We start from the raw sequence: 144,179 nt of genomic DNA, 5'->3' as shown, positions 1-144,179 counted from the left end.
AACGCTCTAACGACCTGATTACATTGCACTCCACGAGGAGCCTGCCTGTTACGCGAATGCAGTAAGCCAAGGTAAGTTGCTAGCTAGCATTAAACTTACCTTATAAAAAACAATCAATCAACGACTGTCGTTGCTCCAATGTGTACTTAACCGTAAACATCAATGGCGTTCTTAAAATCAATACACAAGTATACATTTTTAAACCTGCATATTTAGCTAAAAGAAATCCAGGTTAGCAGGCAATATTAACCAGGTGAAATTGTGTCACTTCTCTAGCGTTCATTGCACACAGAGTCAGGGTCTCTGCAACAGTTTGGGCCGCCTGGCTCTTTGCGAACTAATTTGCCACAATTTTACGTAATTATGACATAACATTGAAGTACAATGTAACAGGAATATTTAGACTCATGGATGCCACCCGTTAGATAAAATACGGAACGGAATAAACGTTTAGTTTTCGAGATGATAGTTTCCGGATTTGAACTAAGACTTGTATTTCTGTGTGTTTATTATAGTTAAGTCTATGATTTGATAGAGCAGTCTGACTGAGGGGTGGTAGGCAGCAGCAGGCTCGTAATAGTCAAAGGTATATGGTTTAGAGAGAAATAGTCTACACATTAAAATTCCTGTAATAACCTGCGGCTGAACTTGAAAAGGGGTTCTTTCGTTATTTTACCATTCATGTCTTCTATAGAGAATGCCTTGATCTACTACAAATAAGGTCAGTGTTTCCTGCAGGCTTAAACCACCTCAGCGTTTTGATACCTGTGTAAATCTCACTAGGATAAGGTAACGTTTGTCAAAATATTTTCATAAATCCACTCTACAAAAAAAAATGATCTTTGCTTATATTTGGCCAATCAGTAACCTTGTCCTATGGATATCTACACAGTTATAAAATTGGCAAGGTGGTGTAAGCCTACACGAAACACAACCTTATTTTAAGTGAATCTAAAAATATCCTATGGAATAAATGGAATGAAATGAAGAAACCACTTTTCAGATTTTGCTAGGTGTCATGGGAATTATGACTTGCACTTTGGGAGTCAATTCTTACCATGTCCATTATTAAAATAGGATTTCCTGCATATAGAAATGACAGTTTTTGTTTTCAACATTCATCACAGGTAACTTAAACTCTGAATAAAAATAAATAGTTGAGAGTATTTGTCTCCTAAGCAGTCTCTTCAGAGCTGTGTGTGTGTTTTACAGATGGCAGAGAAAAGCAGAGCACCAGTGTGGGACTGTTACATGGAATTGGCACCAGGGAAAGCAAGGTGTCTTATTTGTCATAAAGATGTCAGCATGGGGTCAGCAACGGCTAAATCAAAACATACCACCAACATGTGGAACACCCATCTAAAAGCCCTTAATATGTATTATATTAAGTTCAAATAAGTGTTCATTGTTCATTCAGTATTGTTGCAATTGTCATTATTACAAAGTGTATGTGTGTAGAGAGATAGATATATATATATATATATCTCAATTGGCTGATTAATCAGTATCGGCGTTGAAAAATCATAATCGGTCGACCTCTAGTTTGTGTAGGGTATGGTTTGTGTGTGGTGGGTATGGGATAAGGAGCTTACAAAGCAAAAGAGGTTAGTAGTAATGCACAGCTGTACCTTTGACTTTCATCTCTATTCCAGAAGGGGATAAGGGACAATAATATAGACAATGTTCTATTGGAGACCACAGAGGCCTGTCCACACCCCAGTTTTCTGTAGTTGTTGACTGCAAAAACAGTCAGGTACTGGTAGCCTACCCAACCCAGGCTCGAGGCCATGTGGTAGTAAAGGAGTTGATGGAGCACCTGCAGTCAACTTCTCTGATTGCCGTCTGTCCTCAGAGAAAGACAGGCCAGATTAAATAAAATACATTTAATGAAACAAAACCCGAAGATGTTAACATCATTTAGTTACTGTAGCTGCCTACCTAACATCAACACGCAGCACCAGTAGCACAACAATTAAAAATAGACACCAAAAGTAAAGTTCCTGGCGATCATAGCGATCTGACTCCCCCCTTCTGTCTGAACTTGGAATATTCCTGTTCGCAGGCTTTGGCCACTGACCATCAACCTGGTTGTTCTGTCCGGAGTTGTGTACTATTCTAATAATTTGAGGTTTGATCGAATAACCATTTTAACTCTACAACATTAATATAAATTACATTCTCGCAGTGTCAATGTGTTCTAAAATGAGGGGTTTTAACTTTGAGTACTGGGACAAATGTGAATCACTGAAGCATTTTAATTTTAGGTTGGATAATTAATTGGGTTTTGATTATGATTTGGTAATTGAATGATTATTTTAAAAAAAACTGACAAATTGATTTGTATGTTAACTGTATGAGTGAAGCAATTCATGTATTATGGATTGATTGTTTCAATTGATGTTATGCTAATTGTGACATGGGTAAAGAAGTTGTGTACTAAAGATGTTGACACTATTCTAAGCATGCCCTGGTGAATGGAGAGGTTGAACTCTGATCCTGAAAGTGAAACTGATCCTAATCTATTTGACCTTGTTAGGTTCTTATTTTCAGAGTCAATAACTCGACGGACACTAGAGAAGCTTAACCAAGTTTAATTCTCCCCAAAGGGTCGCTACAGCTGCATTCAGTCATCACATGTTTCCACCACCGTATTTACGTATGTTATGTATGTACTCCAATTTAGACATTTCACCTTCTCTCCAATCCTAACATATTTTATGGTTTGACAAATCAAATCAAATCAAATTTATTTATATAGCCCTTCGTACATCAGCTGATATCTCAAAGTGCTGTACAGAAACCCAGCCTAAAACCCCAAACAGCAAGCAATGCAGGTGTAGAAGCACGGTGGCTAGGAAAAACTCCCTAGAAAAGCCAAAACCTAGGAAGAAACCTAGAGAGGAACCAGGCTATGTGGGGTGGCCAGTCCTCTTCTGGCAGGAAGTGATAGCGTAATCAACCGTTCTGCGTCCCTTAAGGTGACCTGACCTCAACCCCCTTGATGTCTAATCCAAAGCTCTTCACCTATAGCACTCCCGTGACTTCCTCCCATCCACCCAGCACATTCCAAAGCCATCTGTCTCCTACAGATAACCATGAACTCTGATGTAACAAACATTCTCTATCACCCCGCAGATACTATAATATTACTTCTGATCTATCATGTCTCTAGTATAGCCATGTTCAAAGTTTACCCAGAATCCAACAACCCATATTAAAAAATACATTTTTGATGATATTGATCCAAACCTTGAGCACAAGGCAGAAATTGACCTGATTTGTAAACATTGTCTTAAGAGGGGCAACTGCAGATGGTGTTTTAAAGGGAAGACGTGGTCCCAGAGTCAATGGTAATTTGCTAAATACTATTTGATGTGGAGAAGACTGTGCTGATGGCAGAAAAAGGGATTAAACTCAGTAACCCAAATGATGTTATTTACCATGTATGGCAGTGCCAAACACCAGAAGGGTTTTTATCTCTTTTATTCTTTTCATTTTATTGTTTAAAAAAATATTTGAACTCTTAGGGTTTAACTGAAGGTTTTATGAAGGGGGAATGTGAAAGACAGAAATGAACTGGTTCCTCTTAGCTTAACTGGAGACAGGGCAAAGTGTTATATTCTTCACACCAGTGATCGAGCTGTTGTTCTGTTTGGAGCCTGTTGCTGGTGGAAAGATTCATGTTTTGTGTGTGTGTGAGACGAGTATGACCATACATCATCTGTGCGGAATGTAAAAGGAGCTTGCTTGCCCAACTTGGGGGATCCGTTGAGCAACTGTTAGAGGAAGTATATCTGGAGTGACTTCCTGTCATTCTGGCCCATGTTGTCCTCACTCAGTTGCAACAGACTGAGGCAACCTTTTCACCCAGTTATCTCCCCTCACACACATACATAGGGTGACATGTTTTGCAGATGCTTGCATGGGGTAGCTTGACTATGTAAAAGCTCCTGTAATCTTTGTACAAGAGGCTCTCACTCCTTCTCACCTGCGTGGCTGGGGTGACCAGCAACCTTATTATAATACGTTTTTAACAAAAGTGATACATTGATTGATTATTGATTTTGCCTCTCATTATTAGTTAAAGGAATGTTCTTCATGTGAAACGCATTAATAAATGCCCACGTTAATTTCTACTCGCGTCTCATATCCTGTCCTTATATTAGTTGTATAAGTAATACAGTGTATACAACAACTGGCGACGAGGAAGAAACGTTCTCACGTTTATGCTCATTCTCTTCGGCAGAAAGTCTGAGTTAAAAAATAAATAAATTCCGCTGTAGAAAGACGCAGACAAAACGTGGAGCTAGCCAGTCGAGTGATGCTAGCTAGCATTTGATGTCACAGCAACGAGACCCTCGAGGGATAGGAAGTGTTTCGCTGCAGGAGAAAGTGAAGTCAGCGTTAGTTAAAATAAATGTGTCTGGGAGTAAGGGACCGTCTGAAAAGTGTGAGAAAGAAAAATAAACCGAAAATGCCTGCATTGGTTGGAAATATAGGAACATTTGATGAATCTGTGGAACAATGGAGTTCTTACACAGAACGTTTTGAGTACTTTGTGTTGGCAAATGGAATTAAAGCAGAAGTCGTTGTGCCAACATTTGTGACTGTTTATGGGAGGAAAAACATTCAATCTACTGCGCAGCCTAGTAATGCCTGAAAATCCTGGTGATAAATCATATGTTGAAATTGTGGCTACCTTTTTTAAAAGGACATTCTCCCAAACCACTGATAATGGGCAGAGAGATTCAGGTGGTATTAGAGAAATCAAGAGGGGCAATCAATCTCACAGCTTGTGGCTGTATTGAAACAGTTATCTGAACACTGAATTTGGGCGCTCAATGAGTGACATTATACGTGATAGGTTAGTGTGTGACATGCACAGCGAGGTAATTCAGAAACGCCTTTTGACTGAGAGTAACTTAACATTGCAGAGAGCAATAGAAGTGAGTGTGTCAATGGAAATGGCAAATAAAGACGCACAACAGCTAAGTGCATCGACCCAAGTGCATAAGGTGTCTACGGAGTTACAAAAAAAGGCAGGAGGTGAGAAGCCATGCTATCGCTGTGGGAAACCAGGTCGCCAAGCAGAGGAGCGTTGGTGCAAAGACAGACTGCAGAAGTTGTGGGAAAAATGGTCACATCAATCATGTAAAAACAAAAAGAGACAATCAAACAAAAGTACTGACCAAAGGAAAAGCGACTTCAGGAGAGTACAAAAAGAAAGGTCATAAAATGGAGTACACAGAGGATGAACAAAGTGATACCCTGTCTGAAGGGGAAGAATCTTTGCATGTTTTGTCCATTTCAGACAATGGATATGGATACTGGGTGACATCGCTACTGGATGGAACCGCATGGACACTGGACCAGCCATATCTTTGCTGTCTGAGGCTGTATACAAGGAGAAACTACATCACCTCACACTACAGCCCAGAAAGATGATGCTGAAAACATACACCGGAGAGATTGTTCCAGTGAGAGGAAGCGTGATTGTTACAGTGGAGCTCAACAAACAGAAGGTAAAGATATCACTCTACATTGTGAAAGGCAACCATCCAGCATTGCTAGGATGCACATGGCTGGAAAAGATGAAACTAAACTGGCAGGAAATTCACATGGCTGCAAAAGGGGACACAAACCTACAAGGGATATTGAGGAAAGACGGATGTGTTCAAAGGAGAACTTGGCAGTATGAAGGACATAACAGTTAAACTAACCATGAAACCAGACAACAAGCCAAAATGCTTCAAAGCTAGACCTGTCCCATACGCCATAAAACCAAAAGTTGAAATTGAGCTAAACAGACTAGTCGAGAGTGGAGTATTGAATCCAGTGAATGTTTTTGAATGGGCTACACCTGTTCCAGTCATAAACAAAAATGGCTCACTCTGTGGTGATTTCAGTCACAACTAATAGTCTTGACTGCTGAAAAATATCCACTACCCCTCATTGACAACCTTTTCTCTGGTTTAGCTGGAGGACAAAAAAATCAGTAAGATAGGCCTGACATAAGTCTATCTACAGATGCATGTGGACCAAGAGTCACAAGAACTGTTGACCATAGTGACTCACAAAGGACTGTACAGGTACCGGAGGCTTCCTTTTGGAATCACCTCAGCTCCGGCCTTGTTTCAGAGAGCTATGGACCAGATACTGAGCGGGCTCACTGGGGTCCAATGTTACCTCGATGATCTACTCATCACCGGCAAAGACGAGCAGGATCACCTGAGAAACCTGAACGCTACACTACAGAGATTGGAGGATTACGGTTTGAGGGTCCAGAAGGACAAATGCAAGTTTTTCTGATCCTCTGGTGAGTACCTGGGCCACGTCATCGACAGTTCGGGGCTCCACATGGCGCCATCAAAGGTGAAGGCCGTTGCTGAAGCTCCATCCCCACAGAATGTGAGTCAGCTGAGATCATTCTTAGGACTACTGACATACTACGCAAAGTTTGTGCCAAACCTAGCTAACATGTTAAAGCCATTGCATGAACTTTTGAACAAAACCAAGCAGTGGAAGTGGACAGACAGATGTGAGGAGGCCTTCAAGAAAGTGAAAACAGCCTTAGCTCAGTCAGAGGCCCTAACCCACTTCAACCCCAACTTGCCATTACAGTTGTCATGTGATGCATCGCCTTATGGCGTTGGTGCGGTTGTCTCACACATCATTCCATCAGGTGAAGAAAGGCCAATTGGTTTCGCATCACGGACCATAAGTAAAGCCGAGAGCAATTATGTGAAGCACTCGCCATTGTGCTTGGAGTTAAGAAATTTCATCAGTTTCTGTTTGGCCGACGATTCACACTGCTGATGAACCATAGACCCCTCACCTCCATCTTTGGTCCCCACACCAGCATTCCGTCAATTGCAGCCAGCCTTATGCAGCAATGGTCATTATTGTTATCTGCTCACCAGTACGATATCAAGTACAGAAGGTCTGAGCAGCACTGCAATGCAGACGGCCTCTCAAGGCTTCCCTTACTTGTCGCACACACTGAGCAATCCCAGGCTGAAATCTTCTACTTCGAGGAAGTGACGAACGCCCCAGTTACATCTGTTTTTCGAGTCATCATACCACCGCCACTGAGAAGGCAGGTGCTTGAAGAACTTCATTCAGGGCACTGTGGCATGGTACGAATGAAGGAGATTGCACGCAGCTACTTTTGGTGGCCAGGTCTGGACGCAGCTATCGAAGACCAGGTAAAGTCATGTTCTGCATGTCAAAAGATGAGGAACATGCCTCAGCTAGCGCCACTACACCCATAGGACTTCCCAGAGGAGCCTTGGCAGCGAGTCCACAGACTATGCAGGCCCACTGGAGGATCGTATGTTCTTAGTCGTAGTTGACGCACACAGCAAATGGCCAGAGGTCATAGTGATGAAGAGCACCTCAGTGGAGAGAACCATCGAAGAGCTACGGTAAATCTTCAGTCGCTTCGGATTGCCAAAGCAACTCGTTAGCGATAATGGCCCCCAACTGGTGTCTGAAGTGTTCCGGTCATTCATGGAAGCAAAGGGAATTCAGCACATCAAGTCAGTGCCGTATCACCCTGCAACGAACGGCCTCGCTGAACGGTTTGTCCAAACGATGAAGCAAGCTTTAAAATCATCACAAGGGAAGGGCTCCCTCAATAGGTGCCTATACACCTTCCTGTTAACCTATAGAAACACAGACAGCTTCACACACGACTCAACCTCCTGAGAGCTCCAAAGACTAAACAGGTTGTACAGACAACCGAGAGCACAGGAAGAGAGACGGAGCAAAGACAGAAGCTTCATAGATGGAGAGTTCTTGCTCGGAACTACTGCAAAGGTCCAAAGTGGATACTAATTGAAGGAAAAAGGAAACCGCACATGGCTCTTGATAGTATCACTGATATTTAATAAGCTTACAAAGTGGATACCAGCCACAGTGCTTCCACAAACAGGGCCTGTGTCCTACACAGTTGACACACCGGGAAACATCATCTGGAGGAGATACGTGGATCAACTGGGGCGGCAGGATAGCCTAGTGGTTAGAGCATTGGTCTTGTAACCATATACAAATCTGTCGTTCTGCCCCTGAACAGGCAGTTAACCCACTCTTCCTAGGCCGTCTTTGTTCTTAACTGACTTGCCTGGTTAAATAAAGGTAAAAAATAAATAAAAATAAAAAACTGTTGCCAGTGACCAAACTCAGAGATGACTCCTGTCAAGTGACAAACCAAGATCAGCTACTGGAGACCTACCATGACTACGAGCCATCACCCGAACATCCACTGCAGCAACATACAAATGTGGAAAGTGCTCCAGACTCACCTGAACCAGCCAGAGTGCCTACTCAGGGTACTGTTCCACCCCAGTCTGGGCATACACCATCACCACTCAGAGACAAAGTGACTGTAGACTCACCTGTACGTCGGCATTACCCTGCAAGAGAAAGATGACCCCCTGACAGGTTGACTATTTAGTTCAGACTAACCTCCGACATTGGGGCAGAATACACCCCAGAGTTAAATCTGGGAACTGAGGCAGTCTACCCTCTTTCCCTAGTTCATAAAATGTTATTCTGAAAAGTTCATTTATTTACATTAAGATAATTTATGTTTTAAAGAAAACAATATGCAAAACAGTGAATATTTACTTTTTCCTTACGAGTCATCAAAAGTAAAGGGGGAGGAATATGTTGGGTATTGATAGTCTAGTTTTGTCCCTTTAGGGCACCTGTAAACCCCCCTACATTGAAATGCTTGGAATGTTCTTCCTGTGAAACGCCTTAAACAATACCCATGTTAATTTCTACTCCCGTCTCATGTCCTGTCCTTATATTAGTTGCATAAGTAATACAGTGTGCTATACAATACATAGCAAAGTGTCTGAATACTTATGTAAATAAGGCATTTCTGTTTTTTATTTTTATTACATTTGCAAACAGTTCTAAAAACCTGTTTGCTCCTTTGTCATTATGGGGTATTGTGTGTAGATTGATGAGGGGGGAAAAATAACTTAATCCATTTTAGAATAAGACTGTAAAGTAACAAAATGTGGAAAAAGGGAAGGGGTCTGAATACTTTTTGATTGCACTTTATCTACTATATTTATCTATGTTTATAAATGAAATATTGTCTACTCGAGAAATGTGACATTATAGTATTTAAACGTAGCCTTCAAAAGTCATTGGAGAAGGTGAACCATCTGTTCTACCATTAACTGCGCTTCGGACCGGGTCAAATAGAGCAAAATACTTGAAATAACTTAATTTACTACTGTGAAGTGGGTCCAATTAAATGAGAGATGGGACGAATGGCCTTCCTAACTTGTTGTTGGCTATTTAGCTAATATGAAACATCAGAGTCAGTAAAGGTGAGGAATTTATTCTGCAATGATGATGGAAATTAATTCCATCATTGGAAATAGATGTCTATTTCAAATTATTTTTAAAATACAACCATAAAATAAATAGATTTTTGCTCTTCTCGCTAACTGCAAATGATTGGGTCTTGTTATTATATTTAGCTACCTGTTCTTTTGTTATGATTAAGTGTCATCATATATTCCCCACTTGCACAAGGCTGGCAATAGGCTGCTTTTGCCTTCTTGCAATGCAATAGTTCAACCACTAGAAACTGTTGTGCATATGCAGGGTCTAAAGTTTGCGAGAGGATACGCACATTCTCACTTCATGTTCAGCTTTTACAGACTCCAACTCTTGTGTGAAAACCAGCGCACGAATGTTTTGGGGGCAGATTATGTGCATGAACAACGTTTACAAATGAGGCCCCTGGTGTTGGAGAGGGGCCTGAGAGATTGTGGGCCTGAGAGATGATGTCTATAAACTATTCCCACCAGTAGGTGGCAGTATAGCGGGGGGGGGGGCTTAGAGATGATGTCTGTAGTTCGATCCTCCCCGTTTCTGGCGAGGAATTTATGAAAAACAGTAGTGGGATTAGTTCATCACACGGAGCACCGGGCCATGCTAAACGAACGCGCTCAGTACTTGATTTATCTGAGAGGGGTGTAACCTATCCCATAAACATACTCACCAGCTCGACGTATATTTGGGTTATCAGCGCGCGCATGACTTCAGGTAAGTCACAACTTTTACCTTTAACTTACTGTTTAGGCCTACTTTATTATTGTGTTGGCCAATAGTTGATAAATATCAGAAGAAGGAAAAAAAAATGGTAGCCTGTTTGCCCTCTCAGTTCAGCTATTACCAGTATTTTTAGTTAACGTTCCACTTCTTATTGTGCCAACACAAGTGTCAATTGTGGAATGTTAGCTAAAAAGACTGGTACCCAGACTATTGTTTTGGGGGTCGTATGTCGACTATAACAAATTAGACCGTAAATTATTGACGTGAATGGTTACATTGCAAAGACAACTTGACGCATTGACGCACCACCTTTGAACAATTGCTGTCATCTTGGAGTCTAATAATACAGTTCTTTTGATGGCAACTTTATAAAATGTCCCAGAATTGCAGCCTCTAGAGAAGTACATTTAAAGGGGGAATCTGGGATTGGTAGGCCTACATCCATTTTCTGATTCTTGAAACATAATGAATACATGCCTCACGAGCTTATGTCTAACTAACCCCATCATAACCCAACATGTACGCTTGTCTAACTCAATTGTTTGCAAACAATGTAATTTGTAAACTAAAACTGTAGAGCTTCAAAACTCTCGAATGACCAGTCCTTGTTCCATCAGTGGTTACAGTTTTTGAGCCCCATCACTCACCTGCAGTGGTGGAAGAAGTACTCAATTGTCATACTTGAGTAAAAGTAAAGATACGTTAATATAAAATGACTAAAGTAAAACTGAGTCGCCCAGTAAAATATTACTAAAGTAGAAGTCTAAAAGTATTTGGTTTTAGTTATACTTATTAAGTATCAAAAGTTAAAGTATATATATAAAACCAGACACTACAATTGTTTTGTTTATTTAAATTGACAGATAGCCAGGGGCGCACTCCAACCCTCAGACATCATTTACAAATGAGGCATGTGCTTAGTGAGTCCGCCAGATCAGAGGCAGTAGGGAGGACCAGTGATGTTCTCTTGATAAGTGTGTGAATTGGACCATTTTCCTGGCAAAATGTAACAAGTACTTTTGGGTGTCAGGAAATATGTATGGAGTAAAAAGTACATTTATTTTATATACTTTCCTATAAAAATAGTAAAGTAAATCACAGATACCCCCAGAAACGTAAGTACTTTACACCACTGCTCATCTGTTTACCGAAAAAGTGGCAGGATACACCTTTCTGCTTACATGATAAGAGTTCTGCCACATCAGAAAAATTGAGGCCCTAATTAAATTGCCCAATGCTCTCATCTCACTGGGTACAGACATCAGTTCAACGTCTATTTTTCCTTTACATTTGGTTGAGTTGTCACCTAATGTGAATTCACTGTGAAATCAACAAAAAATATCACCATGTCATTGGAATTAGGTTAAGTTGAGTGAAAAAATATAAAATGCTCTTATATTGATGGCTTTTCGCAAATCCAATCAGTTTTCCAAGTAGATTCAATGTCATCACATTGATTATTTGGGTTGAAATTCGATGGCAACAACGTTTATTGATTCAACCAGCACAGTGGGATTGGTGTACACACTTGAGGATAGAAGTGATTCATTCATATAATACAAACAGCCCTATGTGAGCATTGTGACTACAGAGTAAGGCTGTGTACTCAGCACACAAATATGGGATTTTCATTATCAGGTTGGGACAGAACCAATGGACTATGGACCTTTCAGTGCAAACAGATAGATAAATGTGAATTCTCTACAGCCAAGGGATGTCTCACCTGAAGGGGATACTCCAAGTCTGAGAGATATAGTACCAGACAAAAGTTTGGACATACATACACATTCCAGGGATTTTTTTTCTTTATTTTTTAACTATTTTCTTCATTGTGAAATAATAGTGAAGACATCAAAACTATGAAATAACACATATGGAGTCATGTAGTAACCAAAAAAGTGTTAAACAAATAAAAATATATTTCAGATTTTCCAAATGATTTTCCAAAGTACCCACCCGTTGCCTTTGACAGCTTTGCACACTCTTGGCATTCTCTCAACCAGCTTCATGAGGTAGTCATCTGGAATGACTTTCAATTAACAGGTGTGCCTTGTTAATTTAATTTGTGGAATTTCTTTCTTTAATGCGTTTTGAGCCAATCAGTTGTGTTGTGACAAGGTGGGGGTGGTATACAGAAGATAGCCCTATTTGGTAAAATGCCAAGTCCCTATTATGGAAAGAACAGCTCAAATAAGCAAAGAGAAACGACAGTCCATCATTACTTTAAGACATGATGTTCAGTCAATCCGGAAAATGTCAAGAACTTTGAAAGTTTATTTGTGAGTGCAGCCTCAGAAATTGCAGTCCAAATAAATGCTTCACAGACTTCAAGTAACAGACACATATCAACATCAACTGTTCAGAGACTGTGTGAAGTAGGCCTTTATGTTTGAATTGCTGCAAAGAAACCACTACTAAAGGACACCAATAATAATAAGAAAGCTGCTTGGGTCAAGAATCACAAGCAATGGACATTAGACCGGTGAAATCTGTCCTTTGGTCTGATGAGTCCAAATTTGAGATTTTTGAATCCAACCGCCGTATCTTTGTGAGAGGCAGAGTAGGTGAATGGATGAGCTCTACGTGTGGTTCCCACCGTGAAGCATGGAAGAGGAGGTGGGGGTGCTTTGCTTGGTGACAGTCTGTGATTTATTTAGAATTCAAGGCACAATTAACCAATACGCCATCCCATCTGGTTTGCGCTTAGTGGAACTATCATTTGTATTTCAATAGGACAATGACACAAAACACACCTCCAGGCTGTGTAAGGGCTATTTGACCAAGAAGGAGAGTGATGGTGCTGCCTCAGATGACCTGACCACCACAATCACCCAACAACAACCCATTTGAGATGGTTTGGGATGAGTTGGATTGCAGAGTGAAGGAAAAGTAGCCAACAAGTGCTCAGCATATGTGGGAACTCCTTCCAGACTGTTGGAAAAGCACTCCAGCTGAAGCTGGTTGAGAGAATGCCTAGGGTGTACAAAGCTGTCATCAAGGCAAAGGGTGGCTACTTTGAAGAATATAAAATATATTTTGATTTGTTTAACACTTTATTGATTACTGTAATACTGTAAACTCAGCAAAAAAAGAAACGTCCTCACTGTCAACTGCGTTTATTTTCAGCAAACTTAACATGTGTAAATATTTGTACGAACATAACAAGATTCAACAACTGAGACGTAAACTGAACAAGTTCCACAGACATGTGACTAGCAGAAATTGAATAATGTGTCCCTGAACAAAGGGGGGGTCAAAATCAAATCAAAAGTAACAGTCAGTATCTGGTGTGGCCACCAGCTGTGTTAAGTACTGCAGTGCATCTCCTCCTCATTGACTGCACAAGATTTGCCAGTTCTTGCTGTGAGATGTTACCCCACTGTTCCACCAAGGCACCTGCAAGTTTCCGGACATTTCTGGGGGGAATGGCCCTAGCCCTCACCCTTCGATCCAACAGGTCCCAGATGTGCTCAAAGGGATTGAGATCCGAGCTCTTCGCTGGCCATGGCAGAACATTGACATTCCTGTCTTGCAGGAAATCACTCACAGAACAAGCAGTATGGCTAATGGCATTGTCATGCTGGAGGGTCATATCAGGATGAGCCTGCAGGAAGGGTACAACATGAGGGAGGAGGATGTCTTCCCTGTAACGCACAGCGTTGAGATTGTCGGCAATGACAACAAGCTCAGTCCGATGATGCTGTGACACACCGCCCCAGACCTTGACGGACTCTCCACCTCCAAATTGATCCCGCTCCAGAGTACAGGCTTCAGTGTAACGCTCATTCCTTCGACGATAAACGCGAATCCGACCATCACCCCTGGTGAGACAAAACCGCGACTCGTCAGTGAAGAGCACTTTTTTCCAGTCCTGTCTGGTCCAGCGATGGTGGATTTGTGCCCATAGGTGACATTGTTGCTGGTGATGTCTGGTGAGGACCTGCATTACAACAGGCCTACAAGCCCTCAGTCCAGCCTCTCTCAGCCTATTGTGGACAGTCTGAGCACTGATGGAGGGATTGTGCGTACCTGGTGTAACTAGGACAGTTGTTGCCATCCTGTACCTGTCCCACAGGTGTGATCTTCGGATGTACCAATCCTGTGCAGGTGTTATATGTTGTCTGCCACTGCGAGGACGATCAGCTGTCAGTCCTGTCTCCCTGTCTTTGGCGTCTCACAGTACGGACATTGCAATGTATTGCCCTGGCCACATCTGCAGTCCTCATGCCTCCTTACAGCATGCCTAGGGCGTGTTCACTTTGATGAGCAGGGACCCTGGGCATCTTTCTTTTGGTGTTTTTCAGAGTTAGTAGAAAGTCATCTTTAGTGTCCTAAATTTTCATAACTGTGACCTTAATTTCCTACCGTCTGTAAGCTGTTAGTGTCTTAACAACCCTTCCACAGGTGTATGTTCATTAATTGTTTATGGTTCATTAGACAAGCATGGGAACAGTGTTTAAACCTTTTGCAATGAAGATCTGTGAAGTTATTTGGATTTTTACGAATTGTCTTTGAAAGACGGTCCTGAAAAAGGGACGTTTCTTTTTTTTGCTGAGTTTACATGATTCCATGTGTGTTATTTCATAGTTTTGATGTCTTCACTATTATTCTACAATGTAAAAATAAAGAAAAAACCCTTGAATGATTAGGTGTCCAAACTTTTGACTCTTACTGTACATCCAATTAATTGATGTACTGTAGCCCTGTGATGGAATAGCAATCCTTTTAAATAATTTGCATTATTTTCTACTTTTTGCCAGGGGGATGATGAGGAACCTTATACTGCTGGCTATCTTTGGAGAATACCTGCAGGTGGTGAAATGCAACCCAAAATGCCCAATATATGGCTCTATAGCAGCTTGCACCAGCCAGTCTCTATATCAGGTCCCTGCGCTGCCTCCATACATTACCATTTTGTATATGAGGGATAACTACATCAGTGAGATCAATGAGACATCCTTCTCTGGGCTTGAAGTGTTAAAGGAACTGGACCTCAGTTGGCAACAAGTGAATGGGCTTATTATAAGAACTAACACCTTTCAAAGGCTGGAAAACTTGGCAGTGCTTTATTTAGGGTATAACACAGGTTTACAAATTGAGCCAGATGCGTTTGTGGGACTGTCCAACCTGAGAGCTCTCTCTCTGTATAGGTGTGACCTGACTGAATCTATTTTACAGGGTGACTATCTCAAGCCCCTGGTTTCCTTGGAAACACTAGATCTGTATGGTAACCAGGTGAAAAGAATCCAACCTGCTCTATTCTTTGTGAACATGACAGATTTCCAAGAGCTAAACGTTTCCCTAAACCGGATGGAAAGCATATGTGAGGAAGATTTGCTTGGCTTTCAAGGCAAACACTTTCGGCTCCTCAAGTTGAACAGCCTCGCTCTATATAGCATGACTCAGTATGGCTTTGACTGGAAACGATGTGGAAATCCTTTTCGGAACATGTCCATGGAGACACTTGACTTATCTTCCAATGGATTCGATGTGGACAAGGCAAAACTGTTTTTCAAAGCAATCCAAGGGACCAAAATCCACCATCTTATTCTGGAATACAGCACCATGGGGAAATCATTTCATTTCAGCAATGTGAAAGACCCAGACAGGCAAACATTTGAGGGCCTCAAGAATAGTAGTGTCAAGATTCTAGATTTGTCCAAATGCTTTATATTTACATTGCAATATGCAGTATTCAGTCCACTGACAGAGGTAGAGGACATAACAATAGCCCAAAACAAAATTAACCAGATTGACAGGGAGGCGTTTTTTGGTCTTCAAAATGTACAAAAGCTCAACCTGTCACACAATCTTATAGGGGAAATCTATTCTTACACGTTTGACAATCTACCCAATATTTTATTACTAGATTTATCTTACAACCATATTGGTGCATTGGGATATCAGGCATTTAAAGGACTTCCAAACCTACAAGTTCTGGATCTTACAGGAAACTCTATTCGGGGACTAGGTACATATGGTTCTCTTGCACCACTACCAAACATCCAACTTCTTCGTTTGGCTGATAATAAGATTACATCCTTAGAGGGCCTCTCTGTCTTTGCTCCTAATACGATCATACTTAATGTTCAAAACAACAGGTTAACTAATTTAGAGGATGTATACACAGTTTTAGCTAAATTAATGCACATTGAGTTTCTCTGGTATGGTAACAACTTCATAAAGTGGTGCACCCTTAACAATAATATTTCAGTGCCAGCTGTAAACTCTCTGAAGCTGCTTGAGCTAAGGAACATCGCCTTGCAGATGATATGGGCACGGGGAGAGTGTATGCATATATTTCAACATCTTGGCAAGCTTTTAAGTCTGGATTTAAGCTTTAACTCCCTGCAGGCTCTCCCAGATGGTATATTTAAAGGCCTCATCTCTCTGGAAGAGATGGATCTTCACTTCAACTCACTCACATACCTCAAACCAGACATTTTTCCAGAGAGTCTCAAAACAGTTGACCTCTCTTACAATTTCCTGGCCTCTCCTGACCCAGACGCTTTCCATTCTCTCACCTGGATCAACCTGTATAGGAATCAATTCCACTGTGACTGCGGTCTGGAGGACTTTCTGACGTGGCTGAAAGGGACTAACGTGACTTTTCCTGACCCTGGCGTGGATGAATTCAGCTGTGAGTTTCCTTCAGATCTCCATGACATCAGCCTGTTGAATTTCAGCTCAGTCATATCGTGTGAGGAGGATGACGAGAGGCTGTTTCAGGAACTGAGGCTCTCGCTCTTCATCGGCTGCACAGCGCTCATCATCCTGAACATAGTCGGATCAATTGTTTTCGCTCGTCTCCGTGGATTCCTCTTCAAAGTTTACAAAAAGTTGACCGCCAGGATCGTTGAGGGCCCGAGGAGGGATCCTTCTGCTGGTGGGCCTCGGTACGACGCTTACTTATGCTTCAGCAACAACGACTACAAGTGGGTAGAAACCGCCCTGTTGAACAGACTAGACTCTCAGTTCGCGGAGCGAAACGTCCTCCGCTGCTGCTTCGAGGTCAGAGACTTCATCCCAGGTGAAGATCACCTGTTCAATATCAGGGACGCCATATGGGGGAGCAGGAAGACAGTTTGTATCGTCTCTAAAGAGTTCCTCAAGGACGGCTGGTGCCTGGAGGCCTTTACCCTGGCTCAGAGCAGGATGCTGGAGGAGCTCAGAGATGTTCTCATCATGGTGGTCGTGGGGAATGTCCCCCATTACAGACTGATGAAACATGAATGCATTAGGACCTTTGCCCGGAAGAGGGAGTACCTGCAGTGGCCAGAGGACACACAGGATATTCAATGGTTCTATGAGAAGCTCATGTCCAAGATTCTTCAGGACAAAAAGAACACCTCCAAAGATAACAATGGGGATATCACACTTGTAAATATGACAGTTGGAACTTAATGTTGTTGACTCATTTTTCCACAGCCTGTATGCTTAAGCGAAAATCTTATTTAACTGTACTGTGAATTCTCACATCAGTCATTTTTATTTTGTCTGTATAGCATTAAGAACTTTTACCATATTGATTACAGGCAAAATGGAGAGGGTCCTCTGTCTTTTGGCATAGCTTGTTATTGACCACTAGGTGGCAGTCAACCTTTATTCACTAATATTGGAACTGTGAAACGTTACCTTCTGTATAAATCAAATTTTATTGGTCACATACACATATTTAGCAGATCTTATTGCAGGTGTAGCGAAATGCTTCTATTTAAAAAAAAAATAATAATGGAAGAAAATAACACACAAAAATCAAAATACTGCGAAATTGCTTTGGCGCAAGAAGCAGAGCTGCCATGTCTGTCGGCGCCATCTATGATTATTGTGTTTTGCAGTGTGTACAATGCAAATTTGTCGTGGTTTACATTTACACGTTGTAATATAACTAATGTAAGGATTTTGGTACTTTTTAATAAAACATTCCAATTTCTCTACTAAATTTGTATAATAATTGTGACCTTTTTCTGAGGATTTAAAAAATGACTGAATCGTATCTCCTCCCTACTTCCTCAATATAGAGTCTATGTCTGAAAACTGTATGCCACCAGGTAGAGTAACACTTCCTGCTGTAAGGAGGAGCGGAGAATAACCTCATCCTCTCCCAGAAGTCACAGCCCACTGGACACAGATGTCAGTTCAATGTCTATTCCACGTTGGTTCAGCGTAATTTCATTGAAATGACGTGGAAATAACGTTGATTCAATCACTGTGTGCCAAGTGGGAGTGTTTAAGACTCCTTTATGGAAACCTTGCCTGACCTGTGTTAATTAACACAGCACACATTTAGACATCTACTTTTATTGGAAAGGTTTTTGAATGTACATGTAAACTAGGTCTACCATATAACAACCATTTCAGTTTTCTAACTATCTCGTATTTTCATTTAAAACTCTTAAAGTACTTTACCATGGATCTCTGATGGAGATAATGTAAAAGTGTACCCTTAATGATCATGTGATTTTTCTCTTATAACTATGAGAAGATAAAGCACAGTGCAGTTCTACAAAAACTGTAACTTTAACCACTAATCATGAGAGGAAAGTGCTTCTGTTCAGGTGTAGGATCTTAATTTGACCTATATTGTCACAGCAAAATAAAGCTGCATCTACAATATTTGAATGTTTAGTCCATAATGTTGCTTAATCGGTGGTTAGGCCATTCACTAGCTGGGCAAAACTAGGTTACATTAAAAGTGCAATACTGTTAATATTTTTTGTGAATCTCATCTGCAGGAAAATTCTCAGCAACAAGAGTGATCAAATTTAAGATCCTACAATTGTATTATGCTTCGTCAAATACTCAATTTGCAAGAACCCTAGAGCTCAAATTGAGAAGATTAACAAATATTTCCCAAGTAAATAAACTACAGGTCTCCGCTTTAGTTATTTCAGGGATCCGTAGTATTATTGGAAGAGGCGCACGCTGGTCAGATTCCCCTCACAGGAAAAAGTAATAAACGCTGCCCCATAACCATAGCAAATATTTGACCTCAGTTAAAAACAAATATAATGATATGCTTTCCGTTCAAGCTGAGGTGAAATCCATTGATCGGAGTGGTCAATCTACTGTGAGCTGGTTAGTGTATAAAGACCAGGGAACACAGTCCATCCAATCTGGGTCATATGAAGCCCAGTTCAGTATAACAGGATCTCTCATGCAAATAAATCTAACCAACCACTTTTCCCCCTGGTGGGTAAAACTAAGCAATGCGTTTTTAAAGGTTTGTGTCTTTTGTTTGTGTGTATGTGTGGTGGGTATGGGATAAGGGGGTTACAAAGCAAAACAGAGGTTAGTAGTAATGCACAGCTGTACCTTTGACTTTCATCTCTATTCCAGAAGGGGATAAGGGAAAATAATATAGACAATGTTCTATTGGAGACCACAGAGGTCTGTCCACACCCCAGTTTTCTGTACTTGTTGACTGCAAAAACAGTCAGGTACTGGTAGCCTACCCAACCCAGGCTAGAGGCCATGTGGTAGTAAAGGAGTTGATGGAGCACCTGCAGTCAACTTCTCTGATTGCCGTCTGTCCTCAGAGAGAAAGACAGGCCTGAGTGGGCATCAAGAGCATGGAGTTTTAATGGAGCATAACTGCTTTTCCCATCTTCCCCTGGGGCTCCGGCTGTGAATGTTTGGTGCGGTATCAGCCCTCAGATTCCACACAGGGAAGAGGACCTATTTTACAACTGACCCTTTGGAAACAGGTGTTTTCTGTACTTGGAAAGCTGGAGTGGCCTTGTCAGCGTGGGGAGAGAGCAGAGGGATAAGGGAGGATATTATGTCTGTCTCCATCACCTGTTTTTCCAGCCATATCTCCCCTACAGTTTGAAGTTCCACATTATTCAAGTTTTTGCACGCCCAATTTTTCAGTTTTTGATTTGTTAAAAAAGTTTGAAATATCCAATAAATGTCGTTCCACTTCATGATTGTGTCCCACTTGTTGTTGATTCTTCACAAAAAATACAGTTTTATGTTTGAAGCCTGAAATGTGGCAAAAGGTCGCAAAGTTCAAGGGGGCCGAATACTTTCGCAAGGCACTGTACCTGCTGGAGCGCGTGCTACGAGTGGGTGCTGCTATGGTGACCAGTGAGCTGAGATAAGCCGGGGCTTTACCTAGCAGAGACTTGTAGATAACCTGTAGCCAGTGGGTTTGGCGACGAGTATGAAGCGAGGGCCAACCAACGAGAGCATACAGGTCGCAATGGTGGGTAGTGTATGGGGGGCTTTGGTGACAAAACGGGTGGCACTGTGATAGACTGCATCCAGTTTGTTGGAGGCTATTTTATAGATGACATCACCGAAGTCGAGGATCTGTAGGATGGTCAGTTTTACGAGGGTATGTTTGGCAGCATGAGTGAAGGATGCTTTGTTGCGATATAGGAAGCCGATTCTATATTTAATTTTGGATTGGAGATGCTTAATGTGAGTCTGGAAGGAGAGTTTACAGTCTAACCACACACCCAGGTATTTGTAGTTGTCCACGTATTCTAAGTCAGAGCCGTCCAGAGTAGTGATGCTGGACTGGCGAGCAGGTGCAGGCAGCGATCGATTGAAAAGCATGCATTTAGTTTTACTTGCGTTTAAGAGCAGTTGGAGGCCATGGAAGGAGAGTTGTATAGCATCGAAGCTCGTCTGGAGGTTAGTTAACACAGTGTCCAAGGAGGGGCCAAAAGTATACAGAATGTTGTCGTCTGCGTAGAGGTGGATCAGAGAATCACCAGCAGCAAGAGCAACATCGTTGATGTATACAGAAAAGAGAGTCGGCCCAAGAATTGAACCCTGTGGCACACCCATAGAGACTGTCAGAGGTCCAGACAACAGGCCCTCCGATTTGACACACTGAACTCTATCAGAGAAGTAGTTGGTAAACCAGGCGAGGCAGTCATTTGAGAAACCAATGCTGTCGAGTCTGCCAATAAGAATGTTATGATTGACAGAGTCGAAAGCCTTGGCCAGGTCGATAAATACGGCTGCACAGTAATGTCTCTTATCGATGGCGGTTATGATGTCGTTTAGAACCTTGAGCGTGGCTGAGGTGCACCCATGACCAGCTCTGAAACCTGATTGCATAGCGGAGAAGGTATGGTGGGATTCGAAATGGTCAGTAATCTGTTTAACTTGGCTTTCGAAGACCTTAGAAAGACAGGGTAGGATAGATATGGGTCTGTAACAGTTTGGGTCTAGAGTGTCACCCCCTTTGAAGAGGGGGATGACCGCGGCAGCTTTCCAATCTTTGAGAATCTCAGACGATACGAAAGAGAGGTTGAACATGCTAGTAATAGAGGTTGCAACAATTTCGGCAGAATTTTAGAGAGGGGCCAGATTGTCTAGCCCGGCTGATTTGTAGGGGTCCATATTTTGCAGCTCTTTCAGAACATCGGCTATCTGGATTTGGGTAAAGGAGAAATGGTGGGGGCTTTGGTGGGTTGCTGTGGAGGGTGCCTGGCAGTTGACCGGGGTAGGGGTAGCTATCTGGAAAGCATGGCCAGCCGTAGAGAAATGCTTATTGAAATTCTCAATTATAGTGGACTTATCGGTGGTGACAATGTTTCCTAGCCTCAGAGCAGTGGGCAGCTGGGAGGAGGTGCTCTTATTCTCCATGGACTTTAGTGTCCCAGAACTTTTTTGAGTTAATACTACAGGATGCAAATTTCTGTTTGAAAAATCTTGCCTTAGCTTTTCTAACTGCCTGTGTATATTTGTTCCTAACTTCCCTGAAAAGTTGCATATCACGGAGGCTATTCGATGCTAATGCAGAACGCCACAGGATGTTTTTGTGCTGGTCAAGGGCGGACAGGTCTGGCGTGAACCAAGGACTATATCTTTTCCTAGTTCTACATTTTTTTGAGTGGGGCATGCTTATTTAAGATGGTGAGGAAGGCACTTTTAAAGAATAGCCAGGCATCATCTACTGACGGGATGAGGTCAATGTCATTCCAGGATACCCAGGCCAGGTCAATTAGAAAGGCCTGCTCGCAGAAGTGTTTCAGGGAGTGTTTGACAGTGATGAGGGGTGATCGTTCGGTCGCAGACCCATTACGGATGCAGGCAATGAGGCAGTGATCGCTGAGATCTTGATTGAAAACAGCAGAGGTTTATTTGGAGGGCGAATTAGTTAGGATGACATCTATGAGGGTGTCCGTGTTTACTGATTTGGGGTTGTACCTGGTAGGTTCATTGATCATTTGTGTGAGATTTGAGGGCATCAAGCTTAGTTTGTAGGATGGCCGGGGCGTTAAGCATGTCCCAGTTTAGGTCACCTAGTAGCACGAGCTCAGAAGATAGATGGGGGGCAATCAGTTCACATATAGTGTCGAGGGCACAGCTGGGGGCAGAGGGAGGTCTATAGCAAGCGGCAACAGTGAGACTTGTTTCTGGAAAGGTGAATCTTTAGAAGTAGAAGCTCAAATTGTTTGGGTACAGACTTAGCCTGCAGAGTTCTTTATTACTTTCTATCTTTGCAGTAGATTGCAACACCGCCCCCTTTTGGCAGTTTTATCTTGGCGGAAAACGTTATAGTTAGCAATGGAGATTTCAGGGTTTTACTAAGCCAGGGTTCAGACACAGCTAAGACACCTGGGTTGGCAGAGTGTGCTAAAGCAGTGAGTAAAACAAACTTAGGGAGTAGGTTTCTAATGTTAACATGCATGAAACCAAGGCTTTTACATTTGCAGAAGTCAACAAATGAGGGGGGGTGGGAGTGGAGCTAGGCACTGCAGGACCTGGATTAACCTCCACATCACCAGAGGAGAAGTAGGATAAGGGTACGGCTAAAGACTATACAAACTGGCCGTCTAGCACGTTCAGAACAGAGAGTAAAAGGAGCAGGTTTCTGGGCACGATAGCATAGATTCAAGGCATAGTGTACAGACAAAGGTAAGGTAGGATGTGAGTAAATTGGAGGTAAACCTAGGCATTGAGTAATGAAGAGAGAGATATAGTCTCTAGAGATGTTAAACCAGGTGATGTCATCACATATGTAGGAGGTGGAACAACATGGTTGGTTAAGGCATATTGAGCAGGGCTAGAGGCTCTATAGTGAAATAAGACAGTAATCACTAACCAGGACAGTAATGGACAAGGCATATTGATATTAGAGAGAGGCATGCGTAGCCAAGTGAACATATGGGTCCAGTGAGTGGTTGGGCTGGCTGGGGACACGGCGATTCGGACAGTTAGCAAGCTAACAGTTTGTAGGCCGGAGCCATACAAGCTGGCAGCTAGTAGACCAGGGCAAGCTAGCAGTTAGCAGGCCGGGTTAGCAAGCAAGCAGTTAGCATGGGCTAGCAGTTAGTAGACCAGGGCAAACTAGCAGTTAGCAGACCTGGTTAGCAAGCAAGCAGTTAGCAAGGTCTAGCAGTTAGCAGACCGGGCAGGCAAGCTAGCAGTTAGCAGACCAGGGCCCGGCAGTTTAGCAGTTAGCAGACCGGGTTAGCAAGTAAGCAAGCAGATAGCAGGGGCTAGAAAGTTAGCCTTTGGGGGGGAGGATGTCACGATGGGGGTAAGTCTGTTTTTTGCCTCTTCGTGCGGTGACGTCGATAGACCAGTTGTGGAATTAGTAGGGTTCCAAGTAGCCCTAGGTAGCTAGCAGGCCGCTGTTGTAGCCCAGGAGTATACTTCGGTGGTAGCACAGGAGCCCTGGCCGGGCTAGCTTCAAGCTAAATTGGTGCTCGCTCTGGGATGGAAATGCTAGCCAGGAGTAGTCATCCGGGATTGCAGTTAGGAAGTTGTGAATAACAGATGAAAATGTTCAGTTTGCGGTAGGAATCCGGGGATAAAAATAACAGGTCCGTTATGCTCTGGTTCGAGTCACGTTGTTCAAACTGGCGAGAGCTTTCCGAGCTGAAGGTTAGCTGATGACCTTCAATATTTTAAAGTATATGCGACGAAAAATATGTTAAACGATATATACAAGGGACATGACAGGACAAGGACGTCTGACTGCTACGCCATCTTGGATCATTTTAATGTGCTGTGCACGATGAAATTCCAAGTTAAAGGAACTCAACTCATGGCAATATGGGTTACCACTCATCATTCTCTGCCTAATTTACAGTACCCTCACTAGAGGCTAGCCCTTTATGATAAGAGTATATTGAAGACCTTCCTTAGATATGAGGAGCAGTCTCCCCGAGTACAATTTTCTCAGGTAAAGATCAGATTGGCAGAATGCTTCCGTTAACCATCTGAGATAAGTCTGTAAATTTGTGCCATGTGTCTTTCTTGTAGTTCTCCCTGTAGTGAAAGTTCACACAAAAGAAAGATGTGGATAGCCATCTTCCCCAGTCAAAGGTGCATATTGTTTTTTTTTCTGTGAAATTCCTCAGGTCAGGACTGCAGAAACATTGGGGCTCGGTAAACAAGGGCAAGTTTACACAGGAGACATGTCATTTTGGAAAGTTTCCAGCCAGTGAGAGGTTCAAACAGTTGCCCCTATGAGTGACAGAGGACCCATCTGCACCCCTCAGAGATTGTCAGGGCTGAACAGGGATGGGGATTTGTACTGACTGGAACTAGATGTGTGATTGACAGCTAAGAAATGTCTGGGCAAGGGTCAGACAGGAACTATGCACAATAAAGTGTGAGATAGAAAAGGAGTGGAACAATTAGAAAGAGGACTTTGCAGCTGCTTGAGGAATTTCTACTCACTCACTCACCATATAGTTTCATTGTACCCCTGATCAATGTTAAAACTGATCTGTGGATTTGAGTGGGTGATGGTGTACAGTACCACCTTGGCCTCTCTCTCACAGATAATTACAGGCGTCTGGTAGCCTAGTTCAGAGCTGCATATCTGACATTAATTCACGACTGAAAGTATAATTATAACTCTGTCTGTTGTGCTGAGTCATACTGCCTGCAGAGCCTGGTGGTCTAATGTATATGTTTGCTTTGCAGCAGGTTTGGCCAAGATCTTGGACCACCAGGGAAACTTCTTAGGTGGGATGGATGGCAGGAGCCAGAACAGCAAATAAAACACAGGACTTTGAATGAATGGAATTGGTTAATTTATAGGATACTTCTAACAAAAGGGAGTAAACAGAATGTAATCGATATGTTACCAAATGAAATGATAGGACCCAGGAGTTATACTATTCCTGGGTTTTAGATTTTCTCTTTATAATTCATGCCTTTTACATCATTGTTGTCTGTTAGATAATTGCTCAGTTACATGTGTAGATGGTCTAGTGGTTAAGAGCGTTGGGTCACTAACCAAAAGGTCACTGGTTCAAATCCCCGAGCCAACTAGGTAAAATAAATGTGCCCATGAGCAAGGCACTTCACCCTAATTGCCCCCTGTAAGTTGCTCTAGATAAGAGCATCTGCAAAAAATGTCTGAGACCTGCTGATGTCCTACTGTGTATGATTCTGACCTGCTGTGTATGATTCTGTCCTACTGTGTAAGATTCTGACCTGCTTGGAATGTGATGCAGGCTCTTGGGGAGTGAAGATTAGAAATCAAACGTCTGTGTGGTGTAGGAGAGCAAAGAGCCCAGCACAGCACCGTGGCCTCAGGCCAGACTGAGCCAATCTTCTGAAGACTCTAGCAGCAGTGAGACAATGAAACAGGTGTTATTTCAAACCGTGCCCTTTGAACAAACCCTCAATATACTTTTCATTTCATACTGTAGGAGCAGAGTGGAAAGAGACAGACAATCTTGTTAAAATGACTTTATAATCATACAGTACAGCTTTCATATTGGACCAAAAGGCATGTGGCAACGTGAAACCGACTACTAAGGCCTGTGGTTCTTATGGAATAAAGTCAATGGTTCACCATCCCTTAAACAGGTTAGAACTTCATAAAAGTTCAGTGTACTCAAAAATAATACAGTACATCTGACCGATCAAACCAATATCTGCACAGTAGAAACAGTAATCACAGAATATATAGGGACATACTTTTACATGAACGACATAAGGCACTTGGTCAGTGAAATATCCCAAACACTTTAATTGCACAGGGACACTGCTCATGACAGCTTGATATGACAAAAGTGTACTCTTTAGATATAGTCTCTTTGCTGTCAACATAAACTTTCAGATGCGGGTTTTGAATTCATTGCAAGAGCAGGCACATTGGCATCAGCTTTTGGCGCGTTAAACTCGACAGAATTGCACTTTAGTTTTAAAGTCCTGTTAAAACAGTAGAGTTTCTTGGGAGAGGCTGAGGATGCCCTCTCTTTTTTGGGGTTCTGTTTGCACGTTTTGACACTTTCTTCCCATGTGACGGGAGTAGTACTGGTTTCAAGCTTCTTGTTGCCAAGCATCTTATGACCAGCGTCCTTTTGCATCGTAGTGGACACAAAATGATCCACGCTCTGATCCCTTGGAGCGTTTACCCTTTTCTCTTCCGCCCTCTGTGTTTCATGACTGGCTATGCAGCACCCTGTGTGTATGTGAGCTAACGTGCAGCCCAGAGCAGAGGCAGGAGGCCTGTGAGTCTGGGCTGGGGTGGTGGGGCTGCCACTAGGGCCAGAGGATGCTCCAGTCCGATGTACTTCCTCCAGCCCAGCTGAGTCTGGGGCAGAGTGTTGGTCCCTGGGGAGGCCACCTGTGAGGGGGACAGTGTGAACACAGTAGTTTCTGAGGTGGCAGTTGTGAGGGCCCTGTCTGGGCACCCTGCCCGGGGTGCAGTGGTGGAAATGGGCTGGGGGACAGTGGACATAGTGCATACGGCAACCTATTGGTTTGTAGACTGCGTCCAGAGTGGAAAGGAGGGTCTGGCCTTTGTTGGCATGGCTGCCTGTGAGGGGGAATGGGGACTCCTGGGTGGCTTGAGTACATGTGTGGGGGGTCCACTGCATACCCATAGACTGGTGAGGGGGATCTCCACATGTGCAGGTTGTGTTATGGGAGTACTGGCATCTGGGTGTGGCGTCAGTCGCCAGTATGCCCAGTCCATTTTCAGAGCAGGGACCTCTGCCAGACTCTGCCTTGCTCCTAAAGGGGATGTGTGTGCAGGGGGCAGAGTGGGGGGCTATTCCATTATAGAGCTGGGTGCACGTCTCCTGTTCCTCTGCAGGTTTCTCCTCGTTCTTTTGGTTCGAGGCTAACGGTTCCAGCTCGTAATGCTCATGCTCCACCTCTCCTCCTCGACTGTCCAGTTGGTACTTGGTGCCATGCTTGCCCTGGGGCGAGGGGACGTTGGTGGTGCCCTCTTTGAAAGCCTGACACTGAAACCTCTTGGGCAGGGGGATCTGTCCGCAGGTGCCCTGGGGGCCCAGACAACGGCACATGCACTGGAAGAAGAATGTGGCAAAGGCCCAACTGATGCACATGATGAGCATCATGAAGGTGCCCAGCTGGGTATAGGCCAGCACCGTGGACGGCATCATCATCGCCCCGGCAACAAAGGTGGTGAGCGCCGCCATGGCGATAGCAGAACCCATCCGGCCAAGGGAGAAGACTACCTTCCCCTCGCGGTCAGGCTCGGGGGCAAGGCGATAGGCGACTCCGTAGTGCACGGCGAAGTCCACCGACAGACCCACTGCCACCGAGATGGTGACCGACTCCAGCACGTTGAGCTCCCAACCCAGGAGCACCAGCGAGCCCACTGTGACGAAGATGGTCCCCGCGATGGAGAGGATGGCGTAGAGGCTGATGATGATGTTCCATGTGGTGAGGAGCATGACCACGAAGGCCACCACCACGGACAACGCCATGGCGATGAGCGTGCCGTCTGATAGGCTGTCCTGCAGGTCATAGAACTCCAGGTTGCTGACGAACCAGCCGTATTTCAGCCCTTCTGGGGCATTCTTCAGCTCCTCCTGAATCCAGGTGTCCACCTCGTGGTAGAACTGGTGCATCTTCTCATAGGCCAGTGTGAACAAGTAGGTGCTCTTGAACTCCAGGACGATGGCCCGGATGGTGTCGTTTATGTCGAAGCGAGGCCCGGGGGTCTTACTGTCCAGGTGGAAGCTGGTGCTGCGGTCCAGCTCCATGATGGCTCTCTTGATGCACAGCTCAAAGACATCCTGCTTGTAGGGGAAGGTAGACTGGCTGCAGCAGGGGTAGACAGAGGCCTCTTCACAGTCCCGGTTCTCCATCCACTGCTTGAAGGTCTCGATGAAGCAGCTGGTGAAGTCCTGCTCCTCCGACTGGAACACGAAGCTCTGGTTCCTCAGCTTCTGGCAGAAGTTAAGAATCCACAGCTGGGAGGCCGGGCTGGCGATGTTGAAAGTATTGTCCAGCATCAGCTTGCCTTTGTTCTTGGGGTTGAGGGGGTCCCCGTTGTCCACGGGGGTGACCCCCCAGATGATGGTGATGGGCATGTGCAGGTCCTCCCCATGGTGAACCCTCTCGAACATGAACAGTTTCTTGTACTCAGCGTCGTAACGCTCAAACGGGTGGGAGGAGCGGAACACTTTGAACTCAGACAGCTCCAGAGAGGGTAGCTTCATCTTGGGGTTGACACACACCACGTACGCCCCTCCCACTGTGAAGGCCAGGAAACAGAAAAGCCAGAGGTAACGCAGTTTGATCACGATGCACGGCAGCACCTTCTCAAAGAAGATCCTGGAAGCCTCAGAGATGGTGAACAGGCACTTGTTTGCTTTCTGGCACAGATTGGCCCAGAGGGTGCGGGTGCAAAGCCCTGTCTGCTGGTGGGGAGGTTTAGAGCAGGTGAAGATGTTGGGCAGGTAACGCTCATGGAGCACCACCACGGCTGGCAGCCAGGTCACCATCAGTATGTAGTTAACCAAGATGGCCGTGCCGGCGTAGACGCCAAAACAGCGGATGGCGGTGATGTTGCTAACGTAGTTGGCATAGAAGGCGGCGGCCGTGGTAAAGCTGGTGACAAACATGGAAAGGGCGGCGTGCTGCAGAGTGATGCTCACTGTCTCCGACAGCTCAGCGTTGGGCTTGTCGAACTTGGTGTAGTTCCACACATCACAGAGGACAAAGGCGTCGTCTGCCCCGATGCCCACCAGGATGATCAGGGCTGTGAGGTTCATGAAGGGGAAGAACTCAAAGTCGAACACCATGCGGTACAGGAAGTAGGACACGATTAGGGAGCTGATGATGGCAATCATGGTCATCAGGGTGATGAACACAGAGCGGGTGTACACACACATCACAACCAGCACAATCACTATGGCTATGGCTGGATACACGGTATCCGTCAGTAGGTAGTCCTGGAACAGATTGTGTTTGATACCGAACTCTATCCCCGTGATGGTGGTGACGCCGTCCGAGGAGTTCCAGTTCTCAAAGTTGTCCAGGTAAATGTTCATCATGGTCTCCCCTTTCTCTGTCGGGGAAAATAACATGCTGTGTTTAAGGGTGGGGATAAGGTAGTCTGTGTTCTTTGGGCTCAGGAAGTCTTTGTCCACCAGGAAATGGAGGATCTGGTAGATGGCGTTGTACTTGGTGCACTTGCGGGGGACGTTGGTGCACTTAGACTGGTCCTTCCGGCGAGTGGTCATGTCCCAGCAGTCGGGACCCAGGGTTCCGTTGTGGTAGTACTTGGCACAGGAGCGCAGGATCTTGAGGGTGTGTGACACGTCACGCTCTGTGATCTTCTGGCAGGAGGACTTGTTGGTGAGGATGGCAACATAGTTTCCCAGGGTCCAGCTGGGGCAGCAGGAGGCGTCAGTGGTGCGCTGGCACAGGCTCCAGTACTGAGGGTGGGAGCGCACCTGGGGACAACACAATAGGAGGTAAGAACAGAGTATGACTAGAATAGAACAGAACTATTGACCCAAAGAGATCAGACTCCAGCCATAACATGACTAATATGATGGTGCTTATTGCACCATTTGAAATGAGAAACTGCTGAGGCACATCTTCAACAGTGCTGTTCCACTTACCCGTGTATTGTCCAAATTGCACATAGATTTAATTGCTTGTATGTTCCACAGATTCTTCCCCTCTGCAGATGTGAATACTAATCTAGAGTATCTGTCACCTACACGTACAGTAAAGAGCATCTGGTTAGCATTTCATCACAGTCGAGCATTGTCCGACAAACCCTTAATAGACAAACAGAAGAAGCGTGAAGAGTTTGTACCTGGGACATCACAGAAGAAACTGTCTTTACTGAAGTCCCAGTCAGCTTGTCTTTTATCTCTGTCAAAGTGATCTTCAGCCCACCTGTCCTCTTGGTGACTGGAATAAAGAAGTTGAAGTGTGACTACACTGTTGACATTTCATACATTTGTATAAAAAGGTTCCTTTAATTCTGAAGATCTACATGAAAGAATGAGATGTAATCCACTTAAGGCATACATACTATTTTCACTTGGTAACAAAATAAAAAAGACAGTTAAAAATAGGGTCATTCTTAAACAAATGAAGGAAATGGTTTTCGGCCAACCCATTAGTGATGACAAAGCCAGTGATAGTGATCACTCTACTGATGTATGACACAATCATATTGTTATCATTATTTTAAATATCATAATAATAGCCAGGTCATAGAGGGATTTTCAGGGAGTGACATCCTCTGACTGAGACAGACAGGATGGCCCTTTAATCAGGAGTTTGTCAGAGCAGACTGAGGGGCTGAGGCAGAATGATGCAGAGAGTCCTGCTGACAGGTCTGGCCCTGGAGGCCCCCCCAAGTCCACACACACATACTTGCATGCGCAAACACACACCTGCCCTTGATTATTCACCGGGCCCCCAGTGATCGGAATAAGTAATGGAAGATGGGCCTGGGATAGAACAACCTCCCCACCGATCCTTTTGCAGGATGGGATTGAGATTTAGTGTGTCTGCTTGTCTGTCTCTCGGCAGCATTCATCACTCCATCTCCTGGCCTGAGGCCTAAACCTGATCTAGCCTGCTTCACTAGAGGGTTAGGAGGAAGACATCAAATGGACAGGATCTGCGTGGTTATACTTGTTACCTTTTCGCCTGCTCATCCGCATACTTGAATGGGTAGTTAGCCAGGGTTGCTTTGTACCCTGTGTTTTTCACCATGTTGTTCCACGTGACTAGTCGCTGGCCTATGGCTGTGCCTCGTGGCTCAAATCCCTGAAGAAATAGAGGACATATTTTTAGTTTACCAGGAAATTCACCTTTGACATCTTGGACTTTTCACATCCACTCAATATAATGATTTTAGTGTGTGTGAAACAATATGTTGTCCATCTTGGTCAAATAAGGACCAAGATTTTCTATGGAGAAAGTGTTGTGCCTTCCGTCGACTCGGCCTACTCACCAGTAAAGGGTCTGAGAAGTCTGGCAGGTCTGGCACCAGGATACCCACCAGGGCACACACCACGATGAGGACTGTACACACCCCCAGGACCACCACTGGCCAATCAGCAATCAGCTCTGCATAGCTGAAGATGGACAGGTATTGATTAAACACAAGGCTGATGGCTTTATAACTATACAAATATTATATGTACTGATAAGCACGCAGAAAAGAGAAGGGCACACGGTTACACCAGTAGAACATCAAAAAGAGGAGAAGGTGCTCATTAAAATGCCATTATTTAATATTTTGTAGTTATTCAAGTATATTCAGTGTTCTGACATGAGAGAAACTACTTAAAGGCATCTTTTGTAAAGGAGCATGGATGACTGTTAGCAGGTTGCAGGTACAGAGAGCCCTTTTCACTACACAGCTCAGCTGGGTTTTGATGGACTCAAGGAGAGAGAAAAGCTTTCTTAATAAAAAAATATATTTATTTATTTTTGGGAGGTCTTACCTTTTGGGGAACCGAAAAGGCCTTGCAGGGCTGCAAAACAAAGGGAGGTAAATCAGGTTTACATTTAGGAGTCAAAGCAACAGCCAATCAAAACCAGATTTGCCTCGGCATCTGTGCAGGGGGAACATGTTTTTGAGCAGCAATGCAGCACACAGCTTGTGGGGAACAACTCGCAGTATTCAAACTAACATAACCAAAGAGAGACCCCATTCGAGTGTAACTTTTTTCATTCTCATTTTAAAAATACCAATCAATTGTTCTTTAGGTTATATATACAAATTTAAAAAAAACATGCACAGATGTGCAAGTGAATGAAGAATCTATTACGCTAACTGTTTTAGGCAACACAAATCACTTTCTTTAGGTCAGCTTTGTGTTTCTAATCTACAAAAACCCCACACACTGCTGCAGTGCATGAAGAATCTGTAAAGTTTAGCTAAAAGATTTAGAGGACTAGAGTCCCATTAGTGGTGATGTCTCCTGTGCCATAAACACAGACAGAGAGGATCTGCACTGGGCTTCCCCGTTGCCATATGAAGCTTTCAGCTGCTCTGGATTTGTCTGGACTAACCATCAGCACCTTCCCAGAGCAGTGGGAAGCCTCCGGGCTGCCGAGTGCAAGCATGAGTCAGAGGGAATCAGATACTGCCACCGGATCACACAGGCCCGGTACAGATAAGAGCAAGGCCAGAAGGGTGAAGGCAGGGGGGAGAGTAAAGGTGGAAGGGGTGGGTTGGAGATGTCTTCACATGCAATATACACAATGCTCATGACAGCAAATGGACAGAGAGAGGAGATGGGGAGAGACTCACGTGATCACAGCTGTGACAGAGAAATCTGTGGAAATGGACAGACTGTCCTAACTTTATGTCTAAGGAAGGACATCATGACTTCTACTGCAGCCTTGATGTTTATCCACATTCTATTCACTGCAACCTGCATGAGTATTGCACTACCAGTCACAATTTGGCACAGACCTCACAGCCCACATCAGGGACTAGGTAAGATTACACACAAGAAACGAAAACAAGGAAATCAGTATCCCAAACAGGAAGTGGACTCAGACGATCCTCTGCCTCAGCCAATCACAGCGCACGCACACAGGATATTTCAGCGTGATTGGAGCAATATGGCCAAGAGATGGATGTATTTTTCCTCCTTCCCTTTAAAAGGGAATCCATGGAATGCTATAATTAGTGGTTGCCATGGCACGGCGAGGCAGAGATGGACAAAAGCTATTGGCGGGAATTTTTCACCACTAACAACTTCTGGGGAGGCAGTAAATCCCCTTTAAAGTTAGCTGGACATGTTAATACGACAACCAGATGTTGTATGGAACTGGCTTAGAACAATTAGCATATTCTAGACAAGGTAAGTCCCATTAACACTACCACATAGAAATGGAGTGAGACTCCTTGCTATATTTTTGCATTCAAGAAAAATAGCCAGTGATTCACCTTTTAAAATGTGACAGCCTGATACTAACCAACAATGCCTAATGAAAAACATATCCCCCTTAAGTTAGCATTGTTTGCCATGGAAAAGTCTAACTTAATTTATTGCTTTTCTGTGCTGTCCATTAGTTTCCATGTAGGGGCCTTGAACGGCGGAATTCGGGACAGAGATATTATGGTCCAGAATGAAGTAGAGTTATTGGAAATAGTTGGACTGGATTCATAAAACATCTTTAGTTGAGGAGCCATCAAAAAGAGCACTGCTGCCTATTTATCTGCGAGATCTGTTTTGGATCATGATTGCATTTCAGACAAATAAGATGTATTAAACAGAGGACTATACTGTGGATTCACGACAGATATCCTCAGATACTATGGCTTCCACATGAAACAAACTTTCAAATGTTTTTTTTTCCTCTTTCAAAAAAGTACAGGCCAAGATTAGGAATTGAAGTTGGCATTCAAAAGACAAGCTTTGTGTTTCAATGCTCTTGTTATCCAATCTGTCAATGAGAGCAGCAATGTGAAGAAACGCAGACTAAAAATGTTTTTAAGGAGGCGGCAGTGGGGTGTGGAGGAGAAATCCGTTGACTGATGATCACAGTCTCTAAATCCAGCAGGATGACAAACCACGAGTCTGGTTTTTCCCACTCTCTGATCCCAGTCCCCCTTCACACAAACTCCACACATTTCTTCCACAAACTTACAACAGTTACCCTTCCTAAATGTTATTCTATTTATCAGAAAGGGGAATGTTTATGGATCACTGGGTTAATAAATAAAGCAACTTTGGAGCAGTGGTTGGGTTAGGCTGAGGCAGCCATGTTGACGTGTGGTGGAGTGAAGGAAGGCGAGAGGGGTCAGGGGTCACAGAGCTGAGGGGGGAAAACTGCTAACAGACACGGCAGATATTTCTGGAAATCGGGGGCTGCATGAAGCTTTCAAGTTAGGGCAAGAGCAATTACTGTCAACTCTCAATTATTCGCTCCTGTGATTAAAACTCGCTGGAACACTGCACACAATTAGAGGCTCATTCAAGCGATGGAATTGTAAGATTGGGTGGAATCCAAATATCAGCATGATGCATTAGGCATTACATATTGTAGCGAAATGTTGAGTAAAATAAATAAATAAATAAATAAATATATATCTCATCAGGGAGTAGCCACAAGCATGCACTTAAAGGGAGTCAGATGAACTCGTGGATACCATTTTTATGTCTCTGCATGCAGTTTGAAGGTAGTTGTTTACTAGCACAATTGCAACCTAGCATAAGCGCAGTGACTGGAAGTCTATAGTATCTCATTGCACTAACGCTAGTTAGCATTGGCTCGCGAAACTCCCACCAACTTCCTTCATACAGGGCGCAGACATAAAAAATGGTATTGACGAGTTCACCTGACTCTGGGGAAGTAGATAAAGGGCCTCATTGCCAAAATCCAGAAGCATCCCTTTCAGTCAGGGCTCATCAGCTTCCCCTGTATACCTTAAATAGATACAAGCTTGTAAGAAATAATACTGTAACATTGTACTTTCAAGTTAGTTACACCACTCAGGTCACTGATAAGGTTTATTTGGAGATAAGGCCTCTGGATGCATGCGTGTATGAGAAAATATGAGTCTGAATCAGAGATTATTGCTGTATAATAAGTCTAAGCGCAGTGTGTATGTGTGAGTGCAGAAGGGACACGGACAGCTACATCCGCCAGTGAACTGGGTCTGGAGGCCACACCTGCCATCTCCACATTCTTGGGATTGAAATATGGGCGTGTGCAAATTCCAGGCAAACAGGCCGGATTTCAACACTGTAGCCAATAGTTACAAGCTGTCCAAGAGATGTCTTTATTATCCTGTGACCTCGCTCCCTTTATAGCAACCAGCTTAACCCCCTGAGTCCAGGGGCTTCAGAACCACAATCCAAGGAATGTGAGGGTATTGCACATGCCATCACCAACCCTGCACTGCACTAACCAGCAGACATCTTTGTAAACTAGTCCAAGAAGGGCGAATTACGCAATACACGAGTCACTATGCAAATAATGAAAAATGACGTGTCGTGAATTATTTAACGTAAGCCTAGTCACTTATGGTGTTCAGATGTTTGCTAAATAGGCTAGGTCAATGATGAACATTTTAACCATACTAGGGTTGGGCGATGTCAACCTTTTTCCTATCCTGATTATGTATGTACCCATATGATGACATTTCACCCCCTATTGGCCAACCAAAATTGTATAAAAAAAAATAACGACAGTTGGGTTATAATGCAAAATCGAACGCAACTGGTTGAATCATGACGAAAGTTAATGTTGTTGAAAGCCTGGGCAAAGCCTAAGTGCAGGCAACTCTTTTCTAATATCCCTTTCTGGAGGAGGAGCTGCAGCATGGAGCAGGTGTGTGTGTGTGTGGTGTGTGGTGTGTGGTGTGTGGTGTGTGTGTGTGTGTGTGGTTGAAGTCGGAAGTTTACATACACCTTAGCCAAATACATTTAAACTCAGTTTCTGACATTTAATCCTAGTAAAAATTCCCTGTCTTAGGTCAGTTAGGATCACCACTTTATTTTAAGAATGTGAAATGTTAGAATAATAGTAGAGAGAATGATTTATTTCAGCTTTTATTTCTTTCATCACATTCCCAGTTGGTCAGAGGTTTACATACACTCAATTAGTATTTGGTAGCATTGCCTTTAAATTGTTTAACTTGGGTCAAACGTTGCGGGTAGCCTTCCACAAGCTTCCCACAATAAGTTGGGTGAATTTTGGCACATTCGTCCTGGCGGAGCTGGTGTAACCGAGTCATGTTTGTAGGCCTCCTTGCTCGCACATGCTTTTTCAGTTCTGCCCACAAATTTTCTATGGGATTAAGGTCAGGGCTTTGTGGTGGTCACTCCAATACCTTGACTTTGTTGTCCTTAAGCCATTTTGCCACAACTTTGGAAGTATGCTTGGGGTCATTGTCCATTTGGAATACCCATTTGCAACCAAGCTTTAAATTCCTGACTGATGTCTTGAGATGTTGCTTCAATATATCCACATACTTTTCCTCCCTCATGATGCCATCTATTTTGTGAAGTGCACCAGTCCCTCCTGCAGCAAAGCACCCCCACAACATGATGCTGCCAACCCCATGCTTCATGGTTGGGATGGTGTTCTTCGGCTTGCAAGCATCCCCCTTTTCCCTCCAAACATAACGATGGTCATTATGGCCAAACAGTTACATTTTTGTTTCATCAGATCAGAGGGCATTTCTCCAAAAAGTACGATCTTTGTCCCCATGTGAAGTTGCAAACCGTAGTCTGGCTTTTTTATGGCGGAGCAGTGGCTTCTTCCTTGCCGAGCGGTCTTTCAGGTTATGTCGATATAGGACTCATTGTACTGTGGATATAGAAACTTTTGTACACGTTTCAGCCAGCATCTTCACTAGGTCCTTTGCTGTTGTTCTGGGATTGATTTGCACTTTTTGCACCAAAGTACGTTCATCTCTAGGAGACAGAACGCGTCTCCTTCCTGAGCGTATGATGGCTGCCTGGTCCCATGGTGTTTATACTTGCGTACTATTGTTCGTACAGATGAACATGTTACCTTCAGGAGTTTGGAAAATGCTCCCAAGGATGAACCAGACTTGTGGAGGTCTACAATTTTCTTTCTGAGGTCATGGCTGATTTCTTTTGATTTTCCCATGATGTCAAGCAAAGAGGCACTGAGTTTGAAGGTAGGCCTTGAAATACATCAACAGGTACACCTCCAATTGACTCAAATGATGTCAATTAGACTATCAGAAGCTTCTAAAGCCATGACATCATTTTCTGGAATTTTACAAGCTGTTTAAAAGGTACAGTCAACTTAGTGAAGGTAAACTTCTGACCCACTGGAATTGTGATACAGTGAATTATAAGTGACATAATCTGTATGTAAACAATTGTTGGAAAAATGGTGTCATGCAACTAGTAGGTGTCCTAACCGACTTGCAAAAACTATAGTTTATTAACAAGTAATTTGTGGAGTGGTTGAAAAACGAGTTGTTTTCATGACTTCAACCTAAGTGTATGTAAACTTCCCACTTCAACTGTATATGTGTGGTTAGCTGTGATGGCGCAATAACTGTCTGATGAGGAACGGGCGGTCTTCAGAACTGGATAATAATAGGGAGGAAAAGCATTTGTTTCATCCATCATAAACCGGTGATTGAGAATAGCCTTGGCTTAGGCTACAGACTTTCATTCTGGTTATTTTTGAAAGCCACAACTTTAGGACCTTTTGTAGCCTAGAATATTTGGGAAATAAGCCATTTTTTCATGACTTTAACTCGTCTTAAGGCTTTTATGATAGGCCAGTAAGAGGAATGAGGATGGGTTAGTGGCCATTTGGTTTGCAATCTCGATTGGAGGTTTGCATAAATTATTTTGCTTAAACTTGTCATTTTTATTATTTGTTTCCTCATTATTAGTCCCTTTTTTAAAACATCTAAAACACAAGATAGTTCAGGTGTACATTACATTAACAAAAAATATGAATGGGTGTAAGCTATAGACTAAAGCCCATGCATCCGACAGACAATATTCTCGGACATTTCGCGCTGCTTTGGTGGAATTCTCCGCTCTGTCTGGACTACATTCCTCTCTTGCGTTCTGTATCACATATTTATTGAAATAAGTTATAGCAAATAGGAACAGGCAAATTACTAGGAATGTCACTTGTGTGCTGCCCTGCTCCAAGACTCCGTTCTTTACTGCGGGGCACCTGTCAAGTTCAAATAGGCTAAACCACCGCCTGTCACATCACAATATCGTCACCATTGACAATAGTTGTCAATTATCATCGATAGACGATGCCACCTTAATATCGCCCAACCCCAATTCCTACAAAATACCACCAATACTAATGAATAATCACACATCTCATAAACATCACTATGGATGTCGTGTCAGTCTTGACACAGATTCGACGGGAGGCAGCACTAGAGGAGTGTGTTGTATGTTGGCCTATCCCTATGACAGAACAACAGGTCTAAGTCACTGTTGCTGAACACGTTCAGAGCAAGAGGCTCCACAAGACCTCCCAGCAGCGGAACCAATCGCTTTCAGCTGCCAGCCCCAACCCATTACGTCCAACATCCGCCGTCAGACTTGGAGGACTGGGCTTCTGAAAGATGGGAGACTGTGTTCCCATTTGCTGCTTGCATGACCGGGACTCCTCTACTGCACAAAGTCAAGGAGCGGAACCAATGGCAAGCAGCTGTGCTGACCAGTCATCTGCTCTTCCAGTGTCTTTATGAAGACATCCAACAACTTAAGTCCTGGAAGCTGCCTGGTAAGGAGATCTGGACGTTTTAGCATGCTTGACATGAGCTGCCCGCCCTTAGTTGACACACTGTTACTGCTTTAGCCAACTCTATTGCAGTTGTCATGCTGGCTAAAGAGTTCAACAGAATGGTAACCAGGCTAGAGTTGCCCTGCCTGTTGTGGTGGCCATTTTGAGACTAAACCTCCCACACATCATTTGGCCCAATGTCAAGGTACGCCCTCCATTAAGACTTATGTGATAAGGTGCATACATGTCTAGACAGAAAGGTAAACTCATTTAAAAAAAGCCCAAGCACCACATATTCCTCTGTTTACCTACAATATCCAGTTTCAAGCACAGCTGTGCCTCTAGCTCCTGCCTGGGTCTCTTTGATCCAGCATGCTACTGTTTGTTGCCCTGGGACTGATCTCAGAGATAATCAGAGTATTTTTTGCGTAAAGAGATCAATTTTTCACCCTTTTCATCTCCTTCTCCCTAGACATCCTCTGTACACTACTCTATACATGTTCTCTGCTCTCTCCGGGCCATCTAAGGCCACAGTGTCTGAAGGCTCTCCAGCTCTAACCGCAGCTCGTGACAAAGAGGGTTTGGCAAGACGGCGCTGTGACATCTTAGAGGTGTCTGGTGACACAGCCGTCTGGTGAGCTGCAGACCACGGCCAAGGGCTGTTGGGACTGTGAGGCTGAGCGTCAGTGATGGAGTCCGACCTGTCCTCTCTGGGCTGAGAGAGTGAGTGTGAGGAGGGGGCCGGCCGAACTGGAACATTCCAACCGTTAGCTAAGTTCACCAAGTGCACAGAGGCAGGAGAAGAAAAAAAAGAGACAAAGCAAAGTGATTCATAGGAACCCTCACATCTACAGTACATCAGAGTGACGTCAGGACACCGAGCTGCATGCATTTTCATGTAAATGTGTGAATATTCATTAAATCCAGGATGAAAAATACATGTATTCTCAAGACAGGTTTTGAACTACTATAAGAACAAATGAGAGGGGAGTAGCACTGATTGTAGCACTGGAGCGAAGTGTACCTACTGGACCCATTTTGACGAAGGTCCATTATAAACAAAATAAACCATGCAATTCTGTACATACGAGTGAGCCATTATTCCTTGACCCTATATACACCACTTGGACAGGTTGTTATAAGGGCATCCACAAGGGCTCATGTTACATGCTAGTAACTATTTATATAGCATTACACAAATGTTATCAAATCTTCCATTATGCTCATTTCCCCAGGGAGCCGAGTCAGCCGTGGGAGAACCTGTAGTGCAGGCCTAGAGCCTCAGAGTGTGGAGATAATACCAGCCAGCCAGCCACAGCCAGCCTTTTATCCACATGAAGCCTCAACAACTGTTCCCTCCACCAGAAGAAGAAAAAAGAGAGCAACCTAATTTGAAGTTATGACAGAGTGCTGTTCAGATTCAGCTTTGATCCTGGTTTATAGGATAGTATGGCTCTTTGATCTTGGGTGGGTACCTTTATGGGCTTTGCTTTGCCTCATGCTCAGGGGCCATACAGTATAAAGCGGGGTCTGGAGCAGAGCCACTGGGAGCTCACCCCTCTTATTATCCACCCGCGCAGGTACGGGGGTCAGCTGCCTCACCCCCTGATTCCCTCACCCCCCATCTCCCTCACCCGTGGACGAGAGCAGCCGGATTGGGGAAGGTTCACACATGGGACACACTACTAGCGTTTGTCCTTGGTGAACTTCTTCTCATCACTCATCCTTCAGGGAGGAATAAGGAAAAACACCACACTAAGGCCACAGCTACCCCGCTCTATCCCCCCTCTTACATTATAATACTGACATTAGAAAAAGGGCATGAACTTACCCTCTGGTCTTTAGAACTTCCTGAAATGTTCATGACTTAACAACCTGTAACTTGGATCATTAAGTTGGGTTTCTTCAGGTGAAAACGTCTAACATCAACAAACGCGGCTTACAAGCTTTTAAGAGACCCAGATTGCCACCTTCAACAGCAAATGAACTGCTGAAGTAACTGGCCCGGAGGGTCCAATTGCTCAAGTTTTACAACAGGCAGAAGTGTCTCGGAGTGTCAAAGTAGGTGATAAATTGTCCCTGAGGGGGAAGAAAAAAGCTTTTTGGCCCAAATCTGTTGGTCCTGTGTAAAGGTATGCATGGGGTAAAAACATTATCTACAACATCGCAACCCTGAGCCCTGGGGGCAGAAACAGAGTAGTGTTGACCTGTCTCTCAGTGGAACTTCTCCCTGTACTCATGTAGCAGGCTAAATCACACACACACACACACACACACACACCTCTCCCTTGATCAGGAATGGGCTGGAGTGCGTGCTGTGGTGTACTAGGCTACTGCCTGTGCTTAACTCACTCCACATAGATGCAGACCTGTTCTAAGAAGCCAACAGAACGCTCTGGAAGCTAACTGGGTAGTTCTGTGGAATTACAGGGTGGAGATAAAGTAGAACCAGGCCGCTCCCTCCCTCCATCCCTGCTTTCCCTCGTGTTTTGTGTCTTTCTGGGGCAGGCGGTGCTCGTCTCTCCTTTCCCCTGATCTCCCCACAGACACCAGGGTGCATCCTTAGCAGTCAGTGTTGAGGCTCAGTGTGATAGATGTCTCTGTATAGTGGTTAATGGGCCAAATGGATAAAATGCTAGCGTGAAAAGCCCTGCTGCTACTTCACAAGGGTTCACATTGAGGACTCCAGGCTCCTCAGACCGCAGCAGGCATCGCAAAACAGTTGTTATTCTTGATAATGCGCAAAGCCTTGTCAAACTGGCACCCTGAAATCCATAGCACAAAGATCATTTTCAGGCCGCCTGGCCGGTCGGGGCTTGCAGCTGTCAGACAGTTCGGGTATATTAGTTAATGTTTCCAAAAGAGATCTCTCACTGGGGAAAGATACGAGTCGTGATCTTAAAAAATAAAATAAAAAGTTTAAAGGGAAACCTTTGGGAGTTCTCAGAAACAACAGGCTATGAATTCATGTCATATTCAACTGACAGGAATTCTTAAATTCATCCAATACAACAGGAATTCTTAAATTCATCCAATATAATGAAACGTTCAGGCCGGATGAGGTGTCATGTTTAATACGTGTTCCTGTGCACCAGGGAAACCCCCCTACCTCCAGTCAAAAAACTGTACTTGAGTACGAAATCAAACAGGCGTGAGTTAACAAAATAGACCTTTCTATAGAAAAGGGAAGAAATGCCTGCTATCCGAGGAGGCATGAAACCAATCCAAACTTGTGGCCGCTAAAATAACAGGAATGTAGCAGGAAGCGATGCATGGGCAAAAGCCCTCCCCGGGTGAGTGGAGAGAGAGGTTATAATCATGACGTGACCCTGGATAGTTCAGTGTCAGCGGGCTCTTTGGGGGTTGTTCAGCCATGAAAGGTCAGGCCAGTCTCGGCAGCACAGGTAGATGCCACTCTCTATCTGGGAGTGCAGCTGGAGCCGAAAAGGTGCCTTGAGAGCATTCTATCAAAACAAATGTCAGACTTGGAAGAACCCAGAGCCTGAACCTATTGAGATGAGGCTAACTGGAGTCAAACGGCAGCCAAACAGCTGACTTCCCAAGGTCACAGACTTATCTACTGCTCTGACTGATCCGTTTCCCCCTGATCCTCAAATCATAGAAAAACAGACACTGACAATCTTAATGCATTTCCCAGACCACCATATAGATCCTACCGCTGCTCAACCGTTCTGCTGAGCTGACCTTTTCCTTCATAGTGGATTTCCATCCTTACGTCCAAGGATAAATCCATTCACTTCTCAGAGTAAAACAGAGAGATCGAGAGAGACTCATTTTACAATGGGAGGATTAATACGCTGCATGTGTCTCAACAGGAGTTCTATAGTTTCTTGATTGTATAGTTCTTGGACAAACACACAAAAGCCTGAAAAGCCCTGGGGAAGAAACTCCAGTGCAACCTTATCGGAAGGAGGAGGGGGTCTCCATAGCTGGGCGTAACGACCAAGTGCTGTGATCATACACATAATCCTCTGCCTAATCTCGCGGATTACAGCCTTTGAGATCAAACTGATATTTGACACGATCTTGTCTGACTGCGTACCCTCAAATTACCAAGGCATTAAAAGGCCTCTCCCTCCATGCGAAGAGGGATTCTGTGGCGCACCGTGCTCCAACACGGGGGAAAAGGAGAGGCCCAAAGCCCTGAACGTCTGGGGCCAGCCAGGGACTGGGAGACTGTACCAGACAGCCAGACTTATCCTTCTCTCTTATCTTCCAATCTCCAATCTCTCTGGAGACATTGGAGGCACAATACCACTGTAAAGGGGATCGGATTTGAGAGCAACTCAACATTGGCCTTTAATTCAAACCTGCCATCACAGAACAAGAGGGACCTGTTTACTAAATACAGAGCCGTTCAACATTAGAGAGGCACATGGCAGAGGAACATCTGCTCTTCATTCAGACATGGATTATATATATATCCATTTATTTTTTTTACGAAAGCCACAGATGCCAGTGAATGCATCCAAATGGCTGAAATGCTATTCTTTGCCACATTTTCCCACCCAACTGCATAATGTGCGTGGATGGAGTTTGTACCCACCCAATACGAGTACATAAACCAAAGCTCTCACAGCCACCCACAGAGAGCATCTCTCTAATGGACTTACAGGGATCTAAATCCATTTGGCAGGACATTTCCATGCGAAAAGTAAGCAAAAATAGTCTTACACAAATCAACCTCCCCGAAAGTACTTACTACCATGAAGAGGAGCTGAGCTGAGCTGAGTAAATAATTAATAATATTCAATATTTATATTTATACTTCATTTTGTTTGCTGTGGAGTTAAATATAGAACTGTGTAAACGATTAGGGGTGAAAAACAAGATGCAAAATATGTCCCACTTAAAGAAATGTTTGCCAAAAAAATGTGTTCAGATCCACCATCCCAGTCTGAACGCAGGGAATGTGCAAGTCACGTTTTTTTTTTTTTTTTATTCAAAACTTTCAACTCACGTGTCCCAGGACAAAACTCTACCGAAGCCTCTAACAACTAGTCATACACCACCAAGAACAAACATATACAACTCCCACAAGAGTCAAAACTATTGTTGATTCTTAATGTACGTTCAAAACATGTACTTGAGGGTCTTTCTCCCTCTGGTCCACCATTACAATACGGAGATGGAGCAGGGAGGAGAGACATACTTGCAGAGATGGTCTGGCTGAGCTGTGTGTTGGTACTGTCTGTTTGTCTGGGAAATAGGACAGACAGACCATCAAACCATCAGCACCTCTCCTAGAAAAGCCTCAGAGCCGATGAGAGAGGGGAGGCTTGGGAGAGGCCAGGGGACATTCCCTGTGGATTGACTGGACGGGCTGGGGCCTGGGGAAAGACAGTGGCCCTGTATCCCCTGGGGTTCTCAAAGCTCTCTTTCATTGGGGCTTGGGGGTGCAGGGAGGGCGGTGGCTCTGGGGCTGGTATTGTGCTCCCTGGGTGCCTGGCTGGCTGACCCCTCCTCCTCCCTGCATCTGCTGGCTAAGCTGACCCCTGGGCCTACAGGTTATCTCCCGAGGACAACAACCTGGACCTCCACATAGCAGAACATTCAGGACTGGGACAACAGGCAGGCAGAGGGATTATATAGCTGAATTTAGAAGAGTGTGTGAGAAGAGAAAGGAAGGCATTTAAAACTATGTATTGACTTCTCAATACAGGGTCCAATGCTGTGGCATGCAAGCAGTTGAATGACTGGCATGGTGTAATGAAAAAAATTACAATGTCATGTAATCATAGTAAAATATCTGAAACATTGTCAACATTTGCTATCAGAATTTAAAACCTCCCCTATATACAGTTGACTCAAAACACATTCCTCTGAAGCATAACTGGGGAAAAAGTCAAGGCTCCAGTTACAAGTATGTACATATGGTACTGCATATCACCCATAACATTATCGCTAAACACTGTGACTAGGGTGGTATGCTACCGTAATGTTCTGTAATTTAGAACTGAATCATTTCTCTCATATATATATATATATATATATATAAAACAGTAGTTTTACAATGGGTGGATTAATGCGCTGCATGTGTCTCACCAGGAGATACATGCAGCGCATTTATATCACACACACACACAGAGTAACAGTCAAAAGTTTGGACACCTACTCATTCAAGGGTTTTTCTTCATTTATACATTGTAGAATAATTAGTGAAGACATCAAAACTATGAAATAACACATGGAATCATGTAGTAACCAAAAAAAAGTGTAAAACAAATCAAAATATATTTTAGATTTAAGATTCTTCAAAGTAGCCACCCTTTGCCTTGACAGATTTAAACACTCAACCAGCTTCATGAAGAATGCTTTTCCAACCGTCTTGAAGGAGTTCCCACATATCCTGAGCACTTGTTGGCTGCTTTTCCTTCACTCTGCGGTCCAACTCATCCCAAACCATTTCAAATGGGTTGAGGTCGGGTGATTGTGGAGGCCAGGTCATCTGATGCAGCACTCCACCACCCTCCTTGGTCAAATAGCCCTTACACAGCCTGAAGGTGTGTTTTGGGTCATTGTCCTCTTGAAAAGCAAATGATAGTCCCACTAAGCGCAAACCAGATGAGATGGCATATCGCTGCAGAATACTGTGGTAGCCATGCTGGTAAAGTGTGCTTTAAATTCTAAATAAAACACAGACAATGTCACCAGCAAAGCACCCCCACACCTCCTCCATGCTTCACGGTGGAAACCACACATGCAGAGATCATCTGTTCACTTACTCTGCGTTTCACAAAGACACAGCGATTGTATCCAAAAATCTCAAATTTGAACTCAGACCAAAAGGACAGATTTCCACCGGTTAAATGTCCATTGCTCGTGTTTCTTGGCCCAGGCAAGTCCCTTCTTCTTATTGGTGTCCTCTAGTAGTGGTTTCTTTGCAGCAATTTGACCATGAAGGCCTGAATCACAGTCTCCTCTGAACTGTTGATGTTGAGATGTGTCTGTTACTTGAATTTTGATGCATTTACTTGGGCTGCCATTTCTGAGGCTGGTAACTCTAATGGACTTATCCTCTGCAGCAGCTGTGGTGGTCCTCATGAGAGCCAGTTTCATCATCGCACTTGCTGGTTTCTGCAACAGAACTTTCAAAGTTCTTGAAATGTTGCAGATTGACTGACCTTCGTGTCTTAAAGTAATGATGGACTGTCATTTCTCTTTGCTTATTTGAGCTGTTCTTTTCATAATATCGACTTGGTCTTTTACCAAATAGGGCTATCTTCTGTATACCACCTGTATCTTGCCATAACACAACTGATTGGCTCAAACGCATCAGGAAGGAAAGAAACTCCTTAAATGAACTTTTAACAAGGCACACCTTTACATTGAAATGCATTCCATCTCACTACCTCATGAAGCTGGTTGAGAGAATGCCAAGAGTGTGCAAAGCTGTTATCAAGGCAAAGGGTGGCTAAATATATTTTGATTTGTTTAACACTTATGGTTACTACATGACTCCATATGTGTTATTTCATAGTTTTGATGTCTTCATTAATATTCTACAATGTAGAAAATAGTAAAAAAGAAAGAAAAACCCTTGAATGACTAGGTGTGTTCAAACTTGACTGGTACTGTATAATGTATTCATTTTTTATATCCGTGTCCATATTATTCAGTGTCCATCTGGTTCAAGAAGGAAAAAAAGCCTAATTAATGAAAAAAAGCATCTAATCAACAATGGCATTTTCAATTCACTCTGCAACTGTTGTCTTTATTCACAGCTGCCATCAAATTCTGGTAGTTTACTGGTAAACTTCAAAGTTTTCACTAACATACCCTCTCTGTGCAACCCTAACTGTGACATGTTAGTAAGCATTCAGTCACCACCCAATTGGAAGGGAAATGCAATGAAAGGGCTTCTGTTGGAGAGGCAGGTAATAGAGATATGCCTGAGGCCACCCCATGGCAGAGAGAAGCACAAACTGGCGCACAAACACACAGTCATCACACACGTACCTGAGGCCGGCCACATTGGGCTGGTTCTGGAGGTGCTCCTGCCAGCGGTGGTGTAAACAGAGGGATGGAGGGGAGGCCTGCAGGCAGCAGGAGCAGGAGCCCGGGTGCAGTTGCAGGGCGGGAGCATGGGTCTGGAAGATGTGGCACTCCTGCTGGTTGCCGTGGCAGCACAAGGGGGGATGGAATGGGCAGCGGTGGCAGCACGGGGGAGGTGGAGACAGCGGAGGAGGCGAGGGGGAGGTGGTGGTGGAAAGTGTGGAGGGCAGGAGCTTGGCCAACCTTTGAGAGTCTGTGAGGTGTGAAGAGGAGGTGGACGAGGAAGGGGCCCTAAGGGAGCCGTTCTGCTTGACAGCGCCCCCGTCCAGACTCACTCTGGATCTCTGCTGGGGCTCCTTGTGTGGAGGCGTTGGCCTTGGTTGGTGCCTATGCCTCTGCTGTGTTCTAGGTGTGGAAACAACGCTGACGTCCCCTCCTTCCGTGTTGCTGAGGCTGGCACTGGAAGCTGGGCTGCCGGTGCCACTGGCCATTGTGGTAACGCTGGGTGGCAGGCTGGCATTGCTGAGGAGCAGGAGGTCACCGTTGGCGTCGCTCAGGGCCATGGTCCTCTTTCCTGCCGGCCTGGCGCGGGGTTTGCCACTCCTCTGTAGAAAAAAAAATGGGAGGAAAAGCAGACAGGCGCATAGTTAACTCTTTACTGTAGCCAGCCATGTTGACGTTCAGTTGAACATTGACTCTATTCACACGGAGCTGATGAGCTGAGCGGAGCAGCAAGGGGAGAGCGTGTGGACGCCTGAGCCCAGGGAACCGTGTGGGCAAAGGGGAGAGAATGAGAGAGTAAAACGCATAAGGGTTCAAAACTCAAGATCTGAACAGAATGCAACGAACGGTTAGCAAAACAGATTATTACCTTGCTCTTTCTAGACGAGGAAGAGGTTGGGAACAGGTATAAGCGAGACGAAAGTCAAGGGATCAATCTTCGTTGATTTACTCAAAGCTAAACAGCAGATATTAGTCACTTTAACCATATTTGTCTTCTTCATTGCCATTTTTGTCTGAAGGGTGATGTATAAAGTATGAATATGCCAGGGTATGAATTGGCAGCCTGTGTGCAGGGAAGCCTGCGCTCTCTACATTATGAAATGTGTAAAACGGTTTCTACAGAAAGAGATTAAACAGAGGTCTCTCAGTCTTTATGATGCTAGAGTTTCAGCCCCTATGACAGAATATGTTCAGGCTATGTCTATGTGTAATGTAAAATACCTTCAGTTGGGACATTTTAGAGTAAGAAGAAAAAAAAAAGAATGTCTGCGGTTTAACCATGATTCGCTTGACACACTTCAAAAGCAGTGAATTGCCTTTCACAGGTAATGCACGGTTGTGGTGAGTTGTGAAGTTGGAACGTTGCCCAACTCCAACCCCCGCTGAAACAGACTTGACGTAAACCCAGATGAATAAATCGCACTCGGTCTATTGTGAAGGGGAGTCCTGTGCGAACCTCATCTCCCTTTAAGACTAATGGCTGAGGTTGTGAGGAAAAACGACTTCTCACTAGTTCCCACACAATACTGTCTACTTCATCCCCATCATGCCTAGGACAGAGACAAACATGGAAGTGCACTAGTAGATGGAAATGTACTACGGTGCAGAAATCCCCCTGAATATAGCAATAAACTATTACTACCAGATCAGAACTGATAACATATAGCCTTAAAAATGAATCTACTGAACGTAGTTTATATTCCCCTTGATTTTCCTATATGATAAACTATGCAACATTTTAAAGGCCCACGGCAGTCAAATATTTGATTTTCCTGTGTTTTAAATACATTTCCACACTGTGAGGTTGGAATAATACTGTGAAATTGTGAAAATGAGGATATTGCCTGAAATTTCAGCCTGTTTTGGTGGGATGGAGCTTTGGCCTGTCTGGTGACATCACTAGGTGGTCAATTAGCTAATAGACCAATAAGAGAGTTCCCAAACCTCTCTGCTAATAACAGCTAGTTTTCCCCTCCCCACTCAGACCACTCCCAGACAGTCCTACCAAAATTCTTACTTAAGAAATGTCTCATTAGTAAGAAGCTATTTTTTATCATTTTAATTGAAAACAATGACAGTAAGGTACTTAATTGTTACCCAGAAATGGTTTGATATGGAGATAGAAACAGCTGCAATGGGCCTTTAAGGCTTCCTTATTTTACCGGCCTTGTAGACATTTTTGCTTTTAAAAACCATCACATATCTGTCAAAACAAACTTGACTCATGACCCAGCTTACTTGCAAATAACTTTCCCTCCAAAAAAACTCACTACAGACCCATTTCTCAAAGTTTGGGTTGCCTCTATGTGAGACAGCATGCAATCACAGTACACAGTCGTAGGCTATATCAAATATTTTGATGGCAAACTAAATGTGTTTGTGTTCAACTGACACCCATTAGGATATATCATATAGCCTACTTGGCTAAACTTCATGTCCATGCAGGGAAACAGCCATGCGACACAGTGAATGTGAATGATTGTGTTCTGCAACGCCTCAACATGAGTGAGGGGGCAACATGAGACTGACAGCCAGGTCGGGTCGGACCTGTGGGATTTGGGGGGGGGGGAAGAACTTCAACCTCTGTCTGAAGAGCTCCGGATAGCAGGCAGTGCAGCAGGAACTAGGTTTACATTTTCAGTCTACCATACATGACAAGTTACGAACAATGATTTTTTTTAAAGTTGAAAAGCTGGCAATGAAACAATTAAAAAGTATGAAAAAGAGACTTTATGTAAGTAGCCTGGACCTTTGTCAATGAAATTGTGATTATTCTTTGCTAAATAATCAGTTGCACAACCTAATAATGCATCCCTCTACCAGTACACATCTGCTTTCAACATTGCTCCACTGCCACAGGAATTCAGCAGGAAGCTGTGTGTGCTCCAATAGTGAGGGTTGCCATCCAGGTGAGACATCTAGGCCAATCTGCAGTCTGACACAAACAGGGGACTGTGCCCTTAGGAAATAACAGATCGATCAGTGTGGGACGGATGCCCTAAAAACAAACGCTGACAAAATGTCCTTCATTTTTTAGTAATAAACAATGCACTATTTATAGCTCCTATTTTCAATGTGTATCTGCAAACACTGATCTGAAAACTCATTTTGGTTTTGAGTGCAGTGGTTTTAAGAAGTGACAGTCACTGTTTGACTGACATGGGGTCTGTGGAAACTGGAAAGGCTGAGAATAACGGGATGCGTTTTTCTGCTTTCAAGTTGAGTTCATGATTATGGGGTGAGACCTGTGCAACTACCAGGTATGCAGCAGGAGGCAAAGTACCTCATCCCTTCAATTAAAGCTAATTGACGGTAATTATGAGGACTCAGTCAAGACAGTTAATAACTTCAGCCTAATAACATCTTGGAAACTACAAGCACATGCCTGAGAGGGCTACGTACGAGGACTTTGGCATTCGTATTCTAGTGACGGAGAAGCTTTTGACAAGGCTGCCCCTTTGGCCCATTTCCACAGCTGGGTTTTACATACCTATATGAAGTTGGCTTGCTCAAGGCTAGTAGTGTCTCATGTTAAAATAGGTAAATAAACTAGTCTGCTGTAGTGGATCATAAAATCATGCCGTAAACAATGTGAAGCTCAAATGAAGATAGACAAGAAATGTGTTGTTTCTATTGTATACATTAATAACCATCGTTTATTATACATAATGCATTGCTCCACAGATAAGGAATTTAAAAAAAAAAATGTAAATATGTTGCACCATTATGACATTGGAAACCATATAAATATTTTGTCGTCAAACGCAGTTTTTGTTAAATCTTCAAAAGTAAGCTATGACCACCATTTTTCCCCCATTTCATATATTTGTACTTTTTATACGAAGCTGCTGTCACACAAGACGCGTATCCGTTATGTCGGTATGATCATATAGGCATATTAGCCTACCAAATATAATGTTGATCAACTAAAGTTATGTAGGCTACACAATGAGAGGAAAAAGCGTGTAAAACAAATATTCGGAGAGGAAGCTACGCCGGTGTTCAGAAAAAGACCGGGACATCCCATTAGGCATAACATCACTTGCCCTTTTCATTATGTCGTTCCGATACTTTGCAGCAGCGGAGACGGAATCCGCTATCTGTATATTATTATAAAACCCCTCTTTAGTACCATACACAGTAGGAACAACAGACATATATTTAAATCATTTAGATTAAGGGGTATAAACACATCCGTATTTTCAGAGGGTCAATCCATAGTCGACATTTAACGGATACATAAAAAGTACACCGTTTCACAGGTTTGATACCTTATCGAAGTGTTGGAGCTCTGGATGTTTGCGTTCCGTTCGTGCTCGTCGAAGTTTAAAATATTCACCGAAAATGGCTTCGGTTTACAGTATCCACCACTTGTTCAACAAAACACTCCAAAAAAAGAGAGCAACAAGTCGCAGCGAAAGAAGTTAGTTTCTAACGGGGAAGCGGACAGGCAGAATGACAAACACATGCACCCTGTCTCGGGTAGGCGGTGTGTTGGGACTGCGCACCTAGCCCACTGATAGGACGTTTATGACGCTCTGAGACTTTTAACCCAATCAGTGCCTCTGCAGCACACGACAGCTGGAGGAACGAAGGTGCATCACCACTAGGAAACAGCACAAACAACTAACATTTGAGTGTTATGAGTCTGACTTTCATTATCACAACAGGAAAATGAAAAAAAATATTAGGAGCTTGTTTTAGGATGAAAATGTTATTCAGTCAATCCCTGACTATTATTGAGAGGTTTCTAAGTCCCAGATTCAATCCAATCGTGCCTTGTCCGCTATGCACCTTTTAATTGCAACGTTATCTTCACGGCAAATGCTGCATATGGGCTCAATAGGACATTGCGATAAGCACCCATTAACGCGGATCTACCGCGGAACATATTGAATCTAGGCCTTCCAGATGCATTTTACACAAATTCCCAGTCAGAGGACATGTGAGAGAAAAATGACCCAACATCAAGTTTACAAATTAAATTGACCAATAAAACCAGCTGTCAACAGACTACTTAAGTCGTGAAATAATCACTTCTTTGTTTAGTTTGACCTAAAAACCCTTTATGACCCCATCCATGGCATCACACATCAAATTAAAGATTATACACTAGATATGTTCAGTCCTTTGGCTGTGTTGTGTATAACTTAATAATCCCCTAAAAAATATTACTCCCCTTTACCTCATAGACCTCTCCACCCTGCCCATTTGATTGAGAACTCACAGTGGACTTTCTGATAATATCCAAACTCAAGCAAGAGCTCCTCTTCCAGACTCTTGGAAAATAACTTTTTGTGCTTGGAGCATTCTGCTCAGCAGGAGTGATTCTTCATCACGTGGAATCATGGGAAGAGAGAGGTCATACCTGGCTTTAATTTCAGCTGTCTGCTAGCATCAGGACACAGTTCATATAGCACACCATAATATGCAGTGCACTGCAGTAGGGTGCTGGCTACATGGAAAGTATCCTAGGTTTTCTATGTTTAGAACAGTTGTGTTGAACACCGTTTACCACAAGTCAACTTTCATTGAATCGTAAACTGCTGTATACATTGTGGTGTGTTATACAGTATATATTTACAATTCTGTAGCTTCAATAAGCTATCGTAATGTTACCCTAGCAGCACTTCTCCACATCCAACACAAATCTTTAGACAAACACTTTCCCTGTTTAAATGAATACGAGCCAACAATAACAATATAGCCTAATGTAGGCCTACTTGCAAAGCAGACATCCAGTAGACCTACACTACGTAGGCTACAAACAGAAAATAACAAGTGATTTATAAAAATAACAACTCAGAACCAAAAAGGTCCCATTCAACAAGAAAGCTTGTGTGTGTGACCAAACATGATTATCACCTATTAATATACAGTTGAGTACAGGCTATATTACAGGCTAGTTAGCTCTGTGTGAATAAACAGCTTTACAGTTAAAGGGCAGTGCCTATAGCCCCATTAAACCTCATGAGTAGGTAGGATTATCACACTAAAGCCTGGCGTATCAGTATCCAGCCATGCCTGTGGTGGTCATGTGCCTGGTCAGCCCAGGCCATCCGAGCCGAGCGAGGATTCCCCCTTTGAAATAACAGGAGCCCGGCTAGCTGGCAGGCCGCTGCAGCCCTGGATGGCAGGGAAACCACATCAAAGGGCACAGTAACTGGAAGGAGCTGTAATCAAAGCATACTGGTCCCAGCAATGATCACCCACAGCTCATCAAACTGACAGGGTCAGCCAACAACAAAATAAATGGAGGGAAGTAGGAAGGGAGAGAGTTGTTTCTAAACTCTTACAGGAATTGACTTGGAGTAAGACAGTTGTTCCCTGTTAAGATTGAGGCGCTAATGGAAATGTGATAAAGTTTTAAAATAGCATGATCAATTGGAGCTTGTTCTTCCTAAATGCAAGGGTCAAAGTAACGTTGAACGTACTAGGGTGACAAAAAAACTGAATGATCCCATACAAAAGATGCACATTTGGGTTTACACAGATGCAGAATACATTTAAGCCTATGCTTAAACAAAATGCAGCACAAATGCCCAAGGTAGAGCCAAAGCCACTCCCTCTTGTACATTCCAAGGACATAAAACATCAAAGAGCTAAAAGAGAAAAAACACGCACTGCACGAAGCCTTCCTGCTATAAATTAAACATGATCCAACTCGCTTTTGATTTGGAAGCACATTTACGGTGACCTAATAGGCAATCATGAAAGCTGAAATCAGACAGGAACCGTCAGGTAATGTTACAACCCCATTGTGCAGCCCCTGCATGTGGTAATGGGGGGGGGGGGCAGTATCTTGCAGCATTGCTCACATTGCTCTGTGGCTTCTGTGTGTCTGGATTTGGGAATACCCAGGGAAACCCAATCCCCTCTGACACCTCAAGAGTAAGGACGGACATCTCCCGCCGATTAACTCTCCCCAAGTCCGCAGGGACAGCCAGGACTTACTGCCAGAGACAGGCAAGAACCAAAGAGAAATCTAAGATTATTACAGTACACTAAACTGTATCTGCACTAATTTAGGCCTCACGTCTCCAGTCTCCCCATGACCAAAGACAGAAGAATAGTCAATGTGCTGAATAATCCTTGTTGCCTAGTTGGAGATTCACGGAAAGCGCAAGGATTTGCTGGAGTAGCTGGAGAAAGTTAAACTACATCCAGCCACATGCTGTAGCCATATGACCTGCCTCCTTCCCGGAAGAGAAGAAAAACATGAAAATAAGATGGAAAAATCTTGGCTTGAAATAAAAGAGATAGTGGAGTGATGTAGCTGGATGGCCGTAGTTCTAATCTGCATTCCTCTTATAGGTGTTGATGGACAGCTTGGAGGTGTAAATGAGATCACAAGCACCTGTTCTATACTCAAATAAAAAAAATATTTGTCACATGCACCGAATATAACAAGTGTAGACCTTACCGTGAAATGCTTACAAACCCTTAACTAACATTGCAGATCAAGAAAAAGATTTAAGACAATATTTACAAAATAAACTAAAGTAAAAAATGTAATAAAAAAGTAACAAGTAAATGACATAATATTAACAAGGCTATATACAGGGGGTACCGGTAGCAAGTCAATGTGCGGGGGTACAGGTTAGAGGTCATTTGTAAAGTGACTATGCATAGATAAACAGCGAGTAGCAGCAGTGTAAAAACAAAGGGGGGGGGGGGGGTAAATGTAAATAGTCCAGGTGGCCATTTGACTCATTGTTCGACAGTCTTATGGCTTGAGGGTAGAAGCTGTTAAGGAGCCTTTTGTTCCTAGACTTAGCGCTACGGTACCGCTTGCCGTGCGGAATCAGAGACAACAGTCTATGACTTGGGTGACTGGAGTCTTTGACAACTATTTGGGCCTTCCTCTGACCGCCTGGTATAGAGGTCCTGTGATGTACTGGGCCGTCCACGATCAGCTCCTTTGTCTTGCTCACATTGAGGAAGAGATTGTTGTCCTGGCACCACACTGCCAAGTCTCTGACCTCCACCCTATAAGCGGTCTCATCGTTGTCAGCAATCAGTCCTACCACTGTTGTGTTGTCAGTAAACTTAATGATAGTGTTGGAGTCGTGCTTGGCCACACAGGCGTGGGTGAACAGGGAGTGCAAGATGGCACTAAGCACGCACCCCTGAGGGGGCCCAGTGTTGAGGATCAGCGTGGCACATGTGTTGTTGATGCTTTGCCTGTTTGATGGTTTGTCCGAGGGCATAGCTGGATTTTTTTTAGAAGTGTCCAGATTAGTGTCCTGCTCCTTGATAGACTGATGGCAGAGCCAATGAAATGACATTTTTGTTATTTGCTGATAAATGGTTGGTCCTTTCCTTTCAGGTCCTCTCAGGATGGAATATGCCTATTATTGTGATGATCAAGAACAAACTTATTTTAGGTCACAAGGAATTACGAGGCCAAACACTTGACAATCGCAGAACACAAACCGACAAAACAACTTAGATTTGTATGTTTGGGAAGACAAGGGGAAAGGATTCTTAGAACAGTGGGTTGTTCTTCAGCCTTGCTCCAGCTTTGGACTGGGACGTAACCTCCCACCCCACAACCACCCTCATAAAGCCCTTTGGCACAAAAGCAGGCCCTCTAATACAGTTGTTTTTACAAAGGATTTCACATGGTGTCAGGGCTTTGGAGCAGTGCGACTGGGCCTTTGTCCTCCTTTCGCATACAGCGGCAGTGCACCTTCTGCTTTCTCTCTCTCCACCTCGGTCCCTTTTCCACCTCTTCTCCTCAAGTGCTAGAGGAGCCACGGAATACTTCCTCTTCTGGCCATGACACAATTTTTTTTTTAAATGACTATATTAATCTCAATATTGAATTATTTCTGGGTACAAATCAAGTACTTTACTGTGATTGTTTTCAGTTAAAATGGTAAAAAAAATCTATATGTATATGTATATATATTACTTCTTAGCAAAGAGCCCTTTCTTAAACAAGGATTTTGCTAGGACTGTCTGGGAGTGGTCTGGAGAGGGGGAAACTGAAAACTAGCTGTTATTGGCAGAGGTTTGGAACTCTCTTTCTTATTGGTCTATTAACTCATTTACTGCCAGGTGATGTCACCACCAGGCAGGCCAAAACTCCATCCCACCAAAACACGCTGAAATTTCAAGCAGTCTTTTCAAACAGCTCTTACATTAAAAGGGCTTTATCATCATTTTCAAAATGTCACAGTATGATTTCAACCTCATAGTGTGGAAATATATATTACTGAGTTACAGTTATGAGCAAATCAGTCAATTGAAACAAATTCATTAGGCCCTAATCTATAGATTTCACATGACTGGGAATACAGATATGCATATGTTGGTCACATACAGTGCCTTCAGAAAGTTTTCAGAACCCTTGACTTTTCCCACATTTGGTTAAAATACAGCCTTATTCTAAAATGTATTAAATTTTTAAAAAACACAGCAATCCACACATAATACCGCATAATGTCAAAGTGAAGAGTGAACATTTTAGCAAATGTATTAAAAAATAAAAACAGAAATAGCTCATCTACATAAGTATTCAGACCCTTTGCTATGAGACTCAAAATTGAGCTCAGGTGCATCTTGTTTCCATTGATCATCCTTGAGATGTTTCTCCAACTTGATTTGAGTGCACCTGTGGTAAATTCAACTGATTGGACATGATTTGGAAAGGCACACAGCTGTCTATATAAAGGTCCCACAGTTGACAGTGCATGTCAGAGCAACCAAGCTGTGAGGTTGAAGGAATTGTCCGTAGAGCTCCGAGACAGGATTGTGTCGAGGCACAGATCTGGGGAAGGGTACCAAAACATTTCTGCAGCATTGAAGGTCCCTAAGAACACAGTGGCCTCATTCTTAAATGGAAGAAGTTTGGAACCACCCAGGCTCTTTCTAAAGCTACCTGCCCGGCCAAACTGAGCAATCGGTGGAGAAGGGGCTTGGTCAGGGAGGTGACCAAGAACCCGATAGTCATTCTGAAATAGCTCTAGAGCTCCTCTGTGGAGATGGGAGAACCTTCCAGAAGGACAACCATCTCTGCAGCACTCTACCAATCAGGCTTTTTTATGGTAGAATGGCCAGACGGAAGCCACTCCGCAGTAAAAGGCACATGCCAGCATGCTTGTTGTTGTCCAAAAGGCACCTAAAAACTCTCAGACCATGAGAAACAAGATTATCTCGTCTGATGAAATCAAGATTGAATTCTTTGGCCTGAATGCCAAGTGTCACGCCTGGAGGAAATCTGGCACCATCCCTATGGTGTAGCATGGTGGTGTCAGCATCATGTGGTAGGGATGTTTTTCCAGTTGCAGGGACTGAGAGACTAGTCGAGATCGAGTGAAAGATGAACTGAATGATGAAAACCTGCTTTAGTGCACTCACGGCCTCAGACTGGGGCGAAGGTTCCCCTTTCAACAGGACAATGACCCTAAGCACACAGCCAAGACAAAGTAAAAGTGGCTTCAGGACAAGTTCCTGAACGTCCTTGAGTGGCTCAGCCAGAGACAGAACAATCACTTTTTATAGCTACTGTTTACAGGCCTCCTGGGCCACATACAGCATTCCTCACTGAGTTCCTTGAATTTCTAATCGGACCTTGTAGTCATGGCAGATAATATTCACATTTTTGGTGACTTCAATATTCACATGGGAAAATCCACAGACACACTCCAAAAGGCTTTCGGAGCCATCATCGACTCAGTGGGTTTTGTCCAACATGTCTCCGGACCTACTCACTGCCACAGTCATACTCTGGACCTAGCTTAGTCCTGTGGAATAAATATTGTGGATCTTAATGTTTTTCCTCATAATCCTGGACTATCGGACCACCATTTTATTATGTTTGCAATCGCAACAAATAATCTACTCAGACCCCAACCAAGACCCATCAAAAGCCGTGCTATAAATTCTTGGACAACCCAAAGATTCCTAGATGCCCTTCCAGACTCCTTCCACCTACCAAAGAACGTCAGGGTACAAAAACTGGTTTAACCACCTAACTGAAGAACTTAATTTAACCTTGCGTAATACCCTAGATGCAGTCGCACCCCTAAAAACAAAACATTTGTCATAGGAAACTATCATCTCCCTGGTCTAACGAAAATACCTGAGCCCTGAAACAAGCTTCCAGAAAATTGGAACCAAAATGGCGCTACACCAAACTGGAAGTCTTCCGACTAGCTTGGAAAGAAAGTACCTTGCAGTATCAAAGAGCCCTCACTTCACTGCTGGCCGATCATCCTATTTTTCCAACTTAATTGAGGAGAATAAGAACAATCCAAAATGTATTTATGATACTGTCACAAAGCTAACTAAAAAGCAGCATTCCCTAAGAGGATGGCTTTCAGTTCAGCAGTGATAAAATCATGAACTTCCTTGATGAAAAGATCATGATCATTAGAAAGAAAATGACAGACTCCTCTTTAAATCTGGCTATTTCTCCAAAGCTCAGTTGTCCTGAGTCTGCACAACACTGCCAAGACCTAGAATCAAGGGAGACACTCAAGCTTTTTAATACTATATCTCTTGACACATTGATGAAAACAGTTATGGCCTCTAAACCTTCAAGCTGCATACTGGACCATGTTGAACATAATAAATGTCTCCCTATCCACCAGATGTGTACCAAACTCCCAAAAAGTTGCAGTAATAAAGCCTCTCTTGAAAAAGCCCAACCTTGACCCAGAAAATACAAAAAACTAAATCAGCCTATATATCGAATCTCCCATTCGTCTCAAAATGTTTTGAAAAATCTGTTGCACAGCAAACAGAAGACCTGAGCCCTAGGACCATGCCTCAACACTACCTGGCCTGATGACTCCTTGCTGTCCCCAGTCCACTTGGTCGTGCTGCTGCTCCAGTTTCAACTAGAGGTCGACCGATTAATCGGAATGGCCGAGTTTTCATAACAATCAGAAATCTGTATTTTTGGACACCAATTCGGCAGATTGAATATTTTTTTAAACACCTTTATTTAATCTTTAACTAACTAGGCAAGTCATTTAACTAACTAGGCAAGAACACATTCTTATTTTCAACGACGGCCTAGGAATGGTGGGTTAGACAGATTTTCACCTTGTCAGCTCAGGGGATCCAATCTTCCAACCTTACAGTTAACAAGTCCAATGCTATAACCACCTGCCTCTCGTTGCACTTCACAAGGAGACTGCCTATTACGTGAATGCAGTAAGCCAAGGTAAGTTGCCAGCTAGCATTAAACCTATCTTATAAAAAACAATCAATCATAATCACTACACATGGTTGATGATATTACTAGTTTATCTAGCGTGTCTAAGTGTCCTGCGTTGCATATAATCTGACTGAGCATACAAGCATACAAGTTTCTGACTGAGCGGTGGCAGACAGCAGTAGGCTCGTAAGCATTCATTCAAACAGCACTAGTCCAACGCTCTAACCACAAGGCTACTCTGCGTCACAAAATGTGGAAAAAGTCAAAGGGTCTGAATACTTTCCAAAGGCACGGTATCTTAAAAAAATAAAATAAATGGGCCTCACAATGTGCCTCAGGTTCTCGTCACAGTATTTTTGTGCATTCAAATTGCTATCGATTAAAATGCAATTGTGTTGGTTGTCCATAGCTTATGCCTGCCTATACCATAACCCCACCCCTCTGTTCACAACGTTCACATCAGAAAACCGTTCGTCCACATGAATACATACACGTGGTCTGCGGTTGTGAGGCTGGTTGGACGTACTGCCAAATTCTCTAAAATGATGTTGCAGGAGGCTTATGGTAGAGAAATTAATATAAAATTATATGGAAACAGCTCTGGTGGACATTCCTGCACACTCCCTCAAAACTTCAGGTGACAAAACTGCACATTTTAGTGTGGCCTTTTATTGTCCCCAGCACAAGGTGCACCTGTGTAAGAATCATGTTGTTTAATCAGATGTTTTATATGCCACACCTGTCAGGTGGATGGATTATCTTGACAAATGCTCACTAACAGGGATGTAAACGAATTTGTGCACAAAACTCGAGGGAAATGAACTTTGTGTGTATGGTAAATTTCTGTCATATTTTATTTCAGCTCATGAAACATGGGACCAACACTTTACATTTACATTTAAGTCATTTGGCAGACGCTCTTATCCAGAGCGACTTACAAATTGGTGAATTCACCTTATGACATCCAGTGGAACAGCCACTTTACAATAGTGCATCTAAATCATGTTACGTTTAGGTCGCTCAGAGCACTAGAAAACTGAGACTGGCACTACAAATGATAGAGCAGAGTGACAGTGGAAGGAAGGAGTCCGTCCATGTTGTTTGATCTTGGGCTTGCTGAGATGCTAACGAAGGGCTAAGACAGACAGGGCAGTCCAGCTGACCGGGGAGGAGGAGGTTTGCCGGTGGGGGTAATGGAAAGAGACTCTTTGAGGAGCCCAAATGTAGCATTTGTTCATCAGGTCGGCTAAGCCTTTGAGGAATTGCCCAAACACAGGCAAAGCTTTCCAGTCAAACTTCCCCCTAGCCCCTGCTCTACAAACACAGGACAGGGCAGCTCCTCTCCGGCCTCTGAGGGGAAGGATAGGGGGTGGGAGGATGACTGTCAAACTCTGGCCTCCGCTAGATACCTTTTTGGGACGAGGATGTAAAATGTCTCTGGGACCCTCTGATTCCACCGCAGGTAAATCACACAGCACCGGATACAGAGAGGAAAAATCTCGCTGTGAGATCACACACCACTGTCAAAATACTGTCAGAGCGCAAAATTACTGGAATTATGGATAATAAGGTACACACATCCAAAAACAATAACATACAATAAGTGGCTTTGACTCACGTCAGCATGTCAACACTAGGAGTGAAGACATGAACAGGAACCTCTCCCAACTTTCAGTGTCATGCATTCTATAACATCACCACCTCAATTTACAATATTGTCTTATTTCAGTGGGGTTTTCAACACAGGTTGTGCAAAAGTAATGCTGGACGTGGGCCCACCGTACTGCGACACAAACTCTACCTTATGGTTCCTCTCCCTCTCACCAGAGCGAGACGTGTCCAAGAACTCTTGGCAGCCCGGCATCGGTCCGGTCTCTGTGCCAACACAAATGGAGTGACTTCATCCTGTGTCATCTCACTCAGCGGCCCAAGGACAAGTGGGCTTTCTGGGGCCGGGACGGAGTAGGGAAGGAGGGGGTGTATTAGCCCCACTAATGGGACTGGTTCTAGGAGGGTTGGGGCAGAGTGGAGTGGCTGGCATTTGGACTCTGTCATGCTCCCTACAGAGGGGAGTACACCAGTGAGACTGGGATTAGGCCTCTGCAGCTGCTCCTCCAGAAAAGAAAAATACAAAAATGTGTTGACATTTGAACACAAAGAGCATTTCACATCTCTTTCCCCCCTCGTTCCCTTGTGTTATTATTTTATTTTTTTTTACACGTAAAGTGCAGGCCCAGTTATTGGATCTGTTCACGGCTAAGTAATAATACTAATATACACCTTGAGGCCAGTACAGAACAGTGCATTAACCTTTCCCGGAGTGAGTGAGTAATGGCCTTCAGCCTTTTGATTTTCTTTTTTTTGCTCTTGGCAGCTAACCAGCTATACGTTGTTAAGAGGGTTTTGTAAAGAATGGCAACCAAAGTCAAAAGTTGGTTCTGAGACTGGTCTAATTACGCTTTTACGGGCACTCTGCGCACTTTATGATTGGCTATAGGCCCAAGTGGATTTATTTACCATTCTTTCCAAGATAAACAATTTTACACAGGTGAATATCTTAAGTGGCTCCAAATAAAAACCAGTCCAGCCCTGAAGGCACACCGCTTCCCTCTTTACGGCTTCTGATGATCGCTGCCATCTGCTAATGGGCTAGTGTCGCAAGTTTGATGGAACAAACCTTTAAAATTCTTCCCCTAACAAGCTGAAGAATCCAACAACAGAATGACTGTATACAAGTTGGGCCCATCAAGAAATGATTATAGAATATAGACCATTTTCTCAAACGTTCTCCCGGAGTTCTCTCTCTCAATCAGGATGATTTCTGTGGTGAGGGGTGAATTCATGAATGTAAACCAAAGTGTGTGTGTGTGTGTGGGGGGGGGGGGCAAGAATAGCAGCAGCCGTCACTGACACCAGCAGGCCACATGATAAATGTGAGCTTTAACAAATGTAGACTATAAATACTCACGTGTGTACTCATGACTGTCACACTTGCATAGGTGACAGTGGAGGGTGGTGGGTGTGTTTGGAAGGGGGGGGGGGAGCTCATCTCTAAGTCCCTATCTGTAAAAAAAAAATGTAAAAAAAAAAAAGTCACTCACTCATGACTGTGGGAACTTTTTCTGACAGCCCATCCACTTAACAAAGCATCTGAAACGTTGGTGCCCCGGGCCTAAAAACAAATAGTACATCAAACGGAAACTGATACAGTACCAGGAGCCTAGAAGAAAGAGGCCTGAGAGCTACAGGTATCTCCTCACAACTCCCTGTGTTTGTGTAGAACGCCCCGACCAATCCATCCACTTCACAGCATCAGGGTACGAAGCAGACATGGACATACTTTTATATACTTCTAGTATATAGCGGACACCCCTTCAAATTAGTGGATTTGGCTATTTCAGCCACACCCATTGCTGACAGGTGTATATAATCAAGCACACAGCCATGCTCTACAGAAAAACATTGGCAGTAGAATGGCCTTACTTGAAGAGCTCAGTGACTTTCAACGTGGTACCGTCATAGTTTGGTGGAGGAGGAATAATGCTCTCGGGCTGTTTTCATGATTTGGGCTAGGCCAATTAGTTCCAGTGAAGGTAAATCTTAACGTGACAGCATTCAATGACATTTTAGATGATTCTGTGTTTCCAACTTTGTGGCAACAGTTTGGGGAAGGCCCTTTAGTGTTTCAGCATGACAATGCTCCAGTGCACAAAGCAAGGTCCAAACATAAATGGTTTGTCGAGTTTAGTGTGGAACAACTTGACTGGCCTGCACAGAGCCCTGACCTCAACTACATCGACCAACTTTGGGATGAACTGGAACGCCGACTGCTTGCCAGGCCTAATCGCCCAACATCAGTACCCGACTTCACAAATGCTCTTGTGGCTGAATGAAAGCAAGTCCTCGCAGCAATGTTCCAACATCTAGTGGAAAGCCTTCCCAGAAGAGTGGAGGCTGTTATAGCAGCAAAGGGGGGACCAACTCCATATTAATGCCCGTGATTTTGGAATGAGATGATCGACGAGCAGGTGTCCACACACCTATGGTCATGTCGTGTATGAGGGTATGTTTGTGTATGTAAGAGAGCATGTATATGCATACTTATAGGGGTGAAGGTCTGTTTGTCATTTTTCTTTTACATGAGAAAACAAGCTGTTATTATTATTAAAAGGGTGGGTACAGCTTTTTGGCATTTCCACCAGCAAAATATAAGATCTTAAAAATGAAAACTGGAAAGCCGTCCAGTTCCTAGTCTTTATTAGACAGCTGTATATGTGCATAAATATTTATAAACAGTGAAATATGGCAGTAAAATGGATGGAGCCGGAAAAACACCCCGCCCAGAGAAAATGGGGCCTTGCTACAGAACCTGGATCAATCTCCAGCCCATTAAAAGAAGTGGGAAATTATTAGTGACAGGCTTATTGAATTACATCATGCTTTGGGTCAACAGGCCTCCCTTAAAGGCCTTACAACGAGGGGGCACTTTTTTTCCTTTCACAGGCCTGTGTCATATGTATACACACACACACACACACACACACACACTCGCAACTACACATCCATAATCGAACACACACGCAAACACAGGGAGAATGTTAAGGAACAAGTGAAGGAGAGTGGTTCATAAACCACCGGCTGGCTGCCTGGCACAGCCGTGGGCCTGCAACCCTTTAGTACTCACTCAGCTACATGCTCAGCCCATTAGTCTGCTAGAGTAGCACGACCAACACTGCTTTCACTTGACCAATTAAAACACACCCAATAGAAACCCAACAGAGACAGATTGCCAGCCTGTTGTTTTCCATATTGATCCTGTTTGTTTGTTTCATTAATTTCCCATTGAAGTGTTGATTCCTACTCACTCTTATTCATTCTAACCACGACTTATTGTTTGTTTGGAGTGTTGGAAGATTATCGCCAGTGATGACTGGTTTTTGCACTCTATTCCATGATGCAAATACATAAATGACAACTTAACATTAAAGTTATATCATTGGAAAAGACGGTTGCTGGAGTTTTTTTTTTTTAATACCATCTACGCCGTGTCAAAATGTCCCTCCTGCTTTCCCCCTCCCCCCACTCTGTGTCAGTGGGAGAAGTGAGCCTTCCCAGTGTTGAGAGGCTCAGTGACCCTGGACTGGGCTCTCTCTGCCGTGGCAGCCGTAATCGTGCCAGCCAGAATGATTCGGGAGTGGGGGGCCCGGCCCATTCATCCCAGCACACTATGTTTTGTTGAAGCACTTCACACCTTTGGAGGAGTAATTATGGCAGTAAATGACGAGGATTTACGAGTTACAGTAAATCACAGTGTTGATCCCATGCTTCTCTCCCTCTCACCCTGGCCAGGGAACAGCCTTCGCACCGTGCGCCCTACACCGGCCTGCAGTCCTCTAGGCTGTTAATGTCAGTCACAATGGTGGCGCACGGGAGACAAAACCTGCTTTAAGGCCTTTCCAATGGAACCTAGCAGAGGCCTTTAAACTGAAAAACCCCTTTTTCATTGTGTGGGCATTAAGTGAGATGTAGTACTGTACAAAGGTTTACAAGCAACTAATCTAATGTAGGATAGAAGAGTGCGGGGGAGGGGGTAGTGAGAAAGGAAATTCAGAGCGTGTCTAAAGGAAGGCTGGTAACTTGGCTTGTAAAAAAGACAAACACACACACACACACACACACACGTCAGTGTTAGAATGTCAAAGAGGGGGGTAGAAGAACGGAAGAAAATGTGTGCCATAATGGAGTTGAAGTAGTTTTCCAAACAGAGGAGAGAGCGCTGACAGAAAGGATGTCTGATCACTTCAACAGTGTGAAGGATCTTAAATATACACTACCGTTCAAAAGTTCAGGGTCACTTAGAAATGTCCTTGTTTTTGAAAGAAAAGCACATTATTTGTCCATTAAAATAACATCACATTGATCAGAAATACAGTGTAATGTTGTAAATGACTATTGTAGTGGGAAACAGCTGATTTTTAATGGAATATCTACATTGGCGTACAGAGGCCCATTTTCAGCAACCATCACTCCTGTGTCCCAATGGCACGTTGTGTTAGCTAATCCAAGTTTATCATTTTAAAAAGGCTAATTAATCATTAGAAAACCATTTTGCAATTATGTTAGCACAGCTGAAAACTATTGTTCTGATTAAAGAAGAAATAAAACTGGCCTTCTTTAAACTAGTTGAGTATCTGGGGCATCAGCATTTGTGGGTTCGATTACAGGCTCCAAATGGCCAGAAACAAAGAACTTTCTTCTGAAACTCATCAGTCTATTCTTGTTCTGCAAAATGAAGGCTATTCCATGCGAGAAATTGCCAAGAAACTGAAGATCTCGTACATTGCTGTGTACTACTCCCTTCACAGAACAGCGCAAACTGGCCCTAACCAGAATAGAAAGAGTGGGAGGCCCCGGTGCACAACTGAGCAAGAGGACAAGTACATTAGAGTGTCTAGTTTGAGAAACAGATGCCTCACAAGTCCTCAAATGGCAGACTCATTAAATAGTACCCGCAAAACATCAGTCTCAACGTCAACAGTGAAGAGGCGACTCCGGGATGCTGGCCTTCTAGGCAGAGTACCTCTGTCCAGTGTCTGTGTTCTTTTGCCCATCTTAATCTTTTCTTCTTATTGGCCAGTCAGATATGGCTTTTTTTTGCAACTCTTTTTTTTTGCAACTCCAGACACTCTAATTTCTAAGTGACCCCAAACCTTTGAACAGTAGTGTATATTTAGTGTATTTAGTGAAAAACCCGCTCTAGAAACCCACTCTAGAAATGAGACTTCAGCATGAGAGATTCCTTTCTCCCTAAAAACCCCTACTCCAGATTTAGCCAACTAGTTCCCCCTCTGCCAAATGTCCCTTTAGCCATGAGTTCTGATGAAAGTCTCATTCTCTCCCTGGGCGAGCCATTGTTGTGCGGCCTGCTAAATATTTACTCTTCCCAGCTTTCTGAGAGAAGGGATGAGGAGAGGGTCCCTTTGTACAGGAGGGGTCAGAGACACAGAGCTGGTCCTTCCTAGCACCAGACACCAGGATCAGGCATCCTCTACTATCAATTACCCCATTTAAACCAGAGGCACAGGCTCTCTGGGAGAGAGACTAGGAGAGGGGAACCCCTTTCAGAGCTGTTTACATGGGACCACAGGCGGAACTGCCACCACAATAGACCAAAGATGAGCCAAAACAACAGCCAAAATGAACTACAGGGCAGTGTATTGCCTCTAGTTATGAAAAGCCTACATCGGGCCTTTGGTGAAACCTTTCTGGCAGAAAGGAACCCAACTCCTCCAATTTGCTATTGATAATCAATAAGGGAAATTAAATTTCCAATCAGTGACCAACCAGGAGTTTCAGAGTTAGGGCCTCCGTTACTGAAGAAATATACACACACTATACCTGCCGATGGTCGAGTCAATTGTGAGGTGTCAAACCCAGATAGTTTGCTGTTCAGAATTGGGTCATTAATGAGTAGTGACTGAGCATTAGGTCAAATAATCTCCTGCTAGGGTTGAATCATTCACGAGGCGGGTATAAATGTAGAATATTCATTTGATCACCCTGTTATTGTAGGAAATGTCCTGCTCGGCAGGAAATGCAAACTGGTAGTTTATTATTCTTTTTGTTGTTGTACTTCTACCCCTTTTTTCTCCCCAATTTCATGATAGCCACAAGGAGTCGCTAGAGCGCGATGGGACAAGGAAATCCCTACCGGCTGGCTTCCGGGTTGGATGCTCGCTGTGTTAAGAAGAAGTGCGGCTTGGTTGGGTTGTAATATCGGAGGACGCGTGACCTTCAACCTTCGTCTCTCCCTAGTCAGTACGGGAGTTGTAGCGATGAGACAAGATAGTAGCTACTAAAACAATTGGATACCACGACATTGGGGAGAAAAAGTGGTAAAATTCAACAACAAAAAATGTATATATAAAAAAAACGTTAAAAAAAAAGAATCCTACACCTGTATTCTCTGTGGATTTCAATGTGTCAGAGCAGAGAGGAGCTTTCTCAATACATTAATCTACAAGTGCATTGAGGAAAGTGTATCAAAATCAACAGATAATAAACTTTAAGTAGCCTAATACAACATTTTCCTCTAAAGCTGCCACAAATGAGCACTAACAAACTGCTCATCCTTCAGGTCGTTGCCAAAAGGATTCTTCATCGCTGGCCACAAAAGTGCTTGAGGGCTTAGTACTGTAGATAAACATTTCAACCCCTTCATTAAGGTAATAAACCAGTGTATTACCTGAGGCCTTAGATGATGGAGCAGTTTACAATGCTAAATGATCAAAGCCGTTCCTCACCGAGACTGCTGGCTTTCCAGAATGTTGCACTTTATAATCAGTGCCTCTCTTCACAGTCAGACGAGACGGTCAACACAGCTGCTAGATTCCCTTGCAGGCGGCAGTCATATTTTGACTCGGCGAGCTGCACCGCAACCCCCACTTACGTACACCCCCAACTCCTTACCCCCCACCCAGTCCCCTCCAGTTTTGTCTTATGTGGACCATATTAAGAGCAGAACCATTGCAGCTGTGCAGGAAAGGTGTAAAGCATGCAGCTTTGCTCTGAATCAACACCAGACTCTGACATTACAAAACAAGCCAACAAAGCAGACCCAGCTGCTCCATTCTGTTCCTCTCCACATTTCATACATGCACAGTCAGATATTGGACGTCAACACACACACTGGCACCCACGCACAAGCACAAAAACATACACCTGTTTATTTATTTATCTGATCGATTTTTATGCAACAAAGCGACAGTCAAAGAGAAGGACAGTGGTCAGTCTGGTCTTCAACTTGACTTTAGGAACACCTTGCAAAATGTAACAGTTGTCCTATTTTTGACATGGCTCTGTGTGTGTGTGTGTGTGTGTGTGTGTGTGTGTGTGTCAAGTCACGTTCAGTAGGGCAACCTGTGTGAGCTGTTGGTAAACAGATTCACCTTGTGCTTCTCACTGACCCAGTTGTAGCTAGAGCAGAAAAAAAACTGTGTTTGAATTATACAGAGAGCCTGTCTGGGCCCACCAAGCAGAGAGGAATGGGAAAGGGGGAGAGGGTATGATAGAAAACAGAGTGTATTCACTGTGAAAAATATACTCAGAGTTTGATTACATGAAAGTTGCAATCATTACAGTCCAGTACTGGTAACTATTATTAAAAATAAATTATATATATATAAATTAAATGTCAAGAAAAAAGTATTGGATATGTACTTGGTTGTGAGGAATTAGGCCTATATCTTGTTAATCAGTCAAATCAGTGTGTGTTGCAAAGTAAATTGTTATGCTTGTTATATAAGAAGAAAGAGAAAACTGGGTAAAATACTTACCAGGGGAGTGATATTGTCCAACGTAGTGATGCTGTTCATGCGTTCAGATTGGAAAGGGATTCACAATGGGGTAAGCTGGAAGAGAGTGAAAAAATAAAAAGTGAAAAAGTGAGGGACTTGAAGCTAAACTTGATGGAAGTTTCACTCTGGCAATCTCATCATGCTGAAGAGTTGCTGGCTCTCTATGGTGATATAATGTACCTTTTGAACTTGATGACACGTCATGTTTTATGACTCCCCAAGCAAAGCCAGCCCTGAGCCAGTGTATGCAGGAGACTTTATAAAGAAGAACAACCAGTAAACATGCTTGAACTTCAGCCTCAAATAAGCTACCTTTCCAACAAAAACCTACAACGACAATTAGGCTACTCCGAAAAATGGTGCTAGTAAAACAACTTCATCAATTTTTAATAGGCCTCAAAAAGCTCTCCTCCTCAAAAGAAAAGGAGAACTGCACACAGAAAATACCTACAAATACTGATTCAAAACATCTCCCAACTCGCAGGCCTGGAAAACAAAAAGTTAGGAAAATCACTTTAATTGGGGGAGAAGGGGGAAGGAGAAAGTGACATGTTTCCTGGGAGTTTCAAAAGAGCCTCTCAAGCTAATGGCTTCTCCCTGCTCAACCACCTTGACCCCCGAGAGGAAGGGTCACAGCAGCCCTGCCGCTCTTGCCCCATTAATAAAGGTCACAGGAGGTCACTGTGAAAATTAGACACCGTCAGCAGCAGGGCTGTGGAGCCTTTTTCAAAACAGCCAGGTCCAATGACCAGCTTCCCAACAGCACAACGCTCCACCAAGAGGGGTTTGGTGGGAGAAGAGGACAGGAAGATATTCCTCTCCTTCCCTTGACCAAGAGAACAACTACTATGTGACCGGGAAGGAGAAGTCCTGGTGCCACTGACTTAACAGACTGCTATTGAAAGCCAACATATGGTCCACATCACCAATTACCAAGGTGTGCGAAGACAGCCACATGAAGAGAACAGCAGCCAGTGATGGAAAAAAATGTGGACGGATGAGAGTTTTTTGGTAAATTGGTTTAACAGCTTTAGGTCACAGGGATTTTACCATAAGGGACAGAAATGGGTTTGCAGTCTTCAAGATCCTCAGATTATTAATTTACCCAGCAAGCTTCAGTCCAAACTGTAGAACTGGTTAATCAATCAAAGCTACTGAACTCCTTTCTGACATAGGCCTAGGTCTCCATTCACCACACCATGACGCACGCAATATCATTTTGACAAAATATCTCAATTACATTTTTGTGCTCGTTGGCTGTACCTGCACCAATATTCCTGTATTTTTCCTTTATAGCTTGTTCTCCATCATCTTTATAAGTGATGAGCCAACATGTTTTCATTTTCAGCACTTTTATTTCCAAGACTGATCAAAACCTTTTTGTAATGGCTCTCTTGTCCCTCTGAGCAATATGTTTGGAATATCAAATTGCAATATAATCACAGTATTGAATCGCGAGTATCGAATCGCGAGTATCGCAATACATATCGTATCGCCACCTAAGTATTGTGATAATATCATATCGTGAGGCTCCAGGCAATTCCCAGCCCTGCTATGTAGCCTGCATGTTCTATGCATGTTACCATTTACAACACACATACCATATGGTCTGTATTAGGAGGAGGGGTAAGGAACATCATTAGCATTTGACAAGGAAATAAATCTAGCTTTACATCACAAAAAGACAAGCCAAGGTACTAACAAACACACAAGTCTGCCAAACAACTAAGATTGTCACTTTTTTAAGGATAGTGAGAAAACGTGCATTTTCTTTACAATTCCAGTAGAATAGCAACAGTTGGTTCTTGCGGCGACACTAATAAACAAATACATTTCCCTCTGGATTAGAGTTGGTCTCTGTTGTTGTACAAAAAAATGTGTCTAAGATCTTTGAGGAGAAAACCCTTCCATACTAATTTAGATGAAGTCCTAAACACAGGCCCAATTAATTCACATACATCCTGCTCAGAAATTATTTTAATCTCCCCCTGCCTGGCCACTGGACGGCAGATTCCCAGCATGGCATTAGCCAATTACTCCAATGAGGCTTGGCTTGAGTCACAGTCAACACTAATTTCCAAAGGAGTCACTCTAATTTATCAGGCAAGTTCAAAACCATGAAATCTCCTGTATACGAATCTTCTTCTGAGAGGATGCATTTGAGTTTGATGGGTATTATTCTCTGAAGATAATTTAAATAATGAAAAATGGACATTAAGACAAGTAGTGTTCTTCACACTTGAGCTCAGTTCGAGGAAATCACTCATTTCTATGATTAAACAGTGTTAAATAACACTAATATGCGAAAACAATATTTTTTGTGTACAAAGGTTTCATTTAGTTGTTAATAACGTGAAAATTGTTGTGGGAATCTGTTGCAGCTCAAGTCGACTACAAAACCCACAATGCAATGCTCCCAGTCTGGGCTGGCTAAGTAGCGAGCTAGCTATATAGCAAAAGTAGCTTCACACAATAATACCAAAGTCAATATCAGCATATGTAGTAGCAAGCTGTAAAATCGCCTAAACAAACTACACTATCAATTTAGGAGTCTAACTCTCCGAGTTCAATTTGCAGTTCGCCTATGACCAGAGCGAGTACAGAGGACATTGCTATGGCAACAACAGCCCTTTCCCATGTTTCCCACAGACACACAGGGAGCATTGCGAGATGGTACTTGAATGAGGAACTGAGTTGAATAATTTTTTACACTGTTTAGAAGAGCACATCTAAGAAAAATATAAAACTTTCATGACGATATATAACGAACCAAACATTCAAAAAGCCACAAAAAGCTAATTTCTCTCCAATTTTGGGCACAAATTTGTTTACATCCCTATTAGTGAGCATTTCTCCTTTGCCAAGACAATCCATCCACCTGACAGGTGTGGCATATCAAGAAGCTGATTAAACAGGTGCACCTTGTGCTGGAGACAAAAGGCCACTCTAAAATGTGCAGTTGTTTCATACAACACAATGTCACAGAAGTCTCAAGTTTGGGGGAGTTTGCAATTGGCATGCTGACTGCAGGAATGTTCACCATAGCGGTTGCCAGAATTTAATGTTCATTTTTCTAACAACGTCATTTTAGAGAATATGGCTGTACGTCCAACCGGCCTCACAACCACAGACCACGTGTAACCAAACAATCCCAGGGCCGCCCCATCCAGATTCTGCACCTGCAGAATTGTCTGAGACCAGCCACCCGGAAAGCTGATGAAACTGAGGAGTATTGCTCTGTAATAAAGCAATTTGTGGGGAAAAACTAATTCTGATTGGCTGGGTCTGGCTCCCCAGTGGGTGGCCCTGGCTCCCAAGTAGGTGGGCCTATGCCCTCCCAGGCACACCCATGGCTGTGTACCTGCGCAGTCATGTGAAATCCATAGATTAGGGTCTAAAGAATGTATTTCATTTTACTTTATTTCAACTGACTGACTTTCTTATACGAAGTGTAACTCAGTAAAATCATTGAAATTGTTGCATGTTGCGTTTAGATTTTTGTTCAGTATTGCGAAATTATTTCGGACCCATTGACTTTTTCAACATTTTGTTACATTACAGCCTTATTCTAAAATTGATTTTTTTTTAAATGTCATATTTTTATATTTAAGCCCCTTTTCTCCCCAATTTCGTGGTATCCAATTGTTAGCAGTTACTATCTTGTCTCATCGCTACAACTCCCGTATGGGCGGAGAGGCGAAGGTCGAAAGCCACGCGTCCCCTGAAAAACACAACCCAACCAAGCCGCACTGCTTCTTAACACAGCACGCATCCAACCCGGAAGCCAGCCTCACCAATGTGTCGGAGGAAACACTGTGCACCTGGTGACCTGGTTAGTGTGCACTGCGCCCGGCCCGCCACAGAGTCAAGATAAAGCAAATAAATATGATAAATAATAACAATAAGATAAATAAGATAAAGATAAGGAAGGTAAAGGCACTAAATAGGCCATAAATATTAAATAAATAAATATATAACATAGGCCATGGTAGGCAAGTTGAGAAGTTCTCATTTACAATTGTAACCTGGCCAAGACAAACCAAATAAACCAAATAAATAAGATAAATAATAATAATAATAAAATAAATAAGATAATAAGATAAGATGAGGTAAAGGCAATAAATAGGCCATGGTGGCGAAGTAAATACAATATAGCAATTAAAACACTGGAATGGTAGATTTGACAGTAACTGAGTGTGCAAAGTAGAACTACTGGGGTGCAAAGGAGCAAAAATAAATAAGTAAATACAGTAGGGGAAGAGGTAGTTGTTTGGGATATTTATAGATGATAATAGATAATGACAAAGCAAAAATAGGTTTTTCGTTTTTTTTCCTCTCAAATGTATTAAAAATGTAAAACAGAAAGATCACATTTACATAGAGTTGAAGTCAGAAGTTTCCATACACCTTAGCGAAATACATTAAAACTCAGTTTTTCACAATTCCTGACATTTAATCCTAGTAAAAATTCCATCTTAGGTCAGTCAGGTTCACCACTTTATTTTAAGAATGTGAAATGTCAGAATAAGAGTAGAGAGTATGGTTTATTTCAGCTTTTATTTCCTTCATCACATTCCCAGTGGGTCAGAAGTTTACATACACTCAATTAGCATTTGGGAGCATTGCCTTTAAATTGCTTAACTTGGTTCAAACGTTTCTGGTAGCCTTCCACAAGCTTCCCACAATAAGTTGGGTGAATTTTGGCCCATTCCTCCTGACAGAGCTGGTGTAACTGAGTCAGGTTTGTAGGCCTCCTTGCTCGCACACGCTTTTTCAATTCTGCCCACACATTTTCTACTGGATTGAGGTCAGGGCTTTGTGGTGGCCAATCCAATACCTTGACTTTGTTGTCCTTAAGCCATTTTGCCACAACTTTGGAAGTATGCTTGGGGTCATTGTCCATTTGGAAGACCCATTTGCAACCAAGCTTTAACATCCTGACTGACGTCTTGAGATGTTGCTTCAATATATCCACATAATGTCCTTTCTTCATGATGTCATCTATTTTGTGAAGTGCACCAGTCCCTCCGGCAGTAAATCAACCCCACAACATGATGCTGCTACCCCCATACGTCACGGTTGGGATGGTGTTCTTCAGCTTGCAAGCATCCCCGTATTTCCTCCAAACATCACAATGGTCATTATAGCCAAACAGTTCTATTTTTGTTTCATCAGACCAGGGGACATTTCTCCAATAAGTACCATATTTGTCCCCATGTGCAGTTGCAAAACCTAGTCTGTCTTTTTTATGGCGGTTTTGGAGTAGTGGCTTCTTCCTTGCTGAGCGGCCTTTCAGTTTATGTCGATATTGGACTTGTTTTACTGTGGATATTGATACTTTTGTACCCGTTTCCTCCAGCATCTTCACAAGGTCCTTTGCTGTTGTTCTGGGATTTCAGATTTTCACACCAAAGTATGTTCATCTCTAGGAGACAGAACGCGTCTCTTTCCTGAGCGGTATGACGGCTGCGTGGTCCCATAGTGCACAAGTATAAACACCATCGTTTGTACAGATGAACGTGATACCTTCAGGAGTTTGGAAATTGCTCCCAAGGATGAACCAGACTTGTGGAGGTCTACAATTTTTTTCTGAGGTCTTGGCTGATTTCTTTTGGTTTGCCCATTATGTCAAGCAAAGAGGCACTGAGTTTGAAGGTAGGCCTTGAAATACATCCACAGTAACACCTCCAATTGACTCAAATGATGTCAATTAGCCTATCAGAAGCTTCTAAAGCCATGACATCATTTTAGGGAATTTTCCAAGCTGTTTGAAATGCAGGTTCAACATAGTGTATCTAAACTTCTGACTCACTGTAAATGTGATACTACAGTCGATTATTAGTGAAATAATCTGTTCGTAAACAATTGTTGGAAAAATTACTTGTGTCATGCACAAAGTAGACGTTCTAACCGACTTGTAAACACTATAATTTGTTAACAAGACATTTGTGGAGTGGTTGAAAAACAAGTTTTAATGACTACAACCTAAGTGTATGTAAACATCCGACTTCAACTGTAGGTATTCAGACACTTTACTCCGTACTTTGTTGAAGCACCGTTGACAGCAATTACAACCTCGAGTCTTCTTGGGTATGACGCTACAAGCTTGGCACACCTGTATCTGGGGAGTTTCTCCCATTCTTCTCTGCAAATCCTTTCAAGCTCTGTCAGGTTGGATGGGGAGCGCTACTGCACAGCTATTTTCAGGTCTCAGAGCTCTACGGATAATTCCTTTGAACACATGGCTTGGTTTTTGCTCTGACATGCACTGTCAACTGTGGGACTTTATATAAACAGATGTGTGCCTTTACAAATCATGTCCAATCAATTGAAAAAAACACAAGTGGACTCCAATCAAGTTGTGGAAACATCAAGAATGATCAATGGAAACAGGATGCACCTGATCTCAATTTCGAGTCTAATAGCGAAGGGTCTGAAAACTTATGTAAATAAGGTATTTTGTAAAAACCTGATTTCGCTTTGTTATTATGGTGTATTGTGTATAGATTTATGAGGATTATTTTTATTTAATCAATTTTAGAATAAGGCTGTAAGGTAACAAAATGTGGAAAAAGTCAAGGGGTCTGAATAAATCAAATCAAAGTTTATTTGTCACGTGCGCCAAACACAACAGGTGTAGTAGAGTGTCGTACAGTGAAATGCTTACTTACAGGCCCTAACCAATAGTGTGTGTGTGTGTGTGTGTGTGTGTATGTGTGTGTGTAGGTAAGTAAAGAAATAAACAGTAAACAGACATTTTAAAATAAGAGTAGCAAGGCTATATACAGACACCGGTTAGTCAGGCTTATTGAAGTAGTATGTGGGTATGGTTAATGTGACTATGCATATACAAGTGGGACACAATCATGAAGTGGAACGACATTTATTGGATATTTCAAACTTTTTTAACAAATCAAAAACTGAAAAATTGGGCGTGCAAAATTATTCAGCCCCTTTACTTTCAGTGCAGCAAACTCTCTCCAGAAATTCAGTGAGGATCTCTGAATGATCCAATGTTGACCTAAATGACTAATGATGATAAATACAATCCACCTGTGTGTAATCAAGTCTCCGTATAAATGCACCTGCACTGTGATAGTCTCAGAGGTCCGTTAAAAGCGCAGAGAGCATCATGAAGAACAAGGAACACACCAGGCAGGTCCGAGATACTGTTGTGAAGAAGTTTAAAGCCGGATTTGCATACAAAAAGATTTCCCAAGCTTTAAACATCCCAAGGAGCACTGTGCAAGCGATAATATTGAAATGGAAGGAGTATCAGACCACTGCAAATCTACCAAGACCTGGCCATCCCTCTAAAATTTCAGCTCATACAAGGAGAAGACTGATCAGAGATGCAGCCAAGAGGCCCATGATCACTCTGGATGAACTGCAGAGATCTACAGCTGAGGTGGGAGACTCTGTCCATAGGACAACAATCAGTCGTATATTGCTCAAATCTGGCCTTTATGGAAGAGTGGCAAGAAGAAAGCCATTTCTTAAAGATATCCATAAAAAGTGTTGTTTAAAGTTTGCCACAAGCCACCTGGGAGACACACCAAACATGTGGAAGAAGGTGCTCTGGTCAGATGAAACCAAAATTGAACTTTTTGGCAACAATGCAAAACGTTATGTTTGGCGTAAAAGCAACACAGCTCATCACTCTGAACACACCATCCCCACTGTCAAACATGGTGGTGGCAGCATCATGGTTTGGGCCTGCTTTTCTTCAGCAGGGACAGGGAAGATGGGATGGGAAGATGGATGGAGCCAAATACAGGACCATTCTGGAAGAGAACCTGATGGAGTCTGCAAAAGACCTGAAACTGGGATGGAGATTTGTCTTCCAACAAGACAATGATCCAAAACATAAAGCAAAATCTACAATGGAATGGTTCAAAAATAAACATATCCAGGTGTTAGAATGGCCAAGTCAAAGTCCAGACCTGAATCCAATCGAGAATCTGTGGAAAGAACTGAAAACTGCTGTTCACAAATGCTCTCCATCCAACCTCACTGAGCTCGAGCTGTTTTGCTAGGAGGAATGGGGAAAAAATTCAGTCTCTCGATGTGCAAAACTGATAGAGACATACCCCAAGCGACTTACTGCTGTAATCGCAGCAAAAGGTGCCGCTACAAAGTATTAACTTAAGGGGGCTGAATAATTTTGCACGCCCAATTTTTCAGTTTTTGATTTGTTAGTTTGAAATATCCAATAAATGTCATTCCACTTAATGATTGTGTCCCACATGTTGTTGATTCTTCACAAAAAAAATACCGTTTTATATCTTTGTTTGAAGCCTGAAATGTGGCAAAAGGTTGCAAAGTTCAAGGGGGCCGAATACTTTCGCAAGGCGCTGTATGATGAACAGAACAGAGAGTAGCAGTAGCATAAAAAGAGGGGTTGGAGGGTGGTGGGACAATGCAGGTAGCCCGGTTAGCCAATGTGCGGGAGCACTGGTTGATCGGGCCAATTGAGGTAGTATGTACATGAATGTATAGCTAAAGTGACTATGCATATAAGATAAACAGAGAGTAGCAGCAGCGCAAATTTAGGCAGGTTGCCTTCGTGTTCTTGGGAACAGGGACTATGGTGGTCTGCTTGAAACATGTTGGTATTACAGACTCAATCAGGGACATGTTGAAAATGTCAATGAAGACACCTGCCAGTTGGTCAGCACATGCCCGGAGCACACGTCCTGGTAATCCGTCTGGCCCTGCAACCTTGTATATGTTGATCTGTTTAAAAGGTCTTACTCATGTCGGCTATGGAGAGGTGATCACACAGTTGTCCGGAACAGCTGATGCATGCCTCAGTGTTTCTTGCCTCGAAGCGAGCATAGAAGTGATTTAGCTTGTCTGGTAGGCTCGTGTCACTGGGCAGCTCGCGGCTGTGCTTCCCTTTGAAGTCTGTAATAGTTTGCAAGCCCTGCCACATCCGACGAGCGTCGGAGTGTGTAGTATGATAGCCCTGTATTGACGCTTTGCCTGTTTGATGGTTTGTCGCAGGGCATAGCGGGATTTCTTGTAAGCATCCGGGTTAGAGTCCCACACCTTGAAAGAGGCAGCTCTACCCTTTAGCTCAGTGTGAATGTTGCCTGTAATCCATGGCTTCTGGTTGGGGTATGTACGTACAGTCACTGTGGGGACGACGTCCTCAATGCACTTATTGATAAAGACCGTGACTGATGTGGTGTATTCCTCAATGTCATCGGAGGAATCCCGGGAAAATGTTCCAGTCTGTGCTAGCAAAACAGTCTTGTAGTTTAGCATCTGCTTCATCTGACCATTTGTTTATAGACTAAGTCACTGGTGCTTCCTGATTAATTTTTTTGCTTGAAAGCAGGAATCAGGAGCATAGAGTTGTGGTCGGATTTACCAAATGGAGGGCGAGGGAGAGCTCTGTATGCGTCTCTGTGTGTGGAGTACAGGTGATGTCGAATTTTTTTCCCTCTGGTTGCACATTTAACATGTTGATAGAAATTTGGTAGAACTGATTTAAGTTTCCCTGCATTAAAGTCTCCGGCCACTAGGAGCGCCGCCTCTGGGTGAGTGGTTTCCTGTTTGCTTATTTCCTTATACAGCTGGCTGAGTGTGGTCTGTCTTTCTGGTGGTAAATAAACAGCCACGAAAAGTATAGCTGAGAACTCTCTAGGCAAGTAGTGGCCTGCAATTTATCATAATGTACTCTACTTCAGGTGAGCAAAATCTAGAGACTTCCTTAGATTTCGTGCACCAGCTGTTGTTTACAAATATGCACAGACCGCCGCCCCCCCCTCCTCATCTTACCGGAGTGTGCTGTTCTATCCCGCCAGTGCAGCGTGTATCCCGCTAGCTGAATATCCATGTTGTCATTCAGCCACGATTCGGTGAAACATAGGATATTACAGTTTTTGATGTCCCGCTGGTATTCGTGATCGTACCTCGTCTAGTTTATTGTCCAATGATGCACGTTGGCGAGTAATACTGACGGTAACGGCAGCTTTCCTAGCTGCCTTCTGCGGGTCCGGACGAGGGATCCGGCTCTTCTTCCTCTGTGTCGCTTCCTTTTGCGAATAATTGGGATGTCTGCCCTGTGGGGTGTTTGGAGAATATCCTGTGAGTCCTGCTTGCTGCTGCTGTTGTTGTTGTTGAAAGAATCTTTGTCTAATCCGAGATGAGTGATCGCTGTCCTGATATCTAGAAGCTATTTTCTGCCATAAGATACGGTTGCAGAAACATTATGTACAAAATAATTTACAAATATCGCGAAAAAAAACACATTGGTTAGGAGACCGTAAAACGGTGGCCATCTCCTCCGGCACCATTTAAGCTCCTTTCGGAATGCACAGTAAATGGATGGATGTGTTATATACAAGTATGTCGATGCTATCTATTGGCTGATTTGGCGATCTGGAGTGCAGGCAATTGTATTAAAAGCATTTTGAAATAAGAGTGTGTAATCCCCGATCTCCAGCGACGAGAACCATGTAGCTATGACGTATCCTACACAATTTCCTGATTTCACAGATGGACCACTTTGCAGTTAAATCCTGGGGAAAATGTGTACTTTACCCACTGATAGAACAAGCTTCCATCAAATTGGCAGTTTCATGATATTTTTTCTGGGGGTGGATTATCCCTTTAAGCTGCGCAAGAAAGCCTGTTCATTTAGCGACAAAACCATGGCCCAAAGTATTTACTTTTGCGATGACAACACAAGGGCAGGAATTCGGGCTGAGCCTGTGTATCGCAGGGTCATTTCCTTTGAGTGAAGAGCATCCTCAGACACCAGTGTGTCTCTTTTATTCCCGTGCCTTGGGGTCTGACAGGATCCTATGGCCATGTTTAACACAGGCATTCCTCCGACGCATTCACACACACACACACACACACACACACACACACACACACACACACACACACACACACATCCCAGGGCCGCATTTCTCAACCATTGCCTTGGCAACAAAATCCTAAGAGGAAAGGAAGATAAAAAAATAACAAATGACCAGTTTGCTGAAGGAGAGAGAACGGGGGGAGGCACTCTTCAGCAGGACTTCAAAACCAGCAATGACATGAGAAAACGGTTCCCTTCTGAATCATAAGCGCTGCTTTACATTGGAGTTTCCAATGGTCTGAATAGAATTCAAAGATAAAGAACCCTTTGTTTTTAGTTTGAAGAAGATTCAGTATTTGGTCTCTTCCACCACTGAGTAAAGGTAGGCCTATATAAACTCACGAAAGCCTTTGTGGAAGAGGTGGACTACTTTTGAAGAAATGGTTATTCCATTTTTGCTTTTAAAAAGCATTCTACCATTTTGTTTTACATCTGAGAAATGAGTCATAGCCATTTGGATTCCTGCTGGCTTACTGTCTTATTCTATTCAACATGGATGTCTCTCCTAATTGTACTGGATCAAAAGTTAAAACGATGTTCCTTTCAAGTTCAAAAGCCAAAGCACCCTCTATAGGTTCAACTAAACTGAGCAAAAACCAGGCAGGCAGTCTTGAGAGAATGTCACCTATACATGTATTTATTACGTTTATTTGGAACAGTGACAATGTACAGCAAAACATAAGTCTTATAAGTGAGAAGTGATGCACTGCATCAGATTTAGCTTACAGCTAATTTACATCTACAGTCCCCGATCTACATCGAGAATTACTCTCGCACTTTGCATCCACCTCGCCATTCACTGATCTCTTCGCTGAGTATGCTGTGCTGCGAATTTACATGCAAGTTAAACACAATAAGTACAACAACAAAAAACATGAAAGAGCACTTAAGATGCATTTTCCTAAAGTGCTTAACAGCTAAGGACAGGGAGAAAACGCAAAGCCCAGGAAGCAGATTAACAACCGCTGCCCTTCCTGGAGCGGCGCCAAGAAGCATCTCTCCGCTGTGTCTTATTTCAACTGTTCCATTTCATGCTAGATATGTAAATTGCTTCTGAAAGTCACACTGTACACCATATGGGACTGGGTTTTAGGACAGGAAGAAATACGTGGGGATCGGATGACATGGGGATATCAACATGGGAAATCTGCAGTGATGAAAGCCCAGAACGAACAGAAAAAAAGCACCAAAAAAAAGGCAACACCAAAAGCCAAAATAGACTGAGGTAATCCTTTCTAAACAAATCAAAAAATAGCTGTCTGAAAAAGGAGCGTATGGGATGCCCTTTGGAGCAAAATCAGCCCCAAACCATAACATCCAAGCCTCAATATTGAATCTATGAACTACTGAAATACCTTAAGGCCAAAACCCAAACCAACATTTTAGATTTTAGTCATTTAGCCATCGCTCTTATCCAGAGGGACTTACAGTTAGTGCATTCATTTTAAGATACCTAGGTAGGACTACCACCTTTTCACAGCGAGTCATATAGTAAGTACATTTTTCCTCAGAGCTAGTAAGAAGGAAAACCACACACACACACACACACACACGTCACCTTCATTCCATAGGGGGCAGAATAGCTATTAGCAAAATATTGATTATCTGTAAAGATAGACATGAATGGTGAGAGACAAACAAATATTGGGAATGACTGCTATATCATTAGCAGGTAACATCATTTTTCACAGGAATTCTGAAGAAAGGTTAGCCATGACGAGGAGCCATCCTGTTAGATTCAAGTTTAATATCAAATATTTGAGTGACTGATTCCCAGTTATCCACCTACAACACATTCCCTTATCTGCATTTTCTCACACTGCAAGCCCCTCCAAAATGCCTCCCATATATTTTTTTGCAGTGAAATGACAAATAAGTGTCAGTACGCATCCGCTGACAAGGAGCAACCCTGCAGCTGTTCTTGTGCATACTGTTGGTGTTTGTGTTCCCAGGAGATGCAGACAAAGCGCTTCCAGGTCATCCCTATAACCTGCCTTCTCATTAGAGGTCAGCATATTTGAACACAACAATGACCTGCCGTTCCGGGAGACTTAAGGGGCTAAGACGCTCAGCCAGAGGCAGTTTGACCAAATGTTCTCAATCTGTCCCATCCTTCACTGCTCACTTTCATTTACTGTGGTCATCCATCGTAAGTTGGCCTAAGACGTCCTACCCACATCACCCACTCTATTATGAATCCTCCCTCCCAAGGCACTTAATGGCAAGTAATCACACATAAATTCCAAATAAGTGCCCAAGACAGATTTAGGGCGCTTGGAGGGTTTTGTCCAAAGCTATTTCTAAGGTAAACAATTAGGCTGGCAGAGGTCTGGGTATAAAGATGGCAGTGCCATTGGTTGGCAGGGAGGGCAGGCTCATTAACCCAGCAAGCCTCTGCTGTGTTCACTCAAACCAGTCCAAAAGATGTGATCGGGTGGAAACTCGTGGGAGCGATACATTTCCTCGGATAAGATGGCCTAATAATGACTTCCTGCATTTAAAGCGAAAATAAAACACAAAAGCAACATGCACAATGCACAATGCTGCGAAACAGCGTTTTATTGAGGCCTCTAATACCAGGAATATACTGTAATCTGTTTTTAGGGTTATGGAGACAGAGGGGAAGTCAACATCTGGTTCTCGTAGTCCACGCCTCTGGCCTGACAGTCTCTCTGACTCAATCAAGGAGAGGAACCATTTGGCAACGCTCTGAGGCCCAAAAACGCACCCCTCGTCTGCCTGTCTGTCCGCTCCTCTTCCTCTCCTTCAGGGTCATGTGAAAAATCCCAATTAACAGGAAACCCGAGAAACACCCATGTTTGGACGTGAACTTGGAATATGCAAAACACCAGGGCCATTAACAAGTGCCATGTTGAAATGTGATAGACTGCGTCAGCAGGTCGTAAAACTCTCTCAAGATCAATGTAATTATGAAAGCTTACACGGACTTTCCGGATAAGCGGAAGGAGAGAGTTGTGCTTTCTACCAAACAAGTGGAAGGTCTCCCCACCTGCCTTCCATTCCATCAGCTACAACAATGGTGAATAAAAAAACATTCAAAACACCCGGAGGAGGGTGTCAACAAACACCCCTCATTCCAGGCCAAAGTGATGCACCCCATAAATCCTTTTGATTAGCTACAGTAGCACGGCTAAGTGCCACTTAAATCAAAACAAAAAAGGGGAAGTCGCTCTGACCTTGAGCTTTGGAAGTGTAATTTAACTGATCGTTACAAAAACAAAGCTGGTTCTGTTTCTGGACGAAGAGAGGGATGGAAAGAGGCGGCCGGGAGGGACGAAATTGAAAGCATGCATGCATTTTTTTTTTTTTTTTACAAAAATGTTTGAAGCCACCATAATGAGAATGGGGAGAGATGTTTTAGAATATTCTTTGCTTTTTTTGAAAGAATAACAGGAAGTTCATGTTTCCAAGTGAAAAATAACAGATTAAATTAACCAGAGGGGTTTTGAACAGCTTAACCAACGATGGATGTGACCTGTGAGAAGTTTGTCAAACAAAGAATTATAGAGTAAAATAGGAAAATATTACTTTTAGAAGTGTGCTCTAAAATAAATTTGAAATGAAATGATTTGCACATATTCACATTGCGTGAATTGAATGACTCCAGGCAGTCTGTATAATTTGATTGAAGACAAGTCAGACTGCAAGTGAACATGCATCAAACTGTTGCGTGCTGATGAAATGAGTGTTCATGTCTTCAACAGTACGATCAATGAAAACATCACAACAGCCATAAATAAGAATGTGATTGACCCTGGAGATAAAGCACATATTTCCCATCTAATGGCAACCAGTGGGTTCACCGTCTCCAGGGTTCCATCAAATCCCTGTGTTTACAGTACAGGAGGAATGACATGACTCAGGGGCAAGCTTGGGTGCAAGTAGACAACTGACAAAGACCAGTCTCCCATTCTAACGGATGAGGGGGCTGCCTGGTAGCATGCCATGTCCAGAAAAACACAGGAGACTCTTTTGCTCAGGTCTGCTAGCAGCTCCTTCAATACTAGCAGCTCCTTCAATACTAGCAGCTCCTTCAATACTTTACACTCCACAATCAGTGGCCTGGCCTGCTGTAAGAACTGCTGCAGATGGCTACAAGGTTCCACAACAGTCTAATGAGAACACATGCAGTGCCAAAGGTGGGGTGATAACCTGGAGGAGCCTGCGTCAAGGGCACCAACAGGGAAGTCAGTCAGCATTAATCCCGCCACTCCCTCTAGCAGGAACCTTCAAGAGGTGGCCTTGACTCCTGGGGTGTTTCCGTGAGAGGGCTCACGTCCGCTCTGCTCTGACAGCCAAGGACAATCAAGAACAGCATCAGTGTAAGGGTGAAGTAAGACTACCACCTCCTCGCCAAGTGTGTGTGTCAGTAAAAAGCTGGCTGGCCATAAGAGCTCCTCTGAAAAGCTTTTGTTTTTGAAAGAGGGGGGAAAAAGACTGTACTCGTCTCTGACAAAAAGAGGTCATGAGCCAAAGAAGAAAAAAAGACATATTGGACGAAATGTTGGGAAACTGAGGAAATGTGCCTTTCTTCACTGTTATCACTTACGTAGACCAGGGTGGACTGAGAAGAGTAAGGGGGGAAATAAAGTCAAGCTAAAGTTGAGGCCAAAAGGCATCGTCCCATCAGGTTACCATTAAAACAACAATTTCACCTTATTGTACATTTCAAAGTCTGATATCTGGAGGAAGAGGAGGAGTAGATGGAATATTGCCTTAATTGAACAGGGTGTCCCTTTGAGAACACATTCTCTTTTATGGTAATGACCTGGCCAGGAGGGTACAAAAAAACAGGAGACTCCATCTCAGGTCTGGGAGAAAGCTAGCAGCTCCTTCAATACTTTACACTCCACAATCAGGGCCCAGACAGACCATATAAATGGGGATTGAAGAGCTGCCAGTGCTACAGAGAATCACATTAGTAAACACTCTGACACAAGGCCTTGACTGTGGCTTAAACAGAGCCCCTCTTTAACCAAGAAAACTACCCTAAAGACGGGCCCTGGGCAACGTCAAGTCAGCCACTTTACTGAGCGAGGCTGAGCTGCCATTTCACTAGGAATCCATAACAAAATGAGCATCAGTTTAAAACAGGAGTGTAGCACTTACTATATTTCTCAATGCCAGAAACGCATGTTATAGTAACTCAGAGCGAAACTCTTAAATACATTGTTATAATATCAGCATATCTAAAAGCTGGGTTTGAGGTTCTCCAAAATCGCACAACGCTCCACTGTCAGCGTCACACGATGAAATGACAAACTTCGTAAAAAAGTAGGATACATTTGTGAGAATGAGGGGGGCGAATTGGGCGTCTACTTGTCAAGCCGCAGGGCCCATTTCATCCTGAGAACTTCCACGGCTATCAACAGTGGAAGGAGGGCTTTAGGTAGAAATTGCTTCTCAAAGTGGACGAAACAATTTCAAAGATTTTACTGAGTTACAGTTCATATAAATAAATAAATTAGGCCCCAATCTATGGATTTAACATGACTAGGAATACAGACATGCATCTATTGGTCACAGATACCTTAAAAAAAATGTAGGGGCGTGGATCAGAAAACCCATCAGTATCTGTGTGACCACCATTTTTCCTCATGCAGCGCGACACATCTCCTTCACATAGAGTTGATCGGGCTGTTGATTGTGGCCTGTAGAATGTTATCCCACTCCTCTTCAATGGCTGTGCAAAGTAACTGGATATTGGCGCTAACTGAAACACGCCGTCGTACCCGAAAATGCAGAGCATCCCAAACATGCTCAATGGGTGACTTTGCTGGTGAGTATGCAGGCCATGGAAGAACTGGGTTATTTGTAGCTTCTAGGAATTGTGTACAGATCCTTGTGACATGGGGCTGTGAATTATAATGCTGGAACATGAGGTGATGGCGGTGGATGAATGGCACGACAACAGGGCTCGTCACGGTATCTGTGCTTTCAAATTATAATAGTTGGTTGTCCGTAGCCTATGCCTTCTCATACCATAACCCCACCATGGTGCACTGTTCACAACGTTAACATCAGCTCACCCACACAACGCCATACACGTGGCCAGCGGTTGTGAGGCCGATTAGACGTACTGCCAAATTCTCTAAAACGATGTTGGATGTGGTATATGGTAGCAAAATTAACATTCAATTCTCTGACAACAGCTCTGGTGGACATTCCTGCAGTCTGCATCTCAATTGCACGCTCCCTCAAAACTTGAGACATCTATTGCATTGTGTTACGTGACAAAGCTGCACATTTTAGAGTGGCCTTTTATTGTCCCCAGCACAAGGTGCACCTGTGTAATGATCATGCTGTTTAATCAGCTTCTTGATATGCCACAACTGTCATGTGAATGGACTATCTTGGCAAATTATCAATGTTCACTAACAAGCATGTAAATAAATTTGTGCACAGCATTTGAGAGAAATAAGCTTTTTTTGCATATGGAACATTTCTGGGATCTTTTATTTCAGCTCATGAAACATGGGACCAACACTTTACATGTTGAGTTAATATTTTTGATTTGTGTATTAGTTAATATACATTACAGCTACATAGATATCTATTAGGGTCCATTGTCTGCTACCTGGATTTTAACGCAGTACTAAAAAAAGAGAGAAGACCTTTTAAGTACTTACTGTTACCCTTACGGGCTACCCATTAGCCCGTAAAACAACCAAGGAAATTACAAGCCAAATCTCGCCTTCGCTGTGTGAAGAGGTCTTATCAGAACCTGTCTGCTAAATGTGCTTTTTAAAACAATCACTAAACAAAATATGTTTCTTCTATTGGTTGACATAGGAAAATTTCTGGTCGTTCATCAAACTAGTGCAAGATGACAAAAAAAAGCAAACAGCCAGCTCACAGTGGTGAAATGAAACGCACCATTTTAAACCACAATTAAATCAAATACTTAATTTCAGCGAAAACATTGGCTACCGCTATCAAAACCAGTATTCCTTTGAGGGGACGGAACGCATGTTAAATCGTTTGTTGGCAGCCGCTGTGCCTTTCAGCCCAATTTATGGATGGGCTCAGAATTCACAAAGGCCTCTGTTGACTGAAACAAAAGAAATGGATTAAGCTGACCCCGAAGCCTTTCCATCCCAGTCCCACCTTATGCATGGTGACCCAATCAGCAGGCCCTCAGGGGCCAGACACTTGGGCCCGATCCAAGACTCCTGCGTACGTAGGGCCACCTCCCGCCCTCATGGTTCTCTCTGGTTTGTGTCAGTCTAATGAACAGTTTCTTAACTGTTCGGAGCCAAGCAGATGGAACTCTGGGAAGATTTACAGCACAGAGAATGAGGGGGTATGAAATCCACTCCTAGGTTCTGGCCAGCAAATACAGCTTACATTTGCACATTTTTTCAATTTATCTCTTATTGAATTAAGGGTTCAGACTCTTGGACGCCTTTCACTAGGAAACGTAGAGGACTAAAGTACTGCAATTTTCTTAAAGGCTTCAGCTCGGACGTGATAAATGACGGGAGCCCAGCTATGGAAGCGGAGTTTCAGGTTATGAGTCAGCAATAGAGAGGGCAAGCAGGTTAGGGCCCCATCTGGCCACGATAGGAGAAGCCAACAGAAGAGGAATCTCTATAGTGGATGGGTCTCTGACATGATCATTCAGACCATGTTTCCATCCACACAGCCTCTGAATTCCATCACTAGGCATATTCTAATGGGTCTCACTACAGAATGGATGCCAAAAAGAATCAACAAATGACTGAAAAGGGTTCAGTCAATTAAGGCATGCCTAGTACAGAGAGATTGAGAAAGCATAACGCTTTCATAGGTAGAAGTCTGCTGGGAACTGACACCTTCAGAAAAGACTCGTCGTAAAACCAAAAATGGTTGAATATTGATTGAGAGTATCGCTATTTCGGGCATACCAGATGATCTTAACAAAAATCCTGCTTTAAAAAGGGGATCGCTATGTCTCTTCATTATTAGTTCTGCCATACTTAGCTTTAGTATAGATTATCATGAGATGGGCTAATTGCTATTTTGAAAGAGTGCATGCTATGCTGAAGTTTGAGCCCAGCACACAGGGAGTTAGAACAGACTCTGGCGTCTATCAGGGGGCGCCATATGCTTTAGCTGCATGGGCCAGCAAGCTCTCTAGGGACCTCCATATACCCACATAGGCCTAAATGCTTTGGCAGACAAACCAGAGACACTATTCAGAAAACGCATCCTTGACCCTGTCACCAAACACCTGTTCCAAACATCCTGCCTGCAAGGGGAGGAGGATGGAGGGCTCTCAGCCTCCGGGCGGCTTTTTGAACTGGAGACGGACTGGTCAACCTCAAGGTTATTGATTTCTATTCTGTGTCTACAAAAGGAAAAACTCCATAGTGTGAAACCACAGGAAATAGCCTAATCTCCTAAGAAAATTACAATGGGAACAGGCAAAACAGAATAACTTAAACACATTTTAAGTTCATAAAAAGAGGCAAAACCCCAGCCTCCTGAAGTCTCTTGGAAATCACATGCAAGGTGCTGAAAGTGCCTCTTTAGTGAGTTACATATTCCATGCGCACACCATTACTCAACATAGCTTCCTTCCACCGATTCCTATGGGGACCTGGCCTTTCACTGTTAAGCACTAATGGGCTCTCACAGAGCACCTTTCTCAGTCTGCTGCAGTGTGTGTGTGTGTGTGTGCACTTCTTCCCCTCCTTTTATGGTCAATGTCACCTCTCCATCAAGATATATCCTCAGCCCCGAAAAGCACAGACTTCAATTAATGGTTGAGATTGGAGTCAAGCGGGGGCGACTGCTATATCCTCCGTCCAGCGTTATTGATTGTCAGAGTCATCTCAGGCGGAAGGCGAGACATGAATTTAAAGTGAGTCTTTGATGCATGGTGTCAGCCCAGTGCCCTGACGTCATTGACTGAATTTACAGCCTTTAGACACCAAAAGAGACATAGCTGCCAGGAATGGGCAGTTGAGGATCGGATGCCTCATGGGCCCGGATAGGCTTACACTGATGATAACCCACTGACAAAGACAAGCTGTGACTGTGTTCTTTACTCACACTTTACTCGCATTATTTATCACAATAACATAGAGGCCAAAACACCTACACAAAGAGGTGTTCATGCATCAAACACCCCCCACCCCTATACAGTACCAAATGGATCTGTCTCTATTGACGAGGTCAAAGGTGAGAGAAATAAAAACATAGCCTTTTGAGATGGGTGTGGGGTAACTGAGCCCTGGCTCGGAGGCACATGAGCCAAATGGGATTGGACAAGCTCAAGAGCCCGGGTCAGACAGCAGTTAGAAACATGTGTCCCAGAGAAAAAGCCTGCGAGGGATCAGCATTCTGTGTTTTGTGCAACAAACCCTAATGAGATTTTTCTCTGCGGGAGAATAAGGCCCTGTCTTTGGGGATCGGGTCGGTAAGATAAACACTGATGCAGTCACCCCTCACAACCCCAGGCCTCGCAGCCAAATAGCATTCATGCGGGCCAAAGCAAGACAAGCTTTTGGAAATGTGTTAGGTTAGTGTTGGCGGGGCTGGATCCTCCTTAACGTCACTCATGTTCATGGAATATTTACAGGTAATGAAGAATGAATATTTGGCACATTTAGCTCAGACAAAGCTGAGATCAGAGTTTGATTATAGGTCTATGGTCCTATCAACAGGTTACAACAAGTACAGTATGACAAATACATGTAGAGCTCTTTCCATACTAGCCAACTAACTCCCAATTTCCCTGCAAGAACTTTGAAAGAATACAGTGTGTCCTGCAGGTAACCAATGAAACATTGAAAGAGGGGGGAAGTTTCAAAGATATTTCCATCTTTCTCATCTCTCTTTGAGGTCAGTCCACCTGAACTGCATTATCCCCCCCCCTCTCTCTTTTCTTCCTGGGGGAAAGGGGGAGGGTGATGGTTTGTAGCAATGGTCAATTTAAAAGTCAGATAGCCATATATTACAATAACGTGCTCTGACAACTCTATTGACTCCAGTCCACATTTTTGGGGAAATAAAACAGTGGAACTAATATACAACACCTGTTTCTTTTCAGCATCCCCAGTATATCAAATATACAAACAGTGACAGCTGCGCCGCAGACTGAGATGGCAGTACAGGGCAATGTGAAAGACAGAGCCATGCGTTGTTCTCTCTGCTTTATCCTATGGGCCTAGGTCAAATAGCTGAGAGCAGAGTGTAATGGTTAAGTCTAATATTTCACATATGACTTTTGAGGAGCACCATGCACTATCGATTTCTTCCATCTAAGCAGAGATTCAGAGAAGCAGCCCTATCGGGAGCCTGGTTTCAATTATGGGCTCCGTAAAGCCCTGTGATAGAGAGCTGACGTGATATACTGCCTGGTAGAGGCCAGGATCCATCCCATCCGCCTGCCTGCTGACGACCCACATGCCATTGTACCAGGTGAACGCTGAGGGAAGTTATATACAGAGATCATCAAGCAAGGACAGGTTTATAATAGAGGACTGTGATATAGTGAGGTGACATAAGATGGTACTCTATCCCAGTACCTAGGATGGCGTCTAGAAATGAATATCGTAAACTTCAGCCTAGAATTGATGAGGGATTCATTCAGCTGTAACCGAAGGTTAAAGACAAGTGGATGTGAAAGTAGTTGAAGAGACTTTGGAGTTCTTCCTCATTTGGAAAAGGAGAGGAAAACAGATATAAAAGAGTGGCAGTTGAATATAAAACTGTCGGTTATTAAAAATGATCTTGGAAATCGTTCCAGTTCCACTACCTTGAAAATCACAGGCCAAGAGCCTCTACAAAAACAATGGTGAAATAAATCAAACTGATTCCGTTTACCTTATCTTCACAATGCTAAAAGACGCATTTGTCACATAGTCAATGGCTACTTTGCTGAGGTCACTAAGTAGGCTTCGCCTCCCGAGCCACTGGCTTGAAGTTAAAGGGTCATGAACTTGCAGGGAACTTCAGGTCGATTTGACTCATCCTCCCATAGATGATCTAAGGCCTGGATATAGTCTAATTACGCCAGTCTCAGTCCTTTCAATCTGACAGTTGAAGTCATGCAATCTTGCTCAATCTCAGCATTTCCAATAACCAAGGGATATTTCCATAGTGATTCCCATCAGTTCTCCTACACAAAAAGACTAAATTCCACATAAGAGACAACTTTACGTGGTTTATCCATGCCACGTTTTAGTATGAAATCGCTACAGGGAGATTAGAAATGGCAATGTGTTTGTCTCAAGTGGGAGCAGGGGCTAGATCCACCAGTCTCTCTCCTTTTCATCTAGATGAGAGCCACTCAATGATATCAGCTGTAGATGGCAAGTGTGCAGTCAAGCCTTTAGTGGCAACAACCAGTCCGTTTCACCCATGTCACCGCAAGTTGGAAGATGTCTTGAGCCAAACTAGATAAACTAGGAATAACCTCAAAAACTGGAGACATTGAATATTGGCAAAATAACCCCAAAGATCTCTTCAATTCTACAAATGAACATGAAGGGGAATTGGGCTTCTGAAAATGACATTTCAAATGACCGTAAGAAAGCTCTATGGCGCGTCCTGAGAGTGCTGATAGCTCCAGATCACCACCACGGGACTGGGGCATATACAGCAGTGCGTCTAAAATGAGGCCATGAACAGCTGTTAGAGCCAGATGTCCGGACCAGTTGTTCAACGGTGGCCGGGGTGGAAGAGGGTTTGGAAAGATACCCTTCCGAGATGCTCCTCCTATACGACAGACACTCCAGAGAGAGAAAAAGTAACAGTCTATGTGAGTTCTGTGCTGGAGTTGGCCAGGCATACTAAACTCAAGGAATTTACAATCAAGGCCATAGTCCACACAGCAGTCCACAAAAGGGAGCAGTTGTCTGTTAAGAGGACGAGCCATACCAAAGCCCTGACCGCTCCGTTTAACCATTAGCGTTTCCCCAGGATATTTTAGTTGTTAATGAAACCTCTTTATTGACCAATTAAATTGATAAGCAGATACAAAACAAAACTTTTGGCCCTACTTTTTTTTGAGTCTCTAGTGATTTACTCTCCCTCTCTTAATTTAAACATTTATTAATTTATTAGGCTACAGGCATTTTAATATGGTTGACATTACAGTGGCATTCCACAATAAGACACAAGCCATCTTCAATCATCTAAAAAAAACGAACTATTCTTACAGATACTTCATTATTTTGGGTCACATTTTTCTTCTGAGCACCTGGACACAATGCAGAATGTTAAGCCCAGGGGCAGGAAATAGGTCACGGTTCCCTGAAGACTAGGCCCACCTCCAGCATCTAGGAAACTTCGACCACCCCTCCCTATCCACCAGCCAGGATGTGCTCCCCTCTCCAGCATCTAGGAAACTTCGACCACCCCTCCCTATCCACCAGCCAGGTTGTGCTCCCCTCTCCAGCATCTAGGAAACTTCGACCACCCCTCCCTATCCACCAGCCAGGTTGTGCTCCCCTCTCCAGCATCTAGGAAACCTCGACCACCCCTCCCTATCCACCAGCCAGGATGTGCTCCCCTCTCCAGCATCTAGGAAACTTCGACCACCCCTCCCTATCCACCAGCCAGGTTCATCTAGGAAACCTATCCATCCACCAGCCAGGTTGTGCTCCCTCTCCAGCATCTAGGAAACCTCGACCACCCCTCCCTATCCACCAGCCAGGTTGTGCTCCCTCTCCAGCATCTAGGAAACTTCAACCACCCCTCCCTATCCACCAGCCAGGATGTGCTCCCCTCTCCAGCATCTAGGAAACCTCGACCACCCCTCCCTATCCACCAGCCAGGTTGTGCTCCCCTCTCAGCATCTAGGAAACTTCAACCACCCCTCCCTATCCACCAGCCAGGATGTGCTCCCCTCTCCAGCATCTAGGAAACTTCAACCACCCCTCCCTATCCACCAGCCAGGATGTGCTCCCCTCTCCAGCATCTAGGAAACCTCGACCACCCCTCCCTATCCACCAGCCAGGTTGTGCTCCCCTCTCCAGCATCTAGGAAACTTCGACCACCCCTCCCTATCCACCAGCCAGGATGTGCTCCCTCTCCAGCATCTAGGAAACCTCGACCACCCCTCCCTATCCACCAGCAAGGATGTGCCCCCTCTCCAGCATCTAGGAAACTTCGATCCCTATCCACCAGCCAGGATGTGCTCCCCTCTCCAGCATCTAGGAAACTTCAACCACCCCTCCCTATCCACCAGCCAGGTTGTGCTCCCCTCTCCAGCATCTAGGAAACCTCGACCACCCCTCCCTATCCACCAGCCAGGATGTGCTCCCCTCCTCTCACGTTAAAAGTCCCTACGACCAGTCAGGAGTATATCTCTGAGTTGATGCCTTTTTCAGATTATTGTCCTCACAGCAGTCCACAAAAGACCTCAGGCCTGATCACATGATTTTATATCCACATTTTTATTTTGTTGGTTCAGTTAACTTGGTGTTCATGAGGAAAAGTAAACATTAATTGGTTGATGATGCCATTGCCAAAAAAACTTACAAGCTAAGGCATATTACTACCCCCCTTGGGGTTTCTCCTACCACAGCTTAGACAAACTCTCTCGTTGAGTTGGCATATGACTACCCCCTTGTGGGCATAGTTGAAAACAGCTCAATTCTGTGTGGATTTCATCGCCTGAGAATGATCTACTCTAAGTTTATGATTTTGAACAAACTATTTTTTTAAGGATTAAAATACAAACATACTCCATTCGACTAAACAATAGAAACTGTTGTGAAGACTGAGCCTACCTTAGGGCAGCTGACTGGCCTGTTTGTATTCATGTGAAACATGCAGAGGGGACTGTTTAAAATGTATTAAAGGTTCTCAGAACAAGGCAGAATGTAATCTCTGTGCTCTGACCTTCAGTTCTGACAGCATATGATCTCATTCCACTGGTCTCTGGAATCACTGATAAAAAAAAACACAACATTTGCAAAGTAGAGTTCTAATCAGTGGAATATTCTGAGATTCTCTGCGTTCTTTAACCTCAGAAGGCTATATAACAGAAACACTGTACAATACATAGGTTAGTGACATGAGTGGATAAGGGAAAAGTCTCTAGAAGAAAAGGGATCGGCATTCCTCTTAAGATGATATAAGTTCAACTGCAAAGACAACATGTTATGTAAAGCATTGAACTGTATCACTACCATTTATTAAACATTAGAGGTTTAAGAATTCAATGTTGACCATTTGAGAAACACAAAACCACATCATCCATTTAATGGCATGCAGAATCCACTCATGTTTTGTTTCTCAACTGATTCTGGCTATTGCCTTTCCAGTTCTTTCAAAGACCGAAGTGGAGACAATAGCTGGCATAGCCAAAAACCCAGCATTCAGACTTACGTTCAGAGAGTGGAGACAATAGCAGGTATAGCCAAAAACCCAGCATTCAGACTTACGTTCAGAGAGCAGGAGGTGAAGTTCTGCCACAAGAGAAATTAAGCCTACCCCATTCTGTTTTCTCAACTGTTGGTCTGTGATGTAATGGGCTGGCCATTCTCAATCCCAACAACTTTATCTAGAGGGGGTGAAGAATGGGGTCATCCAGCAGCCGTGTTGGGAACTGGATAGTGTGTAACCCCAGGAGGAAGACCCCCCATCTGTACAATTTACTCCCGTAGTAAATTGTGAAGCATCTGTGCTTGGGCAAACAGACCTACTGGGACTCCCTGGGCCTCAGATTCAGGGATTCTCCTTTAATGATGTGGAGAGCAAGGAGAAGCCACATGGCTGTGCTAGAACCATCCCACTGCTCTAGGCCCTAGGGGGACAGGGGCCACAGAGCAAGGCTCATGTCTCAATGTCTGCATCAAAAGAAATACATGCATGTTCCTTCTCCCTGGGTCCGTGTAGGCTAACCACTCACACAATATAAAAGCCGGCTTTCTGGTTATTTCTGTTGTGGAAACATTATTTTACAAAAGTTAGGCCAGACTAATGTGTATGAATCTGAATTGTATAGGTCTAACAAAGATTTAAATAAAAACCCAGTTTCAATGTTATTGAAGTATATCTTGTACCTGGAGATTGTTACATTTGTGAAAGAGCTGGCAAAAATATGTGATGTGATTACTATGCCCTTTACTAGTCTTCTCTGACTCAGTCCCTCAAGCACTAGGCCTAGTTACCCAATTAGAACAGCAAACACTCAGCTAGGGAGCTGTTGGTTATTTTCATGTTCATAATGTTAAGTAGGCATTAGAAATGGATTATTGAGTTAATGCTTAAGAAACACTTCCACCAACAAACTACAGTGTGGGGTACCCAACTACAAGTGCCCTTCAATTAGCATAGCCAAGCTGTGTTTACATTGGCATAGCCCCCTAGAACTAATGGATATACCAGAACTGAGCTGACCCTCACAGCCAGACCCATTCTTTTGTGATTTATGTTCTGTTTGTAATAAAGCTGGACGAGGCAGCATTACATTAAATCAGGGGTTTCACCCTTCCTTCTTTACGTCTCATAGCATGAGCCCAAAAAAGGTACTTCTGGAGGCCTTGGGTGTGTGCGTCAAAGGAGTCTATTTAAATTAGTGCTCCTACCAAGAGTTTTCCTTGCAAAGAGTCGGAAGCAAGGGGCACTTTCAGGTAGTGGTGGCAATAGAGAGCAATAGTAATGGAGTATTTGTGTAGGCACTAACTCCGTCATGGCTCATTGGCCAAAGCCTATGGGGAAATGAATGGGGGTTTTGGATAAATGCAGAAAATAAGGTATGTGGTAAACACAGGCTTAGGAGATCTTATACGTTTTGTTCTATAATCTTCACCAGCTAACATAACTTTTGTGAATTTATGTAATCAAAACAAGCACAGAAAGGCTTCAGAATTCAGACATATTAACTAACTGATTATCTCAGAGAGCAAAACGTATTAGATCTCCTAAGCCTGTTTTTCAGCATTTATCCCAAAACCCTATTCTTTCTCACCATACAAATGGCCGAACAACCCAGAGGTAACTCATTTCCGTTTTGTAGGACAACAAGCCGGCAAGCTCTATGTATGAGGAAACCAACAAAGATCAAGAATAATGACTTCAAGCCGAGCTCGTGGGTGAATTCATTTTGAAATTGGAACTCCCTCACCATTTCACACCCTACATGCAGGTGTTCAAATAAATGGCTGGAGTGAAAGTGATGTCACTGCTTAATGACAATGCAAGATCAAAGACCAATTACAAACCACATTTAAAACATTTCAGATAAAACAGCCGACACGAGAAGTTGCAAAACCAGACCGTTCAGAATAAACCAACTTTGTTCTAAAACTGTCACGTCTCATCTTAGAAAAACCCAACTAAAAACTTTGACATAGGCTATAAAGCCTACATTGGTTAAAAGGTAGAATCCTTAGTTGCTACATCCATTTTTGGATAAAATAATGATATATTGGCATACCAATTGATTTAAAAATAATAATAATTTTTACACTAAACAAAAATATAAATTCAACATGCAAAAAAAAGTGTTGGTCCCACGTTTCATGAGCTTAATTTTTTAGATGCACAAAAAGCTTATTTCTCTCACATTTTGTGCACAAATTTGTTTACATCCCTGTTAGTGAAGATTTCTCCTTTTCCAAGATAATCCATCCACCTGACAGGTGTGGCATATCAAGACGCTGATTAAACAGCCTGATCATTATACAGGTGGACCTTGTGCTGGGGACAATAAAAGGCCACTCTAAAATGTGCACAGATGTCTCAAGTGTTGATGGGAGTGTGCAATTGGTATGCTGACTGCAGGAATGTCCACAAGAGCTGTTGCTGAGGAATTTTATGTTAATTTCGCTACCATAAGCCGCCACCCAAGTCCTTTTAGAGAATTTAGCAGTACGTCGAACTGGCCTCACAACGTGTATGGAGTCGTGTGGGTGAGCGGTTTGCTGATGTCAACATTGTGAGCTGAGTGCCCCATGGTGGAGGTTGGGTTATGGTTGGGTTATGGTATGGGCAGGCATAAGCTACAGACAACGAACACAATTGCATTTTATTGATGGCAATTTGAATGCACAATTTGAGACACCATGACGAGATCCTGAGGCCCATTGTCGTGCCATTCATCTGCCACCATCACCTCATGTTTCAGCATGATAATGCACAGCCCCATGTCGCAAGGACCTGAAGACAATTCCTGGAATCTGAAAATGTCCCAGTTCTTCCATGGCCTGCCAACTCACATTAATGCATTGAAAATCCCAAATTGTTTACATAGTCAACTTACACACAGTTCTGACACACACACATACACATTCTACCAGGGGCTTTTCAAAGTCACCAAATCCAGAACAAATTCAAAAAAGCATACAGTATTATATTGAGCCCTTTTATTGCATGGAACTTCCATCTCATATTGCTCAAATAAACAGCAAACCTGGTTCCAAAAAAACAGACAAAGCAACACCTCACGGCACAAAGCCTCTCCCCTATTTGACCTAGAAAGTTTGTGTGTATGCATTGATATCTAGGCTACGTGTGCCTTTTTAAAAATTATGTAGTTCTGTCCTTGAGCTGTTCTTGTCTATTGATGTTCTGTATTATGTTTCATGTTTTGTGTGGACCCCAGGAAGAGTAGCTGCTGCTTTTGCAACAGCTAATGGGGATCCTAATAAAATACCAAATACCCATTGAGCATTTGTAGGATGCTCTGGATTGACGTGTACGACCGTGTGTTCCAGTTCCCGCCAATATCCAGCAACTTTGCACAGCCATTGAAGAGGAGTGGGACAACAATCAACAGCCTGATCAACTCTCTATGTGAAGGAGATGTGTCACGCTGCATGAGGCAAATGGTGGTCACACAGAAACTGACTGGTTTTCTGATCCACAGTCCTACCTTATTTAAGGTATCTGTGACCAACAGATGCATATCTGTATTCCCAGTCATGTGAAATCCATAGATTAGGGCAAAATGAATGTATTTAACGATATGTACATACTACCTCAATAAGCCTGACTAACAGGTGCCTTGCTACTCTTTTTTTCAAATGTCTTTTTACTGTTGTTTTGTTTCTTTCCTAACTACACACACATACCTTCTTTTTTCCGCACCATTGGTTAGAGCTAGTAAGTAAGCATTTCACTGTAAGGTCTACCTGTTGTATTCGGCGCACGTGACAAATAAACTTTGATTTGATTACATTTGACTGATTTCCTTAACTGAACAACACCTCCACTTCGCTGATCCTCAACACTGAGGCTCCACAAGGGTTCATGCTCAGCCCCCTCCTGTACTCCCTGTTCACCCATGACTGCATGCCCAAGCACACCAACTCAATCATCAAGTTTGCAGACGACAACAGTACTAGGCTTAATTACCAACAATGACGAGACAGCCTACAGGGAGGAGGTGAGGGCTCTGACAGTGTGGTGCCAGGAAAATAACCTCTAACTCAACATCAACAAAAAAGGAGATGATCGTGGACATCAGGAAACAGCAGAGGGAGCACCCCCCTATCCACATCGAAGGGACCACAGTGCAGAAGGTGGAAAGCTTCCAAGTTCATCAGCGTACACATCACTGACAAACTGAAATGGTCCACCCATACAGACAGTGTGGTGAAGGTGCAACAGGAGGCTGAAGAAATTTGACTTGACACCTAAAGCCCTCACAAACTTTTACAGATGCACAATTGAGAGCATCCTGTCGGGCTGTATCACCGCCTGGTACTGCAACTGCACCGCCCGCAACCGCAGGGCTCTCCAGAGGGTGGCGCGGTCTGCACAACGCATCACCGGGGGCAAACTACCTTCCCTCCAGGACACCTACAGCACCCGACGCCACAGGAAGGCCAAAAAGATCAAGGACAACAACCACCCAAGCCACTGCATGTTCACCCCGCTATCATCCGGAAGGCGAGGACAGTACAGGTGCATCAAGGCTGGGACCGCATCAAAGCTGGGACCGAGAGACTGAAAATCAGCTTCTATCTCAAGGCCATCAGACTGTTAAATACCTACCCCTAGCACATAAGAGACTGCTGCCCTATACACATAGACGTGAAATCCCTAGTCACTAATGTTGACACATTTTGCATTCCTCATCTCATATGTATATACTGTATTCTATTGTATCAGTCTATGTCGCTCTGACATTGCTCATCCATATATGTACATGTCCTTAATTCCATTCCTGAGAATGGAATTACTTACATGTGTGTATTGGGTATATGTTGTGAAATTGTTAGATATTACTTGTTAGATATTACTGCACTGTCTGAGCTAGAAACACAAGCATTTCGCTCCACCCACAATAACATCTGCTAAACACATTTATGTGACCAATACAATTTGATTGCCTTGAGTTGGGAGCAATCAGCCAACGAAGAAGAAAATGGGAAACTTTAAAATGGAGATGGCCTCTGTGGCGCTTCACATGCTGTCACAGAGGGTATGATGGCACAGATACAAAGATGAGTCCTATCTATCTCTATGGCGCTATCTGCCCTCTAATTGGCTAGAATGGTCCTACCTGATCTCGCCTCCCTTCTGATGCCATGTATTTCTATTGTTAGAGCGGTCAATTGACTGTCTTGTCAATTTAATCTAGCATCCTACGCAAACACATGATGCTTTTTTTCACAGTAGGTAACTAACGTTAGCTAGCAAAGGTTACATGTACACATAACTAGCAATGGCAAGCTAAGCTAGCAAGGCTAGGATGGGCAATGAATGTAATTAGTTGTTGCAGTATATTTTGCCAGCAGTCATAACACAGGGATTATTTAGAACAAAAGAGTAAAAGCGTGTACGGTTTCTTACTTTAGTTCATCCCGACAAAGATGGGTGCTTGCCTGAGTGTAGTTAGTCAATCAAATAGCAGTGTGTGGAAAAACTAGCACCAGACACTATGTGTAAACGATGCGCCTCTAACTTCCGGTAGGCAGCGTTTCTTCCTAATGACTTTCAAAATAAGAGTTGTGCAGAAGTGTCGACTAAGATATAACATTTTTTTTTTTACTCTCATAGCAACTGACCTGAATTAAATAACGAGATAAATTGAAATATTATATATATATATATATATATACAAAAATGAAGATGTATGAATATGTATCAAATTTAATTGTTTCGAAAATCTAAAAAAGAAAAATAGTACCTGTACACTGTACCATGTCTCTTCAGCTAACGTTAGACTCCTTGTCATTGCCAAAGAGACTGGCCTTTCGGCAATCTCAACGTTCAATAGAGTTAAATAGCAATGGCGTCTTTTTGAAGGCACAATTCCGCCATTGCTCATTGCTAGAAATAAAGTTAGTATTTTCCAATGACACATGGACCCTCAAATAGAACAGCAAAGTAAAAAACAAACATTTAGCAAGGCAAGTTGTTGTATTTTGAAATGTAAAATCAAAACTAAGATGTGTTTGGAATTGCAGTATGTATTCACTTTGAGAATTTAGAAAGTAAGCTAGGCATAGCCACAAGAAATAAAGGTGCTGCAGCACCCCCTAAAAAATCAATATGAAAAAAATAAATGAACAAAAATTAGATACAGTACCAGTCAAAAGTTTGGACACACCTACTCATTTAAGGGGTTTTCTTTATTTGTACTATTTTCTACTTTGTAGAATAACAGTGAAGACAAACTATGAATAACACATCATGGAATCATGTAGTAACCAAAAAAGTAATAGAAAATATATTTTGATTTGTTTTTGAGATTCTTCAAAGTAGCCACCTGTTGCCTTTGACAGCTTTGCACACTCTTGGCATTCTTTCAACCAGCTTCACCTGGAATGCTTTTCCAACAGTCTTGAAGGAATTCCCATATATGCTGAGCACTTGTTGGCTGCTTTTCCTTGAATCTGAGGTCCAAATTATCCCAAACCATCTCAATTGGATTGAGGTCAGGTGATTATGGAGGCCAGGTCATCTGATGCAGCACTCCATCACTCTCCTTACACAGACTGAAGGTGTGTTTTGGGGTCATTGTCCTGTTAAAAAACAAATGATAGTCCCACTAAACGCAAAGCAGATGAGATGGTGTATCACTGCAGAATGCTGTGGTAGCCATTCTGGTTAAGTGTGCCTTGAATTTGAAATAAATCACAGTGTCACCAGCAAAGCATCCACACACCTCCTCCTCCATGCTTCATGGTGGGAACCACACATGCGGAGATCATCCGTTCACCTACTCACAAAGACATGGAGGTTGAAACCAAAAATCTCAAATTTAGACTCATCAAAGGACAGATTTCCACCGGTCTAATGTCCATTGCGCGCGTTTCTTGAACCAAGCAAGACTCTTCTTATTGGTGTCCTTTAGTAGTGGTTTCTTTGCAGCAATTCGACCATAAAGGCCTGATTCATGCAGTCTCTTCAGAACAGTTGATGTTGAGATGTGTCTGTGAAGCATTTATTTGGGCTGCAATCTGAGATGTGGTTAACTCTCATGAACTTATCCTCTGCAGCAGAGGTAACTTTGCGTCTTCCTTTCCTATTACGATCCTCATGAGAGCCCGTTACATCAGAGCGGTTTTTGTTACTGCACTTGAAACTTTCAATGTTCTTGAAATTTTCCAGATTGACTGACCTACATGTCTTAAAGTAATGATGGGACTGCTGTTTCTCTTTGCTTATTTGAGCTGTTCTTGCCTAATATGGACTTGGTCTTTTAACAAATAGGGCTATTTTCTGTATACCCACCCCTAACCTTGTCACAACACAACTGATTGGCTCAAACGCATTAAGGGGAAAAAAATCCACAAATTAACTTTTAACAAGGCACACCTGTTAATTGAAATGCATTCCAGGTGACTACCTCATGAAGCTGGTTTGAAGAATCTCCATAAAAATATACTTTGATTTGTTTAACACTTTTTTGGTTACTACAGTACATGATTCCATGTGTCATTTCATAGTTTTGATGTCTTCACTATTATTGTACAATGTAGAAATTAGTTTTAAAAAATAAACCCATTAATGAGTAGGTGTGTCCAAACTTTTGACTGGTACTATATATATATATATATATATATATATATATATATATATATATATACACTGCTCAAAAAATAAAGGGAACACTTAAACAACACAATGTAACTCCAAGTCAATCACACTTCTGTGAAATCAAACTGTCCACTTAAGAAGCAACACTGATTGACAATACATTTCACATGCTGTTGTGCAAATGGAATAGACAACAGGTGGAAATTATAGGCAATTAGCAAGACACGCCCAGTAAAGGAGTGGTTCTGCAGGTGGGGACCACAGACCACTTCTCAGTTCCTATGCTTCCTGGCTGATGTTTTGGTCACTTTGAATGCTGGCGGTGCTTTCACTCTAGTGGTAGCATGAGACGGAGTCTACAACCCACACAAGTGGCCCAGGTAGTACAGCTCATCCAGGATGGCACATCAATGCGAGATGTGGCAAGAAGGTTTGCTGTGTCTGTCAGCGTAGTGTTCAGAGCATGGAGGCGCTACCAGGAGACAGCCCAGTACATCAGGAGACGTGAAGGAGGCCGTAGGAGGGCAACAATCCAGCAGCAGGACCGCTACCTCTGCCTTTGTGCAAGGAGCACTGCCAGAGCCCTGCAAAATGACCTCCAGCAGGCCACAAATGTGCATGTGTCTGCTCAAACGGTCAGAAACAGACTCCATGAGGGTGGTATGAGGGTCCGACGTCCACAGGTGTGGGTTGTGCTTACAGCCCAACACCGTGCAGGACGTTTGGCATTTGCCAGAGAACACCAAGACTGGCAAATTTGCGACTGGCGCCCTGTGCTCTTCACAGATGAAAGCAGGTTCACACTGAGCACATGTGACAGACGTGACAGTCTGGAGATGCCGTGGAGAACGTTCTGCTGCCTGCAACATCCTCCAGCATGACCGGTTTGGGTCAGTCATGGTGTGGGGTGGCATTTCTTTGGGGGGCCGCACAGCCCTCCATGTGCTTGCCAGAGGTAGCCTGATTGCCATTAGGTACCGAGATGAGATCCTCAGACCCCTTGTGAGACCATATGCTGGTGTGGTTGGCCCTGGGTTCCTCCTAATGCAAGACAATGCTAGACCTCATGTGGATAGAGTGTGTCAGCAGTTCCTGCAAGAGGAAGGCATTGATGCTATGGACTGGCCCGCCCGTTCCCCAGACCTGAATCCATTTGAGCACATCTGGGACATCATGTCTCGCTCCATCCACCAACGCCACGTTGCACCACAGACTGTCCAGGAGTTGGCGGATGCTTTAGTCCAGGTCTGGGAGGAGATCCCTCAGGAGACCATCCGCCACCTCATCAGGAGCATGCCCAGGTGTTGTAGGGAGGTCATACAGGCACGTGGAGGCCACACACACTACTGAGCCTCATTTTGACTTGTTTTAAGGACATTACATCAAAGTTGGATCAGCCTGTAGTGTGGTTTTGTGACTCCAAATCCAGACCTCCATGGGTTGATATATTTGATTTCCATTGATAATTTTTGTGTGATTTTGTTGTCAACACATTCAACTATGTAAAGAAAAAAGTATTTAATAAGAATATTCCATTCAGATCTAGGATGTGTTATTTTAGTGTTCCCACATACATACATACATACATACATACATACATACATACATACATAAAAAAGTAGTGCAGTGGGCCTTTTACTAGTCCTGTATTGGCGGACCAATATAGCCTTCTGTAGCACAGCCCCAAAATGTTTTTCATTGCCGCAATACATCTGTTTATTGCATAAATCATGCATGCATTGGATTGCAATGCTGGTAAAATCATCCAGTCCAGTTTAATTTATTACAGTGTAGACTATACCAAGTGTAGGCTATGACATGTGGTCAGCGGCCGATCAAATTAGTGGCACAAAGTCTGCAGGGGGTACAGATTAGTTGTCTATGCATTCTAAAAGGAAAAGGTTCATGATGTAAAATATAGGGGATTGAAACTGAGGGAACCCCTATAAGATCTTCAAAGAACCCCATTTAATGGATCCTCAAATAACCTTGTAGTGAAATACATAACAATAACATTATTTTAGTTCCCAGTGTATATGCTTTTAGTGTCAAAGCAGAATTTAAATATGTAAACTCCCAGCAGAGCCCCAAGTCCATTGGATATATCCTCTGGCGTATTGATGTTCTTCTTACCCATAGCCAGAATGAATCCCAAAAAATTTAATTATACAGATTATTAACAAAACATGCAAACATGCACACAACAGTATTCATACCTTGATTTTTGTGGTAAATGTGAATGGAAAAAACACTTGTCATACACATACCGTGTCCATAATGTGGAGGCCTACAGGATATTCACTGAAGAGGTAAGGGAGAAGAATGCTAAATGTGATCTGCATAACATACCAATAGACATACCTTTGTATGCCTCCTCCTCTGTTTAACTGCAGACAGACAAAAGTGAGTAGCTCAGTCATCTACACCCAATATAGCGAGCCTTCAACATATTATTATAGCTTACATTTTCTAATTTCTTTGTGGATTGAGATCCACTGAATTGTGTCCATTTTCTGTTTTAGAAGGATTTGCACACGTAAAATAGATGGTATCATAAAACAATAATATAGATCATACAAGGGACAAACCTTACACTCTAAAAAATAAAAAGCTTCCTGGAGTATCCTTTAGGGGTTCTTCAAATTTAAACTGTGGGGGAACCCCTATAAGATTAACAAAGAACCCTTTAAAGGGTTCTTCACAGAACCCCTTTTTATGGATCCTTGAAGAACCTTTCAGGGTATATTTTAACTACCCCCTATACTTTTTAGTATTGTTAGTAGTAATAATAATACACATAATATTTTAGTTGTCAGTGTTTATGATTTTAGTTGCAAAGCAGAATAAAAATATCAAAATATGAGGTAAACTCCCAGCAGAGCCCCAAGTCCAATGGGTATATCCTCTAGCATGTTGATGCTTTCTGTATCCATAGACAGAATTATTTTGCAGTGGATGGTGACCAAGTAGGTTTCCTGTCTTATTCAGAGGTGTCGGGAGGGTGACATCTGTGAATCCCCAAAACAGTATTTATATAGACGATTAACAAAAACATGCACACGACCGTATTCATACCTTGGTTTTTGTGGTAAATGTGAATGAAAAGTTTTGATAATGGTTCATACACATACCTTGTCCATAATGTAGAGGCCTATGGGATATTCATGGGAGAGTTAAGGGAGGATGGTAAATTTTATCTACATAACATACCTTGGTACGCCTTGTCTTTATACCTGCAGACAAACGTGAGCAGTTCAGTCATCTGCTTGTCTTTATACCATCTTACCTCTATTGCAGAATTGTCAAAGTCAAAGATTTGCATATAAAAACAGCAGTTCAGTCATCTGCACCCAATATAGCTAGCCTTCAACATATTCTTATAGCATACATCTTACCTCTATTGATTGATATCCATGGAATTGTCTAATTTTAGTCAAAGATTTGCATATAAAAACAGATGGTATCATCATAAAACAATATCAATTTAGATCATACAAGGGACAAACCTTACCTTAAATTGAGATCTTAAGTGCCTTCACCTGCTGTCCTTTCAAATCCAAATGTTTTAGTTGGGCAGTTAGGTTCCTGCAAGAACCCCCACCAACTAAGGTGGTTCCTTGATGAACCCCACCTACTATTGGGTTCTCGGAAGAACCATTTGGGGGCAGTTTTCAGTGCCAAGTATCTTAAGGTTCTTCGGAGAACTATAAGGATCTTAGAAGAACCGTTGTTGAACCACTAATTTTTAAGTGTGATGCAGTTGCATTTTGGCTTCTGCCCAGATGGATGAAGCCAGCCACCGGTTACAGACCTAACACAGATCTTACTTGGGATGGTGTGGTGCACATTTTTTATTTATTTGACCATGCCAGTCATTTATGAACATTTGAACACCTTGGCCATGTTCTGTTATAATCTCCACCCGGCCCAGCCAGAAGAGGACTGGCCACCCCTCATAGCCTGGTTCATCTCTAGGTTTCTTCCTAGGTTTTGGCCTTTCTAGGGAGTTTTTCCTAGCCACCGTGCTTCTACACCTGCATTGCTTGCTGTTTGGGGTTTTAGGCTGGGTTGCTGTACAGCACTTTGAGATATCAGCTGATGTACGAAGGGCTATATAAATATATTTGATTTGATTTTTTAGATGAGGGAGCACAGAAAATGTAAATGCCATTTTTTCCTCAATCAAAATTTGTACCGAAAGACCGTCCTATGGGTTTTCACTCCAACCCGTTGTAACTAACCCATTTCATTTTATAAACCAGCTAATTATTAGAATCAACTGCGCTAGATTAGGGTTAGCATGAAATGTACATCCTGTACCATCCTGATAGCTCTCCAGGAACAGGGTTGGAGATATAAAATATGCATAAAACACATCCTCCAATTGTATCGTTTGCCTATGTTCACACATATCGTCTCAAGGAAATTTTATATTTTCAATACCCTCAAACACCAAATTAGGCATACCTAATTTCAATATAGGCCATGATCACTGGCAATCGCGAATGATAATTATTCACGTTTTACCGGTGAAACTGCATCTGCATGCCTATCATTTGATTGATTTCAATACATTTCATGGGAATAGCCTATGCATTTCCATCTTCTTGAACTACTGTCTCGCGAGTTACAGCAGATGACGTTAAATATTTGCCTTTCTTGTATATTGTTTCAATCAAAGCATACAATATATACTGCATTGTGGCTCAGTTTTGGCGCATGATATATATATATATAATTTTATTATTCAGCTTCAGCTAACCATCCTAACATTTCATTCGAAATGAGATGTTTTGGGGTTTTAGGCCTGCTATGCTATTCAGTTGTTATATAAAATACTAACTAATCGTTGTGTGACCTTACAAGACATTGATTCAGCTTTGATCTAACTTTACTAAACAAGCACCATAGTGAGAAGTGATCATCTATTTGTAATAATAAGTGATGAGTAGGACTATTAGTCATAGGACACAGATCTTAATGAGATATTTTAAATGAGGAGTGCCCTTAGTTGTTCAAAAAGGGCAGCGCTAAATAAACTGATTTGATTAGCTTGAACATATGGTTGCAATATACCCGTCACAGAATAAAAGAAAACAGAGGGCTGAACTATCAATTCATTTAATTGATTTGCTTAGATTTAATCAAATCAATTGACCAAGTTGTGAACATAAGTCAGAATTGCAGAGAATTCATTTTAAAACAGCCATAAAAATCAAGCTTTTGGTGTGGTGTATTCATGCATCTCAAACTATAACCTAAATGTATTATTTCTTCCAACTTGTCCCAATTAACATTTCCAATTAAATCATCCTGACATAGCCTACCCTAACTGGCCCTGCGTCTCAACCAATAGTCAATATAGGCTAAAGATTCCAAGCAGGGCTACCGCAACTTCCAGAGACGGTGAGGCTCTTAGGCTTTACGGTGGCCACTGGTTTGGGTGTCCTCGGCAGAATGGTGTCACGGTAACCAAGTGGTCACATATCGTTCAGGGTTCCACTGCGCAAGAGCAGGTTGGTGGAGTGTTATGAACATCAAGGCACAGGTAAAAAAAATAAAAAAATCTCAACGTTCTATTGTTGTCAAATCTCCAATGGGCCTCTGCAGTGCACACATGTAACCTACAGATCATCCTCATTCGCCAGAGAGAATACAGGGAAGAACGGATTAGCTAAAGAGACTGGTACCAGGTTTCCAGTCAAAATTCATTTTTTTTTTTAAAGATAGTGATAGACAATGTTAGCAGTGCGATTAGGTTTCAAATCAGATGTTAAGAGAAATTTTATTAATCCTGTATGTGGGGGTTTATGACTGTGGCAACTAGTGACGACCCTGGTACCCAAGCTAAAATAACACTGGCAGTCCAACCGCTTTTAAATTTGGAGTCTTCCTGAAAAATCAAATAAGACTGAGTGAAAAACAACTATTTTTGCAAGTATTAACAATTTAAATTGAGTTAGGTGAATTATACTAAAGGTTTTATAATTACATTTACATTAAAAGCAAGCACACACATACAGTATCTACTCCAATAAAAGTTGCTCTGCCTCCTCAAGAGCCTTCTCCGTTTCTTCAACTTCCAAGGAGAAATTATCCCTCTCCTGCACGAGATGCTCCCGAGCCTCCAAGAGATCCTTCATGGACTTTTGAACTTCCTGGAAATTAACAAACAATGACCATTTCCTCAAGCTCTAGCTTGAACAGACATACCAGAGGTTCCCGATGGGCAAGTGCCTTTGAGAGCTTAATGTCTTAAGCTCTCAAAGGCACTTGCCCATCGGGAATACACACAGGATTAATTATGCTTATGTCAAAGATAATGAACTTACTGTTAGTTGTGCACTTTGTTCTGTTGCCATGTCACCAAATGTCCACAGTTCACTTAACAGATCCCGGGATATATTCTGCATCATAGGAGATTTTTTAAAATGAGGTCTACAACCATAAAAATAAATCGCTACATACAATTACAAAGCCAGGTTCCTGCAAACAAGGTCCTCTGTAACATTTGAGTCTAAAGGCATTTTCACACAGATTTGTGCTATAGTTCGAATCAGAGTTTGATTATTTGATACATTGTATTTTTTCCCCCATTTGGTCTGGTTGGTTTCACAATGCCAAGTGTCCATGCAAGTAATTTGTTTATTGGACAAAAACGCTCACCTTAAATCCATCTATGATTATCATGAAGCTCACTTGTGCGTCCCAATCTTCAAATTACTTTCATATGGGGGGAAAAAATGCAATAGCCACTCTAACCGCAATGTGAATAGGATATATTCAGTAGCCTATATAGCTGGTACAGCCCCCCCAGTCTCCTCTAACCTGCATCGAATGCACTCAAATGCGCTGCTACTAAAAATAATGTTTCAGAGATATCAAGTTATGATGCTGCAAGCATTTCATCAAATGCTCACAGCCAACAATACTGCATGACTGGTTATTTTCCTGTGTTTGGTCCGAACTGCATTCTCACCTGCAGCGAACAGCCCCACTCTACGAATTGAATCGGAGCACCCTGTTAGCGAACCCCGGTGCGTTGTTTAGTGCCCTCCAGAGTGCGGATAGATTCACAACAGTCCAAACGAACTGAACTAAGGGGGTAAATGCACCAAAGTTGGAAAAAAAAATGTACCAAACAAATCTGGTGTGAAAGCCTCCTAAGTAATGACAGACTGTTCAATGATATTGATGAAAAAACAAGTGAAAGTCCTTACCACCACCACGCGTTGTTGATCCTCATTTTGCGGTGCAGATTCTCTAATTCTCTCTCCCAAAACTGAGAAATAAAGTCATAAAACTAATTAGGTGTCCCCTTTAATCTTTGGATTAATTGTCAGAGTAGAGAACACACGATTTTGTATGGGTCCAAATTCTACAACAACTAAAAAGTACCATATGCATCTCAGGTAAAATAACAACCCAATGTTTATCTCCCAGGACTATTATCTAGCAACAGCATGCTAGCTAAACGACTTGCATATCGTAAACCGTCTCAAATAGAAACCAGTTCTATTTTAATGGCTGGCTACAAACGTAACATCTTGTCAGGATGTAATGATTACCTGGATCAATATTTCCAGCGACTAGAAGCGCATGGCAGTCCTTCAGATGTTTCTTGATGTCGGCATTGGTTCCTTGGAGGTCACTGTATTGTTGTTCCAGCTGGGCGACTTTTAGCTGCAAAATGAAATGAAAAGAGAGACAATGAGTGCACAAGATAGCCCTGAACAGAAGAGATAACATCGCACTCTTCTCGAGACGTTCCATTCAACAGCCCATAGAGAAAACCTAGTGCAGTTATGCTCACATATACGTTTGGAAAGTAGAGAATCATCCCTTTAACAAACTTACCTGTGATTCTAAATTGTTTTTCTGCAGTTCCTCATTGGCTCCCACTAAAAGTTGATTCAGACCCTTCAGTTCTGACTGCTGCTGTCCATGTCTGGTGGAAGCTCTATCAAAAGACAGAATACTATGAGCAGTTTTTATGAGCAAATGTATTTCTCCCAAATTTAAAAAAGGTTAAAGAGAAATCTTACCCTTTATGCATTTTGGCTACAAAATTATTTCTGGAAAAAAAGAGAAAGCTAGTGGGTCTTAAAATGCCCAAACACTTTGATAGCCAGTTATCTCCCCTTTGTTAAATGAAAGTTTCCTTGGTACGTTCTCTTTGTGAGGCTTAGAAATAGCTGTTTTTGGAACTAAACTGAAGTCTGACGGTATGGATGTCGCTTTGAATTCGTATTTATTGGCAGCGCTCTTGATTTCTGCAGCACTGCCATCAGGTCACACACCTGAAATAGAAGAAATATCAAATGAAGACAATCGCTGTGCTTGCGAAGAGCTGCTGGCAAAACGCACGAAAGTGCTGTTTGAATGAATACGGGCCTGCTGCTGCTCAGTCAGACTGCTCTATCAAATCAGATTTAATTATAACATAATAACACAGAAATATGAGCCTTTGGTCATTAATATGATCGAATCCGGAAACTATCATTTCAAAAACAAAACGTTTATTATTTCAGTGAAATACGGAACCGTTCGGTATTTTATCTAACGGGTGGCATCCCTAAGTCTAAATATTCTTGTTACATTGCACAACCTTCAATGTATGTCATAATTACGTAAAATTCTGGCAAATTAGTTCGCAATGAGACAGGCAGCCCAAACTGTTGCATATACCCTGACTCTGCGTGCAATGAACGCAAGAGAAACGACACAATTTCACCTGGTTAATATTGCCTGCTAAACTGGATTAGTAGTTATAACTAGTGATTATGATTGATTGATTTTTATAAAATAGGTTTAATGCTAGCTAGCAATTTACCTTGGCTTCTACTGCATTCGCGTAACAGGCAGGCTACTCGTGGAGTGCAATGGTTAGAGCGTTGGACTAGTTAACTGTGCGGTTGCAAGATTGAAACCCCTTGAGCTGACAAGGTGAAAATCTGTCGTTCTTTTCCTGAACAAGGCAGTTAACCCACAGTTCCTAGGCAGTCATTGAAAATAAGAATGTGTTCTTAACTGACTTGCCTAGTTAAATAAAAAGGTATAAATAAAATACAAATTTAAATAAAATTTAAATAATGTAAATTGGTGTCCAAAAATACTGTTTTCCGATTGGTATGAAAACTTGAAATCGGCCCTAATTAATCGGCCATACGGGATGATCAATCGGTCAACCTCTGTCTAGGATGCTCTAGTCAAGATGTTGCAGCTGTAGAACCTTTTGAGGATCTCAGGACCCATGCCAAATCTTTTTAGTTTCCTGAGGGGGAATAGGCTTTGTCGTGCCCTCTTCACGACTGTCTTGGTGTGTTTGGACCATTCTAGTTTGTTGTTGATGTGGACACCAAGGAATTTGAAGCTCTCAACCTGCTCCACTACAGCCCCATCGATGAGAATGGGGACATGCTCGGTGCTCCTTTTCCTGTAGTCCACAATCATCTCCTTTAGTCTTGGTTATGTTGAGGGATAGACTGTTATTCTGGTACCACCCGGCCAGGTCTCTGACCTCCTCCCTATAGGCTGTCTCGTCGTTGATCACTGTTGTGTCGTTAGCAAACTTAATGATGGTGTTGGAGTCGTGCCTGGCCATGCAGTCGTGGGTGAACAGGGAGTACAGGAGGGGACAGAGCACGCACCCCTGGGGAGCTCCAGTGTTGAGGATCAGCGTGGCAAATGTGTTGCTACCTACCCTCACCACCTGGGGGCGGCCTGTCAAGATTCAGTTGCAGAGGGAGGTGTTTAGTCCCAGGTTCCTTAGCTTAGTGGTGAGCTTTGAGGGTTCTATGGTGTTAAACGCTGAGCTGTGGTCAATGAATAGCATTCTCACATAGGTGTTCCTTTTGTCCAGGTGGGAAAGGGCAGTGTGTAGTGCAATAGAGATTGCATCATCTGTGGATCTGTTTGGGCAGTATAAGGTTATAAGGTTACAGTTCATATAAGGAAATAAATTCATTAGGCCCTAATCTATGCATTTCACATGACTGGGAATATACATATGCATCTGTTGACCACAGATACCTTAAAAATCAGTCAGTATCTGGTGTGACCACCATTTGCCTCCTGCAGTGCGACACATCTCCTTCGCATAGAGTTGATCAGGCTGTTGGTTGTGGCCTGTGGAATGTTGTCCCACTCCTCTTCAATGGCTGTGCGAAGTTGCTGGATATTGGCGGGAACTGGAACATGCTGTTATACACGTCAATCCAGAGCATCACGAGCATACTCAGCGGGTAACATGTCTGGTGTATGCAGGCCATTGAAGAAATGGGACATTTTCAGCTTCCAGGAATTGGGTACAGATACTTGTGACCATGCATTATCATGCTGAACGAGGTGATGGTGGCAGATGAATGGCATGAGGTGATGGCAGCGGTCAATGGGCCTCAGGATCACGCCAAGGTATCTCTGTACATTCAAATTGCTATCGATAAAATGCAATTGTTTTTGTTCTCTGTAACTTATGCCTGCATATACCATAACCCCACCGCCTCCATGGGAAACTGTTCGCCCACACGATGCCATACATGTGGTCTGCGGTTGTGAGGCCGGTTGGACGTACTGAAAACGACTGAAACAACATTGGAGGCTGCTTATGGTAGAGAAATTAACATTCAATAATCTGGCAACAGCTCTGGTGGACATTCCTGCAGTCAGCATGCCAATTGCACGCTCCCTTAAAATCCTGACAATGTGTTGTGTGACAGAACTGTACATTTTAAAGTTACCTTTTATTGTCCACAGCACAAGGTGCACCTGTGTAATGATCATGCTGTTTTGTTGGTTATTTTTACCCAATTTTTCTCCCTAATTTCATGATTACGATCTTGTCTCATTGCTGCAACTCCCCAAAGGCTTGGAAGAGGTGACGGTCGAGTCATACATCCTCCGAAACATGACCCTCGAAGCCACGCTTCTTAACATCTGCTCGCTTCACCCAGAAACCAGCTGCACCAATGTGTCAGTGTAAACGCTGTTCAACTGACAACCGAAGTCCGCCACTAGGAGCCGCTAGAGCGCAACGAGCCAAGTAAAGCCCACCAGGTCAAACCCTCCCCTATGTGCGCCACCCTATGGGACTCCAGGTCACGGCCGGTTGTGACACAGCCTGGGATCGAACCACAGGGCTGTAGTGACGGCGCAACACTTTAATACAGTGCCTTAGACCGCTGCACCGCGATCAAGCTGTTTCATCAGCTTCTTGATATGCCACACCTGCCAGGTGGATGGATTATCTTCGCAAAGGAGAAACTCTCAGTAACATCTGTACACCAAATTTGAGAGAAATAAACTTTTGTGCATTTTGGGGATCTTTTGTCAGCTCATGAAACTAACACTTTACATGTTGCGTTTATTTTTGTTCAGTAACATTAACGTCATATATTGATAGCCCTAACATTAGGTCTATGTTATCTAGCTGCTACATGACTAGTTAATACGCTTGCTAACGTTAGTGGCTCAATTCTTAGAGTATCTTGACAGCTAGCTAGCGAGCTAACGACACGCTTCCTTCACCGTGGAGTTTAGTCTGCTAACGTTAACTATCATCAGCAACAAGGAGAAGTAGTAAGATAGCTAACTCTCATTTACACCTCCACACCCACAGAATAAAACAATACTTAATGGATAATTATTCCGACGTATCCAATTAGCAATAAAACAACGCTTCCTTACCGTGTACTGTACTCAATGACAAAACCACAGAAACTCACTTTTTGAAAAGAGCCCAAAGATTTAAAAAAAATTAAAAAAATAATAATAATAATATATATAATATATAATATATATATATATATATATATTTGAAAATTGTGTTAAAGTTATTCTTTTTTTTACCTTACCAAAATATTTTACAGTAAAATAATCTTGCTTCTCAGATAAAAAGTATCCTCCTTTAAAAATCAAATTGTATTCCACACATATAAGGTGCAGAAAAATGAGTATGTGCTAGCCGTGCAGTTCATTAATCAATATCAATATTAACGATACAAGAGTCAAGTGAAAAATAACAAGTAATAGAAGAGGTAGTAGGAGTAGTAATTGTGGACTGTATTTACACGGTATTTACAAATATAGAGTGGGTGGTGGCTTGATCATGGAGTAGAGTAAATTACATATAATGTAACAGCACTGTTGACTGTGTGTGAGAGAGTTCTGAGTGCGTGCTTGTGTGTGTGAGTTTATGGGTTTGTGTGAGTTTATGGGTGTGTGCATGTGTTTTTGTGTAAATGTGTGTGTAAAGGGTTGGATGTGTGGGTAGTTAGTGCAAATCATCTCTGAGGTGCAGGTCTGTGCAGGGCGACAGCCAGAGTTAGCTGTATAGCATTCTGATGGCCTGGTGGTAGAAGCTGTCTCGGAGCCTGGTGGTCCGAGACCCAATGCTCTGATACAGCTTGCCAAAGGGTAGCAGAGTGAACAGTCTGTGGCTCGGGTGACTGGAGGGGCAGGGAGCTCGCCCCCAGGGATGTATTGGGCCGCTCGCACCATCACTCTGTAGAGCCTTCCAGTTGTGTTCGGTGCAGTTGCCATACCAAGCGGTGAGGCAGACAGTCAAGATGCTTTCGATAGTGCAGCTGTAGAACGTTTTGAGTATCTGATGGCCCATGCCAAATCTTTCCAGCTTCCTGAGGGGGAAGAGCCATTGTCATGCCCTCTTCACCACTGTGTTGTTGAGTTTTGACCATGATAGATTCTTAGTGATGTGGACACAGAGGAACTTGAAGCTCTTGAACCGCTCCACTACAGCCCCATCAATGTGAATGTGAGGGTGCTTGGCCTTTCGTTCCCTTTAGTCCACGATCAGCTCCTTTGTCTTATTGACGTTGAGGAAGAGGTTGTTGTTCTGGCACCACACTGCCAGGTCTCTGTTCTCCTCCCTATAGATTGTCTCATCATTGTTGTACCAGGCAGGGATGCAGCCGGTCAAGATGCTCTCGACTGTGCAGCTGTAGAACTTCTTGAGGAACCGAGGTCCCATGCCGAATTTCTTCAGCGGTGTTGAGAATTAGCATGGCATAGGTGAAGTTGCAGACCCTCACCACCTGGATTCTGCCTGTCAGTTGTTCAGATTTGATCCCTTCCAACTAGATTTTTTGGATGAAACAAATGAACAGAATACCCTTTATTATCAACATTTTTATTGTTGCCTTTGTGTTTCTTTTACACATAAACTGGAAACAGTATCAATGGAATAACGGAATAAAAAAACAGGTCCTGGCCCTGCCGATATGAGTTGTTTTGGTAGGGCTAAAATAACAAGTGGAGTCCAGGGTGTTTACACGTTCATACTTATTTCCAGCGTTCGATGTAAAAGTGGCGGAATATTTATTGACGTCCAGGGGTGGCAGTATAACGTTTATTTCCACACAACCCACATAGCGTAAATAAGAAGGTTATCTGACTGCGCATGCTCAAGAGAGGGCGGTTAAATTCAAAACCAACAACAGCTTTTGACGCTTAATAGCTGGCATCTTAAAATTGTACTTGAACAACTAGTAGCTACACGGTACAGTAGATTTGTGGCAAATTAACAACGTATTATCTTTGCAATGTTTTAACATTAATGTGTTCAAGGAGACTAGATGGCTAAGTTAACTAGCTAACATTAGCGCTTGACTTGTGACACAACGTTAACGCTTCTTGCTAACGTTAGCTAGCTAACCAGCTAGTTCGCTAGCTAAGTATTTTAATTGTCATTCAGTGTATTAGCAAACGTGGCTAGTTAAGTAGATTTGTGTATTTTTCTTTCACACATCGAGCACTCCGTTATCAATGTGAACGACGATTGCTAGCTAGCCAGTTAACGTGTTTATGTCAATGTATTTATTTCATAACTGTCGGCGAAGATGGAGCCGCCTGATGCTGCATCAAGGACGGAGTGAGTGATATGTTTGTTGATAGCCCAATTGTAGTTCACTAACTTTCCAATTTTATTAAGCCGTGAAGTTATCCCTGGCCATGACCTCACTTTCCGAAGGGGTCTCAGGGGGGTGGGATATGCAACATGTAAAATTATATTCTAATTCACACGTTTAATAATACACACTTTTACATGTGTGAAATAAGACAAATGTAATTATTGTTACGTGTCTCGTGTATTTCAAGTATAGCGTTAATATTACTAAGTACGTTAACTGCTTGGGTTTGTTTTCTAAATTGCAACAGTGATCATGTTGGATCCTCCAAACGGCGTATTTCTTCGGTTAGTACAACAGTTGCTCATACAACTATTTAGTTTGAGAATGTTTTGTCAACCATTTTAACAGCACGTCTCTGAATTAATATTGTATCTAATTAGATCCTGAAAGTTCCACGGACATCTATCAAATTCACTGGCCCAGAGCTCGAGGAGAGTCGGGTAAAGACTAAATAGATAGCAGTTGGAGAAATTGTGAATGTCTCTGTCATTTTACTCAATGCATTATTGTCTTCACAAGGTGGAGGTGGTCAAGCCAGTAGAGAAGAGGATCTCCAGAAGAGTCAGTTTTGCCACTTCCAATGATGTTCTACTGTTTTCAAAGTAAAACGTTTTCGCTGTGCCACATTTGGAATTTAAACTACAATGCCACGAAAATAAGAAACTCTTATACAACAATGTTATTACCTTTTCATTATCAGAGATGTGAAGAATGGCTCCCCTGTCCGGAGTCCTCTAAAAAACCTCACAACTAGTAAGTAAGCCTACTGTATGCTTGAGACATTTCTTGTTTTCTTCTCAATGTAGAGCAGCATATGATGCTTCACAATACTGTGTATTTAAGTGAGGAGGCTCATGCAAATGTTTGTTTCACATTGGCTGAATTGTTTTACGTGACTGGTTTTGCAATTGCTAAACAGTGAAAATGTGACAATATTAACTCGGGCAGTTGGGTTTGTTTTACTTTCAATTTATCCAACCTTTCAAAAAATGTCCATGTTTTTTCATGTAACGTATTTACAACTGAAATGCAATTTGATTTAACAGCGGCAGAAAACATAAGCATTCATACGGGTTCCATTGATGGTTCTCAACCAATCACAGGTATGCCTAAAATCTAGTTATTAAGTTGATTTTTTTTGCATTCTCAGTAGGTACTGTATAAATCACTCAGTGACCACCAAGATGCCTTTAACTGTTATGCACCTTCATTTGTAAATGTAGGCATGGAAACCTTGTTGAATGCTCCCCTCCATGTTTCACAACAAAGAAATAAGGTAAGCTATCACTGAGAAATGTGACTCTTTAAATTAGACTTTCAATTGGCGTAGCTACATTCTTCCCATGTTTTATATAGGTACATAGAAATTCATAACAATAAAATATAATATGAATAGTATTTTAACTATTGCCAAAAACCAAGGTACATTGACAATTCTTTCATTGACCATACCAGTGCGCTTCTTACCTGTGTTAATTGTTGTTGCTGTGTACTTAGCTATTCATGAGACACTAAAGTCATTGTTTCTCCTAATAGGAAAATGTAATGTTCAACCAGGATGATTATGGGGAGAAAACAATGATGTTCACAGGAGAGGACACAGCATTTATGGATATGACTCACAGTCACACAATACTCATCGCTAATGATTCAGAATCATCAGTTCTGCCTAATGAAATCAATTTGACTACACCTACCTGTGGAAACATGGATTTTACTTTTTCAATGGAGAAAGGTAAAACTGGGTGTTTTCAGGACTCAACAGAGAATTATGCCCCCTTTAAAAACCCTTCCTCCTTAGCCAGAGGTATAGATCCAGAGTTTGAACATTTCCTTGCCAGTATAACGAAGTCAAGTGGCCCCATGTGTAATCCAATAGCTCCCAAATCTTCAACTACAGTGGCATTCCACAGAGCTGCATCCCCTCCAGAAAAAACGAACAACAGACGTTTCCTTGCTGCGCTCAATGCCCGCAGGTCAGGAGTTGATAAAGAGAATCAGCTCCCACCTTTGTCAGCAACGGGGGGAGACTCTACAGTGGGCTCAATTATCCCTCAAAGGCAAGGGCCTCAGTTCATGAATACATCTACGATGCAAACTGAACAAGATCATATGGATCTGACAAAAAGCCATACCACTTTGATAGATGGCAAAGGAGTTTTTCAGTGTGTGCAAACTGTAAGCTCTGAAGAGCAACGGCTTAGGGGAAGCCCTTTCAGCCAGGTAACTGTCTCTACTGATCCAGATGAAATGGAGTTGACCAGGAGCCAAACTGTTGCCATTGACTCCAAAGCCATTTGGATGTTTGGGCCAAATCCCTCTCAGAAAATAGAAAGGAAAAGTGTGGTCTTCACATCAGATCCCAATAAATCCCAGATCTTCTCAGGTGATGACCATGGCATGGAAATAACTTCAGCTCTCAATGTACCTCTCCAGGAGAATGTGTGTGCTCCGACCAAGAAAGGTGAATCATCACCCTGGATGTTTCCCCCAGAAAACAGAATCCCCTCCGTTCAGCAAAATCAACAGACCTTTCATAGCACCTCTTATCCATACTCAGATGACATGGAGATGACAAGATGTCAAACAGTTGCCATTGATTCCAAAAGTGTAGCCCTAACGGAAATTCCCTTACTAGGGAATACAAGGAAAAGTTTGTCTTTTATGCCAGCCTCTCACAGAGGTGTGTTTTTTTCAGAAGATGGCAATGGTATGGATCTGACTGAGGCCCTCACTGGAAATATTGTGTCAAACAGCCATATAGCAATTAATAAGCCACTACAGAACTTGTTACCCACAACAGAGATGTCCTTTCACTCTGATCTGAGTACTAGCATGGAGATGACTTCAGGACAGAGAAGTAATAAAGTATGGGAGCCTGCATCCTCTGATCCTGATGACATGGAAATCACAAAAAGCCTAACTGCTGTAATTGATTCCAAATATTGTTTGATGGAAAAGCCTTCACTTAGCAAACCGAAGACCCAGGTCAAACGTGGTCTATCCTATGTGCCACCATCTATGGAATATGGCAATTTCTCAGACGATGCTAACAGTGTGAAGAGGCCGCTGGATCAGGTTAAAGGTTTTTCTGTAGCCATATCGGATCCTGATGACATGGAAATAACTAAAAGTCAAACTGTTGCCATCGACACCAAAAGCCTCAATGCGGTCAATCGCATGCAAAACACAAGGAAAAGTATATCCTTCATGTCAGCTTCCAACAGACCCAGTCATATGTCAGAGGATGACTGTGGTATGGACATGACCAAATCTCTCACTGTGTCTATAGATCACAGAAATGGTCTGAACGTGACAGAGGAGACCACTGGCAGATTGTTCCCCATGTCAAACCACCAAAAGGAAACATTTGAGAAGAGCCTGATTAGAACAGAGCTTAGTACAGATGACATGGAAATCACAAGGAGCCAAACTGGGGTGATTGACACCAGAGGTTTTGGTGGTGTAACTCCTTCACTCCAAGGTGGTAGAGGAAGATTTGTCAGCTTTTTGGATTCAAATAAAACTCTTATTGGGGAGGACAACAATTGTATGGAGATGACTCAAGCTCTCACTGCACAGATATTAACAAATGTGTCACATTCTGCCCATGGGGGTGAGACCTTAGCTAGGATGTCCACAATCTCAATGACAAATTTCACCGGAGCAAAGGGCAATCATTTCGTGAAAGTGGATCACAACCCTGATCAACGTTGGGCATCAGATTCAGATGACATGGATATGACGAGAAGTCAGACCGCTGTAATTGAGTCTGAAAACATCAAGATGGGGAATCGTGACCTTTTCATGGGAAGGCAACATTTATCCAGTGTGAGTAAGACCCTGCAGATGGTTCCTCCGGCAGAGCAGAGTGCACATGGTGAGATTACGTTTCAGTTAGGTGTTGAAAGCCTCTGCAGTAAAAAGGCACCTACATCTTCTGACTCTGATGAAATGGAACTGACAAGGAGCCAGACTGTTGCAATTGAATCCAAAGTTATTAACATGATGTTTTCCCCTAAAGCAAATCCACCATTAGGGAATGTGTCAATTAGTCAGGCAAATTATATGGAAGTGAAACGAGTAGCAGAAGCGACACGTTGCAGAAATAATCCTGTAGCTGTACCCTCTAACCTGGAGGAGAATAAAATGGCCAGAGATGAAACTGAAATGTTTTCTGAGGATCATGAAATGGAGATGACCAAGGCTGTCACAACGCAAATTGAACAACATGCACCTACCAATGTGAAGGGCCCTTCATCCACCACAAATGCAATTTCCTTGTGTCTGCCGGAGGGTCACCCTAGAGAAATCCCCACAAACCTTACAGAACACTTTGACCTAAAGGGATTGGCAGACCGAAATGATCCTGATCTGAAAGATGAAGACTCCTTTATTCCTAACAATCCAGAAAGCTCTCCCATTGCCTCTTCAGTCTCAACAGAAGATAATATACCTTTGAGGAAGGCAAAGACTAGGCGAATGAGTTTGGCAGATCTGCAGTTGAAACTTAATCATATGAGCCGCATGATAAATGAATCCACAGAAGTGATGGGTAGCTGCACTGCACCTTTATCTCACCTGATGAGGACCTCTGACCAACACAGTGTAGAGACAGAATCCTTCTCAACTGTAGACTATGGGTCTAAAACCATGGGATTAATGACTGAGAGACCAACAAGTGTCAACTTGGAAGACCATATTATTCACAATGACAAAACTAATATGACTGCTCCTTTAAACTTGAAAAGTAAATGCCTTGCATCACGACTGTCATTTGGTGGTTTCCTGCCCAAACTCCCACAAATAGCCAAACCCTCTGAATCAAACCAGTCCAATAACGTGACAGATTTTGGGAAACTTCTGAAGAAGAATAGCTTGGGTGGCACTCATGAACTGAGGAGCAACACCTCGATGGAGAACATTGATGATGAAGTGCTTCCAGACATTAGCAGTGAAGAGGACTTATCAGAAACTATGGACACCAAGTCACCTCAGAGGGTCGACGACAAAGGAAATCTTTTCTTAGGCAAGGTGGTCAAGGATGTTGTGGAGCATGAGGTCTTTAAAGAGCCGGTCCTAACTGTTACCCAATGTCAGAAGAGGCCCCTACCAGAAGAGGGCCATGATGACTCCATGGATGAGGTAAAGAGGAATAAGCCATCAACAGAAAACATCACAGAAATGGTAAATACTGTTTATCATTTAATCAGTTCACATTTATTTTGTTAAATGTATTCAATACGAGTTAATACTTGTAATTTTTTTACATTTTATCTTGACAGATCCCCCACACACAGGTAGTTCAGTGGGACAGTAACTGTACAGGAGCTGCAGCTGATGGCTCCAGCAGCAACTCCAACCTCCGATGTGAGGGCACATTTGAGTCGTCAAGTGAGTTTTGAGGCGCTTTTACTGCTCATTTCGACTGTCTCATTCAAACATGCATCATCGCCTTGTCTGTCTTGATCCCTTTTAAAGTACATCGTCTAGGTTAGGTAGGCAATACTAACTTGATGCCATTTTGCAGTTTACAGACAAAGCCAATTCGAGTCACTGCTTGACAACACCGGGGACTACACATCTGATGTACGGAAGGTATGTCAACAACTCCCTTCTATATTGACTATTCCTGTTACCACTTCCGATATACTGTGTTTTCATTGCTCTTCCACATTTAATTTCAGAAACTCCAAGATGGCAGCATTACAGTGGCTGAGTTCCTGAAACTCTTCAGCATTGACTTTGTCATCCATAAACCTCGACAGAGTATTCTGCCTGCGAGAGTAAATCTTAAACCTTTGTCTTTAGAATTGAATTTTGACACACACAAAAAATACTAATAACTTTTGAGGAATTATTACAAGGAATAATACTTACTGACTGACGCTCACAATAAACATAGGTGCTAAATACAGATTTATCTCCTTAGATTGTGTCGGATCTCGATCGCAAAACAGAGGACTTGTTAATCGAGAAACATATCAACCATCCCAAACAGAGGGTGTATGAGAGAGACTGCCAGATACTCACAGAAATGGTGGAGCGGTATGTTTAATTATGCATGTCATTGTGACGCTTTACATAGCATTTTATTTACCTTAAGATGAAGTTTAAAAATATATATATATATATAAAAAAAACACTGCTCAAATCTGTAACCTGCTTAGTAAAGAACAAGCCATGTATGTTCATCCCTTTGGTGTACTTTCTGATTTCAGGTTGAAAGCACGTCTGAGAGACCAAGACAGTCTTCTGCAAAGTGTTAATGGAACACTTTGGGAGGCGGTGAAGGGCTTTTCAGATGAAGAGGTATTTAACTTTGTCTTTAATTTTCATTGGTTATTTATTAATTTCCCTCTTGCTATTACTAGTCAGTTTGATCCTTTTGGACCACCCCTCTTGATGTTGTGGCTTATTTTCCCCAGTTGCTGCTTGTTGGTTCAAAGTTGAAAGAGAGGAGGACATTCTTCAGAAAGAGAAGCAAAGTGCGATCTCATGAAATGAAAGCAGTTTTGTACTCTGACCTTGTGCACACAACTCGGGTAAGACCCCTGATGAAAACAAAAATCCCTTCGCTTTGTTGCTCGTAACCTTTGACTGAAAAATAAAATAACTTAAAACTCGGCTAATAAACTGTTTCATTGGCCTCCGGGGTGGCGCAGTGGTTAAGGGCACTGCACTGCAGAGTCAGCTGTGCCACCAGAGACTCTGGGTTCGCGCCCAAGCTCTGTCGCGATCCGGGAGGTCCGTGGTTGATGCACAATTGGCTTAGCATCATCCGGGTTAGGGAGGGCTTGGACGGTAGGGATATCCTTGTCTCAACGCGCACCAGCGACTCCTGTGGCGGGCCGGGCGCAGTGCACGCAAACCAAGGTCGCCAGGTGCATGGTGTTTCCTCCGACGCATTGGTGCGGCTGGCTTCCGGGTTGGATGCGCACTGTGTTAAGAAGCAGTGTGGCCTGGTTGGGTTGTGTATCGGAGGATGCATGACTTTCGACCTTCGTCTCCCGAGCCCGTACGGGAGTTGTAGCGATGAGACAAGATAGTAACTACTAACAATTGGATACCACAAAAATTGGGGGTAAAAAAAAATGAACTGTTTCATTGATGTCCCATTACATCTTCACAGGAGGCACAACATAACTTGAGAGGAAATATTGAGAAGACCGATCAGTGTCTGAAAGACCTTGATGAATGTCTACATGACTTGGAAGATGGTATACTGGATTTGAGTTCATCTCCTTTTGAGCCTTTCATATTCTCTACTGTAATTCAATTTGAACCAAGGGACTTAATATCATTGCATTGCACAATGCATGCTTGTCATCCTGTTTGAGGTATTAGTGGTGGTAATTGATTTTGAATTTCAGGTTTTGTCATGCTTATTCTTTCTTCTGTCTGCCACAGAACTTGCAGCTGTGGAGGGCACCGGGGTAGAGGACTGTGAGACGACCTTGAAAGCAAGGCAGCAAGGTAACATGATGCCACAATCTTTTAAATGAAATGTTTCATTATTAATCAATGGTGTGCTTGGTATTTGACATGTTAATGTTGAATTATGTTCTATCAGGGTTGGAGAAGGTCAACAAAGCAATTGCTAAAAGTGAAAGGTAAGTCTACATGGCTTGAATCATAATTTAGTGCAAATAAATTTGATTTTTCTTTGCTGTCGCCAGAGCTACGGTCTCTATTGAGACTTTAATTTGTATTACTTTACTGCCTTCCACTGGATGTGCCGAGAAATGGAAACCATTTGTTTTTCTCCACAGGCAAATGTGTGAATTGAAACTACAGAAGATAAACTCTGTGGATAAAGTGGACAGACTCCGAAAGGAAACTCTGGAACTTGAGAAACATATTGCCATGCTGGATAGGTCCGTGTCTCATTTTCCTCCCTGCTTATACACCTACTATTCCATTCAACTTTGAATGACACTTTTGGCCTCTTTTGGTTTCAGAGTGAATGAATGGAAGTTTGTGCAGAAAGATGACATGAAGACAGTCTACAGCTTTCTCTACGAGTCCTTGCTGTTGGAGGTGCAGTTTGAGAAACCTAACGGTATGATGTAGTGCTATACATTCCTTCATGGTATAACTTTCCTTGCACCAAAAGTGCTAGTATGTTTATAGTAGTTTTGCTCTGCGTTTTTTTTTTTTTCTCCAAAGGGTTGCTTTAAGACAAATGTCAATGTTTTTCTAATGCTTTGCTCTTTTATTTAGGAGAGGTCTGTGAACAGACTGAGCGTAACATCATGGACATCACATTTAAACGCCAAATGGATGGTGGGAGAAATTAAGCTCGGACACTAATGTAGAATGTTTTCTTGGTTCTCGCCACACACAGAAGCCTTGCCAACTCACCTTTTCTTTCTTACAGATGAAAAGTCACAGTGCTACTCTCGGCTTGTACACAATCTGCTATGCCAGTACATAGGCAGTGAAACCACTTGGTTCAAGAAGTACCCCACCAGTCGATACATTCCCATGGTACGTGTGAGGCTTGGTTAAAAGGGATGATCCACATGCCGTGAAGTCCAGAAAAGGGGTTTGTATTGCATTGCATGTCCACAGAGGTTCCGTTTTGGCTTTTAATATCTGATTCTCGCTCTCCAGCTGCTGCATGATGTGGGTCTGGTGGTAAGCCGCTGTCGCCTCCTGGGAGAAGAGATCCACCTGATGAAGAAGTGGGGCGCTCTGAGGCTGGACATCCTGGACATCAGCTGTGTGGGGACACAGTAAGATCACACACCATAGAAATACAACTCCTAGACTGGACAGATCCCCCATCAGACCACCAGAGAATGTTGACTTAAATGGGACTGTCCTTTCTAGGGAATTTTATAGATGTAGTTCCATTTAACAGTTTTCTGAATGCAAAACTCATTATTGTTTACTTTATTTCAGAGTTCGAATCCTATTCTCCAGTCTCAAGTCGTTTAGCAAGTTTGAGATGACAGTAGCCGTCACCTCCGCCTACCCCTTCGGTCTCTTTCATGTGCAAAACTTCCAAAATCACATTGGAAATGCGACGTAAGACTTCATATTTGTCTTCTCACGCGTTTTGTTTCTAGTTTTACTGGTACATTGTTGCAACATTGCACCTTTAACAACTAACACTATAATACTTTTTTTTTTAATATATATATATATATATATATACAGAAAAGACCAGGTGGAAGACATTGTATCATCAGTCACACCAGCCAAGAACTACTTGACCAAGATTGTCAAGAGGATCCATGAAAGTCTGCTGTGCTGAGACCAGTTCCAGTCAATGGGTGTTCTATGTAGTGCAGGGCTGCCCAACCCTCTTCCTGGGGATCTACTGTCCTGTAGGTTTTCAGTCCAACCCTAATTTAACACACCTGATTCGACTAAGTAGCTGCTCAACAAGACCTTGATTAGCTGAATCAATGTGCTAAATTAGGGTTGGACTGAACCTACAAAACAGTAGATCTCCAGGATGAGGGTTGGGCAGCCCTGATGTAATGAAAATGTGTATATGTTTCAATTCCATTTATAAATGTTCAATGCCACAGTTTGTTTTTTTTTACATGTTTTCTACCATGAGTTTTGATAATTTGTATAATTTTTGTTCATAAGGGATCAATAGTAATAGTTGGCCATTTCAAACATCTTTGATGTATTTCCTCTAGCAAAACTATGGCAAGAATTACAATAACTGAAAAAAGCTTGAGTAGTACAATAACATTTAGTTTTTGTTAATTGTCTGAATCATTATTAAAATGTAACTGCAACTTTTACCCATGTTTTCTCTGTATGATAACAATCACTGGTTTAACATAATTGTTAACCTGGCTCTTCAGTGCTCTCTCTGAACAAATGGGGGTTTCAGATCAGATCTGGGCGTCATACAAATATATACAGTACCAGTCAAAAGTTTGGACATTACTCTTTCATGGGTTTTTATTTTTACTATTTTCTACATTGTAGAATAATATTGAAGACATCAAAACTATGAAATAACACATGGAATCATGTAGTAACCAAAAAGTGTTTAACAAATCAAAAAAATGTATTTCAGATTATTCAAAGTAACCACCCTTTGACAGCTTTGCACACTGGCATTCAATCAGCTTCACCTGGAATGCTTTTCCAATAGTCTTGAAGGACTTCCCACACATGCTGAGCACTTGTTGGCTGCTTTTCCTTCACTCTGCGGTCCAACTCATCCCAAACCATCTCAATTGGATTGAGGTTGGGTGGTTGTGAAGGCCAGGTCATCTGATGCAGCACTCATCACTCCTGTCATCAAGGCAAAGGGTGGCTACTTTGAAGACTATAAAATGTTAACACTTTTTTGGTTACATGATTCCATATATGTTATTTCATAGTTTTGATGTCTTTGTTTTTATTGTACAATGTAGAAAATAGTATAAAGAAAATCCCTTGAAAGAATAGGTGTATCCAAACTTTTGACTGGTAGTATTTATCATTTCATAGTATGGAGGGTCAACAGGATTTTTACATTGGGCCGATTTGATTATGCTGATCCGTGCGGCACCGGGCATAGACCCGTTAAGTAATTGGGCAAAAGCAGGGAGGGAGGCACGCCTTTCTCAAATCAAACCGTAATCTGCGCTGCTCAGTCATTTTGTCAACAAGGCAGGATGGTGCATCATCTAGAAACATGCATATCCTTTCCATATAATAAATATTAGAATGTTCTAACTAGTTTTCATTGGGAAGGCAGATATAGCATTTTTATCAAAAGCAATCTCTTTTGCATGAGAAAACAGAATCCTAGTAATTACTACACATTGCTTTATTACCTCGCTTGTTTTGGCGTGGGCTTTGACAGGGGCGCGTCTCGAATGCAATCAACTGTCAGCCAATAGAAAACACGCCTACACTGGCGTGCCTGGGTGGGATTCATCGAACCCCCTCAGTGAAATTACTGGTATGCTCTTATGGCTGCATCTCAATAGTCTACAGTGGCCTCCTCTCATTGTCTCCTCTGATTTGTAATGTGTCGTAATATATATTTTTTTTTAAAAGGCTGTCCTGTTCCCCTCCTCTCTTCCTAAATTTCCCTCACAGTCCCGTTAGTATGGCTGATTAGCCTACCTTAGTTATCGTAGTTTTAAGGGATCCTGAGTGGCGCAGCGGTCTAAGGCACTGCATCGCAGTGGTAGAGGCGTCACTACAGACCTGGGTTCGATCCCAGGATGTATCACAACTGGCCATGAAAGGGCGGTGTACAATTGGCTCAGCATCGTCTGGGTTAGTGGAGGGTTTAGCTGGGGTAGGCCGTCATAAATAAGTAAATAAGAATTTGTTCTTAATTAACTGACTTCCCCAGTTAAATAAAGGTGAAGTAAAAAAAAAAATCCATAGCTGCCATTCCCAACCAATCAGAGTGCTTGAAAAGGTACATCTGGACACTGCACACACACGTCAGAGTGTTATTGATGTCCATAAAAAGAAGACACATTTCTGAGGACTGTTGTGGACAGTAACAACAATACATGAATTGGGTGTGTGCATCGTAATGTAAGTTGGAGGGGGGTTTATTGGATTTATTTTTTACATGTGTAATAATGGGTAATTACTATGACTTAGTAACTTTGATCAGTTTGCAACCATATGGTCTATTGTACCGTTGTTACTATTATTTCATGTTGGAGTTGCCAATACTGCGTGGCATATTGTTCATAGAATGTAGCCTTGTGCCCATTGCCATGCGTGTCATTGTTTTATTGGTAAACATAGTTTTCATATGTGCATGATATGTGTGCGAGTGCTTACCATAATAGCCTTAGTTAATTAAAGCGGTTGTTGCGCTTCTCCCAGACGGGTCTTGGAGGTCGCACATGCGCAGAGTAATTTGCGACCCTGTGGCTCTAGGGCAGATCAGATAAGACCTCAGCACAGCAGGCTCTCGCACCAGGCCGGAGAGAAGGTGCCATAAGTCTTTATTTTGTCAGTCTCAGTAATAGGTTTCTCTTTCTCTGACAAGAGGTTCATCTTTAGGTTAATGTTTATGCTACTAAGATTATAGCCCTGTTTATAGCTGTTATAATAGTGTAATATTATGGGTATTCATTCATGTTCATATATCCTGTCTATATTGCATAATTATCACGCTTTACTGATACTGTTATGTTCTACATGTTTTTGCCTTGTCGAACCACAATTCATTCGGATTAACACAAATCCTATTCCACCAAGATTCACTCCCAGTCAAGATTCATGTGAACTGACCAAAAGTGTGTGTGTGCGAAGAGGAAAAGGAAATAACAACCCTTAAAAGAGATACATCAGCATTGTTCTTACCACACATCCTGTGGAGGGTCAGAACCCAAATCACAGTCAACATAATTGCACTTGCCAGTGAGGGCATTCACAGCCGACTGCTCAGATGGGTGGCGGCACACCAAGCCAAACGTTTTTAGAAATAGCAAAAGCCTAGGTTATATAGTGCTTACTGACCACTACATTAAGCTTGCTTCCATATATTGACTTTTCAAATGCAGATCAAGAGAATGAAACCGGAGTGAGGAAGTACATGTTTTTCATTGGGATGCAACCCAACACTGTCCAATCCCAGCACTCGAGGGAAGGGTTAGCGTAATTACGTAGCCTGATAAACAAGTACGTTGACTAGCGAGCGGGAGATTTTAGTTCAAGCAATAAAAACTAGAGGTAAGTGGACGCTGTTATCATACGTTTGGATAAATCCTATCCCATAACTTAAAGTTAACATGCGCTAGCTACAAGTTTGAGCATTTGGATGTAAGCCAAGTCACTCACAGACATGCCAGATCATGTAATTCAGTAGCTCAGCTGAACGAATTAGCCTAATAATGCTAGGTAACGCTACCTTTCATGAATATCGGTCACATTCAAAGGCTGTACAAGTCTCTAAACAAGAAATACAACACTTACTAGTAGGTGAACTAGCTAGCTAAATCTTATTTCACTTAGTAAGTCAATAATTATTTGATTACTAGATGCATGAACAGGCTGGAAAGGTCAACATCAACAACTTGACCAGCTAACGTTACTGTACAATAGTTGGTTGCAATTTCCGGTTGTGTAACTTCTGTTGATAGTTAGAATAATTTCTTATTCCCGATCGGGGAAAAAATCATGTCGTGATCAAGTGTGTTTCAGTAACTAACACAATGGAAAGTAATATTTGCCTCGCAGTTGTTTTCTCCTCAGTGAACAATACTTGTTTACTAGCTATAGAGTTATAACTCTTGCACCGTCAAAACGTTCTCCCCTTTTTAAAGACATACCTCACCTGTCCATAAATCAAGATGGCAGTGAGGAGCGAGGCCAGAGTGGAGGCAGAGGTAGAGGAGGAGGAGAGCTTTGGACCACAGCTACTGAGCAGACTTGAGGTAGGTGTTGGTGCATTTATTTTTTATTTTTACCTTTATTTAACTAAGCAAGTCAGTTAAGAACAAATTATTATTTACAATGACGGCCTACATTTGCAATGTTTCCTACACAGCAATGTGGCATCAGTGCCAGTGACATAAAGAAGCTGGAGGATGCAGGCTTCCACACCATTGAGGCAGTGGCCTATGCCCCCAAGAAGGAGCTGCTTAACATCAAGGGGATCAGTGAGGCCAAAGCAGACAAAGTTCTGGTTAGGTCCCCTTCATTTTCCAATCTGAGTTATTATTTTCTGCTCATTTTGGGTTGTCCACAGTTCACATTAGTTCTGATATTAAGACTGTGGCTGATCTTCCGCTATTGGTATTTTCTCCAGTCTGAAGCTGCCAAACTAGTGCCCATGGGCTTCACCACAGCAACAGAGTTCCACCAACGCCGAGCTGAAATCATCCAGATCTCCACTGGGTCCAAAGAGCTGGACAAGCTGCTACAGGGTGAGCCTGGGATCTATGCCAGTTACCTAGATTTTTAGAACTGTTGTCATGACTCGGGACATGATTTTTGAGTTGTCCAGTTGTATATTTTGTCATCGTGTGCATGAAAAAGGCTTTCTCTCTCTCAGGTGGGATAGAGACAGGCTCCATCACAGAAATGTTTGGAGAGTTCCGGACAGGAAAAACACAGCTGTGCCATACCCTTGCAGTCACCTGCCAGGTACTTGTCATGATGCCATTTTTTCCCCCATACTAATAAAGGCAGACTTGGCTGTATACTCCTATCTCATACCAATCACATCTGCTCACAGAATATGACGATAGCACTCAGGACATTCAGTTTTTGATCTATTGTGCTTTTCCCCAACTCAGTTGCCCATTGACCAGGGTGGTGGAGAGGGAAAAGCCATGTACATTGATACAGAGGGGACCTTCAGACCAGAGAGGTTACTGGCTGTAGCAGAGCGGTGAGTTCTCTCATGGACCAACACAATAACAATGGAGTAACTACTGAGTTAAATGACACTGACAGAGATTGAAATTTGGAGCCACACTATTCCTCTACAGGAATAACGGGCATCAATTTCTCTGTTCAGAGAGTTACCATTGCAAATGCAGTACTTCCTTCAGAAAGCTGTATCACACCAGAAGGTACTGTTGTCTTTTATTAGGTATGGACTTGTTGGGAGTGACGTTCTGGACAATGTAGCCTACGCTAGGGCCTTTAACACAGACCACCAGACCCAGCTGCTTTACCAAGCCTCAGCCATGATGGCAGAGTCCAGGTCAGGCCCATCTCCCTCCCTCTTCCATTTCTCACATTACTTTCTTTCCTTCCATGTAAATACTGTTGTTTATGACATGAATAAGGGCAGTACCCTCAAAGAAATCCTAGTAAAGTACCCCTACCTCTAGTCTGCAGTGCTATAGGTCTCTAACCATATGGCCCCTTCTCTCTCAGGTATGCCCTGCTGATAGTGGACAGTGCCACAGCCCTCTACAGAACCGACTACTCCGGGAGGGGAGAGCTCGCTGCACGGCAAGGCCACCTGGGACGCTTCCTGAGAATGCTGCTAAGGCTAGCAGACGAGGTAAGTCCAGGGCTAGAATTACAGGGGTTTTGTCTGTTCGCTGAACTCCTTACCTATTGTGTCGGTCTAATACAATATGTTTATATCAGCAACGTTCTGAACCCTTCTCTGTACATCCATTTTATGTTTTTAGTGTTCATGGTATGGTCGTAATGCTAAAAACATTTTTTGACTCTCGCCTTGTCACAGTTTGGCGTTGCTGTGGTGATAACCAATCAGGTGGTGGCCCAGGTAGACGGTGCCGCCATGTTCTCAGCAGACCCTAAAAAACCGATCGGGGGCAACATCATGGCACATGCCTCCACTACGCGGTGAGTGGCTCCATTGACTCTCTTGTACTCCCTCTTGTTCACATTCTCAGGGTTTCAAACATAGCATGCCAGTCGTTAAGCCACTGGGTTCTAAAAGAATACAGCTAGCTATCAAGCTAAAACCGCTCCTTGTTTTCAGACTGTACTTGAGGAAAGGCCGCGGCGAAACGAGGATCTGCAAAATCTACGACTCGCCCTGCCTCCCTGAGTCTGAAGCCATGTTTGCCATCAATGCAGATGGGGTGGGAGACGCCAAGGACTGAGCTCAGATGGCACCATACCAGGGAGTGAGAGCATGGCTGTATGTCATGTGTCTATGCCCCTCACCTGCTACCATAGACTTGCACAATGGCAGCTCTTGTGTGTTTTGTGTGTACACACTTTCCTGAGGTAAGAGCTAAGAAAATGACTAATAGGGAGATGCTGGCCATAACTGTTGTGTTGATATGATTTTGGACCGTCCCATTACTGAGGGAAGAATGCATTTCTACAGTACAAGAGGGTACTGTGCATAGAGAATGTTGCCTATTGCCCCAAGGAGCACAGTGATTTGCCCATGCTTAGGCTTACACTGGATACTCATTTTGTATTCTACAGTATATGGGCCTATAGCGGCTTTGAGAATCAGAGGGAGCTCAACTTCATAGAAATGTGACATTTTTCACCAACCCAACGGACTTGTAAAATAATATTTCTATCTAACTCCACTGGTAGACGTGGACATATTTAGATGTATGCTTGTGGTATTGTTTTGTTTTGATTTTGTTTTTCGAGGGTGTCTGATTTTTCTACCAGTGTTTTTCATTTAAACCATCTTTGGATTTGACATTCAACCACATCAATAGATCAATTCTCTTTATTTGTCAAACATCTGCTCTTAATAGAATAAACATCAGTACATGCCCCCTTACTAACAAGGTTTGACACCCTTAACGACTACATTTTCTCTATTTGTTTGTACATTCAAGAACCATAGTTTCTGTATAAGACACATTGTATTAAAATGATTTTATCATTAGATCTCCTGACTACATATAAGTTATTTTAACTCCGTTTACATGATTCCACAAATTGACATGGCATCCATTTGAAAGGACTGTGTATTAGGATGTTAAAGTAATATTTCTGTATCACAAAAAGACATCTCAGCGGTATTGACACCAATTGAGCTGCAATATAATAGCTTAAACCATATTGAACCATGTCACAGTGACGTGATATGAAATGGCTTCTGAAATTGGCACCTGTAATAAAGGGGCAAAAATAAATAATTCAAATACTGAGCTATATTGTATACTAAGAAATTGGGGAAATTATATTTTGTACTAATACAATTGCTCAGAGAAATTTTGGGGTCAAATTTAATACCTCACCTTGCAAAGATTTAAAAAATATATACATATTCTGCTTATGCATCCTTATTTTGATGCAAAACCCACCATTGGTGTGCAGGGCCAAAGATCTATTTTCATGTCATCTAACCAAAGCTCCTGTTCCAATGTAAGGGCCAATTCCGTTTCGCAGACTCCAGGCGTTTACATTCATTGGATGACACAAATATATCTCTTTGGCCACACACACCAGTGGAGGGTTTTGCATCAAAATAAGGGTGCATAAACAGAAATGAAACGCATACCTACTGTAAAATATAGTGGTGGATCATTGACGTTATGGGGCTATTTGACTTTCACTGGTCCTGGGACCCTTGTTAAGGTGAAGGATGTCATGAACTTTACCCAGTACCAGGACATTTTAGCCAAACGCCTGGTTGCCTCTGCCAGGAGGCTGAAAGTTGGCCGCAAGTGGATCTTCCAGCAAGACGATAACCCCAAGCCCACTTCAAAATCCACAAATAAATGGTTAGTTTACCACCAAATCAACATTTTGCCATGGCCATCTGTCTTTAGACTTGAATCCCATTGAAAACATGTGGTTTGAATTGAGAGGGCAGTCCATAAGTGCAGACAAAGGATATCAATGATCTGTAAGGATTCTGCTTGGAGGAATGGTCTAAGACACGAGGGTACCCGAGTGGCACAGTGTTCTAAGGTACTGCATCTCAGTGCTAGAGGCGTCACTACAGACTCCCTGGTTCGATTCCAGGCTGTATCACAACCGGCCACTTTCCTCTCCAAACAGCCAAAGCAGTCTTCCTCTCCAGACAGCCAATAGTGGAAACCGACAGAATTACTAAAACAAAAAAAACAGGGACACGTTTTAGTTAGCATAGGATTGGGCGCACACTAAAGTCTTTTAAATGAACCTCAGAGTCGCTATGCGTTGATACTTATAAAATGTAAAATCTTAAACTCTTACCATGTACATATGTTTGTCTTCTGTTTTATTTGTTTGCTAATCAATAATTGTTTAATAAAACAATCAAATAAAACCACCAATTCTTTTTTTTAAGTAGAAAAGCAGAGCAAGACAGAGGTTAATTTTAAAAACGTGTCTGCTGCAACTCTGTCGACAAATTCCTGTACTTGGTAACAAGTCAGCCCCATGTCCCAACAGACTCCCATAGTTGCGGTGATTCCATTGATTCATTTGTTGTGTGAAATGAAAGGGTTCGAGAAAAACATGTTTTTCAATGTCCATTAATATTGCTCTGCAGTCTGCACAGAATGACACGTTTACAGACTGTGTTTAATCTGTCATTTTCTCTGTAGCACAGCCTTGAGGATATTAAAGATAGTATCTGTGTTAGTGATGCCTTCTCAATGCAGGAAATTGCTGATGTTCGTCAGTACACACACAACTCACCCAGCTCCATCAACTGAAGCATCCCCAAACCACAGAACATTATTTAGCCACACAGAGAGACAGCAAAACGTCCAACACCTGGGAAGCTAGGAGCCAGAAAGACCAACATATTGTGGAACAACTTGTGAGTAATTTGCATTATTTACTGGTTTTTAAAAGAAGCTCAGAATCTACAGAAAATGTGTAGTGTAAAAAATATGTTAACATACCCTTCAAATGGCATACAAATTCCTTAGTGTTACTTCATGGACCCTAACTATGCTTTCTGCATTTACTGAATTTCTGTATGAATTTACAACAAATACCCAAACAGCACAGTGTTGGTTTATAAATGTAAAACCTTCGGCTGCCATGGATTTACATTGTGCAAATGTATTGTACTAATGCCATGTGTTCTCAATCAAATAATAACGAGGTCATTGCATTTCCAGTTGGGAGCACCATGTGGACGAGCCTCCCCGGGTGGTTCTGGACAAGCTGGAGAAGGTGGGCTTCTCTGTGGTGACCATGACAGGCGTGGGGTAAACAATGGGTCGGTGTCTAAACAAGGGCACTATCATGTGAAAGTTGTTACTAACCACTTGGTCTCGCTGCAACAATGCATGAGTGTTTTCACCAGTCAGTTAGACTTGAACTACTGCATTTACTGTGTGTTTGTTGATTGGAGGGGTGTCTATGGTCAGTGATAACTTGGGTAAGGATTTTTTCTCTAGAACATATGTCGGTGTAATTTAATTGTTGATTATATAATATGACGTGGCCACAGTATTTGTTGTGCCTACAGTACTGATGTCATAGTGTATTTACAGTAAAATATAATTTGGAGACATTCAAACAAATTGTACTTTGATGAAGCTACATTCACTCCTGTACATACAGTCTGTCTATGTTACTAAATTGTTGCTTGTGACAAATCGTATAGTAAGTTGCACATTTGGTATCATGTATTTTTGAGGCCTCAATAAATCATAAAATAAAAATAGCCCAGTTGTGTTTTTGTGTTATGTTTTCTCATCAAATGCTATTTATTTATGACGGCAATGTTCCAATCTACGGTATTCCTCCTGCAAACGTTTGGCCTGATTGGTGGAGTGCTACAGAGATGGTTGTCCTTCTAGAAGATTCTCCCATCTCCACAGAGGAACTCTAGAGCTCTGTCAGAGTGACCATCGGGTTCTTGGTCACCTCCCTGACCAAGGCCCTTCTCCCCCGATTGCTCAGTTTGGCTGGTCGGCCAGCTCAAGAAAGAGTCTTGGTGGTTCCAAACTTCTTCCATTTAAGAATAATGGAGGCAACTGTGTTCTTGCGGACCTTCAATACTGCAGACATTTTTTGGTACCCTTCCCCAGATCTGTGCCTCTACACAATTTGCAAACATTTAGAAAAAACTGTTTTCACTTTGTCATCATGGGCTATTGTGTGTAGATTGGAGGGGGGAAACAATTTGATCCATTTTAGAATAAGGCTGAAACATAACAATATGTGGAATAAGTCAAGGGGTCTGAATACTTTCCTAATGCCCTGTAGATCCTTTATAGTCAGCAATAGGGGAGGGATGGCTTCCTACAAGAGCACAAAATGTGTACAACTCGAGATATCTTTGAAAAGCGAGTCAGGTAAAGAGCTGTTTTTGGTCTTAAAGGAGCACTGTTTTATTTTTAGGCTTGAATAAGCTAAGTAGCCAATATGCAGAGGGTAACATAATTTGTCTGGTTCTGATAATGGTACGGGAATAATAATGCATTTTATTTTGTAAAATGGTTTCTTGCATCACACATCACAAAAGCATTTTCAGTCACCTCCTTATCTGGAGAACAAGTGGATTAACAGGTTAACGTCAAGCCCTGCATGTTTTTTCAAACTTCTCATGGAATGTAGGCCTACATTGAACACCACACATTGGCTGCTACTGTAGGCTGAATGATAGAACAGCTATTTCCATGATAAAATGTTATGGGATGCATTATCTCCATTGTTTTTGATGGTAGGCCACTCTGGTATGCCTACATTGTGATCAACTAGCCACAGTAACCTACTTGAACACTGTTAAAACGTAAACACAGCCTCAGTACTCACAGAAAATGTGTGCTAGAAGTTGCACAGAATTTTCCACAACATTCAAGTTTGCGCTCAGCAGACCTGAAATTTGGCTCAGTGGTGAAAAAAATAAGAGGGAACACTGGTCACTGGCAAAGTAAGTTTTTTTATTTGGTTGTTTGCTTGTTCTCTTTCCATAGCCCACAATAGCAGTAACTGACACAAGTGTACGAAAGAGCTTATCTGGTGATTGGCATTCCATATTGGCTACAGCAGGTCTATGGAGTGCAATGAGTGAGAACCTGCCTCTCATAGTGCTCTGTGCATTTTTCACAAGCTTCAGATTCATTTGGAATTGCTCATCTCCTTCCTTCTGCTGCTAAGGAGAAATGTGTATAGAATCTAAACGGTCCTTAAATGGTAGGTTATATATTCATTTTGGTTGGTATTTGATTGATACCCTTCAGAGAGACAGCATGTTCTTAAGGTGTAAGAAAGAGAGTTTGTTTTCATATTAGATCAAGCTGATTATGCAACCAGTCCTTATCTAATGAATGTGAGAAGCAAACAGGGTTTGGAATGCAGGTCCCCTGACCATGTGTATCTCACAGCCGCCTCTAAGAAATCAAGGTGTTCAGCTGGTGATTTTGTAATGCAATTCCTTTTTAATATTGGACGGGTAAATTCTTTCACTGGTCATGTTCTATAAAAGCCTAAGACCAGATTGATCATTTACTTCGCAAAACAAAATGTTGTGCGCCTTGAAAAGGCACAATTCAGAAACAACCATAAAAGTCTATAATAATGCTCAAATCCACAAATTGGCAATAAAATGAGAAAGACATTTATCAATGCATGATATAAGATGCTCTGAGTCAGTGTTTGTAGCATACCATTATCATTGTAGTGAGAGATGAATTACATCATTTAGGACTATTATGGCAAGCTGAACATTGTGTCTGAGCAGAGAATAACTTTTTCATTAATACCGAGTGGATTGAGGAAACGGAGGTGGTGTGTGTTTGGAGAGGAGGGAGGGCCGGCCCTAGCTTTTTGGGGTATAATATTTTAGTGGTCCCCCTTGATGGCAGAGAGAAACAAAATAGTTTTATTAAAGCTTATTCTCTGCAATTCTATGCATTTTGCCATGGGGCATAGAGAAACGTTTTGGTTTTAAAGCACATTTTATGCAGTTCTACACATTTTGCCATGGGGCAGAGATAAAATTTTGCAATTTTAAAACTAATTTCATGCAATTCTACTCATTGTGCAATGGGGTGAATATGAAATAGCTTTAAAACTGCAAAAATGTACCTGCAATTCTACACATTTTTCCATGACTTATGCCATGTTCATATGATAACTGAGTGAGAGTGACTAACAAAATCAATGTCAGCCACCTGGAGGTCAGGACCCCTGGGCACATGCCCTGCAGGCCTGGTCAGTTATTCGGCCATGATTACTACCACGTGTAAGTAGCTGGCTAAACTAACTTTCTAGAGAGAAAAACTGCTGAAGCACCAAATTGTACCTTGTGTATTGTAATATTCTAACTCTCAACAGGAAGTTGAAACCCACAGGGCAAGTGATATAATCTAGAACACTTCCCCCTTTCCCTACCTTCGTTGAAAGAAACCGTGGCAGTGAAGAGTTCACCTGAGCGTCATACACCCCTCCTCCTTTGTCACACCTCCACAATAAGAGCTGACCCTCTATTCCAGAGATGATTGGGACTAGAGGACTACCTGAGAGAAGACGGTCACAAGAGAGAAGACGCACAGACAGAGATATTGATAAATCAGGGTGGAGGGACCGAAGGTTTATCACTTTAAACTAACACAACCCAGAGACACAGGTGAGCTGATAAGGCAGTCTAGCTCAGTTTGTGTGTGCTTTAGGGTAGTAGACCTTGTCAGTGTTTCAGAGTCAGGGGCGCTTTTCGCACATGGAACGTCTAGAGAGCTGTGTGTTCTAAAACTGTAGAGAAGAGCGAGAAGAGCAAATACACTGAGAATGCATAGAAAGACTGCTTCCTGTTCACCTCACTTGTGTGGAAACAAAGATAGACACCGGTAAGCTTTTAAGACTTTTAAGCAATAAGTGAATTAACAAACAATGTGTGGCCTATATACTGTAATGGCTTTAGTTAGTGGTTCACGTCTTGACTTAGTGTCAGTGGACCAACTAATTGTCCAAATAAATGATTATTTCAGACTGGACACAACAGTTGGCCGTTTTACTGTTCATTTGAATCATGCCAGCTACCTCAGCTTACCTGAGGCACTATCTCTGACGCATTGTCCTCGTGGCTGTCTCTTTAAAAGCCCCATACAAATATTAGATGTAAAAACGAGATAATTGTAGATCCATTGGAACTAAGTTGTTAAAAGGATCCATGATCGTAACTATCAGGAAGATTATAAAACCTTGTACTAACTGTACAGAAAAACAGCCCACCATGGGGATTTCAACATGGTCTGAAAAATAGGCCAAATTCCTTTAATAGCAGCATTTTCCTCAGATGCTTTTTTGCTATGACTATAAAATACAAATAAGACAGCATCAACTTCACATTTTAGGCAAATTAGGAAAGTCCCTAACCAGGTTGTCTTCCAGTTTTCCTTGGAATTCTCAAGGCACTGTTCCATTACAGGTAACATGGAACACTGCCCTGGGGAAAAACGCTCACCTTCTTAAAATGAGAAGAAATGTGATACTACCAGTTACAACAAGCCACGACTCCAACACTGTCTCAAACGTTCAAGTAGCTTTAGACACATAAACATAGTGTGAACAATGACAACGAGTGAAAACAAAGCTAAAGCAATCACAGAAACACCAACAGTCAAAGAAAAAAGCATTTTTATCAGGTCAGAGATAAAAGTAATGGCCCTGAAATAAAACAAGTCTCCAAGGTTACTTATTAACAGACTAATGTGCCTCAGTGTTCACTTTCCAGTACAAGAGGTTGTTTAGACTTTTCCTTCCATGAGACAAACAATTCAGCATTCAGCACTCTTTAGGCATCAATTCTTACTAGATTAAGGTCACACCCATGACAAAACCTTTGTGCCGCAAGCTGTGTGTGTGAAGTTACACATCTATACAAGAAAAACAGGTTCTTTTATTATACAGTCATGGCTGCAGTTACCAGTCCATATATGGCTGTGTAGCTATGAAATGCCAAAATAGAAAATAAACAAAAGAAGGAGTATCAAATCATTTGAAGTGAGTTTTCTTAACCTAGTTTGTTTGTCCTCACATTTTCAGAGCTGCCTAAAGGTCAACTGGACCCTTCAACTGAGTGACCTCCACTTCAGCCTAAAAGTGTTGAACTCACTGACAGTACACGCCATTAAGTCCAAGATGCCTCTGAAGACCACCTTGTACCTCAAATCAGCCAGCATGCGCTGGCCCCGCAAGCAGAAGCGCCGTGAGCTGCTATCAGTCAACATGATCAGCTTACCCTTGGGTGACTTCCGCCACCTCTCCCACATCGGATTGGATGCCCACGGGGATGTCTTCGGCGACCTCGCAACCTTCCAGCGGACCGGAAGTCTTATCCTCCACAGCTCTCAAAGCCACCAGGACCTCTACTCCAACACCACCCCCAATGAGACCCCCCCACCCCCACCCAAGCCCCCACGCCTCCTCAGCCCAGAAGAGATGGATGCACAGGCCTCCAAAGCCAGAACCCATCCCCAGGCTTCCAGGCACCAGAGGTGCCTCTTTCTGCCTTTACTGGATGTTGTGGAGGTGGTGGCGCATGACAGGTTGCACCACGAAGAGGAGGTAAAGCAGGAGCAGGAAAAGAAGGAGGAGGGAGGGTTAACGATGGGGCCGGATGGATCCGAATTGAACACGGCCCCCCAACAGGCTCCTTGTCCCCCAGTGGAGGCCCCTCCAGGGGTCGATGAAGACTCGTCGTTTGTCCTGAACCTTGACTTGGGGCCGTCCATACTAGAAGACGTGCTGCAAGTGATGAACCAGCTTCACCAATGAGACTTTGAGAAGTGTGGCCCTCGTGTAATATATTTTATTCCAAGGGCCTTTCAAGCAACACAACATATATAGGGGAGAAAGGGGTTATGTCATGGATGGAAAAATGAGCTGGACTATTTTCAATTGCCAGGATGATAATTGGCACATTTATTTTTAATTACTGTCTTCATAGAAGACAGATTGTATAATATTTTCTTATTTTGGATGCAAGATGATATGGGCCTCTATTGTTAGTTTGGCTAACTAGGGCAATGTGTCATATCTGGGTCAACGCTTTGAATAGTTGCCTTTCTCAGGTGAAAGCTCTGTGAGCCAATGACACTCCACCTGGATCATGTGACTTTTGTAACTCCGGTGTATAGAGGAGACATGTTGTGAAAGGTAAGAAAGACAGACGGTTAACTACTTATGAGACATAGCTCTGAGGCAGATGTTTATCTGACAACTTCTATTGTGAAACACTGAAATAAGACTGGTGGATTTAGCTTTTCAATGTTTAGGCCTACTATACAGGGACAATGAACACTAGCTCTCCCATAGTCAGACATATTTTTATTTTACTAGGCAAGTCAGTTAAGAACACATTCTTATTTTCAATGACGGCCTAGGAACAGTGGGTTAACTGCCTGTTCAGGGGCAGAATGACAGATTTGTACCTTGTCAGCTCGGGGGTTTGAACTTGCAACCTTCCGGTTACTAGTACAACGCTCTAACCACTAGGCTACCCTGCCACCCCATATGCAGTAGCAATAAGGACAGAAGCTGGGTCATTCTACGAAATGAGTCCCTTTTGCGTCCCTTTGATAATTTAAGTATAAATTGTGCACCAATCTAACATTTTAAAAGCCCTTTTTAAAATATGAATCAATACTTGCTAAAGTGCCAAATCTATGCACCCTCTGTGACTTCTAGGAAGATTTTAACCCACTTAACCCCAACATTTCTCCAAGTTGTCACCATCATTGTAAAGCCCTAGTTGTTTGGTTGCTTTGACAAAGTCATTTCTTCATGTGATTAGTGATTCATTTTTAGGTAAAAAAAAAAAAGTGTCCCTCATTTTAAGGTCAACCCTGTTAAGTGAACTGAACTCTTGTGTTAATATGGTGAAACTGTTACTTTAAAAAAACATTGAACATCTAATAGTCAAATCATAATGTAACTTCTGTTTTTTTGTGTTGAAATACTGAGTGGGTCAAGCATAACACGTCAAACTTGTTACCCATAGATTGACAATTACACATTTTTGTATAGCTTGCATTCAATTGCTCCTTCCTGTTGCATGGGGATTTACTGCTGATTTAAGATGAAATCGTCAACCCTGTTATATTACAGAATGTTAAAATTAGGTGAAATAAAATGTTATTTTGGGGGGGGGGGGGCAAGTTGCACTACCCAAAAGGGACTTATTTCTTGAACGACCCAGCAGACTCACAAGAGTGTATACAGATAGGCCTATTTTATATTTCTTGTTTTTCTTACCAAGGGGAAAGTTCAAATCTTTAGGAATATATAACTGTATAAGTCTATTATAAGTTATTACAGGGTTTATGGTGTGACTGTGAACAGTATCAGTCTATAATAAATGTCTTTAGAAAATCAGAGCTCACCGACAATCCTCTCATTCCTCATATCATAAACTTTTAGATATAATTTTGTTTTGGCTAAGGTGGAGCATGAACTCTGCCCGGCACAAGGAAATCACATTTGTGCACAATCTGTAAGCTTTCATTTGTCAAATAAAAACCACAAAGCCAAGTAAGATGTCTCTTATCGTTCCATCGCTGAGCCAATCTTATTCTTTAACAACACTGCCACCTACTGGTGCCCTTATCTTCTAACAACTATCACATCAGTTTGTCATTCCTCACCACCTGATGGCAGTATTTCCCAGCCTTTTATTGGGTGGCATGAAGCTTACTTCATTATTTAATGGTCAAGTCGGTCCATGGCGATTATTTGATAGATAGATAGACACATCTTTATTTATCTCCCTCAAGCTCTTTGACAGAAACTGAAATCAAGAATAATCCATACATCTAATTTGCCCAATAACAAATAAAAATTTAATAAGAAACTGATGAATTTATTAGCTATATACTAAATATGGCCATCCATCTTTATAGTATGCTTTTACCACACTCAGACAGTTAGAATTTGGCAAATTTTCCTCCCTGTATCCTATTTAATATCCTACATTTTGTTCACTCTACTCTTGGGATTCAGAAAATCTCAACAATGGGACTGAGGCACAACCACACCATTGATTCTCTTCCACATCTGTGTGTGAGATAACATGAATCAGCTTTTGTCTGGGCCAGAATCACTATGTCAGGCTAGATCTACATCCCACTGCTGACCAGGGAAATTTCTAGGTTTTGAAGACATTGGGGGCATAGCCCAAAGTCAGTAGGGGGGTCTGGAGATGTCCTTCCCTAGCAAGAGAAAATGAATTTCAACAGCTAAATGCATGAATTTGGTGCACTTTGAGATGAACATTGAGAGATTAGATCTTTTTCAGGAAACTTGCACTTGCCACAGCAGACACTGCCAGTACTCAATTACAGTAGCTACTTTGGGTCTCGCTACTCTGGAACACTCTCTATTCTGGAACACATACAGTACCAGTCAAAAGTTTGGACACACCTACTCGTTCCAGAGTTTTTCTTGATTTTTACTATTTTCTACATTGTAGAATAATAGTGAAGACATCCAAACTATGAAATAACACATATGGAGTCATGTGGTAACCAAAAAAGTGTTATAAACAAAATATATTTTTTCTTGAGATTCTTAGCCACCCTTTGCCTTGACAGCTTTGCACACTCTTGGCATTCTCTCAACCAGCTTGATGAGATAGTCGCCTGGAGCGCATTTCAATTAACAGGTGTGCCTTGTTAAAAGTTGATTTGTGGAAAGTCTTTCCTTCTTAATGTGTTTGAGCCAATCAGTTGTGTTGTGACAAAATAGGGGTGGTATACAGAAGATAGCCCTATTTGGTAAAAATCCAAGTCTATATTATGGCAAGAACAGCTCAAATAAGCAAAGAGAAATGACAGTCCATCATTACTTTAAGACACAAAGGTTAGTCAATCCAGAACTTTGAAAGGTTCTTGAAATGCAGTTGCAAAAATCATCAAGCGCTATGATGAAAATGGCTCCCATGAGGACCGCCACAGGAAAGGAAGACCAAATAAATGCTTAACAGAGTTCAAGTAACAGACACATCTCAACATCAACTCTTCAGAGTAGATAGCCTGGCCTCCACAATCCCCCAACTTCAACTCAATTGAGATGGTTTGGGATGAGTTGTATCACAGAGTGAAGGGAAAGCAGCCAACAAGTGCTCAGGATATGTGGGAACTCCTTCAAGACGAGGTACGATCACGAATATCCTATCAATGGGACATCAAAAACTGTAATATCCTGTTTCACAGAATCGTGGCTGAATGACGACATGGATATTCAGCTAGCGGGATATACGCTGCACCGGCAAGATAGTGGGCAAGATAGGGAGGGGGGCGGTCTGTGCATATTTGTAAACAGCTGGTGCACGAAATCTAAGGAAGTCTCTGGATTTTGCTCGCCTGAAGTAGAGTATATTGTGATAAATTGCAGGCCACACTACTTGCCTAGAGAGTTTTCAGCGGAACTTTTTGTGGCTGTTTATTTATCACCACAGAAAGATGCTGGCACTAAGACCGCACTCAGTCAGCTGTATAAGGAAACAAGCAAACAGGAAACCACTCACCCAGAAGCGGCGCTCCTAGTGGCCGGAGTCTTTAATGCAGGGAAACTTAAATCAGTTCTATCAAATTTCTATCAACATGTTATACGTGCAAACAGAGGGAAAACAATTCTAGGTCACCTGTACTACACACACAGAGACGCGTACAAAGCTCTCCCTCGCCCTCCATTTGGTCAATTCGACCACCGGGGTGGCAGGGTAGCCTAGTGGTTAGAGCGTTGGACTAGTGACCGGAAGTTTGCAAGTTCAAACCCCCGAGCTGACAAGGTACAAATCTGTCGTTCTGCCCCTGAACAGGCAGTTAACCCACTGTTCCTAGGCCGTCATTGAAAATAAGAATTTGTTCTTAACTGACTTGCCTAGTTAAATGAAGGTAAACTAAAATATCCTTTCCTACTTTCAAGCTTAAATTTAAGCAGTAAGCACCAGTGACTCGGTCTATAAAAAAGTGGGCAGATGAAGCAGATGCTAAACTACAGGACTGCTTTGCTATCACAGACTGGAACATGTTCCGGGATTCCTCCGATGGCATTGAGGAGCACACCACATCAGTCACTGTCTTTATCAATAAGTGCATCGAGGACATCGTCCCCACAGTGGCTGTACGTACATACCCCAAACAGAAGCCATGGATTACAGGCCACATTCACACTGAGCTAAAGGATAGAGCTGCCACTTTCAAGGTGCGGGACTCTAACCCGGAAGCAAATAAGAAATCCTGCTATACCCTGTGACGAATCATAAAACAGGCAAAGCGTCAATACAGGGCTAAGATTGAATCATACTACACCGGCTCCGACACTCGTCTAATGTGGCAGGGCTTGCAAACTATTACAGACTACAAAGGGAAGCACAGCCGCGAGCTGCCCAGTGACATGAGCCTACCAGAGGAACTAAATCACTTCTATGCTTGCTTCGAGGCAGGCAACACTAAGGCATGCATGAGAGCATCAGCTGTTCCGGATGACTACGTGATCACGCTCTCTATAGCCGACACATGGACAAAAGGAACACATATGTGAGAATGTTATTCATTGACTACAGCTCAGCGTTTAACACCATAGTACCCTCAAAGCTCATCACTAAGCTAAGGATCCTGGGACTAAACACCTCCCTCTGCAACTGGATCCTGGACTTCCCGACAGGCCACCCCCAGGTGGTGAGGGTAGGTAGCAACACATCTGCCATGCTGATCCTCAATACTGGAGACCCCAGGGGTGTGTGCTCAGTCCCCTCCTGTACTCCCTGTTCACCCACGACTGCATGGCCAGGCTCGACTCCAACCCCATCATTAAGTTTGCAGACGACACAACAGCTGTCTCACCGATAACGATAAGACAGCCTATAGGGAGGAGGTCATAGACCTGGCCGGGTGGTGACAGAATAACAACCTATCCCTCAATGTAACCAAGACTAAGGAGATGATTGTGGACTACAGGAAAAGGCGGACCGAGTATGCCCCATTCTCATCGACAGGGCTGTAGTGGAGCAGGTTGAGAGCTTCAAATTCCTTGGTGTCCACATCAACAACAAACTAGAATGGTCCAAA

General features: G+C 42.8%; 5 protein-coding genes and 1 pseudogene across 9 annotated transcripts; 5 read left to right on the top strand and 1 right to left on the bottom strand.

Moving 5' to 3' along the window:
• Window positions 1-5,721: 5,721 nt before the first annotated feature.
• On the top strand, window positions 5,722-7,428 carry LOC135505523 (uncharacterized protein K02A2.6-like; annotated as a pseudogene).
• Window positions 7,429-9,950: 2,522 nt separating this feature from the next.
• LOC135505902 (toll-like receptor 5) lies at window positions 9,951-18,011 on the top strand. Its single transcript, XM_064925120.1, has 2 exons — window positions 9,951-10,071; window positions 14,841-18,011. Exon 2 carries the CDS (start codon window positions 14,845-14,847, stop codon window positions 17,482-17,484), a length of 2,640 nt encoding a protein of 879 aa, XP_064781192.1. The 5' UTR covers window positions 9,951-10,071; window positions 14,841-14,844; the 3' UTR covers window positions 17,485-18,011.
• Window positions 18,012-25,740: 7,729 nt separating this feature from the next.
• LOC135505901 (protein dispatched homolog 1-like) lies at window positions 25,741-98,788 on the bottom strand. Of its 2 annotated transcripts, XM_064925118.1 has the most exons (9): window positions 98,696-98,788; window positions 68,038-68,112; window positions 46,492-47,132; window positions 31,749-31,778; window positions 31,253-31,376; window positions 30,938-31,065; window positions 30,098-30,195; window positions 29,898-29,995; window positions 25,741-29,726 (listed from the first exon to the last, which is right to left on the bottom strand). In XM_064925118.1, the coding sequence occupies exons 2-9, from the start codon at window positions 68,074-68,076 to the stop codon at window positions 26,112-26,114; spliced, it is 4,773 nt and encodes a 1,590-aa protein (XP_064781190.1). In that variant the 5' UTR covers window positions 68,077-68,112; window positions 98,696-98,788; the 3' UTR covers window positions 25,741-26,111. The 2 variants fall into 2 exon arrangements, with proteins under 2 accessions (XP_064781190.1, XP_064781191.1); XM_064925119.1 differs by lacking the exons at window positions 68,038-68,112; window positions 98,696-98,788 and adding an exon at window positions 50,802-51,017.
• A 15,534-nt stretch (window positions 98,789-114,322) lies between these two features.
• knl1 (kinetochore scaffold 1) lies at window positions 114,323-124,583 on the top strand. Of its 2 annotated transcripts, none has more exons than XM_064925113.1 (25): window positions 114,323-114,404; window positions 114,745-114,776; window positions 115,064-115,100; window positions 115,197-115,256; window positions 115,336-115,418; window positions 115,517-115,569; window positions 115,863-115,919; window positions 116,040-116,092; window positions 116,353-120,003; window positions 120,102-120,210; window positions 120,347-120,414; window positions 120,504-120,602; window positions 120,749-120,864; window positions 121,038-121,128; window positions 121,245-121,361; window positions 121,949-122,036; window positions 122,227-122,292; window positions 122,390-122,429; window positions 122,589-122,693; window positions 122,778-122,878; window positions 123,040-123,102; window positions 123,197-123,306; window positions 123,433-123,554; window positions 123,724-123,849; window positions 123,982-124,583. In XM_064925113.1, exons 2-25 carry the CDS (start codon window positions 114,745-114,747, stop codon window positions 124,076-124,078), a joined length of 5,544 nt encoding a protein of 1,847 aa, XP_064781185.1. In that variant the 5' UTR covers window positions 114,323-114,404; the 3' UTR covers window positions 124,079-124,583. The 2 variants fall into 2 exon arrangements, with proteins under 2 accessions (XP_064781185.1, XP_064781186.1); XM_064925114.1 differs by having other exon boundaries at window positions 114,731-114,776.
• Window positions 124,584-126,309: 1,726 nt separating this feature from the next.
• On the top strand, window positions 126,310-131,103 carry LOC135505900 (DNA repair protein RAD51 homolog A). Of its 2 annotated transcripts, none has more exons than XM_064925117.1 (10): window positions 126,310-126,333; window positions 128,079-128,189; window positions 128,303-128,440; window positions 128,564-128,681; window positions 128,810-128,901; window positions 129,054-129,148; window positions 129,353-129,466; window positions 129,643-129,772; window positions 129,962-130,083; window positions 130,223-131,103. In XM_064925117.1, the coding sequence occupies exons 2-10, from the start codon at window positions 128,106-128,108 to the stop codon at window positions 130,344-130,346; spliced, it is 1,017 nt and encodes a 338-aa protein (XP_064781189.1). In that variant the 5' UTR covers window positions 126,310-126,333; window positions 128,079-128,105; the 3' UTR covers window positions 130,347-131,103. The 2 variants fall into 2 exon arrangements, with proteins under 2 accessions (XP_064781189.1, XP_064781187.1); XM_064925115.1 differs by lacking the exon at window positions 126,310-126,333 and adding an exon at window positions 127,170-127,485.
• Window positions 131,104-136,499: 5,396 nt separating this feature from the next.
• LOC135505897 (cdc42 effector protein 3-like) lies at window positions 136,500-140,486 on the top strand. Of its 2 annotated transcripts, none has more exons than XM_064925111.1 (2): window positions 136,500-136,738; window positions 138,154-140,486. In XM_064925111.1, exon 2 carries the CDS (start codon window positions 138,250-138,252, stop codon window positions 138,883-138,885), a length of 636 nt encoding a protein of 211 aa, XP_064781183.1. In that variant the 5' UTR covers window positions 136,500-136,738; window positions 138,154-138,249; the 3' UTR covers window positions 138,886-140,486. The 2 variants fall into 2 exon arrangements, with proteins under 2 accessions (XP_064781183.1, XP_064781184.1); XM_064925112.1 differs by having other exon boundaries at window positions 136,500-136,955.
• The last annotated feature ends 3,693 nt before the right edge of the window (window positions 140,487-144,179 follow it).

Source organism: Oncorhynchus masou, chromosome 19 (assembly GCF_036934945.1).
Source record: "Oncorhynchus masou masou isolate Uvic2021 chromosome 19, UVic_Omas_1.1, whole genome shotgun sequence".
NCBI lineage: Eukaryota > Metazoa > Chordata > Actinopteri > Salmoniformes > Salmonidae > Oncorhynchus > Oncorhynchus masou.
This window is presented reverse-complemented; position numbering and strand designations above follow the sequence as displayed.

Excerpts from the sequence above, each read along its gene's own strand:
- LOC135505902 (XM_064925120.1), top strand. The coding sequence starts at position 14,845 with ATGATGAGGAACCTTATACTGCTGGCTATCTTTGGAGAATACCTGCAG.
- LOC135505901 (XM_064925118.1), bottom strand. The coding sequence starts at position 68,076 with ATGAACAGCATCACTACGTTGGACAATATCACTCCCCTG. Across the intron at positions 47,133-68,037 it reads TGGACAATATCACTCCCCTG|AGGAGTGGCAAACCCCGCGC; the intron begins GTAAGTATTTTA and ends TTTTTTCTACAG. Across the intron at positions 29,727-29,897 it reads GCAATTTGGACAATACACGG|GTGCGCTCCCACCCTCAGTA; the intron begins GTAAGTGGAACA and ends TGTTGTCCCCAG.
- knl1 (XM_064925113.1), top strand. The coding sequence starts at position 114,745 with ATGGAGCCGCCTGATGCTGCATCAAGGACGGA. Across the intron at positions 115,419-115,516 it reads GATGTTCTACTGTTTTCAAA|AGATGTGAAGAATGGCTCCC; the intron begins GTAAAACGTTTT and ends TTTCATTATCAG. Across the intron at positions 122,879-123,039 it reads GCAGTTTGAGAAACCTAACG|GAGAGGTCTGTGAACAGACT; the intron begins GTATGATGTAGT and ends TCTTTTATTTAG.
- LOC135505900 (XM_064925117.1), top strand. The coding sequence starts at position 128,106 with ATGGCAGTGAGGAGCGAGGCCAGAGTGGAGGCAGAGGTAGAGGAGGAG. Across the intron at positions 128,441-128,563 it reads CCAAAGCAGACAAAGTTCTG|TCTGAAGCTGCCAAACTAGT; the intron begins GTTAGGTCCCCT and ends TATTTTCTCCAG. Across the intron at positions 129,773-129,961 it reads TGCTAAGGCTAGCAGACGAG|TTTGGCGTTGCTGTGGTGAT; the intron begins GTAAGTCCAGGG and ends GCCTTGTCACAG.
- LOC135505897 (XM_064925111.1), top strand. The coding sequence starts at position 138,250 with ATGCCTCTGAAGACCACCTTGTACCTCAAATCAGCCAGCATGCGCTGG.